This window comes from Argopecten irradians, chromosome 7 (genome assembly GCF_041381155.1).
Source record: "Argopecten irradians isolate NY chromosome 7, Ai_NY, whole genome shotgun sequence".
NCBI classification, from domain to species: domain Eukaryota; kingdom Metazoa; phylum Mollusca; class Bivalvia; order Pectinida; family Pectinidae; genus Argopecten; species Argopecten irradians.
Window position 1 is genome coordinate 176,781 of NC_091140.1, and position 144,179 is coordinate 320,959.

At 35.8% G+C, this 144,179-nt stretch overlaps 2 protein-coding genes and 3 long non-coding RNA genes across 7 annotated transcripts in view; 1 reads left to right on the forward strand and 4 right to left on the reverse strand.

Annotated features, from left to right (window-relative positions):
* LOC138326973 (uncharacterized) overlaps positions 1-3,306 on the reverse strand; it is a 5,344-nt gene extending 2,038 nt beyond the window's left edge. For both annotated transcript variants that reach the window (XR_011209006.1, XR_011209005.1), the window contains exons 1-2: positions 1,832-3,306; positions 131-739 (exon numbers count right to left, since the gene is read on the reverse strand). This is a non-coding gene — a long non-coding RNA (uncharacterized lncRNA). The remainder of the gene's footprint in view (positions 1-130; positions 740-1,831) is intronic.
* A 343-nt stretch (positions 3,307-3,649) lies between these two features.
* On the reverse strand, positions 3,650-19,757 carry LOC138326974 (uncharacterized). The gene is made up of 3 exons (XM_069272936.1): positions 19,640-19,757; positions 5,900-5,992; positions 3,650-4,918 (listed from the first exon to the last, which is right to left on the reverse strand). Exons 1-3 carry the CDS (start codon positions 19,715-19,717, stop codon positions 4,760-4,762), a joined length of 330 nt encoding a protein of 109 aa, XP_069129037.1. The 5' UTR covers positions 19,718-19,757; the 3' UTR covers positions 3,650-4,759.
* A 6,167-nt stretch (positions 19,758-25,924) lies between these two features.
* LOC138326975 (uncharacterized) lies at positions 25,925-67,142 on the reverse strand. 2 transcript variants are annotated; one of them, XR_011209007.1, is made up of 4 exons: positions 67,064-67,142; positions 34,865-35,076; positions 33,243-33,364; positions 25,925-27,579 (listed from the first exon to the last, which is right to left on the reverse strand). It is a non-coding gene; the product is annotated as an uncharacterized lncRNA (long non-coding RNA). The 2 variants fall into 2 exon arrangements; XR_011209008.1 differs by lacking the exon at positions 67,064-67,142 and adding an exon at positions 35,802-36,198.
* Positions 62,112-67,054, reverse strand: LOC138326978 (uncharacterized). Its single transcript, XR_011209009.1, has 2 exons — positions 66,106-67,054; positions 62,112-62,947 (listed from the first exon to the last, which is right to left on the reverse strand). It is a non-coding gene; the product is annotated as an uncharacterized lncRNA (long non-coding RNA).
* Positions 67,143-77,790: 10,648 nt separating the features above from the next.
* LOC138326766 (polyunsaturated fatty acid 5-lipoxygenase-like) lies at positions 77,791-105,673 on the forward strand. Its single transcript, XM_069272773.1, has 20 exons — positions 77,791-77,840; positions 80,275-80,325; positions 80,599-81,057; positions 81,465-81,509; positions 81,855-81,922; positions 82,518-82,992; positions 83,398-83,442; positions 83,787-83,915; positions 87,715-87,818; positions 88,235-88,367; positions 90,019-90,117; positions 91,228-91,324; positions 91,772-91,889; positions 92,195-92,287; positions 92,541-92,601; positions 96,428-96,533; positions 96,790-96,881; positions 97,355-97,528; positions 103,101-103,264; positions 103,722-105,673. The coding sequence occupies exons 3-20, from the start codon at positions 80,626-80,628 to the stop codon at positions 103,834-103,836; spliced, it is 2,550 nt and encodes an 849-aa protein (XP_069128874.1). The 5' UTR covers positions 77,791-77,840; positions 80,275-80,325; positions 80,599-80,625; the 3' UTR covers positions 103,837-105,673.
* The last annotated feature ends 38,506 nt before the right edge of the window (positions 105,674-144,179 follow it).

A 144,179-nucleotide genomic window follows, 5' to 3' on the forward strand; every position in this document is an offset into this window, starting at 1 on the left:
TTTGTCAAACATGTTCATTTTAACAAAACTCATTTTTCCTTCATTTTCACCTGTATATTGACATTCCTTCGTTAAAGTCATTTTCACATTTCCTAACCCATTTTCTCCTCATTAGCAAGATCTGACCTACCTGTTCGTTATTTTTCCTTCCCTCGAGTCTTCATGTGTTCTCCATTGTTACAGACTACATGCTCGTCTTCTTTGCGATCCAATAACCATCTTCTTGTTCAGTAGATACTCATCTTATTGAGTAAATGTTGTGTTGCAATTTTCGTATCTGAATTTTCCGCTTCATTTGGCACTGGAAACCGAGTTTCAAGCCTTGACTTGTGGATTTTGGTCATAGGTGCCCCAATGGTAATCAAGGCGGACTTTTTGTGACGGCAGTTCCATGTTTTGATTGAAGGACAAAGGTTCTACAGCAATCACACAGTCAAATCAATGCAGTTGTCCCCAACAGCACAGCACTTTAACCCTTTAAAGTGTCTACGTTAACTATAAGTCGGAAAGGTTACCGATAATTACGGGGACAAATTACTCATGTTCTGTCTTTCCGTCTAGAAAAGTAATCCCGCCCTATATCAGAACACTCTAGTTTTTTTCGTTTATCCTTTTCGAGCAAGCGCCGATGTTAGAGACAAAAACAATGAAATTGATTGCGATTGTCATAGAACCATTCTTCAATCAAATCCTGATGGTTGTCACTATCCTGATGGATCAAAAAGTCCAGATGCTGGAGCTGTTATTTGGGTCAAAATAGTGATATCATTAGTATGGTTGTAAACATAGGATATAATAAATAAGATCAGACAATGCATTGTCTATTTTCATACTTAATGTTCTATTAAAAACCTTAGCCTTGCTATTTCGGCCCATTGGGCCTCTTGAAATTCTCAAAATCCAGCAGTTTGCTCCTTTAAATGATTGTCCATAGCCATCACAATAATTATAATTCAAAATCAATAAAACCAGTCAATCCATTGTTATTTAGTTAACCATGTCAACGTTGTTTTTTTCCAAATATTTCATTGAAATCTATGCTTCCTCTTTCCAGTAATTAAGACCTAATTACAAACTAAATACAGTCAAACCAGTTCTAATGACAGCCTGTTTATATTTACATTCTGAGTGTTTCGTCACTATATGAATCAACCAACTGACGAAAACAAACATTTGCCTATGAATACACTATGAATACAATACAACAATTCTCATTCATCGATCAGCTGATTTCAAACAATGCGCCAGTTTCATATCAATACAAGAGATCCCAGAGGGATCTTGGCGGCCACCCAAGAATAATTTACATCTGACAATGGAAAGATGGATCTTTTCTCTGCTTTTCAAACTTTTACTACAAACTTCATATAAAATTTGAGAAAGATCCTTTCATTACTTACTGAGATATATCGCAGTAACAAATTTCAATTATCAAAGTCAAAGATGGCTACCTGTTGGCCATCTTGTTCATCAATTGGTATCAAAATGCAATATGCACAACTAAGGTCCTAGGTGAACCTAAATATGAAATTTGAGACAGATCGTTTCAGTACTTTCTGAGAAATAGCAGTAACAAACTTCAATAATCAAAATCCAAGATGGCGGCCTGTCGGCCATCTTGTTAACAGTTCGTTCCCAAAATGCAACATGCACAACTAGGGCCCTAGGGGAATAATTGTTAATGGACAAAAGGACTGACAAACGTTTGACCACAGATGAAAAGCGAATTGAACAGCGACTATCTGATGATGGTTTGCAAAACATGCACATTTGCAATAGAACTGAAATTAATTTTACAATTTTGGTAATGGTAGTTTTATAGGGAATATACCTTAATGAAGCTCTGCTTATTACTAAAGGTCGCTATCATGGAACGTCTGCTATCGGGTGTCACTGCCACTATCTTCTTGGTATCGCTATCCTGAAAATATGAAAATATTTGAAACAATTATTACAAATTCATTTTTATTTAAGGTTTTTTTTTTTGTTTTTTTTTTTAGTTTTTTTTTTTTTTTTTTTTTTTTTTTTTTTTTTTTTTTTTTTTTACTTTTTTTTTTTTTTCATAAAATTTTTTAATACCCCAGAACATTTGAAGACTGCCAAGGTTGGGGCCTTGGGGTCAGCCTTTTAAATATAAACATATGTCCCCTCGCAGGGGGGCTTTCATTCATCACACGTTGACACTAGAGACTTTCTTTCTCTCTCTTTCTTTTTCTTTCCATTTTCTTTCTTCTTTCTTTCTCTTTCTCTCTTTCTTTCTTTCTGTTTCTTTCTCTCTTTCTTTCTTTCTCTCTTTCTTTCTCTCTTTCTTTCTCTCTTTCTTTTTTCTTTCCTACTTTCTTCTGGTTCTTTCTTCTTTCTTTCTTTCTTTCTTCTTTCTTTCTCTTTTTCTTTCTTCTTTCTTTCCTACTTTTTTTCAGTTTCTTTCTTTCTGTTTCTTTCTTCTTTCTCTCTCTTTCTTACTTTCTTTCTTTCATCATGTATTTAAAGTGAACAGTCGGGCAAGGATGGCTAAAGTCGGTAAAAATGGTGTGAATGTATCCAGTATAATTTCTTATGAAATGGAAAAATAAAATCTCTCGTCAAAATCTGTCTGCGTACGAAGAAATTATTTTAAAGTATGGGAATTCTAAAACGTCCTCCCGGCTCATTATGTGCGTGGTTACATTTCCACACAGCCTCGCTTTCAATGCTTTCAACTTTTCTTTACTTTAATGGTCAGAACTGGGAAACTAAGCAGAACTTGACCGTCGTATTAATATGTGAGAACTTTTGGAAGGCCAATGAACGCATTTAGGCTGGTTTTCTTTGCCCGACTATTCACTTTAAATACATGCTGCACTTTTATACTTCCTTTCACTCCTTTTTCTACATACAATTTAATTCTACAATTTCCGTCTCTTCCTGTCGTCCAGGATTTAGATGGCACGTGGTGGAATTGGGAGGAGGGGCGGGCGGGCGGGCAGGGCGGGGTGATTAATTGTTCAAGGATATCACATTTCCTTAAGTGGGGTGGGGCGAGGCGGGGGGGGCGGTAATTATTTAAGGATATCACATTTCCTTAAGCGGGCGGTAATTATTTAAGGATATCACATTTCCTTAAGTGGGGTGGGGTGAGGCGGGGCAGGTAATTATTTAAGGATATCACATTTCCTTATGTGGGGTGGGGCGGGTAATTATTTAAGGATATCACATTTCCTTAAGTGGGGTGGGATGGGGTGAGGCTGGGCGGGTAATTATTTAAGGATATCACATTTCCTTAAGTGAGGCGGAGTGGGGTGGGTCAAGGCGGGCGGGCGGGGCGGGCGGGCGGGGCGGGGCGGGGCGGGTAATTATTTAAGGATATCACATTTCCTTAAGTGGGGTGGGATGGGGTGAGGCTGGGCGGGTAATTATTTAAGGATATCGCATTTCCTTAAGTGGGCGGAGGGGGTGGGTCAAGGCGGGCGGGGCGGGGCGGGTAATTATTTAAGTATATCACATTTCCTTAAGTGGGGTGGGATGGGGTGAGGCTGGGCGGGTAATTATTTAAGGATCATCACATTTCCTTAAGTGGGTGGGGCGGGGCGGGGCGAGGCATACCTTAAATGACCTTCATTTTAAAAAGCAGTTCTATCAACACAATTAGGCTAAAATATGTCTTCCTTAAGTGGGGTGGGGCAGGGCGGGGCGAGGCATACCTTAAATGACCTTCATTTTAAAAGCAGTTCTATCAACACAATTAGGCTAAAATATGTCTGAAATAATCCGGACATGGTCCAAACCAAGTGTTCTTAAAAACACATTTTGAATTTCAAAGAGGGCGCAAAAGTCACCATTTTGAAAAACTTTTTATTTATATCTTTCCCATTTCACTGATGCCAAGATTGTCCAATGACCATTAATTAGGTTCCATTCAATTTTGGGGCAGTTGCCAGGTTCTGACCTCTGGTCAGCAATTTCTTTCCACCTTTGACCCTGGCATGTACATAAATGACCCTGGCTGTTATAAGACATAAAACTTATCAAATCAATTCTTTACAATGTTTTTGAACACGTCAACTGTGAGTGTACATGTAGAAAGTAGTTGTTAGAATGTTAAAGATAAATGCGTGCTGTGTTTGTGCTAGGGTATTTGGGCAGGGTAATGTGAGTATTGTTAGGGACAGGGACAAAAAAAAAAAAAAACCTATTGACTACTTTCTGTACACTTCAGTTGAGTCAATATTATAGCATTGAACACAAGTTGTAATGGGAACCATTGTATACACAATGTATGTACCTCAAATAACACCACAGTTGTATCACTAAATGTGTTCATTGTCCCTCAAAACCTTAAGTACCAATTTTCGTCTTTTTTCTACAAAGTACAGTATAAATTTCAACCAATCAGAGGCCTCCATATATCACCATGGCGGCCAATCCATCCGAAAATATAGGCATGCTGTTCTGCATCCCTTTAAACCCCATTTACCAATTTATACCAGAGAGTGGACCTTAGCAGCGATCTTGGAATTTCTATCTCGAAAAACCCTTTATGCACACTCCCACGAGTATGCTTGTCAAGTTTCAAGTTTCTGGATAATCGCTCAAAACCTTACAGATATAATGTATACCTCAAACAACCTCATAGTTGTATCACTGCATGTGTTTAAGTCAAAGAGTGTACATTTTTGGGTGAGGGATTGGGGTTGGGACGATTATTGAGGGGTTACCACATCCTCCAGCAACAACAGTCCATGGACTTAACAAGGATATTACAGTACATTTGATTTTGACATCACATGACGTAATCCTTGTGCCAGGCTGGTGCCCTCCTCACACGGCCAGACCTTCGGACAGATACAGGGGCTGGAGCGGGTGGTGTAGCTGGCTCATCGTCTGCAAGGCTAGGGCTATCCTCTCCTCTGCAGTCAAACGAAGCGGTGAAGTACACAACCTGCAAGAACACAAGCTGCATTTCAGTAAACAAATAAAAGTGCATAATACACAATATTCGGTAGATGTTCAAGTGAGAATCTGGCCTAAGCAATGATCAGATATGTTTATGTGCACATGGTTACTGATATCACTATTTGAATATGTAGACATGAAGGATAGGGAAGGCAAAAAATATAATTTTTATTTATTTGCATATCCCATTGCATAACAATACAGATATTTTGTGATCCCAAGTTTAGAATATCCCTATTCTTCATGTATCCATACAGCACACTGTATATGAAAGGGTATCAATTCTATCGTACCTCGATTGGTGATATTTTTACAGTACATATATATTATGACATTTTCTAAGAAAACCATGACTCAAAATAAATTAATAAACACGAAAATTTTGTTATGTTTTAAACATGAATCCAACTGATTGCCTACTTTACAATAATATCAGACTGGTGTCAAATAAATCTAATTAAAATACAGACCCTATAATCACTGTTACATAGCAATAGAAAAAATCCACTTCCCAGATTCTGGAAGTAGCAATTTGACTTGACAATTCGAATGGTTACCAGAACGTGACCCCTAATGGGATTTGCCAGATCCTTATCAAATGGAGTGATACATAGGATTTAGCACGCTGGTAAGTCAAAGACCCACTATAGACTAATATATATATCTCTATATCTTTGACTTATAGTGGGACTTTGACTTACCAGCGTGCTTAATACCTGTGAGTGATACATGTAATAAGGATATGTATTTTAATTGTATTGGTCGGAAATTGGAGTTCTAATTGCACAGAGAAAACTGTATATGGTAATGTACATGTATGTACCCAGCCTGACCACATGTATGCTTTAAGATGACACCATTATCTGTTTAGAAGTCTTTCGAGCTACAATATTACAGCTAAGAGAGAACTTTTTTCACAGTAGAGAATAACATATTCTACACTTAGCGTTAAAATGTAACATCTTACCACGGCCTCCGACAGAGACAGACGTTGGCTAACCGCAACAGCAAGCGATGTTGCTGCTCGGCTCACCAAGCTAAGGCCACGGAAGGACACAGCCTACAAGAACAAGAGCAACAGAAGTTCAGTAAACAAATAAACAACACACAATATTCTGCAATTATTTAAGTAAGAATCTGGTCGAACAAATTGATCAGGTATGTTCATGTGGATAAGATTAATTGATATCAGTAAAAGAAGTCTAAGTGAATAGAGAAGTTGGGGATAATCTACCCTATGGTCATATTTTAAATGTTTACATTATAATGCATTTTATTTTGTGATCCAGAGGATATCCAGAGGGTAGAATATCACTATCATTCATATATACAGTAGCACGAGAAACTCTGGCCCTGACACCAGACTTAGACATTATGACAGATAGATGTCTGGTTTAGGGCCAGAGCGCACTGCTATATCAAAACGTGGAATTAAGCCGACATTGTTTGGTATCTGACCAGGTCATCTCCGATTCAGACTGACCACCGAGAAGCACCATTAACCTTAGTCTATTAAACAAATGAATGATTCATATCTACCCAAATATAGTAATTTGTAAAGATTAAAGGCAATTTGCATACTTTGAGAAAATGGCGACGACAACGAGGGAAGTTTAAAGTTGCGGAAAAGAAATTACTGTGTTGACACAAAAGAATGTGCATGTGTTATAAAATGGATGGCTATGAACAGATAAAGTATTCATTTGTTGAAAAGACCAAGGTAAGTGGCGACTCTTGGTGGTAATATTTTGTAAGCAGTCTGAATCAGAGTTGACCTCCTGTACGAAATAATCTGGTCGGACTGGAATCGGAATCTGATCGGATTTCAATGTTCAAAAATCTGCACGGATTAATATCTTCTCTTTACAGTATATCAAAATCTGATCATAATTTCCTGAATCCGATCGGGAAAACTTTTTTCTGATCGGAAAACAGGGGCGTAATATTTAAATGAATAGAGTAAGATTTTCCATATATGGAAAATCCGTGCAGAAAAAAATCCAGTTGTATTTAAATCTCAGCAGATAAAATCCGACTCAAAATTCCGACCAGAATTCAGAAAAAAAATCTGATCAGATTTTTCTAAAAACCCAATCGTATTTTGAATTTTATTCCGATTGGATTTTGGGAAAAAAATCTGATCAGATTTTCTGCAAACCAGATGATAGTTTACTGTAGCCACATATCTGATCGGATTTATTAGTACACCAGGGAAGTCAACAAAATAAACAAAAAACTAACAAGAAAGTTTGTAAGCAGGATTTTTTATTCAATAACAGTCACTAATTATCTGATATAGAGGTTAAAAAAGTCAATTTAGTCCTTTAACCATATTATGGCTTTTAGCTCATATATCTATAATATTTCAATGCCTCTCTTTATATATATATATACACATATATATATAATTAAATCCTTTAGATAATAAGACAATGTTTTTTTTTTATTTTTCCATGATATTCTTGCTCCTCTTCCCATTGAAGATTTTTTCCTGGTACAACTGATCCTTCCTTTCATTGATAGTTTGATTTGTTGAAGTAACAAGGTGTAACTGTTCACTTTACATTATCTGAAATACAGAAAAAAAACATTCAATTTAATTTTAAAAAAATTAGTTGATCTTCTCTTATCAACATCCTAATCCTAATTTTACTTTTATATTAACAGTTATAATATTATAAAAGCTGCATCAGTATTATAAATTCACTGAAAACCAATAAAATCACAGCTAGGTTTTAGGAACACAAGCTGGACAAAAAGCATGCATTATTGTATATATGTATTGATTGACCTCTCTGACTGAGGTTTCAAACTATTTCTGCTCTGTACATGTATTTGACATATTTTAATAGTTCAAGTGGATGCAAGCTGTAAATTATAGCATAGTGATTCAATTTATGTTACAAACAATATACAGTATTACTGATGCTTCATAAATTCTAATTTTTGTGCTTTGTACTGATATGATCTAACCAACAATATTGATCTCAAGAAGGATTTTACTGGCAATAATATTCAATATGACAATAACAAGCATTCTCATCATTTAACTAAATATGTGTCCCACAAGTATCACAATAATTACATAGTATATATACTCTCCAAATATTTCTATGAATTTAGAACTCACCAGTATGAATATTGCTCTCATGGCTGAAATCTTCATCTCCTTCTCATTAATACATCCATAAATGCTCTTCTGTTAATGTAGTTGCATATTACCTTTTACTGAACCATAGAATCCAAAATAGCACAAGATAGTTCCATTCCTAGAACACTTTTATAGTGATATATTCACACAAAATCACAGAGAAGAAAATAGTCTCCCTCCATCAACAGCATTCACTTTCAAAAGTGCTAGAATGTAGATTCCGGTTAGAAAAATTGGGGCACAAGAAAGGATTTTCATTCTAACTGCCATAGTAATTAAAAAGTGATTTTGTTTTTCATTTGACATATTTGATTGAAAACAACTACATAACAGACATGTTTATAAAATTCTGTAAACATAATTATCATATATTCCAGTAAATAGATTTAATAGATAAATCATACTTGTTTAGATATAAACCTATGCCCTTTGGTTGGCCCCATGAATTTTTATGACTCAGAATCCTATCCCTTGACCTCCCTAGTCCAGTGCCCAGCTGGGCCCATCTACATCTACATGATAAGAGATGTAGATCTCAGCAACATATTGGTTATACACACTGGCCTGGGATCTGGACTTAATTAGTATACATATATAATATCAAGACAGAAAAAATTTAAAATTACCTAATTTACCTACCTGTTATGATAGCTATTAAATTAAATAAGAAGAACTTAAAAAATGAATGCTTTAATTGGAATATGTATTTATTATAATACCCGTTACATGTATTATGAAAATTGCCAGAGACTGATGGTACTGATGATCATAATAGTACAGGATATATTCTTGAACCTTGCAAAAAGACTACATTTCACCATACCAAATAGACTAGTTGCTGTTTGAATCAAATTTGATTTGGAAACTCCTTTGGATAGTAGAAAAAATTATATTGTGTAGAATTATTGATTTCAAAGTTAATTTATATGACATAAAAATTAATGTTTGCTGGCCTCTTTGCTCATATTAGTATGATGATATTACACGTGTTTTATTTCAATATCTGCTGATAAAAAATCTTAAATGAAACTAAAATTAAAAGAAGATAATTAATTGTTTTTTATGAATATGTTCAAGTGTTAAGTGAATTTGTGGGATTATATATACTCAAAGCTTGAAAATCTTTGTCTGTTTAAAGTTAAAGTTTGGAATCTGTATGTCAGTGAAAACTCTAAGTCAGAAAATCTGTGTCAGTGAAAACTCTAAGTCAGAAAATCTGTGTCAGTGAAAACTCTAAGTCAGAAAATCTGACTCTGTCAATATTACAAAGTTCAGAAATCTGTGTCACAGTCGGAATATTTTTCCAATTCTCTAAAATCCAACTGGATATAGAATAGGATTTTACAGACTGGGATTTTTGCTTCTTAGAATCCGATCAGATATTGCACACAGAATCCATGTCCGATCGGATTTTTGGTAAATTTTTAAGAATCCGATTGGAATCCAATCGGAATTTATGTTTTTCCAATCAGAATCCGATTCTGAATTTCGTACAGGCTGGCCCGATACAAACGGTGTCGGCTTATTCCACGTTTTGATATAGCAGTGCGATCTGGCCCTAAACAAGACATCTATATAATTTATGTCATAATTAATGTCTAAGTCTGGTGTCAGAGCTAGAGTATCTCGGGCTAATACACAGATGAAAGAGTCATATAATCCTTCCTTTCCATATATGAAATGGTAGTTTTCTCTTATACCTGGATCAACAGTACAGACACCGACTTGTTATATTTTCATTTTTCTCCAAGATAACCATGTGTGTGTGTGTGTATGTAATACAGTATACATACATATATAATGACAAAAATATATACTGTGGAGAGCCAAACGCTTGTGGTCTAACATTTATGGCCGCTAATGATGATCGATCAATATGGCACAATTTCTGGCGAAGTGATAAAAAAATGGTACACTTTCCATCATATACAAAGCCGATTGATGTTACATAAGACTGATACCCTTGTTATATGATTATATGTATCAATATCTAAATATCTCTATTTAAAATGAAGATATATCTATTCAATTAGATATCTGTAATTTAAATAAAGATATCCCTATTTCAAATATAGATGTCTAATTTAAATACAGATTTCTCTTTTTCTACTGAAAATAGATACCTCCTTTTAAATTACAGATATCTCGATATCTTGTCCAATTAAAAATAGAATTTTAAATAAAAATTAAAATATAGATGTCTTTAATTAAATTAAAGATATTTGAAATACAGGTATCACAATTTGCCATCCATGCAAGGATGAAGGAAGAGTAGGATTTTAAAGCTTAAATTAAGAAAATTTCAACTTTTGGGGCCCCGCCCCTCTCCCCCTAGGGGTCAGACCTATCATTTATATAAGATATGATTGTCCTTCCCCAATGATGTTTCACACCAAATATGGATGTAATCCACTTAAGGGTTAAGGAGGAGTAGGCTTTTGTATAAAAAGTTTTAAGCACAACGCACGGCGACGGACGAAACACGATGACAATAGGTCATCCTGACCGAAGCATCTTGACCTTCAGTTAGATGACCTAAAAATTGCTTCTGAGACATTCCCCAGTTATGACAGTGTCTTATCCAAGGAAGTGGCAGCCATTTTTCTTTTTGCTCTACTTATATATATAAGTTACCTTCACTGGCCAACCCCCTATATAAAGCACAGAACTTGATAAACGTGCATCATTCCAAACAATTAGCTTGTCTCGGATACACATGCATTGTCATGCAATGATATGTTGTATTTAAAGGAACTACTCGTTAGTTCAAATTAAGATGTTACAGTTTGTACTATGATGAAGAGTAGGAATGAAAATCTTTAAAAATTGAAAACTTTTGAGGTGGCGTTACGGTACTGTCCTTGCATGGTGTTACGTACATAACAAATAGTGATAAAATAGTAACATCACCGACAAATTTTGGTAATACCACAGAAATAAAAGAGTCACACAAGAAGAAATTTAACACACATTTTCATTTAATTGTTATAATATATATAAAATTTGATGTATATATCTTCATAGATAAAATACATTTCAAAATAATGAATCACAAATACAATCGGCGACAGTACCACCACATTTAGTCTTGGTAACAGTATGGACAAACATAGTAACACCACAGACAAGGACAACGAAATACTGCTATTTTACTCCTTTTGTAACATTAGATATATTTGAAACTCTTTGAAATCATAGTATTTTCTCTTTATAGTTCATTTTTAATCTCTAATGAATGTCATTATGATGATCAAGAACCATAGAAAAAATTTTTTCAAGCAGTTAACACCATGGACAAATGTCTGTTGTTTTACCTTTCTCAGCGGTTTACAATCAATGTCCATAGTGTTACTAGGACAAAAATAATGCAAAATAATAAGTTCAAGATGATAACACACACAAGAGGCCATCTGACTTCAATGGCAAAAGTCATGGTACCATCTTCAATTTGGGATCAACCAGAGATGTAACAACACTTTGTCAAGATCATATCAGGATCACTTCAGGCAAGTTTCTGCCAAATTGCACCGGTTTATCTTGAAAAAGTTCAAAATCTGTTTTCAAGATGGCGGCTGTGCTAGTTATCTTGGAATTTGAATTGACCCAAAAAATAACATTGTCAAGAACACTTCATGCAAGTTTCAGCTAAATTGCACCGGTAGAACATGAGAAGAAGTTCAAAATGTGTTTACAAGTTGCGGCTGTGACGGCCATGTTTGAATTCGGATTGACCCGAAAAATGACAACCCTTGGTAAGGACCATGTGAGGATCATTTGATGCAAGTTTCAGCTAAATCGCACTGGTAAAACTTTAGAAGAAGTTCAAAATGTGAAAATTAAGTTAATGCACGGCGGATGGCGCAAGGCGGACGGCGGATGACTATGGACGAAACATGACGACTATAGGTCATCTTGACCCTTCGGGTCAGAAGCCCTAAAAAAATTATTTAAAGACCAAAATAAAATCTTTGTCTCAAAAGAATGATGTTTTAGAATCATTTTATATAATAAGTACCTGTATGCTATAACAGTACAAGTATGTTGACTGGTGAGATCTATTTGTCAACTGATTACAGAGTATGCATATTAAAGTAATATAATTTATCATGAGCTATTACTTAATTTGACTAATTAGTTTAAAATGAAATGAACAGTTATTATAATTACATTAATAGATTTTGAAACAGGATATTATGGTATTTAAGTATGGTAACACTATGGACATTTGACCTTGACATGTGATTATAATATATATGTTTCTGTCATAGTAACTAATTGGGAGCTTATCAATAATTACCAATATTGTTTTTGATATCTACAATGATCTTAATTTCTCTAAGTTTCCGAATTAAAGTTATCCATTTAAGGTCAGGTGAGTTTTTCAGTTTTCTTTATATTGGATTTGGAACAATTTTGATATTGACTCATTTTCACGTGCTCTGTGCGAAGATTAATATTGAAACACAAAGCAACAAGATCTAATTGTGACGGGTGCTGTCACAAAAAGTTCCTCCAATCTCCACAGAGCCTAATTTGACAAGTAAGAGTGACCTCCCCTGAATGATGGTGTGAAATAGTTTTACCGATAAATACATTTTATTTTGCAGAAAAAAATATGTTATATCATTGGAAAACAATATCATTTATCTCAGAAAAAATACAACAAAACTAAAAGTGAACTTAAAATGGTTCACTGCTGAACTCCAAGAACAAGGAAGTAGTACGTATTATTTTATTATGGAATTTTTCACTTTAAAAATCAAGAATCTGATTTAAACTACATATTGAAACAGATTCAAGGCAAATCAAACCAGTTGTACTGGTTTTAAGTCATGTTGACTAGGGGATTATGAGTTATTCAATATTCCAGGGGTTACTATCACAAGAGTTGTCGTTTGGCTGTGAAGGAAATCTAAAAACGGTCTTCTTTCATGTCATAACTTTATTAACTCATTTATTAGAGAGCTCCACATAAGGGGAGATAACACATATGAACTAAAACTTTGACTAAAACTCTGAACAGCAGACAAAGAGAGACAAACACATCACGATACAATAACATTTACATGTTCACACGTGGATGGTTCTACAAATAAATATATATATATCTATTAGCAGTTCAAATCTGAACAATGAAAGGCTGTGGCGGCCATCTTGGATTCTGGTTAGAAAAAATGAAACCAGTCGACACATCTGCAGGTCACCAGAAATAACCTCAGGTAAGTGATCGGATATGTTTTTGAGAAAATGGTCGGACAAAATCGCGATGAAAAAAGAAGAACCAGAAGAAGAATTTAAAAGAATAATAATAACAAGATCTAATTGTGATGGGTGCCGTCACATAAAGTTACCCAATCTCCACAGAGCCTAATTTGACAAGTAAGAGTGACTTCCCCTGAATGATGATGTGACATAATGATGTAAATAAATTTTATTTCCCGGAAGAAAAATGCTTTTTGAAAAGTCACATCATTTAAAGTTTATACATTAGGCAAAACATTGTATGTAATTGTATTAGATTTGTGTTCTCAACCAAGTTCCTTTTTGTTCAATTTTGACCAATTGCATGCCATGGCAGCCATTTTTACCCCAGTTCTGTAGGAGTTGCCCAAAAAATGACCTCAAATAAGTTTTATGTCACTAGTAACAGTATGATCTACAACTTAAAAAATACAACTAAAATGAACTTGGACCTTAAACAGATCCCTGCTGACCAGTGAATAAAGGGAGATAACTCTTACTGGTTTTTAGAAAATTTGAACCAGTCACAAAATTTGTTTTTTACTCATGACATTATGGTATTTTCACTTTATTGAAACCGATTCCAGACAAATTGGACCGGTAGTTAAAAATATCTATAAGCAGTTCAATTTTAAACAATGAAAGGCTGTGGTGGCCATCTTGGATGCTGGTCTGAAAAAATGAAACAAGTCGACACATCTGCAGGTCAATAGAAATGACCTCACAAAACGATCCGACTTCTAGTTTTTTGAGAAAATGGTCGGACAAAGTTGCGGTAGAGAAAGAAGCAGAAGAACAAGAAAAAGAAGAAGAATGATAAGAAACGGAGAAACACTGACTCCATTAGGGAAACTTAATTAAACAATGATTACTCCCTAATCCTAATCAGTGTTATCGAAACTCTTGTAATTAAATTGTACTATCCAGAATCGATATGCAAGCACGAGAGCGAATATATGTTGTAACAAATGCTTTACTTCCGTCCACAGGGACCTGGCACGAAAATTTTTAACCAATAGTATATATATATATATATTATAGTATCAAGGGTATGAACTCGACGGTCGAGAAAAACGGACCTTTTTTTTAAAACCATAATCATTTTAATAAATGGGTTCTATACAACATTGACGGATATCTTACCTTAAAGAGAAATAATTTATCTTTCCAGTGCTTGATGAACAAAATTGGCCAAGTATTGACGAAGTTATGGCTTGATGAATCGGAAAATTTACGAAAAATATGCTAGGTAGACATTTCCCTGTCCGGTCGAAATGTTGTCTCGGCTCTAATGGGCACCTCAAAAACCAAGCCAAAACCACAAAATCTACGCCTGTGGTGGTAAACAGTACCCATAACTGTGTTCATCCACAATCTCCTTTGGAGGTGTCATGACCCGTACTTTGTAGAAACTCCATTTAAACATCGTGTAGCTCACATACTTTAACCGTCACCGCCATGTTCATTTTTCAATGGAAAGATGAATTATTTCTCTTTAAGGTAAGATATCCGTCAATACTGTATATAACCCATTTATTAAAATAATCATGGTTTTAAAAAAAATAGGTATACTGTTAGTTTAAAAAAAACCGTGCCAGGTCCCTGTGCTTCCGTCATGAACAAAAGGGAATTTTTCCAATTTGATGTTTAGATACAGATATTTTCATGTCAAATAGAAATATCTTAAATTCAACAAGAGATCCCAGAGGGATCTTGGCGCCCACCAAAGAATGATCTATATCTGACAAAGGATCTTTCTCTAAACTTTTTAAACTTTTTCAAACATACTACATATAAAATTTGAGACAGATCGCTTCAGTACCTTTTGAGAAATAGCGGTAACAACTTCAACTATCAAAATCCAAGATGACTCCTTGGCGGCCATCTTGTTTATCAATCGGTCCCAAATCACAATATGCACAACTAGGGCCCTAGGGGAACCTACATGTGAAATTTGAGAAAGATCCATTCAATACTTTCTGAGAAATAGCAATAACAAACTTTGAATATAAAAATCCAAGATGGCTGCCTGGCAGCAATTTTGTTGACCGATCGGTCCCAAATCACAATATGCACAACTAGGGCCCTAGGGGAACCTACATATGAAATTTGAGACAGATCCCTTCAGTACTATCTGAGAAATAGCCATAACAAACTTTAACTATCGAAATCCAAGATGGCGGCCTGGCGGCCATCTTGTTCACCGATTGGTCCAAAAATGCAATATGCACAACAAGGGCCCTAGGGGAACCTACATATTAAATTTGAGAAAGATCCCTTCAGCACTTTTTGAGAAATAGGGATATCAAACCTTAACTATCAAAATCCAAGATGGCCGCCTGGCGGCCATCTTGTTTTTCCTATCAGCCTCAAAATCTGTATGGCACAAATAGGGACCAAGGGTAACCTCCATGTGAAGTTTGAACAAAATTCCTTCAGTAGTTCTCAAAAAATATCGAGAACAAACTTCAACTGCCAAAATCAAAGATGGCTGCCTGGCGGCCATCTTGTTTTTCTGATCAGCCGCAAAATCTGTATGACACAACTAAGGACCAAGGGTAACCTCCATGTGAAGTTTGAACAAAATCCCTTCAGTAGTTCTCAAGAAATATTGATAACAAACTTCAACTGCCAAAATCAAAGATGGCTGCCTGGCGGTCATCTTGTTTTTTTCGATCAGCCTCAAAATCTGTATGGCACAAATAGGGACCAAGGGTAACCTCCATGTGAAGTTTGAACAAAATCCCTTCAGTAGTTCAAGAAATATCGATAACAAACTTCAACTGCCAAAATCCAAGATGGATGACTGGCGGCCATCTTGTTTTTCCGATCAGCCTCAAAATCTGTATGGCACAAATATGGACCAAGGGGACCCTCCATGTGAAGTTTGAACAAAATCCCTCCAGCAGTTTTTAAGAAATAGTGATAACAAGCATTGTTTACGGACAGACGGACGCCGGACGCAGGGCGATTTGAATAGCCCTCCATCTGATGATGGTGGGCTAAAAAGAGATATCTGTATTTAATATAAGGATTTATGTACTGCTACCAAAATTAGAGATATCTTTAATTGAAATTAGAGATATCTATTTTTTAATAAAAGATATCTCTATTTCGTGTTTAATTAGACACATCCTGATTTTTAAATAGAAATATCTCTAATTCAAATATAAGTATCTCTTATTCAATTAAAGATATCTTTATTTAAATTAAAGATATCTCAAGTATCATTCATAGTACATAATGACAGAATAGCAATATAGTGGATTTAATTTATAGGCAAAGGGAGATCCCTCTCAAGTTGTTACTTAGGGTATTGATACCAATGTGGACTAGAAAGTATTTAATGATGTTATACATGTTGCACAAACCAAATATTTGCTAAATAAATGTATTCTTAAAGCTAGATTAATGAAATAATACCGATAATGAAATTTTATCACAATATCAACAAAATGAAAAATTAAAATACGACTTAACTATTCATTTATTTATTAAATTAAATTTGTTTTCAATTTGTTGATAATCAACAAAATGAAAAGTTTGACTTAATTAATTAATTAAATTTTTTTTTGTTAACTTTCCGCAGATATAATTACTCATTTCACAGATAGAGTCTGCCGTATATGATAACAGTAGGTAGCTTCTTAACAGAAGTAATTATCAACACTCTCGCTGGTTTTGTCCTGAGCAATTAACCAAATACAATCTAGACTCTAGACTACATGTAACTACCAGAAATTCAAAGGTGAGAATCACAGGTACCCGACCATTACCTGTATGGTTTTTTTTTGTGTGAATCACCTACCTAGCTAGGTGGAGTGCACTTGTAGTTTACCTGTAGTTTAAATGTTGTGTACTACTAGTGCAGTAAGTGCACTAAGGGTAAAGGTTAGCTTACCGTATTTCACCGCAAATAAGACCCCCCCCCCTCCCAGAGAAGAAATAAAGGTCAAAAGTGGTGGGGGGTCTTATTTGCGGACAGCCAGCCTGATAACATCGATCTATGGGGTCGCCATCTTGGATTTTTAATGTCCTGTCATTGTTGTAACAGTCGTATGACAGATGGGTAATAGCAAGATGTTCAAGTATTTATAATAATAATGAAGACGTATGAGTAAAATTAAATCAAATAGTATGACAAATTAAAATATAAACAATACTAGGGCAGTTGTAACGTAAGTCTGAAAGGGAAACGGACATTTTTTGCAAGAGTCACGCGGACATTTACAAATGATTCAAAACGAAGAAACAGCATCATGCAAGCAATGTCATTTTAATACAGAAGTTTTAATAATCGTATAGTTATTTAGAAATATTCAAATTCGGTTATTGTTTACGAAACATGTGAATCAATCGTCGTGAATCGGATGGACGATCGCCGTTCAGACTCAGGCCTATTTAAAATTCACTGCAAACGTTTACATATCAAATTCGTTCATTAACAGAAGAATTTACGTACATTTGTCCCAACCAAATGAGCAAACGATCGTGGTACATTCATATACACTGTAGTTTATTGTCTTCATATAAGTAAAAATGGATTAGGCACATGTTATTTAACACATGAAGCCTTCTTCAGTCAACATTATATACAAGTGATGGCATTATACACTGTAAGTACATTGTATAAGTTGAATTTAACATATTATTTACTTTATTAAAGATATACTATTATAATGGTTAAAACAATTCTTTTGTTTGTTTGTTTGATTAATTAACGTCCTATTAACAGCTATGGTCATGTAAGGACGGCCTCCCATGTATGCGGTGTGTTGCGTGTATGTTGTGCGAGGTGCGTGTTTTGGGAGACTGCTAAAACAATTCTACTGGGCTTTGTAAATGGCTGCACAAATAATAATAAATAATAATTTATTTCAAAAGTCAAGTTTTCATTTCCATAAAGTAACAAATATAATTTACTTCTATGTTTAGGTCATTAAACACTTGGACCATATCAACACGGACAGTAGTATCATTCTGACATTCAAGAAAGAAATGGTTAGCATTCTCACTAATGTTGCTACAGTTAAAACACAAGTACAGTCTAGTGTCAAATTTATACCGAAAATGTCATCTCTGGGAGAACTATAACACTGATGTCTTAATTTAATACATGTATTTATAACATGGTAGACTAGTAGAAACAGATTGGGAAATTAAAGAGATATGTTTAAAAGAAGAAAACAGTAGTGATTTAACATTATTATCTAAGTTAAGGAAAGGAGGATTTTATTGTAGTAGAAAGTCGATAATTTGGAATTCAAAAGTTGTCCTTATTTTTATATAGTGTAAGGATTATCAGCTCGAATGAATTACCATATATGGAAGAGACAAAAATCCTGTGCGAGTTACCCCCCCCCCCCCCTTAATTGTAGTAAGATCTAAGAAAAGTGTGATTTATGAATGGGATTCGTTTACTACCCATAGTAACGTGTAGTATTGTCAGAAGACACTCTTTAATTTCCCCTGCGAACCACAATTTTGAAAAACAGTTTGTAAATTTAAATGAAATCCACCATGTGTATTATTTTTTACATAAAAGTACCGAAACGACTTTTCTATGTGTCCCGAAACGACCGTAGGTTAATGTACCGAAACGACTTCAGCTACGTGACCGAAACGACTTGTTACCGAAACGACCTGATACCATTTCACCGCACGTCGTTTTCGGGAAATGTGCATGGCGTCTATAAAAGCACTAGCCTACAGTACTTATATTACTGACAGGGAAATTAGAAAAAGATGATTTGTCTGTTTTACTCTTGTAACCTTTGATGAAGTGATATAGTCCGCTAAACCTGCCTATAAGGCTTTTTTAATTTGTTTTGCCTTATTAATATTTTAGGCAAAAAAAGGCCTAATAATAAAGACGGGTTTAGCGGACTATGTTAAGATCATCTTGATGTAGCCCTTCATCCAAACATGCTACCAATTTGTCTGATTAAATCGTCTGTCCGTTGTTTACTAAGTATTGTTTCGACTGGAGCAAAGAGTAACCTCAAATTCTGGGAATTCTGGGATTTTAACCACAGAAAGATATTTTTATCAACCCCAGAAAAAAATGTTTTTCAATCTTTGCCCGCGTGTTTATTCAGAGAGCAACAAGACAACTTTGAACTTAGAATGGATCTAGGTTTAGACCCCTACAATGGCCCCATATCCCTAATGAACGTCTTAATATAGTTTAAGGACACTTGCCTTGACAATAAAATATAACTATGTCATGTTATTGGAGAAAGCTATATCAGTTGTAAGAACTGTGGCTAATCCCATGATTTTCTTGTTCAGACAATAAAAACTTGTGTTACATACCTTTCCGCGAACAATAGCATTGCTTATGCAGTGGAAAATCAATTCCATGGCGATGAAAAGGGCGGTGAAAGACTCCATATCTCGGATCGATGCTAAATGCGTGCGTATGGTCAAGAGTATCTCTGAGAAATGGGCAGAGATTTGAATTGAAATGCGAAATATGAACCAATGATAGTCTTCCTTTCAGTCATGTGACCAGCATAATCGTGCAAGTGCACATATCGACTACTGAACAGTGATCATCCCACCACTTCACGCTCGTAGTTTATGTGTCTGCTTACATTTATATCACAGGGCTCTGAGAATTAGGTACATATTGTATAATCATGGACCCACCAGAGTGCCCTGACTATCACTCAAACAAACGATTATTTATTAGATTATTATTAAACATGGGGCTCGTGGAGTCCACATAAGTTACTTGGGCTATGTTTACTCAATGAATAATAGGGCTGCAGCGCCAAAGTTAACATTGTACAATTAAACACATGCGTTTGGCTCTATAGAGAGAAATGTCTATATAGCCAAACACCTGTGATTGTACATACGTTTGTGTATGCGACAAACTAAATAAACAGGGGCGTAGGAAGGGGGGGGGGGGGGGGGGGCAGGGGGGCAACTGCCCCCCCGTTCCCCAGGACGGGGGGCAAACATGTCTTTTCCCCCCCCCCCCCCCCCCCCCCCCCATTTTCGCCGACTGAAATTTTCTAAAAAAGCTTATTTGAAAGAAAAAAGGGTCCTCCTGCACATTTTTCGTACTTCATTCTAGAAAATTTTCCGCTGCGCGGCGCATTTCCTAAAAGGTTCAAGCACATAATGTCAAACCTTAAATTGTAAAAATTCAATACACACAAACTAGACTAAAAATGTCCATCAAGGGATTCCCACTATGTACTATTTAAAAAAATGTCTCTTAAAAGATCAATTTGTTTATATGTCTTAGCGAGACAATTAATTCATTTTTTTTTCTGTTACGCAACAATGTGCCGGTGGTGTGAACCGGTATATTCAGATCGAGTAGGGTTCCATAATGTTATGACGACACAATTATCATTTCTAAATGCAGGTAGCTTTAAATCGAAAAATTACCATGTTAAGAACGCTTTATAATCATTAAACTTTATCGTAACACTCATCTCAGCCATTCTAAATCGTAATTTTTTTCCCGGGGGGAGACCCCCCGACCCCCCAAACACCAAATTCTTGCGCCTTTGGGCGCTCGCAAATTCATCAAAATGCATCGTTAAACTCATCTAAGCCATTCTAAATTGTAATTTTTTCCCAGGGGAGACCCCGGGACCCCCCAAACACCAAATTCCTCGCGCTTTCGGGCGATCGCAAAATCATCAAAATACATAAAACTCATCCCGGGGGTCACCCTCAGACCCCTAATAAAACACCAAAATCTTGCGAAGGGTTACAAAATATTGAGGATCTTTGCCCCCCCCCCCCCCCCCATGACGTTTCATCTTCCTACGCCACTGATAAAGTTTCATGTATCTTGTAATTAATAGCGATTTGATTCATTTCAATTTATTGTTATCTTACCTAAGCCTTCAGACTTCAAAGTTAATTATATATCTTTATAATTACATTGATAGAGAAACATAGAGAGGTTGGGGACACTCCGATCCCGTATATGCGGGATAGTTATGTGTAACAAAATGGGTCGATATTTAGTATGTAACACTAAGTTTAAAAGTACATTTGATAAAGTACACATGGGAAAGTAAAACAAACAATAGATTGATAAGTATAGATTCGTGATAGTCAGAAGCAGCATTGTTGCCTTGCGTCGGTATCACGTAAATCTTGGGAGATGATATTTGATTGGGACGCACGTGCATTTTTGATATATGCACAAAGAGGCGTGCAGCAGTAGGTGATAGATATACTGGGAAAAGGGAGTCTCCAGAAATAGGGAACAATGCAATTTATCACCCCATTGATCGATTTCATCCGGGTTATGAGCTCCGCTGTGAAAAATGGGCATAAGAAAAGCAAGGACATATAAACATAAACAAATTAAATTCTTCATAAAATGTTTAACTATGTATGTATGGAATATAGTTTTCTAAACGGCAAGGTGCGCGAAATAGTTTTAATCCTGTCATATGTATACAATGTAATACGTATACATTTGCTACATGGAACCTCGCGCGTTGCAAAGCATTGGAAAATGAGAACTCGTCCATAGACGTTAAAAATCGGCATTAGAAATTACACTTTATTGTGTCAACCGATTGAGGAACCTGTAATCACTGGCTTAAGAAAGCAAAAATGTATTATCGGGCATGTGGCTGCTCGTGAGCATCAACACTGTTCAAAGGACCGATCGCTAAAATGTAGGTCACATGCCTGATAACAAATCAAACAGACAGAATCAAAATAAATCCAACTTCTACCCATTTAAACTGTAGATTCATAGTTGTTGATTAGATTCTGAATTTGTCATAATTATTTTAATTCTAGAAACCTTGATAATTTGACAATATCCTATTCTGACCTTCTTTTACAAACCGCGTGAGTTACATGATAACAATGTATGATCCATACATGTAGTATATTGTACACTTAAAATTTGCCTGCTCGAAAGGTAGACCCCTAGGCTAGGACTGCAGTTGCCATGGTCACTTGGACTTCATACTGTTCCATCAACCACACCACGGGTATGATAATCTAAATTACCTAACATTGGTCAGAGTGGGGCCAGGGGCCTGGGGCCTTCTTTGGGCACCCTTCAATATGTTCAGTCAAGTGTATCACAGACTAACAACACCTGTATACATGTAGTACCTTATCCCAACCCCAGGAGGTCCATTTATAGCATAGGTGGCAGACTCTCTACATACATACCTTGTACTCATCACACAAATACGTACAGTTATACAACAATGCTAGTCAATGGATATGTGTTTTAACTGGTAGTGCATTTTAATTTGTTTGTTAATGAAGCTTTATATATTAAAATTAAAAATAATCTAAATACCAAGTGTATAATTAACTACAACATTTATTTCAAGATTATTGGAATATCATATTTCATCCAATATCTTTTCATTAATTTTTTTTTACACTGTCTTTTTACATACATCAGAAACCTGATTATCATGACTATGTATATAAAATACCATATTACAATGTTGAATACATGTAAGTACCTAATCTAAATTAATTTTGATTATAATATATACATGTATTATTGGTAAATTCAAGGTTGTGACAGACATGCATGATTTACGCATTGTACAGCTCCCGTCAGCTCCACTTCACAGCTGCCTGTCATGACAATAATTGAGGTGTATCCGGGCTCTACAACAAGCATGTACATGTATCTAATAAGAATGGTACTTATGTGTTTCAAACTCATGAACCTATATGATTTTTAAACGGTAAAGTATATTTGTTTGTCTTAACAAACTTCCATAGAAACAATTCTAAAATCACATATATATAAAGATACTGCCCCCATTCTCATAAAGCCGTGCAAACACAGAAGGCAACGGTTCTGCCTCTGGCCATCTATCGATGGTCACCTTGAGGCACCTGTATAGCTGGATACTGTGGCTTACCTGTATGTTTGACAAGTTATAATTATTGGACCATGACGCAATATACGGTCAAGATAACTTGCGGGGTTGGGATCATAAATTTATTGTGTGTACCGGTAATTAAGAATCAAAACAAGCTGAATTGGGTACTTGTAGGTAGACTAGCCACCAATTAGTGGAGGACGTCATATAGTTTGAAGTGGATTTAATTCTGCATGATCTTTTAAAGACGTTCAGTTTTTAATAAAGAATATGTAATTAAGCTATTTTTACGTACAATACTTTTAGAACTTAAAATAGCAAGAAAAATATTATAAAAGTGTACGTATTTTAATGAAAGACGATCTACAAGGGTATCGCTAGACAACTGATTGATAGGCACCAAATCTTTTTGTTTAAAAGCTATGTATTACCCGGTATATGATTGTATTACTGATAGCTTATTTTAAAAGAAAAATTGTCTCAAAAGCACATTAGGACTGGTTTTTGCTGCAATTCAAAGTTGTTTTTGACTTGTGAAAATGCTTGATGTAAATGATATATATATATATTTAATGCAATTTACCCATAAAACTTACTTAAATACTTTTGAAAACGTAATATAGACAATTTAAGATAAGATATGGAAACTACTGATATAAAATTAAATAGACATATACTTATGAATATAAATTAATCTTTATTACTTTTGCAGTGAAAAGGTTTTATTCATGTATACTAAAAAAATAACGTATTATATAGTTATATATACTGTACATTAAATTGTAGATGCTGTAATTAAAAAAAATAAACACTTAAAAATTATAATTACATTCTGTATGTATTATTTCAAATTGAAGAACTTATTCTTCCCCGATCCCTAACTGTAAAACATCACCTTGTCTGTCTAGGTCTCAATGTACCTGGACACGATGTCCACCTGTAGTGGACACCGTGTTCACACGTAGTGCACTCCGTGTCTACCTGTAGTCTAAATCTTGTGCACTCCATGTCTACCTGTAGTCTAAATCTTGTGCACTCCGTGTCTACCTGTAGTCTAAACCTCGTGCACTCCGTGTCTACCTGTAGTCTAAACGTAGTGCACTCCGTGTGCACAAGGGTGTAACATTTAGTCTACTACCAACTGTAAGTATAGCATAGTAGCTAGCCCTATGTGTACTTTCTGTAATTCAGAGAGAGAAACAATGATTAATTTAATGTGGGAATATCGAGAAGTACAAAATCTATTGCAAAACTTTGAAACTCTTTTAGATGCTCTTTATATTCCTTTTTAAATTAACAAACAATCTTTTCTTCTTGGTCTTAAAACTAACAACATTAATGCATCAGTCGATAATTTTATACTTTTAATCATTAAGCAATACATTTACAGAACAAGGTGTTTTCATAAAACCTTAAATATAAACACATTGGCAAAAAATATAAAAAACAAATGTTTATTCATAGACATATTTTTGTACCATAAAGATTCACACATAATTGATTCCCATTTACAAATATGTTAATTAGTCCTAATTTGATTGGCCATAGGTCACTGACCGCTGTAAGCCCCATAGTAGATTTATACGTCTTCTGATTGGTCAAGCCCCTGATTTAGCCCTTGTAAGACAAAGGGAGTCCCCACTATAGAGCCCCATCCATACAGCTTCAGACGCCATCTTTCAAAATTGGGAATATTTCTAAAAATGTCAGCATTTACATACTGTTTTAAAAGGTAGAAGAAATTTAAAACATCCCTCCAACCAACCCCGTCCTTCCAACCTTTATGTGTGAATTTATGGTTGTTTTTATTCTTATTAATATATCTTTGTATTATGCATATTGTAATCCTCATCCTTTGTTTTCGTTTAGGTTACATGTTTGTTGCGTTATTTTCGCTCACCTTCGCTAAAAATTTTCAAGAAATTTAAAATCATATTTCCTTATAATATAAATCTAATAAAATAAACGGCTTTCCCCTCTTTATCAAGGGTATGCCAAGATTTAAGAGCCATCCTATGTTCAGTCTTTATTTCATGAAAATTTTGAGCAAACAAAGCTCGAGGTATGGACCAAGAAGCCTTGCTGATTTGAATGTAAACATGTATATAACTTTAATCTTTAGCAGGACAAAAAGAATATTATAATATTCACAGACACATATCAAATGGTCAAAATGATTTTTTGAAAGCAAAATTTATAAAAAGTTGGAGTAAGTGGACACCGTTTATACAATTTGATATATGAACTCTTTTTACGAAAAAAAAAATAAGAACCAAGGATAAATTCTCTACCATTAGATAAAAAATACATCTATTCCACATCTCGACTCTATCCTCCTATACAACTTTTTCCTCTCTAACCTATCTTTCTTAACCTCTTATAAATGTCATGTATGTCTGAACGAATGTGGGTGTATGGAAACCTTTGAATGTATATAATAATTTCAGCAAACTCTTTGGTATATGTGTAAGGGTGTGTGATTGTGTGTGTAAAAGTATAAATGTGAATGTCATGTAAAATTGATACAAATGAAATACTTTTGTTTTTGTATTTATGATGTTAAATTAATTGTCTTTGTCTGTATTGTCTGTAAAAATGAAAATGATTTCAAAAATAAAAAAATCATAAAAAAATAATAATAAAGTATTGATTATAACGAGAACCATTACAGATACACCCCCCCCCCCCCCCCCCCCCCAGAAAGGCATGTTGTTCAGCATTCCCTTAGTCCCTATGTATCAATTTTCAACAAAATAGGAAATATCAACAATGTGAGGTCCTAAAAATTTGTGATTCTATGGTGGCCTACATCTTCCCATGACTGCCTTACAGTAACTGCAGTAATGGAAAGGCCGTCTTCTGATTGGTCCAAAGGAACATTATTCAATGAATAGGGAAGTTATCATTATACATTGTATGGTGGCAAGTTCCCTGAATGAAGACGAGAAAATGGTCAACACGGTATAAATATGGAGTTAAAGTTATGGGATAAATATGTTCCCCAACAGGTGACTGTTGTTTATCATGTTTATCTAAACTCTCGTTAGTCAATTTTCAAATTTGTAAAAGACACTCGCTAAAGCTTCTGTCTTTTCAAAATTTTAAAATTAACTTACTCGAGTTTGATAAACAACAGTCACGTGTTGGGGAACCTCTATATTGCAATTTTTTTTTATTCTGAAATAATATAAAGCTCAAACATTTCAATGATGGTAAAAGTGTAAAGTAAGTAACTTGTGTTACTGAAAGATAATATATACTAATGAATCTGATCCTGTTTTTGAGAAATTAAAATTACCATGCGTTGGAGGTGAAGAATCTTTAATTCTCCTTTTGTATATATTAGTATGTTTGCTTGTTGTTTTTGTATCTTTAACAGCTTCCAGGTACTTAAGGATTATTCTCAGTATACGTATCTTTTGGGCTTATGAAGTCATAGACAAACAAGAGGCCCAAAGTGTCTGTATCACTCACCTGGTTTAATTTCTAAGGCCAAGTAATGTTCTGAATACAGGATCATTGTTTCTTTTCTGAAGGAATTCAAAGATTTACCTCTAATTTCCCAAAGGGCCCCACTCTTTCTCCTCACATTGGTAAAGTACAATTTACCGTCGATTAATCCCAACATCAGGTGATTATTACGATATCATTTGATGTGAGTTTCGTGACGTCATAATCACCAGAAGATAGGACTAATCGATGGTAAATTGTACTTTACCCACCTCATTTTGGGATCTTGAAACCCCTGTATTGGAAGAACTCTAGGGACCAAGAGAATCAATATATGAAATTTCAGAGAGAAACTTTCAGTAATTTTTCCAGAAATATTAACAACAAACTTCAATTTTCAAAATCCATGATAGCTACTGTTGGACATCTTGTAGAAAGATCAGTCCAAAACGCAATATGCACATCTAGGATACTACACATGAAATTTGAAACTTTAGTACTTTCAGACAAATAGCGGAAACCTTCTTAAAATATTGTAATCCAAAATGACTCCTTATCAGCCATCTTGTTGACTAATCTGTGCCAAAATGCAATATACACAAGTAGGGCCCCAAAGGAAGCCTACATATGAAATTTGAGACAGATCCTTTCAATACTTTCTGAGAAGTAGCAATAACAAATTTCTAAGTTGGCTGCCTCTTGTTGACTTTCTGGTTCCAAAATGCAATATGCAGAATATGGGTGATGTGGGAAGTTACTTATCCCAAATGTGAGAATAATGATTAGACTTTATTACCTGATCACATAATTTCTTAAAAGCTGTTCTTCAGATCCCTCAAAGAGTCTGGTTTGTCATTTCTGGAGATCCAAGCAAAAAGTTTAGAAATATCAGCAGTGTTGACATGTGATATAATATGGGTATCTGGGAGACTTCCTCGTTGTCTTCAAAGAGGCTGACTGAAATAACAAGGAAAAAATACACATTGTGCAATAAGGTTTTTGAATTGCATTGTCAAACTCAAAATTATAAATAACCCTTTTCATATTAGTCACAAAATAAAAAGAGAACCATGGGCCTTAACATTCAAATCAGGTTTGATACAGAAAGTCACATAGATATGCTTAGACTATTTGGCTCCATGCACCAATCAGCCTCATTTGATGTCATTGAAGACTAATATGAGCGCAATAACGTTTTGTAAAATAATAAAGAGAAAAATGAAAAATTTTATTATCTAGAGAACCACTATAACTGGTTGCATTAACTTGACTTCTCACACTATGAAGAGTACTTTCCATCACATCTGTGAGTTGAGGTGATTCTTGTTATTTAAGTCATTTTGTCATTTTTAGCTCACCTGGCCCGAAGGGCTGGTGAGCTTATGTCATGGCGCGGCGTCCGTCGTCCGTCGGCGTCCGTCTGTCCGTCAACATTTCCTTTAAATCGCTACTTGTCCTAGAGTTCTGCATGGATTGTAACAGAACTTGTATAAATTTTGGCTCTGACCCCCGGGGGCAGGAGGGGCGGGGCCCAATAGGGGAAATAGAGGTAAATCCTATAAATCGCTACTTGTCCTAGAGTTCTGCATTGATTGTAACCAAATTTGGCCACAAACATCCATGGGGGAAGGGGAACAGAACTTGTATAAATTTTGGCTCTGGTCCCCCGGGGGCAGGAGGGGCGGGGCCCAATAGGGGAAATAGAGGTAAATCCTTTAAATCGCTACTTGTCCTAGAGTTCTACATGGAATGTAACCAAATTTGGCCACAAACATCCTTGGGGGAAGGGGAACAGAACTTGTATAAATTTTGGCTCTGGTCCCCCGGGGGCAGGAGGGGCAGGGTCCAATAGGGGTAATAGAGGTAAATCCTTTAAATCACTAATAGTCATAGAGTTCTGAATGGAATGTAACCAAATTTGGCCACAAACATCCTTGGGGGAAGGGGAACAGAACTTGTATAGATTTTGGCTCTAACCCCCGGGGGCAGGAGGGGCGGGGCCCAATAGGGGAAATAGAGATAAATCCTATAAATCGCTACTTGTCCTAGAGTTCTGCATTGATTGTAACCAAATTTGGCCACAAACATCCATGGGGGAAGGGGAACAGAACTTGTATAAGTTTTGGCTCTGGTTCCCCGGGGGCAGGAGGGGCGGGGCCCAATAGGGGAAACAGAGGTAAATCCTTTTAAATCGCTACTTGTCCTAGAGTTTTGCATGGAATGTAACCAAATTTGGCCACAAACATCCTTGGGGGAAGGGGAACAGAACTTGTATAAATTTTGGCTCTGGTCCCCCGGGGGCAGGAGGGGCGGGGCCCAATAGGGGAAATAGAGGTAAATCCTTTAAATCGCTACTTGTCCTAGAGTTCTGCATGGAATGTAACCAAATTTGGCCACAAACATCCTTGGGGGAAGGGGAACAGAACTTGTATAAATTTTGGCTCTGACCCCCCGGGGGCAGGAGGGGCGGGGCCCAATAGGGGAAATAGAGGTAAATCCTTTAAATAGCTACTAGTCATAGAGTTCTGCATAGATTATAACCAAATTTGGCCACAAACATCCTTGGGGGAAGGGGAACAGAACTTGTATAAATTTTGGCTCTGACCCTCTGGGGGCAGGAGGGGTGGGGCCCAATAGGGGATTTAGAGGTTAATAAATTCCTTCAGAAAAGAAACAATGAACCTGTGTTCAGAACATTACTTGGCATTACAAACCAGGTGAGCGATACAGGCCCTCTGGGCCTCTTGTTTGTTCGCCCATTAATCCCCTGGGGTTATTTTGGTCCAGTTTGACTATATGTTAAATTTCATTTTACCATGTTCGACATATTTCCTATGGAAATTGAACAAATCATGCATATTGATATGCTTTCCCTATTATAATAAATAATATCCACAGAGAATAAAATATGAGAGATCCCAGGACCATAAAATCCACATTTTTAGGTCATCTGACCCAAAGGGTCAGAGGATGACCTATAGTCATCATGCACCGTCCGTCGTCGTCCGCCATGCGCCGTGCGCCGTGCGAAATCAACACTTCTCTAACCGTGCGTAAACTTTTCATTCAACAACTCTTCTCAATAAACCTAAGGTCAGGGTGCTCATATTTGGCCTGTAGCATGCTGGGATGAAGGGCTACAAAAGTTGTGAAAATTAGTGACCTTGACGTACTGTCAAGGTCACCAGGGGTCAAATAGGCTAAAATCTTTGAACAACTTCTTCTAACTAACTGAAAGGTCCAGGGTACTCATATTTGGCCTGTAGCATGCTGGGATAAAGGGCTACCAAAGTTGTGAAAATAAATGACCTTGACCTATTGTCAAGGTCACCGGGGGTCAAATAGGCTAAAATCTTTTAACGTATTCTTCTAACTAACCGAAAGGTCCAGGGTACTCATATTTGGCCTGTAGCATGCTGGTATGAAGGGCTACCAAAGTTGTGAAAATAAATGACCTTGACCTACTTTCAAGGTCAAAGGGGTCAAATAGGCTGAAATCTTTGAACGACTTCTTCTAACCAACCAAAAGGTCCAGGGTACTCATATTTAGCCAGTAGCATGCTGGGATGAAGGGCTACAAAATTTGTGAAAATTAATGACCTTGACGTATTGTCAAGGTCACGGGGGGTCAAATAGGCTAAAATCTTTGAACGACTTCTTTTAACTAACCAAAAGGTCCAGGGTACTCATATTTGGACTGTAGCATGCTGGGATGAAGGGCTACAAAAGTTGTGAAACTTAATGACCTTGAAATATTGTCAAGGTTACCGAGGGTCAAATAGGCTAAAATCTTTGAACGACTTCTTTTAACTAACCGAAAGATCCAGGGTACTCATATTTGGCCTATAACATGCTGGGATGAAGGGCTACCAAAGTTGTGAAAATGAATGACCTTGACCTACTTTGAAGGTCACAGGGGTCAAATAGGCTAAAATCTTTGAACGATTTTTGTTAACTAACCCAAAAGTCCAGGGTACTCATATTTTGCTGGTGGCATGCTGGGATGAAGGGTTACCATAGTTATAAAAATGAATGACCCTGACCTTCTTTCAAGGTCACAGGGGTCAATTAAGCTAAAATCTTTTAACTACACCTTTTAATTAGCCAAAAGGTCCAGGGTATTCATATTTAGTCAATGCTGAGATAAAGGGCTATCAAAGTTGTGGAAATGAATAACCTTGACCTACTTTCAAGGTTACGAGAGTCAAATATTCCAAAATCTTGAATTTTGAACTTCTTTTCAAGTTCTAGCAGTGTGATTAAGCTGAAACCTGCATGAAATGATCCTGACATGGTCCCGACCAAGTGTTGTTATATTTTATGTTGATCCAAAATCCAAGATGGCTGCCACAGATGATCCAAGATGGCTGCCACAGATGCCATCTTGAAAACACATTTGAACTTCTTCTCAAGTTCTACCAGTGCAATTTAACTGAAACTTGAAACATGAAATGCGACTGATATGATCTTGTCAAAGTGTTGTTATATCTCTGGTTGATCCCAGATTGGAGATGGCTACCATGACACCATATCTAATTATTTTCCTATACAGCTATTGCCAAGATAGTCAGATGACCGTTAAGGCCCTTGGGCCTCTTGTTTGTAAAGGACCTTAGCTTAATTAGACCAGTCAATTTTTAAACAGTATTGAATTTCATCATATCTGTGAGTTCATAAGAAGAGTTTTGAAAATTTATTCAATTTTATCCCCTTTGGCCCATCTCACAGCTCCATGGGGGTTTGAACCAACTACAGTAATTCAAAATATTGATTGGCTTTTTCTTTATAGAAGGTTTTAGTGAAGTTTAGTGATTTTGCCTCAGTACCTTTGGAGGAGAAGTCGAAACTGTAAATTGTTTACAGACACACAACGGACAACGGATGACCACAAACAAAAGTGATTGTCGACTCAGGCCTACCAATTGCAAGGGTTGCAATATCTTTGACCACTTGACAGATCCATGTTTGATTCTTTTTCTCCCATACTAAGTAGATAAAATATGAAATTTTCATGGCTTTCTAGCTTTTTCATTACGCCATTTTAACAAGAATGTCGTTTAGGTATCAAAATATATGACATCGACAATGCACATCGCATGCTTTGATGACGTCACGTAATTGTCTAGTTATCTTCTTCCAATCAACCATGGGATATCCTTGTGATTTATGCATGGGAGAAATATTTATTCATTATAGATGCAAAATCTCTTGCCATTCATACTCCCATAATAGCCAACTGAATACAGTCCGATACTCATTCAATCCTGAAAGTTCACGAACTGTTTCAGATTTTGAATTCAAAGCATTCAAATGTGTCTTCAGTGGTGAATGAGCTAAAAGTCACTTAAGCATTGAACATCTAGTGCTTCATGTTGAATTTGCCTTTGGCCAGTTTCCATTCATATTGGCTATGAACGCAAACTGAAAGACGTTAAATGCTTATATTACATTTGGTTACAATTTATGATGAAATCCCAAGGAATTTTGCATCTTTAATGAAATAATCATTGGTTATTGTCATGGATGGAACAGCCATTTGAACTGCCGTCTTCCATGATCGCTGGCACGGCAATTGTAATGTCACAATGATAATGACGTCATGATTAGCGCTTGAAGTTCATTGTCTATATGACTGCCAACTGCGTTTGGTAAGGTTACATAGTGGGACTGCAGTGAAAATGTAAATATATGGTAATGAACTTCACTTATCTGACTAAACACTGTACTGTATATTTGTAAATGCTATACACAGTGATATGGACATATCCTAACTTTAATTTGCATTAAGAAGATCCTCCCCTTAGAGTCAGTAGCTTCAGACCAGTAACTAGCTTAGGCCTATAGAGCATAGTGTGCCTCAGCAGGAATCAAACCTGTGACCTCCGGCATGCGTACTGGTTGTTTCTCTACTGACTGAGCTAAAGGAAATTTCCTCCTAGTGAAAAGCTAAAAAGCAACTCTAACCTGTATCTCTACATGCCTATTTACAATTAAAACGTGTTACACTACTTAACAATTTCCCCTTTGAAATGTGTTCACCCTAAAACACACACCAATCCAGGTTATCTCTCTCTTCTTACATCCAATTTGAGTGTTCTACAGCACCCCATGTAACAATGCCAGTTGGGATCAAACCCTGAGCTTAACGGTGGTCTGCTACACTACTAGAACGAAATAGTACCCGGCCTAATATACGTTTTGGTCAGATACTAAATGGTGCCTATGTGCCCTAGTGGAGCACTGTCTGACAATCAATTGGGCAATTTCCAATACATTTTGTATAGATTTCCAACTATTTTATGTGTATATATATATATATGCACATGTATTAGTTATGTACAAAACAAGCATATTGATCATGATTTAATGATATCTACATAACTGATTACAAGATGTCATGTTCACAATTTGTAGACTTGCTGTATGATTTTCCTTTATAACATGTGAACCAAATGATGTCTGGCTGTGAACTTGATATATGTACACTATAACTAAATCTACTACTAGCCTTGGGTACTTAAGAAAGAACCTGTATTGGTATGTGTACATAGATGAACAATGAAATAACTGATGTGCCCTTCAGTCATGTTAAAATAGATTAATATAATAAAATAACATACCCTGCCTTCACTTTAATTTGTTCATGTGACGAAGATAGGCCAGAAACTATCCATCCATCGTCCAGAACTCCATGTGCATACATTGTTGTCTAAAATATATTATTGCAGACAGTGGGTAAGTCCTGTAAGTAAAGAATTAAAAACAAATGCTCATGTTCAATCCATATATAAAGGAGAATTCGAAGAAATAGAACTGCCTCCAACACATAGATTTTAAGTTTGATTAAATAAAAATAAATGGACAATTTAGTAAGGCTAACTCTTTTATAATAATTACAAGGTTCTACAAAGCAAAATTCAGTAAATCACGGATATAAGGAACTTCTATGGACCAATTAAATATTTCTGTTGTAATTATAAGCATAGTTCGCTATTCTATTACAGACAACAATGAATTTGCTATAAGTGTGTTCATTACATGTTTTACTGTGTGACCAAACCTAATGTTGTACATTTTTTATTGACCTAATTTTAATTAATACTGTGAATATTCCAAAATGTATATCTATAGGTTTATTAATTAACCACTTTCATATTGGTAACAATACAAATATGCACAGCGAGGGCCCTAGGGGAACCTGCATGTGAAATTTGAGACAGATCCCTTCAGTGCTTTTAAGAAATAGCGGTCACATACTTCAATTATCAAAATTCAAGATGACGGCCTATCGGCCATCTTGTTCATTGATCAGTCCCAAAATGCAATATGCACAACTAGGGCCTTAGGGGAACCTGCACATGAAATTTTAGACAGTTAGATCCCTTCAGTGCTTTCTGAGAAATAGTGGTAGCAAACTTCAACTACCGAAATTCAAGATGGCGGTCTGTCGGACATCTTGTTCACATATAGGTCCAAAAATGCAATATTCACAATGCAACTATGGCCCTTGGAGAACCAACATATGAAATTTGAGACAGATTCCTTCAGTACTTTCTGAGAAATAGCAGTAACAAAACTTTAACTACCAAAATCCAAGATGGCGGCCAGTTGGCCATCTTGGTAACTGATCGTTCCCAAAATGTAATATGCACATCTAGGGTCATAGGGGAACCTACATGTAAATTTAGAGACATATCCCTTCAGTACTTTCTGAGAAATAGCGGTAACAAACTTTCACAATCAAAATCCAAGATGGTTGCCTGGCAGCCATCATGTTGACCGATCATTTCCAAAATGCATTATGCACAACGAGGGCCCTAGAGAAACATACATATGAAATTTGAGACAGATCCCTTCAGTCCTTTCTGAGAAATAGCAGTAACAAGAATTGTTAACGGACGGACGAAAGGACGACGGACCACGGATCCCCGGACGAAAGGCAATTTGAATGATGATGGTGGGCTAAAAATGTAACAAATGGGACGCTAGGTTTAAAAGGAAACCAAAATGTAAGTTGTGGACGAAATTAATCTCGCAAAAGGTCATCCATACATTTATTCTTTCTGTACTCATGGCACATGAATCTGTCACTGTAAACTTGCAAATGCTTTTCATTCTTTGAGATGCATTGGTGAATATGACAAATACCCTGATACAGATGCAGTGATCTTTTAGCATTTATTCTTTCAGCAAGTGTTTATTTATATACTGTGTGTGTATGTGTATATATCCAGAGGCTTACACAATTAATAGTTGGGTGGCCATCGCATTACTTGTCGCAGAGGAATTGCCAGGAAAAGTACTAAGCATCCTGTGACAGAGTTACTTTGCCTGTGCACTGTAATAATGCTCCAGCGTACTCCACACTGTGCCAGCTTCTTCCTCGTTCCTTCACGCTTAGTTTCTATGACGGCGGCAATTCTGTCACCACAAGTGAAATGTGGACCTTTGACACTGAAAATATAAATATGAAACAGTTACCTATGTAATATAAGCTTTTGTTCTTGCTCTTCGATCAATTCCATTGGCTTTAACTGGAAATAAGAGAAAACTAGCAACTACAGGCCTAAGCCTTTATGTAATAAACATTACCCTAAATAATCCAGTCTTATATATATGGATGATACAGACTTGATGTGAAATGTATAAGATACGCATAATTTGATATGCATAATTACATGATAAGAATTATTGGTGTAATCTAATCGATCATATTAAAGCCTTGAAATGACTGAGATTTATGCACATGTAAACTATACACACATAATATAGATTACAATATGATATATATGAAATGAAGAGATAGAACGAAAACTCTGTTATAACAGAGTTTTCGTTCTAGAACGAAATGTTAACACGGCTAAATAAACCTATCAACCCGCTTATTTTTCGCGATTTGGGTAATAAGGAAACTAACCGATATATTTTGCTGAAATTTTGAATGTAATTTAATCTCAGCGTGATCTATCGATTGAATTAATCGTGTCAGCTACGAAAATTCATTAAAGGTGATATTTTTTTAGGTCAAACAGGCAAAAATCGGCATTTTGACCACTGGTTTCTGTTTAATTCGTCCTAGTGAAATAATTAATAAACTTAACAATCTGAGACTCTACATAGAAATAGTCCTTGTAATTCTGAACAAAACGGTATTCCTGATTTTTGGAAATGTTACATACAACGACCACAATACAGCCTTGAATAATGGTGGTATTTCGCAGCTTCTCGGTAAATTTCCACAACAGACGCAATATTTCGGGGTCCCATTCGCCTTCCTTCGGAGCTATTCTGAACGATTGGACCGGCAAATGTACCATTTAAAAATGAGTGATATTTATGAAATGTTCTGTAGAACTAACTAAAAATCATAAAATGCGTAAATAATTTATGCACTGATCATCACATTTTTTTTACAAAATGCGTCCAAAATGTGCAACAGTGAAATGGATCTGGCTGCAGTGTCTCGATCACACAAAATCATACCGCACCCTTTATAGTGCGCCCCCTATGAGGAATGTGTAATGTTTGTATCCGGTTGAGTAAAAACGTTGAAGCCGCCTTGGTGTTCAAGTTATAACCGGCAATATCAGGTAAGTAGATGCGTATTACTTGTTATAGACACCAATATCATTATCGGTGGATATTCATATTATCCGATATTTTTTTTATTGTTTTCGTAGGCCTAAATCTACTTAGTCTGGCTTTTCATTATCATCATCGCGAGTGCCTGACAACAGAACCATGCATGCGTTCTAAATCATGGATTAACAACACATAAACTGACAATTATGCTGCCTTTGAGTCAGATGCCGTTTGAATATATGTATCTCGTAATATATCTGTATTGTTTGATAAATATGATTAAATTGCTAGTAGTTAAACCATAAATTAATCGTTTCGGTACTTTGTACAATGTAACGTACCGTAACGTTGTTTACATGTCGTTTCGCTACAAAGTCGTTTCGGTACTTGCTGAAGTCGTTTCGGTACCCTAAAGTGCAAATGCCGAAACGACTTTCAGAAGGTACCGACTTTATTTTGAAGTAGCGAAACTACTCGGTGCCGAAACCTCTGCACATGGATGCTATATATATCATGATACGATGACACCTGTTTGGTCATTACCAGTTTACGTCTGCTGTCTGAAAATAGCACCAAGCATGGTGTTTAGGCCTAAACCATGATTAGATCAGAAGGAAAGTGACACAATGTGACAGTGGCAAGGGATAGCACTAAACAGTCCAAACCGAATATTTTACAACTAAGAAAACAATCCCCTATTGGGCCCCACCCCTCCTGCGCCCAGGGGGTCAGAGCCAAAATTTATACAAGTTCTGTTCCCCTTCTCCCAAGGGTGTTTATGGCCAGACAAATCTTGAAAAAATGTACCAGTAAAGAACTCTATGACTAGTAGCGATTTAAAGGATTTACCTCAATTTTCACCTATTGGGCCCCGCCCCTCCTGCCCCCGGGGGATCAGAGCCAAAATTTATACAAGTTCTGTTCCCCTTCCCCTACGGATGTTTGTGGCCAAATTTGGTTACATTCCATTCAGAACTCTATGACTAGTAGCGATTTAATGGATTTACCTCTATTTCCCCTATTGGGCCCTGCCCCTCCTGCCCCCAGGGGATCAGAGCCAAAATTTATACAAGTTCTGTTCCCCTTCCCCCAAGGATGTTTGTGGCCAAATTTGGTTACATACCATTCAGAACTCTATGACTAGTAGCGATTTAATGGATTTACCTCTATTTCCCCTATTGGGCCCCGCCCCTCCTGCCCCCAGGGGATCAGAGCCAAAATTTATACAAGTTCTGTTCCCCTTCCCCCAAGGATGTTTGTGGCCAAATTTGGTTACATACCATTCAGAACTCTATGACTAGTAGCGATTTAAAGGATTTACCTCTATTTCCCCTATTGGGCCCCACCCCTCCTGCCCCCGGGGGGTCAGAGCCAAAATTTATACAAGTTCTGTTCCCCCTCCCCCAAGGATGTTTGTGGCCAAATTTGGTTACAATCCATGCAGAACTCTATGACTAGTAGCGATTTAAAGGAAATGTTGACGGACAGACGGACGACGACGGACGCCGGACGACGGACGCCGCGCCATGACATAAGCTCACCGGCCCTGCGGGCCAGGTGAGCTAAAAATGTACCAGTTTGTTTGACAATGGATATATGATCAACATCAACATTATCAGAAGCATTTGTATGCACCGCAGTTTTACATGACACATAATAATTGCTTAAGTTATTGTACAAACTGGTGGGGGGAGGGGGGTCAATAATGTTAAACAATGAAGATTAATTTTACAATTTTGCTGTGTTGTGTATAGTCAACAACTGCGCAGTAATTATATATATATAATTAGGATGCCGGCAGGAATCATCAGCTTGACCAGCGTTATATGAAAATTTGCATTCATGTAAATATCACACTGATCGTCAACCTCTTCAGCCATGTTATATGTTTTGTACATTGCAGATAATAATGACGTCTGTGTGAGGTTGGATGATTATCTCGGTTGACACGTTGAATCCATGCCTGATTTCGCCATTATTACATATAAACAAAATTAAGAGTAATCCAAATTTTTACCCAGGGCTTAGGCCCTGACTATTCTCTTAAGGATTTGAGTTGGGTTAGTGCTGAGATTTATAATTTGAAGACTGCATTCATAAATCTAATAGAATTGAATTAAAATGAATTAATGTTATTGACAGTGTTAGGACATTTTGATTTCCTTGACAACATTTTTGTAAATATTGACATAAAACAATTATGTAACTGATGTGGAAAACAGCAGACATGGCTTTGACAATTAGGCCGTAACGTATGTATGTGTGTTAATAGAGCATAGAAACATAGAACAGGTCTGCCAACCCCCTTCCTTGCCCCGTTCCCCAGGTGGGGGGGGCAAACCTGTCTTTTTGCCCGCCCATTTTCGCCGACTGAAATGTTCTAAAAATGCACATTTGAAAGAAAAAAGGGGTCGTCCTGCAAATTTTTTGTTTTTCATTTTACATTTTAGAAAATTTTCTGCTGTGCTTTGCATTTCCTAAAACGTTAAAGCATGTAATCTTCAAACCTTTAATAATAAAAATTCAATACACATGAACTAGACTCAAAATGTCCATCAATGAATTCTTCTATTTAAAAAAATGTCTTTTAAAAGATTAATTTGTTTTATACGTCTTAGCAGAGATAAATTATCTATGTAAGACAAGACAATTAATTCATTATTATTTTGAGTTACACAACAATGAACCGATGGTGTGAAGCCAGTATGTTCAGATCGAGCAGGGTTTGCATGATGATATGACAACATTCACAATTATCATTTCTAGATGCAGGTAACTTTAAATAGAAAAATGACCATGTAAGAACGCTTTAAAATCATCAAAATATATCGTAAAACTCAATCACAGCCATTCTAAATCGTATTTTTTTTTCCAGGAAGACCCCCAAACACCAAAATATTGTGCCTTCAGCGCTCACAAAATCATTAAAATACATCTCGGCCATTCTATATATTTTTCCCTGGGGAAACCCCCGAACCTTCAAAATATTCAGAAATACTCGCCTTCGGCGCGTACTCCTTAATTTCCTGTTTGCGACGCCACTGTCTACAGATGTGTACAAGGATTATATGTAATGATGTATTAAAAAAAGTAAATGTGAAAAAAGTATATATCTCTGGGTCGGATAGTGAGTTTGAATCCCATGTGGGGGCAGTTACTAGGTACTAATTTTTTTATTTTTTTTTGTGGTTTTTCTCCTGGTACTCCGGGTTTTCTCCGCGATCTGAACCTGGCACATACAAAATGTACCGGTATGCGTCGTATTTTTTAAAATGGAAAACATACATGTACAGTACTGGGGAGAAAAAAGTTGGTTTACAGTACTTGACATTTTGTAAACTTAGAATAAAACCTCAACAAAGATAAGATATTATTGTAGATCTACATTTACATCTACATATATATATATACACATGTATTTCGGTACATGTACAATGTACACATGTTATATGTTTGAATTTTAATACATGGCAAACAGTTATAATACTAAGTTAAACAAAAATTTTCAAGCTATAAGTGATGTATACAGACACAGTACCACCCCCCCCACCACCCCCAAACACATGGAAAAAACCCAACACTAAAAACACAAATTCAATTTATTTATGATCAAATGATCAATAAACACAATTAACTATACCGAAGGAAATTTAATTTTCTTTGAGTTTGTTAATTACATAGATATGGTTTTTTTTTTACACCTTTTTCATTTAGGCTTCCTCCATCATTATGTCTGACAAATCCCTAAATGACACTGCATGGTTCAAATATAAGTCAAAACCTTATTTTCAAAAAATTGATCATGATTTGCCATTTTAAAATGTTGAAAACTGGCTTTGAAAGGGCATGCACAAATTCACCGCTTTGTTATTCTTTATTTAGCTGTACTATAGCTTCATACCATTAATTATTGAACTACATGTCATTGAAAAGTTTTCACTTGGATTTGGTAAAGGGAGGTAATTTGCTGTTTTGTTAATTTTCAAAATTACTTAGCACCATAATGCTAAATAATTAAGAGATATTATCTAAGGAAACAGTTTATTTTTGATAAAATGGGATTAGGGAATGAGCAAGTCCATGTGTACACATGCATCATGTACATATATATACTGGCACACATGTATATGTACATACAATATACATAAATGTGCACCCTATCATAAATAGTGTGTGTAAGGTAGGGGGGGGGCTGTATTTTTCATAATTAAAATCAACATGTCTCTTCTCTTGTTATACCATGTTTATAGCGCCTCACTAAATGGTATGATAACATAATAAATTAATAATGTTATTAATATTCATGTAATACTGATCTTAGATGTATGACTTTTAAATTATAATAAAACCGCATTCATATTTTTTATCCCGAGGGGGGTGGGGGCGGGTTGCTTCATTAAAAGACCAATGGTGTGGACATACCCATTACCCGATGCTCTATACATCCATCCTTTTCTGTTCATTGTGTTTTTTTATCTAATTTAAAGAAACAGTATGTATTTAATGCACAACTTACATAACAAAACACATAACACCAGGTTTGTAAGTTTATGGGATGGCTGGTGCTCAAAATTTCCTGCAATATGGAGTTATCTCCCCATGCTGACAAATTCCATAGAAAATACAAACAGATACATATTCCTTCACAGACTGAATATTTTTGAAGGATTCTTTGAAATGTATTATGTACAATTTTCTGCAATTTTGGGTCAAAAGTCATGATATTTGGCAGAGCACAGGAAATGGAGGGATACTATCAGTATCTGAATATCATAATGCAATTGCATATGTTGTGCAGATAAATTATATATACTTTTGTACAGCTATGTTTAACAGTTGAATGAATATGTTTAGATTTCTAAGTCTGACATGTGCCTTTGATATTCTATAAATTGACCAAATCTTGTCCGAACCCAACCGGAGCAAACCGATGGGAGATAAATCACATGTATTACATTATATGTGTAATGCCCGATGTCGTTCAGGTTTTATGTGTAATGCCCGATGTTGTTCAGGTTGGTCAAAACCAAGATTTTAACCAGGGATGGGTAAGGGGAGGTAATTGGCTTATTTTCACATTTTCATGATATGTAATCAAGGTTAATGTTAAATGATTCAGCTAAAATTATTGTTTTTGTTTGAATACTATAGTGTTATTTTGATATTCTTGTAAAAACATTATTTAACTTTTCTTGTTTACTAAAATGTATGTATTTGTAAGAGATTGAGTGTTGGGCCAGGATGATATTGTCGACTGTTACCAATTTCTTTTTTCTTTTTTTTTGAAGAAAAACTCTATTTGATAAAATGGGGGTTAGCGGCAACTTTTACATAATTATTCATAAAAATACATATTTCCAGTAATTATACAAAATTTGTGATGTCATATACATGACATTTCCAAATCTTTCATATCATGTGATTATTATTAGATTGAGAATCATTTTTATCTATTGCAGAACAACAGTGTCAGTAGGATTTGTGCTGATATTGGTGATGTCATTGAGTATTTATGGTTTTAGTTTTATGAGTTTAATGTCATATTAACAGCCATGCAGGGCCATGTAAGGAAATGTCAGGTTTGTTGGTGGAGGAAAGCCGGAGTACTCTGAGAAAAGCCACCAACCAGTGGTTTAGTACCTTGCAACTGCCCCACATTGGGATTTAAACTCGCATCCCAGAGGTGGAGGGCTTGTGGTAATATGTCGGCCACTTTGGCCTTATACTTACAGTGCTGTAACACTGCAAAAAAAACATTCTTCATGGATCAGTATTGTAAAAGCAATCTAAAGTTGGCCCTAATAGGAAAAGATGGTATAAGTAGATTGATTCAATTATGAAATTAAAAACAATGAATTTCTCTATTACTACTGAAAACTGACTTTGAAAGGGTGTGCTTTCAATTACCAAATTCTGAAATGAACAATTCAGTGAGGCTAATTTTGTTACATAACCACTATGACATAAATGTGTTGTTCTACATTCCTTATTAAACATATAACAAGAATATCGACAAATTCCACGACATTGTTAAGTATTTTGATTGCAATTCCAAATTGTTGATCAATACGATTAAGCAGGTACAACATGTACGCTGTACCCATACCCATGCCAAAGGCATGCACGTTATGTGTTGATGAAAATATTTTTAGACAAGAACATGCATCTAATAAAGTAAATACACTACTGAAAATCGAGCGATTTTGGGTAGTTCTGGACCAAAAATATTTTACTGCACTGGCAAGGCCGGGCCAGTGCTCGGCATACAAGACATCGGACCACTATATGTGTAATGGCGGACAGTAAGCAAGTTTGAACATTTCACATACATTTCACTACATTGGGCTTTTCTGGCATATCACAGTAAAACCAACAAATCTAATATCTTTATATTAGAACTGGTTTGTTTTCTGATATATGTGCAAATTTTTAATGTACTCTAAGGCTGAATTGTACCTTTATTAAAGTATTACCTGGTAAGCTGTTCCATATTTATTATTACAGAAACTTCAGTGGGACTGAATACAGGGAGGTAATTTTCTATTTTAGTCATTTTTGAGCTATAGAAGAGTGTCTCCAAGTATAATGCTAAATATCAGTGTCTGTGATTAGTTGAAATATATCACATGGCTAAGAAATAAGACATGAGGTGCATGTCCCAATAGTTACCGTTCATCTTTCACACAGAGTTATCTCCCCTTCCAATTGCACAACGATGACAGACAAAGCTTATATACTTAACACGGAAATATTTACTTGATCACCACAGATTTAAGTAATATTTTTAAGTAATCATTTGATAGCCATTTTGGTGCTACTTTTATTTGGGAAAGCTACTTTTAAGACAAAATAATGCATCTTAAAAGGTAAAAGTGATTTGAGTAGTTCTGAACATTTCTCCACTGATGTGGTTGGGTTCAAGTTCGGCTGGCGAGCTTGTTTGTTTGATTAATTAATGTCCAGCCTATATTCTTTATTTCTTTACACTACAAACACGGAACACTCCACAGTACATGCCTGTAGGCAGATCACAGTGATACCAATTACAACTCCACCTTTCAGAAGAACTGGTTTATTCCAATATAAAATAACATTTAATGCATATTCAGAATTGTCACTTTCAAGTGTCTGTGATTATGAATTAAAATCATATGTCAGGGTTAAATACTATGTAATCATTGTTATTTTGCTTTATTTCATTGGAGAAGCTTAATTACTCTACATTTTTTATTAGGTCATCTGTAGGTTATGGTGACCTATTGCCATAGTCTTTTGTCCGTCGTCGTGCGTCCTCCGTCGTGCGACTGTTATTTACTGAGTAATTGCCCTTCGCACTAATAAATTATTATTGGACCTTGTGAACACAGTAACTTGAGTAAATATAAACCGATCTTAATGAAACATTGTATGTAGTCTAACATTGGAAAGATCTCGGACAAGTTCGACAGCAGCGTGATTCGATTGTAATTTACGGAGTTATTTCCCTTTGCTCTAATAATTATTATTGGACATTGTGAACGCGGTAACTTGAGTAAATATAAACGGAGCTTAATGAAACTTTGTATGTAGACTAACATTAGAAAGATCTCAGACGAGTTCGAAAATCAGCATGATTTGACTGTAATTTACGGAGTTATCGCCCTTTGCACTAATAATTATTATTGGACTTTGTGAATGCGATAACTTCAGTAAATATTAACCGATCTTAATGAAACTTTGTATGTAGACTAACATTGGAAAGATCTGTAGTTATGGTATTACGTTTTGTAGTCTGAGATGACGGACTACCAAGTTTGATCAAATGAAGGACCTTGACTTTCATTCAAGGTCACAGTCACAAGGGTCAAATAGACTTAAATCGTAAAATGACTTTAAACTGTGGGATATTATTTCCTGAGCTACTTGAAATCGCTCTCTAAGCTAGAGTTAAATCCCGTTCGCAATTCTCTTCATTTCATCTGCGACATTCCTTCAGGTGTCGCCCACTAGTAAAATATGATTGTCCTCACCTAAAGTTCCCCCTTCTGAATCAATTAAAACCCCTATAGACCAATTTTCCTTGAGATCAGAGACTGAAACCTGAAAACAGGAAGTAGGCTAGCGGCCATCTTGGAATACCAAAATCTTTATGAAAATGTTTGCATGTTGTTCGGAATCAATTTAAACCCCTATAGACCAATTTTCATTGAGATAGGAGACCGAAATCTGAAAACAGGAAGTGGGCCAACTAAAATTAAGAAAATTTGCCCTTTTGGGGTCAGACCAGACTCATTTATATAAAATACGATTGCCCTTCCCCAATGATATTTCACACCAAAAATGGATAAAATTCATCTAAGGATGAAGGAGGAGTAGGATTTAAAAGCTTAAATTAAGAAAATTTCCCCTTTTTGGGCCCCGTCCCTCTGCCCCTAGGGGTCAGACCTATCTCATTTATATAAAATATGATTGTCCTTCCCAATGATATTTTACACTAAATATAGATGAAATCTATTCAAGGATGAAGGAGAAGTAGTATTTTAAAGCTAAAATTAGGAAAATTTGCCCATTTGGGGCCCCACCCCTCAGCCCATAGGGGTCGGACCAGGCTCATTTATATAAAAATATGATTGTCCTTCCCCAATGATATTTTACACTAAATATAGATGAAATCCATTTAAGGATGAAGGAGGTGTAGGATTTTAAAGCTAAAATTAAGAAAAATTTGCCCTTTTTTGGGCCCCATCCCTCAGCCCCTAGGGGTCGGACCAGACTCATTTACCAGGTATATAAAATATGATTGTCCTTCCCCAATGATGTTTCATCCCATAAATGGATGAATGGGGAGACCCCCGTACCCCCCCCCCAAAAAAAATCTCGCACCTATGGCGCTCGCAAATTCAACAAAATGCAATGTAAAACTCATCTCAGCAGCCATTCTAAATTGTAAAAAATTTTCCCAGGGGAGACCCCCGGACCTGCGATACAACCAAAATCTAGCGCCTTCGGCGCTCAAAAAAAACATCAAAATTCATTGTAAAACTCATCTCAGTCATTCTAAATCGTAATATTATTCCAGGGGATACCCCGGACCCCCCAAACTCGCACGCTAATTTGCGTATTCATTAATTTCCAGTTAGCGAAGCCACTGTCTATAGATGTGTACAAGGATTATATGTAATGATATATGAAAAAGTATATCTCCTGTGGGTGTGGGGCGCGCGAGAGAGGGGGGGGGGGTTGTTACGAAATATTGAGGACCTTTGCCCCACCCCCACCCCATTACGTTTCATCTTCCTAGCCACTGTAGTCCAATAATCACTATTTGTCAAACATATAGGTAAGCCACAGTATCCAGCTATATTCAGGGACCTCAAGGTGACCATCGATAAATGGCCAGAGGGCAGAATCGTTGCCTTTCTGTGTCTGTACGGCTTTATCTGAATGGGCCAGTATCTTTGTACATGTTTTCAATGGAAGTTTGTTAAGACAAACAAAGATACTTTACCGTTTAAAAATCATATACATAAGGCCAAAAAAATGTTTGTTTAGGGTTACCTGACCGAACCTAATTTTTTACCCTCGACCCTAATTTTTTTCCCACTTTTCTACAAAAAAAAGTCAGGATTTCGATCTCAGACTCCGGTTCCATCCATCATTTTAGAGTGAAAGACACTAAAACAAATAGAAGAAAAAGTTCTCTGCCGACCGACCGACCCACTTTTTTTGCCAATGTAACCCTAAACAGACATTTTTTTTCGTTATGAATTTGAAATACATAAATACCATTTTTATAAGATACCACGTACATTTACATGCATGTTGGAGAGCCTCGGTAGACATGTACATCGTATCCTGGGGATAGATTAGGGTGAGGTAAAAACTAGCTGGTAAAGCATAGTAAGTGATGCTCCTACATGTAAATTATTGTAATGACAGACAGCCGTGAAGTGGAGCTAACGGGAGCTGTACTATGCGTAAATCAAGCATGTTTGGCACAACCATGCATATATTATGATCAAAATTAATTTAGATAAGGTACTTATTAAACATTTACCAATAATACATGTAATATGTATATGTATATATCATGATCAAAATTAATTTAGATCAGGGTACTTATTAAACATTATAATAATTTTTTTATAATTTTTTTTTTATTTTTCAAAAGTTTTTTTTTTTACATATATATTAAGATTGTACAGATATAGAATTACATACAAAAAATAACATGCAAAGTGAACACACATACACACACTCAGCCTGCACATTCATACATCTTATTATAACAGATTAATGGTAGGTAACGATACAAATAAAAACAAAAAGCAAAATTGAAGACCAGAGAGTCAGAGACAGATAAACAAAACAAAAGTATACAACATCTATTGACACCATCACAATGAGATGAACAGGAAGAGTAAACAAAACAGAAAACATGGACGAACAAACAGGCAGACATTAAAACAGGATTGACAGACTTATATTGAACGTGTAGTATCAGAAATGACAACTAGTAAACATGGATGGACATAATGACAAAACATGGACATGACAAAAGAAAGGGGGGAGACTACATACTGTGATATATAAACACTTCATTTCACAACGATTAGCCATAGCAAAGCTATCCAATTTTAAGAAAAAGAGAGATCTCACACATAATGGGAAAACATACATTAATAAATAACATGTGATCAGGGACCTCCCAAAATATTTGGTGCTTTGCCAGGGTATGGACGGACATATAAAAAACCTTGTATGATATAATAATATGGATATGAGAGAGCCATAAATAAAAAAAAAAAAAAAAAAAAGATGCAAAAAACAAAAAAAAAAAAAAAAACAAAAAAAAACCTTAAATGTCATATTCCTAACAATGGCAACCATTTTTTTCCAATCATTTTCAAATTTCATTTGAAAGGAATCGCTTTTTATTAAAAAATATATATTTCTGGATACTGTAGTGATCTTTTATAACATTTACAAGTGCATTGATGTTAAGTGTTTTATAGAGACATTTTGTTTTATAAAATATAATGCTTAATAATAAGATTTCATTAACAGCCACATTAGCATGTGGTGAAATTACTCCAAAGAGTAGAGTGTCTTTATTCACTAAGAAGTGGATAAACAGGATTTCAAGAAAAATAATCAAAACTCTCAAAAAGTCCTTTTCTTTTTATCATAGTCAAATTCAAGGTTCCACTTCCATGTACCTGTTTGGTGTAACAGCAGGAGTAATCAAACAGTTATAAAAATCTTTAGACCCCTTTTGACTCTTAAAGAAAATCTGAAATTCAAGTGGTATAATGGGTATAAGGGAGTATCTCCAAATGCGATTGTACAATATACAATAACACAAACACACAAGACAAATTAAACTGAGTTTATTACTTTTGACATTATAAATTTTGGCATTTCTTAGGGGCTACTCTGTAAGTTATTTAGGATATAAAAAAATTAACTTAGTAATTAAAATATATCTGAATACCCCAAAGCACCGAGGGAATTTCCTAGATGCGGGTGGGTTGTTAATTATAAAAATATGTATGTCCGAATTGGGGGATAAAATTCAAATATGTTGAATTATAAGAGCCAGCCATAAGACTAAATAACCTTCAGAGTAGCCCAAAGTTGAAATAATGTGAAAAAAATAAAAAAAAAAAAGGTAATGAAATAACTTGTATACCGACATACAATATTACACTTATGATAAAACAATCTTGTAAGTTGCTCGTTGGACCAGATTGTCTTGCTAGCTAGCAAACAAAGATAGTGCGACGATAAAAAACAAGTGTTCTTACCAATTGGTAATATATAATAAAACTTGAAATTAACTAAATGAGACAATGCATATACATAATCAACATAACATCCCACTTTTATCAGAAGTTATAATACAGCATTATAAACTACATTAAAAGATGGACATCTATAATAACGATGAACAGATAAATAATCAAAATTACAAATATATAATCAGAATAATTTATATTCTAGCCAGACCAATATTGTGGAAGCAAACGGAAACTATTATAAAGGAACTAATCAAAACAACATGTTTTCAAACGAGATCATATCTAAGCATAGATAAAACATGACAATAACAATTACCGAGTTAAATATGTAAGAATTATCCATGTTAATATACATTACGATCTAAACCCTAGTAAATAGAATACACAAAAACAAAACCTAAATTTTGAAACGTTCACATGTAAAGTGAGAGGTCTAAGTAGAGCCCCCCGTTTCAGGTGTAACTGACATTACAGACAAAAATGTGGCTGACCAGAATGGCGTTATATGGGGCAAAAACAGATTAAGAATTCCTAAAGGCAAACAGGCGAGCCTGAGGGAAACTCGACAGGCCAAATGGCGCGAAGCCCAGATAAAATAGCAACAGTAAAGGCAAACCTGTGGGGAACCCAGCAGGTTAGATGGGCGGAGCCCAGATAAGGTAACTACACTAAAGGCAAACCTGTGGGGAACCCAGCAGGTTAGATGGGCGGAGCCCAGATAAGGTAACTACACTAAAGGCAAACCTGTGGGGAACCCAGCAGGTTAGATGGGCGGGGCCCAGATAAGGTAACTACACTAAAGGCAAACCAAACCCAGCTAGATGGCGGAGCCCAGATAAGGTAACTACACTAAAGGCAAACGTTGGGCAGGTTAGATGGGCCCAGATAAGGTAACTACACTAAAAGGCAAACCTGTGGGGAACCCAGCAGGTTAGATGGGCGGGGCCCAGAATAAGGTAACTACACTAAAAGGTTAGATGGGCCAGATAAGGTAACTACTAAAGGCAAAACCTGTGGGGAACCCAAGGTTAGATGGGTGGAGCACAGATAAGGTAACTACACAGATAAGGTAACTACACAGATAAGGTAACTACACAGATAAGGTAACTACACAGATAAGGTAAACTACACAGATAAGGTAACTACACTAAAGGCGAGCCTGTGGGGAACCCAGCAGGTTAGATGGGCGGAGCCCAGATAAGGTAACTACACAAGGCGAACCTGTGGGGAACCCAGCAGGTTAGATGGGCGGAGCCCAGATAAGGTAACTACACAAGGCGAACCTGTGGGGAACCCAACAGGTTAGATGGGCGGAGCCCAGATAAGGTAACTACACTAAAGGCAAACCTGTGGGGAACCCAGCAGGTTAGATGGGCAGAGCCCAGATAAGGTGACTACACTAAAGGCAAACCTGTGGGGAACCCAGCAGGTTAGATGGGCGGAGCCCAGATAAGGTGACTACACTAAAGGCAAACCTGTGGGGAACCCAGCAGGTTAGATGGGCGGGGGCCCAGATAAGGTAACTACACTAAAGGCAAACCTGTGGGGAACCCAGCAGGTTAGATGGCCGGAGCCCAGATAAGGTAACTACACAGATAAGGTACAAAGGTAAACCTGTGGGAGACCCCGCAGGTAGATATGGGCGAAACCCTATCAGGAAAAAATTATACTAAAGGCAACCCTGTGGGGAACCCAGCAGGTTTAGATGAGCGAAGCTCAGATAGGGTAACTACACAAGGCAAACCTGTAGGGAACCCAACAGGCTAGATAAGCTATGCCAGGAGAAGGTAACTATACTAAAGGCAAACCTGTGGGGAACCCAGCAGGTTAGATGGGTGAAACCCGATTCATGCAGGAATTAGATATCATGCGCAAGGTCTAGGAACATGCAAAAGACTTGACAAATTAGAAATGATTAAAACTAAATTATCATAACATATATATACCACCTAAAAATGAACATTGAACTTGGTGATAGCATGGGGGTTGGAGGGTGGGTCGTCAAAAATAACCAGTGTACGTGAGTCCAGCTTCCTCATCCCAAGCAAAAACAAAGACTGTTCTTAGCGTCACCTAAACGCTTGACCATTGGTCACTCAAGTCACGTGATTACTATTAATAGAGCTGATAATTACTGGTCAATGATGTCATAGACCTAGCTTACTTATTATCCTATTTGGCGGTAAAAATTTAAACAACAGTATTTATCTAAAACACCAAAACATGAAAATACACACATATTTCTACTAAACACTAATACAACAATGTACAAAAAACATACTAAGGTAATTAATAATTAACATTAAAACGCAAAAAAAGACATAAGATGTAAAGTTGCATCCATGTTTAGAATTGTGTTTGTATAAACTTAAATTTATAAAATTTAAATTCAATTTTATTTTCGAAGGAAATTCTTGGCTGCAGAAACAAGACCTTGAAACTGTAGAAAAATTAGTATGAATGTTAAAAATATTTGAAAACTTGTTGAAAGTGAAAAAGGTTAAGCTGTCAGGATTCTTAATAAGGTCATTGATGGTAATTACACCAGCATTGAACCAGTTTTGATAAAATACACATTTATTTTTCCAACTTTAATATCTGCATTATATAACATAATTTTGTTTTCAATATGGTTTCTTGTTTATATCTAGATCTAGATTGGATTGATATTGGGGAATTATTCAACTTAAATACACATTGGAGAACATCTTTCCAAAACATGTTTTGGCAGTTGATTAGGTATTTGTTTGATATATTCATTCCCACATTTCTACATTTTATCAATATTTAATACAATAATGTAATAGTGATTTCCACTTTCCTGTAGAATACAAAGTTCTCCTTATCCACCCTAATTTTAAAGAGTCTATAAAGGTTTGCACATCTATCATTTTCAGTCCCCCATCCTTATAGTTCTGAATAATGACATCTTTTTTAATTTTATGAGATTTACTACCCCATAGAAATTCAAATAAGAGAGAATTTAAATTTGAAAGAAGCTTGTCTGATGGGTTTGGTAAGGTGATAAATAATTAATTAAGCTGAGAAATAAGTAAAGATTTAATTATGTTGATTCTTCCTATTGGAGTTAGTCTGCGTTTACTCCACATGTTAAGTATTGACTTTAATTTTACAATTTTTTTATCAAAATTTCATTTCTGGAATCTCGCTTAAATTGATCGAAAAATCAATTCCCAAAAAAGTGAATTTGTTTCTACCCCGTAAAAGATTATATTCTGGAAAAAACTTTTCCTCACTGTACTTTTTGCTTCCTATCCATACTACCTGTGTTTTACTGGTGTTGACATTTAGTCCTGATATTTTAGCAAAATAGTTTAATTCATTTATTGATTCCCTTAATGATATCTCTGAACCATCTAGTATTAGACCTGTGTCATCAGCTTATTGCAAGTTCAAGATGTCTACATTATCAATTTGGATACCTTTTATTTCGACATTTGACCTAATTCTAGCAGCTAGTATTTCTACGCAAAGAACAAAAATGTATGGGGCAATCGAATCTCCCTGACGGCAACCACGTTTGATAGAGACGGGCAAGGAAAGATTTCCACCTTGATTTACAAAAGACGATACATTATTATGTAATGTTTGGACCCATTTTCTAATACCCACCCCAAAATTGAAATAATTTAACACATTATCAATAAATTCCCAAGAAACAGAATCAAAAGCTTTTTTGAAGTCTATCAAGTGTATCATACCTGGAATGTTTAGATCTTCTACATAACACATAGCATCATAAAGTGTTTGAATATTTTCTCCAATATAGCGTCCTGATAAGAATCCTGTCTGATCTTCATTTATTAATTTATCTAGCAACGACCGAATTCTATGAGAGATAACACCAGATGCAATTTTATAAACAGTATTTAAAAGAGTAATTGGTCTCCAGTTTTTAGCTCACCTGGCCCGAAGGCCCGGTGAGCTTATGTCATGGCGCGACGTCCGTCGTCCGTCCGTCCGTCGTCCGTCATCCGTCCGTCCGTCCGTCCGTCAACATTTCCTTTAAATCGCTACTAGTCATAGAGTTCTGCATGGATTGTAACCAAATTTGGCCACAAAACATCCTTGGGGGAGGGGGGAACAGAACTTGTATAAATTTTGGCTCTGTCCCCCCCCCCCGGGGCAGGAGGGGCAGGGCCCAAATAGGGGAAATAGAGGTAAATCCTATAAATCACTACTTGTCCTAGAGTTCTGCATGGATTGTAACCAAATTTGACCACAAACATCCTTGGGGGAGGGGAAACAGAACTTGTATAAATTTTGGCTCTGATCCCCCAGGGGCAGGAGGGGCGCGGGGCCCAATAGGGGTAATAGAGGTAAATCCTTTAAATCGCTACTTGTCATAGAGCTCTGAATGGAATGTAACCAAATTTGGCCACAAACATCCTTTGAGGAAGGGGAACAGAACTTCTATAAATTTTGGCTCTGGTCTCCTGGGGGCAGGAGGGGCGGGGCCCAATAGGGGAAATAGAGGTAAATCCTTAAAATCGCTACTTGTCATAGAGTTCTACATGAATTGTAACCAAATTTGGCCACAAACATCCTTGGGGGGAAGGGGAACAGAACTTGTATAAATTTTGACTTCTAGTCCTCTGGGGGCAGGAGGGGCGGGGCCCAATAGGGGAAATAGAGGTAAATCCTTTAAATCGCTACTAGTCATGGAGTTCTGAATGGAATTTAACCAAATTTGGCCACAAACATCGTTTGGGGAAGGGGAACAGAACTTGTTTAAATTTTGGCTCTGGTCCCCCGGGGGCAGAAGGGGCGGGGCCCAATAGGGGAAATAAAGGTAAATCCTTTAAATCGCTTCTCGTCATAGAGCTCTGAATGGAATGTAACCAAATTTGGCCACAAACATCCTTTGGGGAAGGGGAACAGAACTTGTTTGAATTTTGGCTCTGGTCCCCCGGGGGCAGAAGGGGCGGGGCCCAATAGGGGAAATAGAAGTAAATCCTTTATATCGCTACTTGTAATAAGAGTTCTACATGAATTGTAACCAAATTAGGCCATAAACATCCTTGGGGGAAGGGGAACAGAACTTGTGTAAATTTTGGCTCTGGTCCCCCGGGGGCAGGAGGGGGGGGCCCGAATAGGGGAAATAGAGGTAAATCCTTTAAATCGCTACTTGTCATAGAGTTCTGAATGGAATGTAACCAAATTTGGCCACAAACATCCTTGGGGGAAGGGGAACAGAACTTGTATAAATTTTGGCTCTGTTCCCCCGGGGACAGGACGGGTGGGGCCCAATAGGGGAAATAGAGGTAAATCCTATAAATCACTTCCTGTCCTAGAGTTTTGCTTGGATTGTGACCAAATTTGGCCATAAACATCCTTGGGGGAGGGGGAACAGACCTTGTATAAATTTTGGCTCTGACCCCCCGGGGGGCAGGAGGGGCGGGGCCCAATAGGGGAAATAGAGGTAAATCCTTTAAATCTCTACTTGTCCTAGAGCTCTACATGAATTGTAACCAAATTTGGCCACGAACATCCTTGGGGGAGGGGAAACAGAACTTGTATAAATTTTGGCTCTGGTCCCCCGGGGGTAGGAGGGGGCGGGGCCCAATAGGGGTAATAGAGGTAAATCCTTTAAATCGCTACTTGTCCTAGAGTTCTGCATGGATTGTAACCAAAATTAGCCAAACATCCTTGGGGGAAGGGGAACAGAACTTGTATAAATTTTGGCTCTGGTCCCCCGGGGGCAGGAGGGGCGGGGCCCAATAGGGGTAATAGAGGTAAATCCTTTAAATCGCTACTTGTCATAGAGTTCTGAATGGAATGTAACCAAATTTGGCCACAAACATCCTTGGGGGAAGGGGAACAGAACTTGTATAAATTTTGACTCTGGCCCCCCGAGGGCAGGACGGGTGGGGCCCAATAGGGGAAATAGAGGTAAATCCTTTAAATCGCTACTAGTCATAGAGTTCTGCATGGATTGTAACCAAATTTGGCCACAAACATCCTTGGGGGAAGGGGAACAGAACTTGTATAAATTTTGACTCTGGCCCCCCGAGGGCAGGACGGGTGGGGGCCCAATAGGGGAAATAGAGGTAAAATCCTATAAATCACTTCTTGTCCTAGAGATTTGCTTGGATTGTGACCAAATTTGGCCATAATCATTTTAGGCCATAAATCATCCTTGGGGGAAGGGGAACAGAACTTGTATAAATTTTGGCTCTGACCCCCTGGGGCGGGAGGGGTGGGGCCCAATAGGGGATTTAGAGGTTAATATTAAAATTCCTTCAGAAAAGAAACAATGAACCTGTATTCAGAACATTACTTGGCATTACAAACCAGGGTGAGCGATACAGGCCCTCTGGGCCTCTTGTTTAAAAGGTGGCGTGGTTTATCCCCCTTTGGTAGACATGTAATAATGCCTTGTCTTTGTGTTATAGAAAATTGACCTGTTGAGAAACTACAATTAATTGATCTTACAATGAACTCTCCTAAATATTTCCAAAACATTTTAAAAAATTCTACTGTGAAGCCATCAGAGCCTGGGCTTTTATTATTTTTCATACTTTTCAGAGTGTTACTTGCTTCATCCATAGTTATGTAACCTTCTAACCTTTCTGACTCAAAATTACTTAATTTGGGAACCTCACAACCATTGAGATAATGATCTAAATTAATATTGTTCACTTCTCTAAAGCTATATAAATCAGTGTAAAAAGATTGAACTTCAAATAAAATATCATTTTGGTTTGTGATTATGTCACCATTCTCCTTCTGTATTTTTGGGATTATTTTTGGGGTAAAATTTCTATTTTCAATATGAAAAAAGTATGATGTAGGCTTTTCTCCCTCTTTGATCAAATTTATAAACAGTATAATATGGTATTTTATATACATAGTCAGAATAGTCAGTGTCAAAAAAAAATTAATAAAAAGCAATTTGATGGAATTGGATATTCCAATAATCTTGAAATAAATGTTTTTCTTAATTATACACCAGGTATTTTGATTATATTCTTTAATTTAATTATATACAAACAAGGATTTATAAGTAAGATATAAGGCTTCATTATCAAATTTATTAAAATGCAACAACCAGTTGAAATACATATCCCTATTAACTAGCATTAACTTTATGTATTTGTGTGATGAGTACAATGTATATATAGGTAGAGAGCTGAGGCTGCCACCTTAGAACAGCATGCTATAAATTTACCTCCTGGGGTTGGGATAAGGTACATATAATACAGGTGTTGTTAGCTGTGATACACCTGACTGAACATATTGAAGGGGCCCAATGAAGGTCCCAGGTCCCTGGCTGAGCAATGTTAGGTAATTAAATTATCATACCGTGTGGTTGATGAAACAGTATGAAGTCCAAGTGACCATGGCAACGGCAGTCCTAGATTAGCGGTCTACCTTTCGAGCAGGCATGTACAATATATTGTACATGTACATGACCTATATGAGATACTTATAAATCCTTGATGGATCACACATTTTGTTACCACGTAACTCACGCGGTTTGTAAAAGGTCAGAATCGGATATTATCAAATTATCAGAGTTTCTAAAATCGAAATAATTGTGACAAATACAGAATCTAATCAACAACTATGTATCTATAGTTTGAATTGGCAGAAGTTGGATTTATTTTGACTCTGTTTGATTTATTATCAGGCATGTGACCTACATTTTAGCAGAAACATATATATATTTTTCCACTTCTTCAAATAGTAGGCACTAACATCCCTAGTTTGTGCTTCCTACCACACAAACTAACAAGCAGCAAGCTCTGTTCACTCAAGGAATTAACGCAACAAGGATATGGCGAATACTTGGCACATCTTAATGAAAAAAAGATGGCCGATAAGTTTTATTATATGATCTTTCAATTAAAGTTTTCAATAAAATAAGGTTTTACAAAAAACTATGAGTGAAGGTGAGGCTTTAAAATCGCCACTAAGCTTCATATATAAACACAATATATGAAGCTGCCGCCACCCTTGTTTTATTTCTGATTTTAGCGTTCGGTACCTTTGGTCTACATGTATGTTGATGCTCGCGAGCAGCCACATGCCCGATACTGAATTATTGCTTGTTCAATCGGTTGACACAATAAAATGTAATTTCTAATGTCGACTTTTAACGTCTATGGATGATTTTTGATATTTCCAATGCTTTGCAACAGCCAGGTTCCATAAAGCAAATGAATTACGTATATATATATATATATATATATATATATACATTTGACAGGGCATAAAACTAAATATTCGTGCACCTTGCCGTTTTGAAAACTATATTCCATACATTCAGCGGCGTAGCTAGGACTGGATAGGCCTGCATGCCTGGGGGTGCTCAGGGTCCAGGGGCGAAGCCCCGGTAGGGGGTATGGTGGGCGAAGCCCCCCAGAAGCTGACGGGAAATTGTGATAACTATTTTACTTCTTTGGTAACTTTTAACCAAGGACGTATATAAGAAGGATAAGTCACACTGGGTTTTGGGGGAGTACAACGTAGGAGCTTTTGTGTTTGTGCACTGACCGTGACGTTGGGCGACGACCGTTTTCCTTTGATATCTGCCGGCGCAGCCTTTGATGTAGCTTGCGGGTGCGATGGTTACCGTCTTACTTTCTGAAGCGGGGCCGTCATTTCATGAGCTGTCGTACTTTTTAACGAAAATTTAAGACATGTTTTCTAAATTTTCCGTCCCTAAAGCAAGTAATAAACGTTGTAAAATTTAATAAACTTTACATTGGTGTTTCGTTTTACTTGATAAGACAAGTATTTGTTGAGAAAAACGGTTTTTATTCCCGGTTCATAGGCGTCTCGCGTGGTGTTTAGTAGTGTAAAGAGACAGTCACGAATCCTTCTCACTTATAAATCCTTGTTTTAACATATATACCAATGGTTAAATGGAGGTCACGATATTTCGGTGATAACCATGCAAAACTATACACAAAATGTAGAACGGTGGTGATTTTATATACATGTAATCGTACTATACTAGACTCCCCTGACAAGTGTTCGAACAAAAAAAAAAAAAACAAAAAAAAACGGATTTTGGTTGTAAAAATTAAAATTGTAAGGAATGGGAGAATTTTGTGTTATTTTAACTGATGACAAACTTATGGCGAGTATTCTAAACAGAATTAAAATTAAGTTTACGTGTTGGTTTGTTTACGACAGCGAGTCAAAGACCACTGTCAAAATGGCGTAAGAAGGGACCAGTTCTCGACCACCTCAATAAAAAAATTGGACATTGTATTTATGACCTATTTTTCTACCTATTATGTTCTATTTCTAACAATTACAACAACAAAAATTATTTTCTAAATGAACAATCTGTTCATATTCGACAAAAATAAAAGTCAACTGTTTCGTGAGTAGACACCATAAATCATGGATTAACACGCGTTTTAACGGGGCAGAAAGTCAGAACCAAAATTGAAAAATTCACTTTTTCGTTACTAAGGCCAAGAACATGTTGCAATTGCTATTTTGGTTGTTTTGCTATCATTTCAATATAACTAGACTATATGTTTTTAGAATATTTCTAACTTTTCATGCGATGTTGTTTATTTTGGGAATCGTAAGTGTTTCCTGATTCAAAATCCACATTTGCTTGAGGGATTTTGGTGAAGAAGTCTAACATTGTCTTTGACAGGATTCAAACATAATCAAATTTAACAACCTGGTAACCGGAAATATATAGACTATTAATTCTAATAAATTTACAGAATGGCCAATGTTCAAATCTTTCAAATGTGCACAAAGTTATGTTAGGCATACAGTTGGACATATCATATGTATTTATACGTAATTTATATTCTGCAGCGTTACGTGTATTCAAATGTTGTGTTTTTTTCTGACTGTGCAAAAATGTAAGTCAGATTATTTTTTGCATGCTTGAGCACGCAAGCATGCACGGGCGCTACGCCACTGACATTCATAGTTAAACATTTTATGAAGGACTTAATCTGTTTATGTTTATATGTCCTTAATATTAATCAAAATATTTTGCTGATCAAAATATCTCTTAGGCCTCAAAAATGAAAATCTTACTTCACGTTAGGTTCATCACTTTACATGTTATAACAAGAATTCCATCTACGTCTTTGGTTCGAACTATCCAAAGTAAGATTGATAAAAAGTCAATGTTTTTAAACTATATATCACTAGCTAAGAAAAATAGTTTTTACTGGGAAAATGCGGACTTTAACTATCCATTGATAAGACATAACCAGTATGTGGTTTAACATAAACCTGTACGTAGTTCATTTGCTTTTATAACTTCTACTAAACATCCTTATATAAATTAAATTGTATGATAATATGTGTTGATACATTATACTTTTTATGTATCAATTCAAATAAACATTACAGTACGAATGATTTCCAGTAATTAATGGCAATTTTATGTTGCAATAAATATTATGTTTCTGATCGCAATAAATATTTCCATCTAGTCCATATAGACTATCTCTGTTACACATCATCTAGTCTGTCTGTGGTCTGAATGTAGTGGACATATCATCTGGACACGATGTCCACCTGTAGTGGAAACCGTGTTTACACGTTGTGCACTCTGTGTCTACATATAATCTAAATCTTGTGCACTCCGTGTCTACCTGTAGTCTAAATCTTGTGCACTCCGTGTCTACCTGTAGTCTAAACCTCGTGCACTCCGTGTCTACCTGTAGTCTAAACCTTGTGCACTACGTGTCTACCTGTAGTCTAAATCTTGTGCACTCCGTGTCTACCTGTAGTCTAAATCTTGTGCACTCCGTGTCTACCTGTAGTCTAAACCTCGTGCACTCCGTGTCTACCTGTAGTCTAAACCTCGTGCACTCCGTGTCTACCTGTAGTCTAAACCTCGTGCACTCCGTGTCTACCTGTAGTCTAAACCTCGTGCACTCCGTGTGCACAAGGGTGTCGCGGATGAAATGAAGAGAAGAGAAAGGGAAGATAACTCTTGTTGTTACCCTTAAACGGGACCAATTCCATTAGGTTATGAACGAGAGGCCGATGGGCCTTAACGGTCATCTGACTATTGGCACAATACAACACATCAAAGAATAAAGTAGTGGCACACAGTTAAGGCAATCCAAAAAGAAATAATTTATTAGAAGAAGTCCAGGTCCTGATATATTTAATGAATTAGACCATGAATGAAGGTCCCTTGATCCCCACCATGCTGCAAATCCAATTTCCAGTCTCAAGGTAGTCATTCATGTTACAGGCTCAATATCAGGTCTCTATAGGCCATTAAGTTATTCACACGAAGTCCTTAAAAGATTTTAGCCTATTTGACCTGAATGAAGGTCAAGATAATTTATTTGAACAAACTTGATAGCCCTTCATCCAAGCATGCCACAGACCCAATATGAGTACCCTGGGCCTTTTGGTTCTTGAGAAGAAGTCGTTTAAAGATTTTAGCCTTTTTGACCCCTGTGACCTTGAGTGAAGGTGAAGGTCCTTCATTTGAACAAACTTGGTAGCCATTCATTCTAGCATGCCACAGACCCAATATCAGATCTCTAGGCCTCTTAGTTATTCACAAGAGGTCGTTTAAAGATTTTACCCTATTTGACCCCTGTGACCTTGAATGAAGGTCACTGTCTTTCATTTGAACAAAGTTGGTAGCCATTCATATCAGCATGTCACAGGCCCAATATCAGGTCTCTAGGCTACTTACTTATTCACATGAAGTCGTTTAAAGATTTTAGCCTATTTGACCCCTGTGACCTTGAATGAAAGTCAACGTCATCTGTTTGAACAAATTTGGTAGCCATTCATTCTAGCATGCCACAGACCCAATATCAGATCTCTAGGCCTATTAGTTATTCACAAGAGGTCGTTTAAAGATTTTACCCTATTTGACCCCTGTGACCTTGAATGAAGGTCATTGGCCTTCATTTGAATAAAGTTGGTAGCCATTCATATCAGCATGTCACAGGCCCAATATCAGGTCTCTAGGCTACTTACTTATTCACATGAAGTCGTTTAAAGATTTTAGCCTATTTGACCCCTGTGACCTTGAATGAAAGTCAAGGTCATCTGTTTGAACAAATTTGGTCGCCATTCATTCTAGCATGCCACAGATCCAATATCAGGTCTCTAGGCCTCTTAGTTATTCACAAGAAGTTGTTTAAAATATTTTAGCCTATTTGACCCCTGTGACCTTGAAGAAGGTCAAGGTCATTTATTTGAACAAACTTGGCAGCCCTTTATCCCAGCATGCCGCAAACCTAATATGAGTACCCTGGGCCATTTGGTTCATGATAAGAATTTGTTTTAAGATTGTAGCCCTTTTGACCACTGTGACCTTGAATGAAGGTCAAGGTCATTCATTTGAACAAACTTGGTAGCCCTTCATCCCAGCATGGTACAGGCCAAATATCAGTACCCTGGGCCTTTCGTTTGAATGAAAAAGTTTTGCACTGCAGACTGCGGACGGCGCACGATAGCGGACGGCGCACGATGACGGACGATGCATGATGACAATAGATCTTCCTGACCTAAAAATATACCAGAGCTGGAAGTCATTTAAGGATTTTAGTCTATTTGACCCCTGTGACCTTGAATAAAGGTCAAGGTTATTTATTTAAACAACCTTGGTAGTTCATTGTATAATATATACTGGCAGTTAACCTGAAAGATACAATATAATTGATTGTCTATAAAAACACCAATAAAGGAATGTAATTAAAAACTGAAAAAATCCTTTTAAGCTACATCCTCAATACTCCATGGGTAACTATCACTGACGTAATATCCACTCTTGGACTATCTCATAGTAACATTGGAGCCACTTCAGAAGAAACAAACTGACCAATCACAGGCTAGCAGAAATCATTTTTGGCTACATCCTCAATACTCCAGGGGTTACTATCACTGACGTAACATTGCAAAGTTGGTTCAAATCTTTAAAAAGCATTAATGAATTAAAAGAAACCCCTTTTGGACCCACTCCTCAGGCCTCTGTGGGTCAATCATGGAAAATTTGTTAATAGGATTCAATGGCCATATCATACTGATAATTCTAACAACATTTGACTCATTTTCTATTACAAATGACCAAATAATGTTCAAAAATGTGTTTTACCTAAATAAACTATAGTAAACGTGACCCCCTCCCCACGTGATTCCATCTATGAAGAGTATTTGATTCCACTATTTCTAGAATTTTAGAAGAAGATTGTTGAAGTTTTAGCCTAATTGACCCCTTTTGGCCCCAACCCTCAGGTTCCTAGGGGACCATATAATTCACAATTTTGATTGACCTTTGGCCTTGAAAAGTCTCTGCAAAATTAGATTAGGTCACTGGAGACTTCATCTCAGGTGACCTCAAAACTGATTCCTGCATAGACTTCCTTTCAAGATTACAGAGAAAGTCACACCCAACTTCAAACCAACACATATGTACAGTGAACCACATTATAAAATTCCTTTGATGTATGTTAAATGATCTAGTGACCTGTGTCTTCTGTTGCCTGCAGTTTCATTGACCGATTGCCAGGTGTAAAATAGCCACGCCTCTACCCCCAGGAACAAACAATGCGGTTTGATTGACAGCTGGCGATCAGTTAATTATGAAATAGTGCAGGGGTAGATATTATGTCAGTGATAGTAACCCCTGGCGTATGGAGAAGGATTAGGCTATTACTCTGCTATTTTCTTAAATAAAGGGAGACTTAAAACTTGAATGTGGCATTTTATAATTGTCCCTATGACATACAATTAAGTAGTTCATCATAATTGCTATTGCTGCCTGGAATATGCATTTTCATGAATAATCAGGCAAAAGTCTCTGGTAGCTACCCCCATTTTATCGAAAAATAAGTAAAAAATTGGTAATAATAGACAATATCACCTGGCTGGCACTCAATCTCTTACAAATACATACATTTTAGAGAACAAGAAATGTTAAACAGTTTTTTTACAAAGAAAAAAAAACAACAAAATAAAACTACTGCTATAATCAAGTTAAAATAACCAGAAAATGTATAAATCTATGTAATAGATGTATAAATGTATGTATGTACTTCATATGATTGCAATTACTATACATACATGTATAATGTATATGGTATGTCGGAGTGAATGTGTATATGCCTGTATTATGTTATGTACTAAAAAATGTCTTGAAAAATAAAAAAAAAAATATTAAAAAAAAAAAAATAACCAGAATTCATTTAATATGGATGATATCGTTTCATAATGACACGGCATCAAAGATTTGAAAAATATCATGTACTTAAAGATGTACATCACGAATAATCATGTAAAAGTCTCGATCTGCTACGCCCATTTTTTCAATAAGAAACTGTTTTTCCTCATGTAGATAAAAAAAATGTCAAAATATAGACAATATTGGTCTGACCGAATACTCAATCCAAAACTAAACATACATTTCTCTGTTTTCGCAATTCTTTTAGTGATATTGAGGATTTTGCTAGAAAATATACCTTAAAAAAAATAAGCCAATTACCTCCCTTTATCCAATCCCAATGAATACTGTTCATATGACCATTTAAAGAATATAAAGTTTTTAATTTAACACCCACGTACCCTTTTACAAGTAAGTCAGTTGGCATTTTCAACCCTTGATGGTATACATGCATCTGATCATACTTACATAAGATATTTAAAAATATAATGCTTTAATCAAGAAATGCCTTTGAAATGTATAATGCTAATTGGAATTTCATGTTGGGCAATTAGGGTAATGGGTTATATTAGGTGCCAATCTTTCTAATTATCATAACCTTTTATGCGAACTCTATTAGTGGGGCCACGGTGGCCAGGTGGTAAAGTTGTCCTGACATATTACCACAAGCCGTCCACCTCTGGGTCACAATTGCAAGTTCGAATCCTATGTGGAGAATTTGCCAGGTACTGACAGCTGGTCGGTGATTTTTCTCCGGGTTCTCCGGCTTTCCTCCACCATCAAATCTGGCACGTCCTTAAATGACCCTGCATGGCTGTTAATAGGAAGTTAAACTAATAAAAAAAAGAGAACTCTATTCTACATCCGAATTGTACATCCGAATTGGCACACATATGGTACCAGGTAATTAAATTATTTTAAATCCTTGATACTGCTGAAGGATATGAAAATCAGTATACATACGCAGAAATGAATTACTTGGTACATCTTTCATGCTTCAGTCCTTTGTTTTATTAATCATATTTTTTATATATGAGGAAGATTACCTATATATATATATATATACATTTGTATATAGGTACTAGTATTTAAAATAGTTACCGTTTCCAAGTGTTATTCATCACAGATGAAAAAAATGTCAACAGCAAGCAAACCATAATTTAAAGATGCTCCACCGCTGACAAAAGGTATTTTATCAGTATCAAAAACAAAAGCAGACGATTTAGTATTTTTCTTCGGTCACAAAAGTTACATACTTTACAACATAACCACCATTGAAAAGTTTGAGCTTCTAATTTTACTTCAAGTAAAAAATTCAAAAAATAATTAATTGCATCCCGAAAAAATTCCGTGGCACTATATCCTATATGGAATGAAGTACTGATTGTGCATGTACCAAAGGCAAAATAAAATATCTTATATATTTTTTTGTGTTAATTAGATATACATATACACGATTAAACACCAATCAGTGTTCAAATAATGAATATCATTTATGCTCTGTCGGCGGTGGAGCATCTTTAAAAGTCTATACCTTAACCGAAATGGCTTTCAATTGATCAATTTTTTTGAATTTTTTTTTTTTTTGATTTAGAAAAATTTTGAAAACATTTCTCAAGCTGATGAGGCTGTTACAAGTTTGACATTCACTACTGTATAGTGAGCGTTATAACTAGGTCTCCTTTTACCTAGATACTGTATGATATTTTAAAAAAACCCAGAAAACTGTTGTTATTTTGGAAATAAAATGTCAAAATATCCTTAAAGGTACGTGGTATTTCAAATTTTATAAATTTAAGTTTAATAAATTTCAAATGATATAGCCATGAGTGTAAGATTCTATTTATCACATAACTATAGTATTAATCAAAACATAGTCAAAACTTCAGTGATTCTGACAGGACAGTGGCGTAGGATGATGAAACGTAATGGGGGGGGCAAAGGTCCTCAATATTTCATAACACCCCCCCCCCCCCCCCCCCGCGCCCCGCACCCACAGGAGATACTTGATATTACTTTTTTCATATATCATTACATATAATCATTGTACACATCTATATACAGTGGCGTCGCTAACAGGAAATTAATTTGGGGGGTTTCCCCCGGCAAAAGATTTTATTATTTAGAATGGCAGAGATGAGTTTTACGATGAATTTTGTTGAATTTGCGAGCACCTTAGGCGCGAGATTTTCGTGTTTGGGGGTCCGAGGGATTTCCCCAGGAAAAAAATTTACGATTTAGAATGGATGAGATAAGTTTTACGACGTATTTTGTTGAATTTGCGAGCGCCGTAGGCACGAGATTTTGGTGTTTGAGGGGGTCCAGGGGTCTCCCCCGGGAAAAAGTTTTACTACAGGGTGTATTTAGAATGGCTGAGATGAGTTTTAAGATGCATTTTGTTGAATTTGCCGTAGCAAGAGTTTTGGGTTTTTGTGGGGTCCGGGGGTCTCCCCCTGGGAAAAAATATTACGATTTTGTATTTTGATGATTTTTAAGCCTTCTGAACATGGTAATTTTTCGATTTGAAGTTACCTGCATTTAGAAATGAAAATTGTGAGTGTCATCTTACCATTAGGCAACCCAGCTTAATCTGAACATACCGGATTCACACCATCGGCACATTGTTGTGTAACTCAAAATAATAATCATCTGATTATCTTGCTAAGACATATAAACAAATAAATCTGTTAAGAAGCATTTTTTGAAATAGTATAATCCCTTGATGGACATTTTTAGTCTAGTTCGTGTGTATTGAATTTTCATTATTAAAGGTTTGAACATTACATAATTGAATGTTTTAGGAAACACGCCGCGCAGCGAAATATTTTCTAAAAAGTTCAAAAATGTGTAGGTGGACCCTTTTTTCTTTCAAATGTGCATTTTTAGAACATTTCACTCAGCGAAAATGGTGGGGCAAAAAGACATGTTTATTGAATTCTAGATCTATTGAATCCTTGAGAGAATAGCCAGGGCTTAAGCTCTGGGTCAAAATTGGGATTACTTTGTTTAGTTTCAATTCTGTTTTATGTAAGAGTGGCGAAATCAGGCTTGGATTCGACGTGTCAACCGAGATAATCATACAACATCACAGACGTCATTAATATCTACGACGCCACAGTAACGTTCGTCTTACAACATTTATGACATGACCGTATATAACATTGCTAAATGGGTCAGAGTGATATTATACATGTATACTAATTTTCACAACATGTGTCAATCTGATGATTCCTGTCAGCATCCTATTTATTACGCAGTACAAATGTAGTTGTCTATCACTATACACAACACAGCAAAATTGTGAAATGAATTTTCATTAACATTATTGACCTCACCCACCCAGTCTGTACAGTAACTTAAACCTAAGCAATTATAATGTGTCATGTAAAACTGCAGTGCATACAAATGTCCATATCTACATGTAATAATGTTGATCATATCCATTGTCAAACTACATTGTTACCATTTCTTTTAATTTTTTTTTCTGGTTTGTTTTCTTTAGTTGTCTAATATTCAGATTACTTACAGACGTTTCGGTACCTTCTGAAAGTCATTTCGCCATGTTCACTTTATGATACCGAAAAGACTTCCGCATGTACCGAAATGACATGTAACGAAGCTGCGATACATGTGAGCCTACGGACTACCGAAACGACATGTGCATTACTTTATGGTTTAACTAACTAGCAATTTAATCATATGATCAAACAATATAATAGGAGATACATATATTCAAACGGCATCTGCCTCAAAGGCAGTACAATTGTCAGTTTACGTGCTGTTAAGCCACGATTTAGAACGCATGCATGGTTCTGTTGTCAGTCACTCGCGATGATGATCATAAACAGACTGTAAACTGTTCCTAACGTTATATTTGCAGGCCTACAAAAACAATCAAATATATCTGATAATAGTAATATCCACCGATAATGATATTGATGTCTATAACAAGTAAAATGAACAATTACTTACCTGATAATGCCGAATTTAACTTGAACATCAAGGCGGCTTCAACGTTTTTACTCAACCGGATACAAACAATATACACATTCCTCATAGGGGGCGCGATAGTCTGCGCCATGATTTTGTGCATTCGAATCAGTACAAACAGATCCATTTCACTGTTGCACTTTTTGGGCGCATATTGTAACACAATTGTGGTGATTAGTGAATAATTTTGTTACGCATTTCATGATATTTATTCACCTCTACAGAAAATTTCATAAATATCACTCATTTTTAAATGGTATATTTGCCGGTCCAATCGGTGAGAATAGCTCCGAAGGAAGGCGTCTGGGACCCCGAAATAGCTCGTCTGTTGTGGAAATTTACCGAGAACCTGCGAAATATCACCATTATTCAAGGCTGTATTGTGGTCGTTGTATGTAACATTTCCAAAAATCAGAAATACCGTTTTGTTCAGAATGATTTAGACTTTTTATATGTAGAGTCTCAGATTGCTAACTTTGTAAGTTATTTCACTAGGACGAATTAAACAGAAACCAGTGATCAAAATGCCGATTTTTGCCTGTTTGACCAAAAAAATATCACCTTTAAAGAATTTTCATAGCTGACACGATTATTTCAATCGATAGATCACGCTGAGATTAACTTACATTGAAATTTTTAACAAAATTTATAACATAGTTTCCTTATTACCCAAATCGCGAAAATAAGCGGGTTGATAGGTTTATTTAGCCGTGTTAACATTTCGTTCCAGAACGAAAACTCTGTCATAACAGAGTTGTCGTTCTTCCTCTTCATTTCATACTAAGGACCTGAATGGACCTGAACGGGACCTGAAGGAGGACCTGTTTGTGCGGAGGCTCTTTACATTATCCGTATCCCTCGTCCTTATTTCAGTCGCTATTTATAATTTTAGCAAATATTACAGATAAAATAGTTAAATTAATTCTCTGTTAAAGCTTACCTTCCACAGTCCATTTGTTTTGTTTTCAGCATGCCACCTCATCCATCAGCATCACGCGGATGTTCTACGGGATCGCGGGAAATCTACCGTCACAAAGCTATAAATATAAAGCCTCGCCTGATTGGCTAAACGGACTATGACGTTATTTATCCATATGCGGAGCTTGCACCAGAACTCCAACCCGTCTACTGGGGGTGCTAGTGAGTTAGGGGTAATATGACTGAAGGCAGGCATTAAAATCATGCACGACACAGTATTTATGAGCTAGCGGAGAGAATTGGTACTAAGGCAGGTAATCCAGTCTACCACCCCATATGAATGAAAAAATCGCGGCCGCAAACTGAAGCTGTAAGTGTGTATGATTGAATTTTGAAGATTGTGGGTTTTCCTTGTATTTTCGTGTATGTGTTACCTTAGAAGTGCTTCGGGCACGAAGGGCTGCGCCCTTATTAAATCGTCTATTCAGATCTAATACTCGACCTTTCTCTTTAATTCATAGAATATTGTCGGATAGCATGTTTACACTATTTGATTCTCTACATCATCATCCTTAACAGTGGGGAAGGAGAAATAGGTTCCCATGTACCTCTCTGGCAGTTTTTTGGAACATGTTTTTTTCCATTTTATGCTTGTTGCCATTGACAACTAATGTCCCGTAGGGTCTATGTATATACCCGACCTTCTATGTTTTCCGGCCGACTGCAAGTTACACTACATGGTACTATATAGAGTATTTTTTACCGTTTTTTATCTAGACCTTTAAAACGTCTAAAATGGTTATATATAATCTGTAACTAATTCTCAGATCCCTGTGGTCCTGAGGTGATGTTACTTATACTTTTTCTTGCATTTTCTATGTAATCTATTACGTATTCGAATATTTTCAACCCTGGAACCATCTGAGAATTAGTTACAGTTTATATCATTCATGGACCCACCAGATGCCCATAGACTGTTTTAGGGGTCTAGATAAAAAATCGGTAAAAATCATACATTACATTTACTATACACGTAAAGGGCAGAAAGCTCCCCGACACAAAACTTCTACCCAACCTAGCTTTAGCGGCTAAAAATCCCATTTCTATCACGTCTTCACAAAAACGGCTACTACCGTTGGAAATAGCTGCAATATTGTAGCTCAAAAGACTTTTAGACAGAAAGTGGTGTCGTCTTTAGAGCTACAATTGGTGCCTATTACTGCTAATGGAGCAAAGTAATGATTATACAAACCATTATAAAACGTTTCTTTTGCATTTTATCGTACTTTTTTGATATCGCTTACCTACTAGGGAATAGAACTGAGCTATATAAAATATCAAATTCTCATCGATCATTATTTTTTTGTACATAATACATATGAAGGTCATTCTGAAGGGAATTTATACGGCAATTCCACAAGTTGTGAATTTGACGTCTTGTGAGCGGTACGGTATATATTAAGAATGGTAGTTATGTTTGTTTTAGACAAAAATAATATGTAAATGCATATACGCTTAAAATAATTGGAAACCTACAAAAAAGTATAGAAAACTGTGCCCGAGTGATTTTCGGAGGCAGTGCTCCACTACGAGACATAGGAACCTATTCGTACCCGGCCGAAAGGTATAGTAGGCCGGGTACGTATATTCGTTCTACCGTTGGAAAAAGCGATAGTTTCCCTCTCAAAATCATCCTCACACACCTTCACCGTCTATCATCGGTACACCGGATATAGCTATACTCGAAGCGACAGCACAAAACACCGATAATCAAATCAATGTTTTCAGCTATATAAATTAATATTGCTTGTCTTTTCCTGGTTTAGGTGTTTCACAAACTATTCTAGATTCGTTAAAGGTATAAACTTTGTAAATTGAAGGAGTCATTATAAAATTATTTGACAATATGTATGGTGTTCATGGCGTGTACTTTCGGCGAGATGATGAAATCTGAAAATAATTTCATTTTATTGCAAATCTTCGGCTTGGATGACCTTTATTGAACATTAGCAATATGTTAAAAAGATGGAGTTTTTTAGGGCTGTGGTGGTCATGTGGTTTCCTATGTGGGGTAGATGCCAAGTATAGTACAAGATACTCATACATTTTTTTTTTTTTTGTATTTCGTGGATGAACTGATGAAAATATATAACAGTCAAGTGATTTTTTTCAGAAAATACGAGATTTGAAAAAATTATTAAAAAATTTGGATAAACAGAGAAAGGGACGATAGTTGCCATATCAGAATTTTTACCCCCGCCTCGAATAAAGTTTTTTTAGCTCACCTGGTTCAAAGGATCATGGTGAGCTAATGCGATACAACAGCATCCAGCTGGCCAGATTTTAACAAAATTTAACTTATAGCATCCTTATGGGCTACTGAATGAAAATTGTACAAATGGTCGGGCTGACCCCACCAGGGGCCTGAGGGGCAGGGCCAAATGGGGTCAAATTGGCAATTTTCATATAAACAACTTTGACTTCTTTGAAACTAAGCAGGTGATAGCACTCATAATGCAATGCAATGCAAGCATCATTTAACTTAAGTTGAAAAGTTTTTTTAACTTAAGTAGAAAAGTTTTTTTAACTTAAGCTGAAAAGTTGTTTCAACTTAAGCAGAGAAGTTTTTTTTAACTTAAGCTGAAAAGTTTTTTTTTACTTAAGCTGAAAAGATTATTTAATATCAAGGATTTATAAGCGCCTGCCTCGGACTTCCCCAAAACCCAGTGTGACTTATCCTTCTCATATACGTCCTTGTTTAATATACACCAGGTTTTTTAACGAAAAATTATTTATAAGACATTATTCAAATCCAGCACCTTTATTTTCTTACTAGCAAGATGGATATCTTGAAAAATAATGGAAGGCGCCATATTTACAATGTCTTCTAGGCAGAAAACATTTCTTGTTGTGGTTACCTTGAAGTAGTTGATTTGATACCGTTCAAATATTAATCTGAATTGCAGATGGTACGTCGTCGGCCATTTTGTTTTATGCAATATGGCTGTTCAAGCTTGTCGGGAACGTACAAATGGACTAGCCTAACCCATTATAAATAGAAGGGGATGGCAGGTGGAATATTGGAAATACGATATACTTATCTACAACCGGATTTTTTTTAGCTGAAGTTGAATAAGGTTTATTTGCATTATCACTTTTTTCAGCTTAAGTCAAAAAGATTTCAACTTAAGTCAAAAAGATTTTTTTGACTTAAGTGAAAAAAAGTGATAATGCAAAAAAAAAATTTTTAACTTAAGTTGAAATCTTTTTAGCTTAAGCTAAAATCTTTTTAACTTAAGCTAAATAACTTTTTAACTTAAGCTATTATGTATTAAATATCAAAACGGCTTGCCATAGGATATAACCTGTGAACCCTGGCAGACAGCAGGTGTTACATAACAGTGTAGTATATACACTCACGTACTACACACAGATAAACATATACGGTAACCTGATGTACATATTTGTTAATACAAATGTTAATACAAATACCAAATAAATTAATGCTAATTTATACAAATGCAAATGTCAAATAACTGACACTGTTACATGACAATAAATAAAACTCTTGTAAACTTATATACATATGAATAGATTTTCAATAGCATCCTGTTATACAATTCCAAGCTTATCATTTTACTGTAATAATCACCGTTTCCTGCTTTAAGGAGTCGTATCATAACAGAAGGGTTTTTTTATAACTTACTGGGTTATTTTGAGTTGAGTGGGGTTTCCTTCATTCGCTTTTGAGGAAGAAGGAACGCTGTTTTAAACATTTATTGTGCCATCTCCATGCAAATGGCATTGGAATTGGAAAAGATTTCGTCTGAATTATGTTTTGTTTCTCATACACAGTGACCTTAGGAAACTATGGAAATGAATATAGGCATATAACCATCTTCCTCACTCGATGGGTGTTTTCTGTAAGTCCATGTTGTTCAGATGTTCTGAGAATTCCTCGATAAACAAAATGATGACAGATTCTGAGCCGAGTCTATTATTCCTTTCTTAAAATGTACCACATACCGGTATATGTTAGCAACTATAGCGGAGTCAACTTTTTTCTTGGGACCTTTCAGTTATTGTTTGTGGGCATCTATTCTGCGCCGTTCTTGACTATGATGGGAGTCATTAGTCAGCTGGTAAAAAGACATATATTTATCCCCACCAAAATTGTATATTACAGTCCTGTCTTGTGAGTAAACGCTACGTGTAGTGGATTTACTAGTTTTACGGATCCATAAAAACGTCCACTCTTAAACCGCCTGCCTCAGTTTTTTGTGACATTTGAGCATATATGCTGTATCCTCGGTGGAATTGACTTGGTTCTACAATCCGTCTCACATTGTACAACACTAGTACCCCAATCGGCTGACGAAAATGTGTGATATAGTAGAAAATATCCCAGCAAGTGATATATCCCAGCAAGTGATATGATTCTCACAGTTATGGGAATTTCTAATGGCACTGAAAGCAATAGTATTAAGTATGGAAATGTCAGTACAAAGTACACTGGTTTTCGGTCGTTGTATGTTTTTTTCCACAGTTAAAGGAAATTCTAATGATAATTATGAAGCTATAATATTGAGTATTGAGTATGGAAATGTCAGTACAAAGTACACTGGTTTTCCGTCGTTATATGTATTTTTCCACAGTTAAAGGAAATTCTAATAATAATTATGAAGCTATAATATTGAGTATTGAGTATGGAAATGTCAGTACAAAGTACACTGGTTTTCCGTCGTTATATGTATTTTTCCACAGTTAAAGGAAATTCTAATAATAATTATGAAGCTATAATATTGAGTATGGAGTATGGAAACTTTCAGTACAAGTTTGGAACAATATCCGGATTAAGCCATGGGTAGGAAACTTTTTAAGTATTTCTAGCGATTCTCTACTCTGTTGCTTATTTCTTCAAGTTCTTTCCGAAATCTGCAAAATATAATTTAGAATAGAATTAAGACACAGTTTTCCTCGTTTTGTCATCATATCTTAGCGAGACAATACTACATCGCTAAGTACAAACTTACACACACACACACACACACACACACCCTACACACACACACACACACAACACACACACACACACACACATATAATTTTAATCAAAAATGCCATTTACAGATTTTACTAAATCATGTTTCAATCATCTCATACAACGCCTACTTTAGTTTATCCACAGGGGCTAACTCAATGAAAATGGATGTTGTCATACATTTTTTTTTTTTGTATTTGGTGGATGGACTGATGAGTATACATGACAGTCATGTGATTTTTTTAAAGAAAATATGAGATTTGAAAAATTAGTTAAAAAATCGGGATATATGTGATTTTTCAAATCTCGTATTTTCTGAAAAAAAATCACATGACTGTCATGTATACTCATCAGTCCATCCACCAAATACAAAAAATGTATGACAACATCCATTTTCATTTGGTCCCCTGTGAGTTTATCATATTATATTTGCGATGACCTTTATTAATCTCTTTCTATCATATTCGTACTCCTCTACAACGCCGTCTGCTCTTTGGTCATACACATATATGACTTCAAAATCTCTAAGTTTGTTCCGGTTGGTAATCTTTGATATTTCATATTTAATAATTCGATAGAGAGAGAGGGAGGGAGACAGTGAGAGAGAGGGAGGGAGAAAGAGAGAGAAAGAGAGAGAGAGAGATTAAAATCATATAATTTAAGAACTTCTCTTTTGCCGTGCGGTATATTATGGCGAGTATTGACCAGGGTTACATTAACTGTCCAGGAATAACCTAACGCAATAAAATAAGAAAAAAAATAAGAAAAAATAGAAGATAAATATATATAACTGCTCATAGTATCCAAGTCTTATTTAGGCTGCCCATGTACAGTCATATTGTGAGTTGCTAGCTGTATCAAGGTGGATCAACAGGTGAGAAGGAGTAATTAGATTATTATAAAAATGTCTAACAGGATGGTTTTTAACATTTTTTCATTGTTTTAGCAGGTTTTTTTATCTCCATTTTGTGGCCAGTGTTTTAATATTATTGAGATCATCTGACAGATGTTGAATTAACTCTTTGGGGTTGTTGTCACATATACCCTATGAAGAACTAGCTTTACTTCGTTTGAGACACAATCAACGATATTATTAATATAAATTAAGAATAGTGGCGGTCCGATGAGTGAACCTTGAGGAACTCCTGATTGGATCGGATTGAAAGTTTGAAAAGTACCCTTCAGTAGGAACTATTTTCTTTCTAAATGATAAAAAATTGATTTGTTTGTTTGATTAATTAACGTCCTATTAACAGCTATGGTCATGTAAGGACGGCCTCCCATGTATGCTGTGTGTTGCGTGTATGTTGTGCGAGGTGCATGTTTTGGGAGACTGCGATATATTCGTGTTGTGTCTTCTTGTATAGTGGAACTGTTGCCCTTTTTATAGTGCTATATCACTGAAGCATGCCGCCGAAGACACCAAGCAACACATCCCACCCGGTCACATTATACTGACAACGGGCGAACCAGTCGTCCCACTCCCTGTATGCTGGGCGCTAAGCAGGAGCAGAAACTACCGCTTTTATAGACTTTGGTGTGTCTCGACCAGGGAACAGAACCCAGAGCCTTCCTCACAAGGGCGAACGCTCACTTCAAGGCCAAAAGTGAGGCAGTGCCAAGGGAGGCATTAGGAAAAATATAGTCAGTTAGGAAAAAGAGAAAAGATAAGATCCTAAATTTAGTCGCCTCTTACATGATCATGCAATAGGGGCAGCAGGTACAATTCTAACGCCCTACCTGAACCAATTTGAAAGATTACCTATGATATAATTGCAACTTGTAAAGCAGACCATCATACCAAACACTTTCAAATGCTTTACTGCTGTCACAAAATTATTTATTTATTTTGATCTAGACAATTAACAAGTGTATGGTAAATGGACAATGATCGATTTAAAGTTGATTCTTTGGGAGTAAAACCTTCGCAATAGATGAAATTATACCTGTTTCAATTGTCTTTCTATAAAGAAGATTAAGAGGAAAAATAAAGATAGTTGAATTTGTTTTATTATTTTATGAATTAAGTCATCTGACAGCAGGTTTATTACCATTCAGTAGAAATAATTGATCTTTAACATCCTACTGTGTTATAGTAATATTAGAAATGGAGTGGGACAATTGGTAGGGAATCCCAGGTAGTGGTTCCGTATCTTCAGAGGAAGAGGATATGGATAGAAATACTTATTTATACTTATTTACACTCAGCTTCGTCAAATGGATGTTGAATGAAAGAGTTATTATTAAGAGGGGTATAGAGGTCAATTCATTATTGATATGCAAGACAGCATGAAGTGATGTAGGTTCAATAGTAAAGTTAAAAAGATGAAATGTAGACAATACTGTACTAAGACGGGACTGTGGTTGTAGATTGGTCATGTTGATATAATAACGTCAAATGTAATTACTTTATCCATGTTAGTGTTTATATCAATGGAGGAACGTAAGTGATGTTACACGGATGTTAACACCCGTGTAGTACTTATGTAGGAGGAACGTAAGGGATGTTACACGGATGTTAACACCCGTGTAGTACTTATGTAGGAGGAACGTAAGGGATGTTACACGGATGTTAACATCCGTGTTGTACTTATGTAGTTATTATATAAGGAACGTGAAGGATGTTGCATTGCTAGGCGCTGAGTACTGTTTATTGGTGAATATATATGCCAATGACAGATTGTATATAAGTTCGTTTGGTTGCCAGCTATCAATCAAACTGCATGTGACTTTGCATTTTCTATTGTGTATGGTAAAATGATTGTTATGACACTGAATAGGTACAGTTGTGAGGCGTGGCTATATTACGCAAGGCGCTCGATCAACATTCCAAACCACTATGCATTTAATTCACAATAAATGACATTCGTTCTACTCCTTAAACGTGTCTTTGTCGATAGATTGATCAGTAATTTAGAAAATTAAAATAACGAATGAGTAATAAAAAAATGGAAAAAGATTCAAACGTTATAGATATAATCAAACGTAATTGCAATGTACGACAAGCAGGGAAGAAAAAATGCCATTTCCATTGAGTTTTGTTGTTGTTCATGAATACATTAAAGCATTTAAAGACAATTCGTAATACTATGGTAGATAAATCGACGAAGTTTGGCTCCTCCATCATGCGAAGTGCGACAATGCGACAAGCTACTTAGAGCGAAAATGCGCAATGCGATAGCACGACAATGCGTGTGTCGCATCGCGCATTTGTCGTGCGATCACATGGCGCATTGTCGCTCTTTGCTTGTCGAAGTGTAGCTCTCGAATAGCGTGACCGCCAGTGGGACTTGGGTTTCCTTTAATTGGAAGCTGAGTTAAACAACAACAAAACTTTAACGATTAGGCTCTTTTATTCTTTATTTTATTTATCGGTTTCCGTGCGATAAATTAAGTATTTATTGTCCAATTTCAACCAAATTTGGAATATTGCTTTATATCAATGAGATCGCAGATGACCTCGATAATGGTTAAAATCCGTCAATATTTGCAAGAATTACGGGACTTTAAAATCGTCAAAATATGGTTACCGCTCGATAACTTAAGTATTAATTATCGGATTTCAACCAAATTTGGTTTATTGCTTGATATCAATGGGATCTTAGATGTGATCGAAACTGATGAAAATCCATTAAATACTTGCAAGAGTTACAGGACTTGATAACTTCACCTAATTATGAACCATATTTTCAACTGTAAATAACTAATTTTTGTGATGCTGTGAAGTTCTTGTTTGATCTATAACGTTTTAATTTTCCATTTCTTCGATGTCTAAATTGCTGATTGATTCTTTTCATTTTTATGTATGATCAATCTGTCGACAAAGACACCTCTACGGGCAGAACGGATGTGATGTATTGTGAACTAAATGCATAGTGAAACAATTATGCTGACATCTTTCCACTATTGTCCAGTCTAACATTACCCCACAGATTGATCAAAAGAACTGATAAACAGCCTATCTCTGGCATATATAAACCAAGAAAAATATTTTGAGCTTAGCGGTGTATCCCCAATTGTCTTCCTACATAAGTACATATACTATACTTGTGTTGACATCCTATTTTCATTTAAGTTGGCCAGGGTAGGTGGTGGTCTAACTGTCATATCATTCCCAGTATATAACGTATCAAGGGTCTAGAGTGTGGGGGAATATTGTATCAGCGGTCTAGAGGAAAAAAATGTATCTACGTTCTAGAGGGTGTTGAAATAACGTATCAGCGTTCTAGGGGTGAGGGATTAATGTATCAGCGGTCTAGGTGGTTGGAATAATGTATCAGCGGTCTAGGGGGATGATTTATCAGCGGTCTAGGGGGAATAATGTATCAGCGGTCTAGGCGGTGGGAATAATGTATCAGCGGTCTAGGGGGGGATAATGTATCGGCGTTCTAGAGGGTGTGGGAATAACGTATCGGCGTTCTAGGAGTGGGAGATTAATTTATCAGCGATTTAGGCGATGGGAATAATGTATCAGCAGTCTAGGTGGAGTAACGTATCAGCGGCCTCAGGGGGGGATACTGTATCGGCTTTCTAGGCGGTGGGATTAATAATGTATCAGCGGTCTAGGCGGTTGAAATAATGTATCAGCGGTTTAGGGGGGAATAATGTATCAGCGGTCTAGGGGGAATAATGTATCAGCGGTCTAGGGGGAATAATGTATCAGCGGTCTAGAGGAAAATAATGTATCAGGGGTCTAGAGTGTGGGGGAATAATGTATCAGCGGTCTAGGGGATAATTTATCAGCGGTCTAGGGGGAATAATGTATCAGCGGTCTAGGGGGAATAATGTATCAGCGGTCTAGGGGGAATAATGTATCAGCGGTTTAGGGGGGAATAATGTATCAGCGGTCTAGGGGGAATAATGTATCAGCGGTCTAGGGGGAATAATGTATCAGCGGTCTAGGGGGAATAAGCGGTCTAGGCGGTGGGAATAATGTATCAGCGGTCTAGGCGGTTAGAATAATGTATCAGCGGTCTAGGGGGATAATTTATCAGCGGTCTAGGGGGGAATAATGTATTAATGGTCTAGGCGGTGGGAATAATGTACAGCGGTCTAGGGGGATAATGTATCAACGGTCTAGGCGGTGGGAATACTGTGCAGCGGTCTAGGGGGGATAATGTATCGGCGTTCTAGAGGTTGGGGATAATGTATCGGCGTTTTAGTGGTTGGGGATAATGTATCGGCGTTCTAAGGGATGGAAGTAATGTATCTGCGGTCTAGGCGGCGGAAGTAATGTATCGGCGTTCTAGGGGGGAATAATTCTATGATTAGTATTATAGAAATGATAGTTATTATTTGGTAGAAATAAGTACATGAATTGGACTTCCATTCCGTTTTGTAATGATGATGATGATGATGATGCCTGGTCGTTAATAAGACAAAATCCAAAAACATACATACGAAATAAACATGTATGTAACCAGACTTAGATAGAGATCATATAAAATAGCCCTGTATCTAGCCGGACTAAGATAGAAGCAACGGAAACAAAATACGATGTGCATAGTATATACAGCTTCCGGATTCCTTGTCCTGCATGTTTATCTATCTGACCCGAAACCATAATGGGGGTAAGTAACAAGAAAATTAAGTTTATCAAAACAAAGTATTACCGCTATACAAAAATACAGAATAGTATTCTAGTTTAGATTTGTTTTATTTACAAACCTTATTACTAGTGATAGTTTCTGGATTTTGTTTTCAGCAATGGTTATCATGGTTCTTTGGACGCCGTCACGATACAGGCAATCATAAGGAGGTATGTTGTTTTACAAGATTATAACTATCCTGATTAGCTTGAAATTAGTTTTATGTTAAATTATCATAGAAATCAAAATCATGTCATGGAAGCAAAATTCCATTAGATCACTGACAAGAGTTCCATCGCCCGCTTTCCTCAGCATTGTTTGCTCTCTCTACAAGGTGTAAAAGGTATAAAAGAACACAATGGACTATTATAGTCTTATCTGTTTTCCTGACTTAATTCAATCAATATCAAAGTTTCTAAATTGTGCGATAGCTAATGAAATCATTGCTAAAATAATTAAACAATACTTTTAATAATGGTTTGACTTCATTTTTCAGACGAATTAAGAGAAAATATCATTAAACATGTCTGTACTTGTCTAACATCTATCTCATTTATCATCAGTGAAAAACATGTTTCATCCACTTCTCAGAGATCATGTGCTATATGAACTAAGTTTTAAATGTTTAATCTAAATTTGTATTCCTGTTCTAAAATCTTTTCATCATGCCTGTATATAAGATGTTTCTACATTTTTTTCATTGTATGTAATAATTGATATATACGATTGCGATTGCGACCCGAATTTTGGTCCTTATCCCACTGCAAAGTTTACTGAATATATTTTCATTACGCAATTTTACTTTGACAGGAGAACTTTCTATAAAAAAAACTGCTGCACGCTATTCTGTTTATGAATTAATTTGTATACTTATTAAGGATACAACATCACAGGAAATCTAACTATTCTAGAAGGATATAAACAGGATGTAACTTGGCTGAATAAAAAAGTATAGAATTAACATTCAATATCATTTATATAAACGAACATACAGAAATACGATTTCAGGCTGTTGGACTTGATTCAATACCATGGGGGTAAAGTATTCAGCGAGCAGGTTTGTTGGTGGGTGGGGCGGTTGAACCAGATTTAGGAGGTTGTCGTTTTTAATTTAATTTTCATGATATATCCCCGCAGTAAAGATACAGGGCATGTATAGTTTAGTGTATTCGAGTGTAACGAGAGAGGCTTTATGTAAATATATACATGTGTATTTTTCTTATTTTATCTCATTTGTTTATCTGTCTTGCTGTAATGACTTATCATAAGGATTTTCTATACATTACATTACGATTGATTCTGTAAATTAAATTTGTCACATACACACATTTTACAGCCATTGATTTCGTAAAATGTGTTAATATTTCATGTTCATATCACCATTATATTCTATACTTGGTACCCTGATAAAATGCTGCTTTTATTCCAGTTAAAATTTTTAATTAATGTGGTAGAAATTCCTAAAATCATTCAAACAAAGTCAACATTTGGAAAGCGCAACACAGCAATATTCGTTGTTTCATACTTTCTGTTGACAGGAAATAGCATAGCGATGCGTATAAAATATTCACAATTATACACATACGGTAAATTGTTCTTCAATTGGTACATATACAATATTGTTTGTAAATCTTATTGTGCTTGTGATTTCCTTTCTCTTATTGACTTCATGTTTGTATCATCACATCATCTCAAAAGTTAGAACAATATGAGCGTTTTGACTCAGATTTCTCTGATTTCTCGAAAAAAAACCCAGACTTAATTTAAGTGAAAACTTTAGTTTCTTTCTTATCTAACTGATTTGAACTTTTTTGACTTAAATAAGTTTTTGAACTATGTTTGTTTCAAGATATCGAGGCCTGGAATTTAACAGCACTCTCTACTAGTTATTGGTATTTTCACTTGGTGTAAGTCTGTTAAACATTCAGTAATGTAAATATCTCCCTTACATCCATGAAGAGTAAAGAGGAAAATGTGTTTGGGAAACTACATAGACTGGCAAAACAATATACTACTGGCAAAACAATATACTACTGGCAAAACAATATACTACTGGCAAAACAATATACTACTGGCAAAACAATATACTACTGGCAAAACAATATACTACTGGCAAAACAATATACTACTGGCAAAACAATATACTACTGGCAAAAACAATATACTACTGGCAAAACAATATACTACTGGCAAAACAATATACTACTGGCAAAACAATATACTACTGGCAAAAACATATACGCAATACTAACTGGCAAAACAATATACTACTGGAAAACAACTGGCAAACAATACTACTGGCAAAACAATATACTACTGGCAAACAATATACTACTGGCAAAACAATATACTACTGGCAAAACAATATACTACTGGCAAAACAATATACTACTGGTTACTACAGCAAACAAATATATGGCAAACAATATTGGACAAACATGTTGAACTTTTTGCTCTGTTTAGTATATATGACTATAACAGGTAATCCCACAGAACCTTATTGCACCTCCACACCAGTTTCTCACACCTCTTCTGGTAGCATCTGATATGATAATGTACTGAGTTACTTGATGTTGTCTTTAATTTGCGGCTTAATTCCTTCAGTGTGGTTCATCGACAAAGGATGGACGGAGGTCAACGGTATCAAAAGATGAGGTAAGCGCAATGATCTTTCCTTTCCAGGCGTTGAACAGATATATAAGACACTGAAACTGATTTTATGTGTATTGTGAATACACCATCGTGTATTGTAGAAGTAGCACCGAGATACCCATCAAACGCAGCAATTCGAAGTCATGAGCATGTATTATTTGATCTTTGAGTGTTATCTCACATGTTTTACATGTTTGTTATTGTAAGAAACATTTCAAATATTCGGATTATTGTTTTATCACTATTTTAATCACTACTAGGTTTCTGACTTTTCAGTGTCAGTACAAGGTATCTGTTACCACGATGGACAGGAAGGGAGCTGGCACGGACTCCGACATAATGTGTGTTTTACATAACGACTCCGGCCAATCGTCTGGACAGTTCGTTCTGGGGAAGGGTTTGAAAGCTGACTTCGAGAAGGGCCAGACAGATGATTTTGAAATATCGGCCACTTTTCTAGAACAAGTAGACATGATAGAAATATGGCGAGAAAACGATAAATCTCCCCTGGATGAATGGTTTTTAGAAGTTATAAAGGTGCACTGTAAAGAATCAAACAGGACGTATGTATTTCCGTTTTTACGTTGGATAAAGGAGAATTACCATTACAAGATCCACCATCTTGATACGTCACTTCCGCAATATGATTCTCACGTGGATCAACGTCGTATGGAACTAGACGACAAAAAGATGACATACCAAATGGAGGTCAAGGTTCCGGGGCTTCCGGTTCAAGTAATTATATATAACAGCTTACATAATTATGTCATCTGTTGTACTTGTATCTTTTATTTTGAAGTCCTAATTCGACTGTTTGAAGCTGCAGTGCATAATTTGTTTCCCAAATAACAGATAGAAGTTATTCCACATTTAAAATAAAACAAAAAATTTTTTTAGCTTTAAAACCTTTCCAGAAAAAGTGGTATTTGATGAAAAATGGACCTCATACATATGTAAATCTAATAACCACTGCTGCAGTGCCTGAAAGACATAGATAATGGACATACAGGTTAGTGAATCCGGATAGTCAGGATTCAAGTTTACAAATTAATCTAAAACCTTTCTCAGCTGTGGATGACTTTTAATTGTGGTCATGTTCGCCTATATGTGCTCGATGAGAATAATTATTTTATGATTTTCAGGCGACGGAGATACCAGAGGATGAGAAATTCTCCTTCAGTTACCAGGTAAACTTTATTTCCATGAAGTAAAATACTCTGGTATATCCAGTGTGTACCTGCATTGCTGCACAGAAGACATTTGCATTGTTTATCGACCGTTTTGTATTGATGCTTTTCTTATGAATCGTGCGGATGTCGTTCAATGAGCTATATGAATTTCTGCCATACCCTTAAGGTATTTCCATGCATAGTGTTATGCTTATCAATGAGGCCTCACAGAATACTTAATACCATGATCCCATTACGTGTTCCTTTATTCAATGCGCCCATTTGAAAACAATTGGAATTCCATCTCAATTTGGCTTTCCTTTCCTAACTATAGAATGATAGAAGATGTTTTCGTTGATATAGTTTGATTTAGTCCGACTGACTACAGAGCTGGTCATCAAAAGCAAGCTTATCACAAAGACCACTGGACGGTGTGGGGGAGAGCCTGGATGACATTTTAAACATCTATATAGAAGAAGTTTTTACCAAACCTACGGTGAGTACTAGGCATGCTGGTGATTATTTCAATTATACGTGTGAAGGTAAGGTAGCGTACTACAGCCTGTCCCGGTCTATATTTTTATCAAATGGGAAGACCCTGTTTTGAACCATGCATAAAAAAAATAAAAATAAAATATATTCAGAAATTGGTACATCAATATGGAGGGTTTGATTTAAGTTTCAATTTGAAAACTATAACACGACTAAAATGGGTAAGAAATTACAATTATGGCTCCTCCTACGGAGGTCAACGGTATCAAAAGATGAGGTAAGCGCAATGATCTTTCCTTTCCAGGCGTTGAACAGATATATAAGACACTGAAACTGATTTTATGTGTATTGTGAATACACCATCGTGTATTGTAGAAGTAGCACCGAGATACCCATCAAACGCAGCAATTCGAAGTCATGAGCATGTATTATTTGATCTTTGAGTGTTATCTCACATGTTTTACATGTTTGTTATTGTAAGAAACATTTCAAATATTCGGATTATTGTTTTATCACTATTTTAATCACTACTAGGTTTCTGACTTTTCAGTGTCAGTACAAGGTATCTGTTACCACGATGGACAGGAAGGGAGCTGGCACGGACTCCGACATAATGTGTGTTTTACATAACGACTCCGGCCAATCGTCTGGACAGTTCGTTCTGGGGAAGGGTTTGAAAGCTGACTTCGAGAAGGGCCAGACAGATGATTTTGAAATATCGGCCACTTTTCTAGAACAAGTAGACATGATAGAAATATGGCGAGAAAACGATAAATCTCCCCTGGATGAATGGTTTTTAGAAGTTATAAAGGTGCACTGTAAAGAATCAAACAGGACGTATGTATTTCCGTTTTTACGTTGGATAAAGGAGAATTACCATTACAAGATCCACCATCTTGATACGTCACTTCCGCAATATGATTCTCACGTGGATCAACGTCGTATGGAACTAGACGACAAAAAGATGACATACCAAATGGAGGTCAAGGTTCCGGGGCTTCCGGTTCAAGTAATTATATAACAGCTTACATAATTATGTCATCTGTTGTACTTGTATCTTTTATTTTGAAGTCCTAATTCGACTGTTTGAAGCTGCAGTGCATAATTTGTTTCCCAAATAACAGATAGAAGTTATTCCACATTTAAAATAAAACAAAAGATTTTTTTAGCTTTAAAACCTTTCCAGAAAAAGTGGTATTTGATGAAAAATGGACCTCATACATATGTAAATCTAATAACCACTGCTGCAGTGCCTGAAAGACATAAATAATGGACATACAGGTTAGTGAATCCGGATAGTCAGGATTCAAGTTTACAAATTAATCTAAAACCTTTCTCAGCTGTGGATGACTTTTAATTGTGGTCATGTTCGCCTATATGTGCTCGATGAGAATAATTATTTTATGATTTTCAGGCGACGGAGATACCAGAGGATGAGAAATTCTCCTTCAGTTACCAGGTAAACTTTATTTCCATGAAGTAAAATACTCTGGTATATCCATTGTGTACCTGCATTGCTGCACAGAAGACATTTGCATTGTTTATCGACCGTTTTGTATTGATGCTTTTCTTATGAATCGTGCGGATGTCGTTCAATGAGCTATATGAATTTCTGCCATACCCTTAAGGTATTTCCATGCATAGTGTTATGCTTACAATGAGGCCTCACAGAATGCTTAATACCATGATCCCATTACGTGTTCCTTTATTCAATGCGCCCATTTGAAAACAATTGGAATTCCATCTCAATTTGGCTTTCCTTTCCTAACTATAGAATGATAGAAGATGTTTTCGTTGATATAGTTTGATTTAGTCCGACTGACTACAGAGCTGGTCATCAAAAGCAAGCTTATCACAAAGACCACTGGACGGTGGGAGAGCCTGGATGACATTTTAAACATCTATATAGAAGAAGTTTTTACCAAACCTACGGTGAGTACTAGGCATGCTGGTGATTATTTCAATTATACGTGTGAAGGTAAGGCAAGCGTACTACAGCCTGTCCCGGTCTATATGTTTATCAAATGGGAAGACCCTGTTTTGAACCATGCATAAAAAATAAAAATAAAATATATTCAGAAATTGGTACATCCAATATGGAGGGTTTGATTTAAATTTCAATTTGAAAACTATAACACGACTAAAATGGGTAAGAAATTACAATTATGGCTCCTCCGAGAGAGCATCTTGACCGGAAACACTAGCTTTTCTTTATGCAAAATCCACGACGCGGGTTCAGGCACACCTATTGAAAAATCCACAGAATTGGTCAATACAATAAATTAGCTTATTTTGCCACTTTTATAAAAATGTTCAATTTAAGAAAATATTGTGTACATTTTCTGCAATATCAGGATATTTTGCAAATTATCAGTTTTTGTTGTTGTTGTAACTATGGTATTCAAATGCATGACTAAGCACAGAAAATGGTCAAATTTTTATCTAAATATAACAAGGAAATTTTTCACTTGTTATACAAAATGTTGATTTCGTAAAAGAAACAAGGATCCGTAATGATTTCTTTTGACGGTCTTTTATTACACTAGCACTTTGTGAAAATCTGTGATTTTTGTAAATAGTTTTATTTTAGACTTTTCTTTATAATTCTCTGTTTTTGTAAATAAAAGGTCATATTTAGTAAGAAAAAGGAATTAGAAATCAAAATGCATCGAAGAAATTATTTCAAGAATTTAGAATAATTACACAAAGAAAGTATGAAATACAATCTCTCTCAAGATACATGTGTGTCAGATTTATTGTATGTAATTCCTTTCCTTTGATCATTGTAATAAGATTCTACCCACGCCGTGTGTTATTAGCGTTGGCTAGTTAACAAACAAAGAATATCTACATAGCTAATTACAACTACCGGAATTCCGTAGTGATAAATTTATCACAACGGAATTTCCGGTAGTTGTAATATTTTCCTTGTCCTGGTATAAAATCCAAAGACGTTGATTAGTTGTTCAAATACGAATTTATTAAATCACTTTTCTATGAGTCGGAAGGCGATTTCCGGAGTGTCCGAAAATCGACCCGTAGAGACCGAGCTCTAGATCCTAACTGATGACAAAATATGAGACATGGAATTAAATGTACAATTGATACAATGGGTGACACCTGGCATGTATATGACTCTATTATGGCTGGTCGGTACTCGGACAGGTGAGATAATTAGCTTATCTATTGTCTGAGTCGTAAGTGCCATAGTACTAGTAAGACCAGTTTGGATAATTAACTTCAAAGGGTAGATGAGCTATAAAAACACAATGAATAAATTACAATTAACCATATGTTATATATAGAGTAATTAACTGAAACAGACGTGAATAGATACATGTACAAAATATAGCTTTAAAATATCATGTCACAAGAAGAAAATAAAGTTAAGAAAGTTTGTGGAAATCAAATTAAATAATACTGAATTAAAATTTTAACCAATGTTCAAAAGATACATAATGTAGCACTTATATCATAAAATTCTTCATGATAAATCCCTCTGGCTTAGGAAAATGAGACGTCCCCGTCTCAAAGTGTTTATTGGGAAGGTACATGTACGCTATTCCGCGGATAGCCACCGCGATGTCCTCGATGTCCGTTTTGACGAGCTCTAGTACAATGCCTTGTTTCTTGGCCGTTATTGTTCGTGTGGGAATTTCGATTCGTAGATCTCCTGTTGGCTGAATCTGTTGGGACGCTATGCGTACGTATCGAGGTTGGAACTGAACACGTACATGAACATGCACCGTCTCTCAGTCGTGTCATTTCGTTTTTCAACTTATGAATTTGAGTCGATTGATTGTCATTTTGCACTTTCAGGATTTCAATGGTGTCTCTTGCCTGATTTAGCTCATATTCCAGGGTTTTGAGTTTTAAAGTTTTGGTTTCAGATATTTGTTTGATGTTTGTTACTTCACGTTGCGATATAAGTTTCTCGTATATCTGCTGGTCATATTCACTAGTAATAAATTTCACATCCAATTTCAGTTTTCGAATTTTAGCCCTAGAGGAATTCTGAATTATTTTGTTGTTGTCGGAGTTAATCACATTTTTAAGTTCTTCGTTTAGCACATTTGTAAATGGCAATGTAGATAGTACCTTCTTATTGTCTCGGAAAGTCCTGAGTCGTGCAGAATCTCGCCTCCGTTTTGAAGTGGATTTGGTCTTTTTCCTCGGCGCTGTCATACTCTTAGACTCTCTGTCCGAAGATTTGTTCGGAGCAGGAACAGGAAGTAAAGTAGGTTTTGGGACGCTGTCTGGTCCAGGGAGACGATCCTGTATTACTGAAGTTTTCAGTACGATGTCTAGTCCGACTTAAGCACATTCGAGATAAATGGCCAATATTTCCACACCGGAAACAGTAACAGCCATTCGCAGGACACCACAACACATGATTGGGAACGAATTTATCACCGCATCTGTAACATGCGACATTCGCCATCCTGATTGTTACTGTCATGAAAAACGTAATTCTGGCGGGTTCCAAAATTTGGCGAACACAGCCTTGGTTTGCTTTCCAGTCTGTGTGATTCTGATGATCCTTTGGGAAATGTCACTTGGCAGTAGAGGTTATAGGAATCTTGTGCGTAACTCGTCTTACACAAATAAATGTGGCAAGTTACTCCGGATATTTCTCCACCAATTTATCACAACGGAATTTCCGGTAGTTGTAATATTTTCCTTGTCCTGGTATAAAATCCAAAGACGTTGATTAGTTGTTCAAATACGAATTTATTAAATCACTTTTCTATGAGTCGGAAGGCGATTTCCGGAGTGTCCGAAAATCGACCCGTAGAGACCGAGCTCTAGATCCTAACTGATGACAAAATATGAGACATGGAATTAAATGTACAATTGATACAATGGGTGACACCTGGCATGTATATGACTCTATTATGGCTGGTCGGTACTCGGACAGGTGAGATAATTAGCTTATCTATTGTCTGAGTCGTAAGTGCCATAGTACTAGTAAGACCAGTTTGGATAATTAACTTCAAAGGGTAGATGAGCTATAAAAACACAATGAATAAATTACAATTAACCATATGTTATATATAGAGTAATTAACTGAAACAGACGTGAATAGATACATGTACAAAATATAGCTTTAAATATCATGTCACAAGAAGAAAATAAAGTTAAGAAAGTTTGTGGAAATCAAATTAAATAATACTGAATTAAAATTTTAACCAATGTTCAAAAGATACATAATGTAGCACTTAATTCATAAAATTCTTCATGATATAAATATGATATTGTAATTGCAAATGTTTCGCAGATTAATTCTAAAAATACTTTTGTACAGGTATTTTTTACAAGTAAATGTTTCTATGACAATGTGCCTTACTTTCAAAGCCATGGTTTACTTCCACCTTAATTGCCCTTGTTAATGAAATGAATATATCATGAAAATGATGATCGTAAACATTCCTTAGTATAACTATGCCCAGCACAGCCCGGGACGGTAATCTTCATTTTTTTCAATATTAAATCGGGCTTTAATGCGCAATACATCTGCTCTATGGCATTATTAAACCTACGACAGTCATAACAACCGTTATTGAGGATATCTGCCTCAACATAATTGACTAGTTATTAATATTCATACTGGTTGTTAACTGTTTGAGTTTTTTATAAACACAATGTCGGTCATTTAATGTGTTCATCACGATTTAACTTTCATTGAAATATAAGCTAGGTCTTTAACTAAACAAAATGTTCCCCATTTCAGCCTTTGAAGAATGGAAACTGGGACACTGATGAACATTTTGGATTTCAAAGACTTGGTCGACTCAACAACTCAGTAATCACTCTGTGTACAGAGATTCCAAGCAAGTATGGGCGCATGATTAACGATCATTTCGTATTCTCAATATTGGATAACTGTACTCACGAGAAAAAAATGACCCCTGATTCAATCAACTTAAAACTTGCGATCCCGTTCTTATGCAATTCAATGTTTCTGGTTTATATAAGTATCAGACAGTGCTAGATAAACGAAGAAGAAGTAAGATTCCGCACTGAATGATATTTGTTTTGAAGATGATAAAATTAAAAAAAAAATATTGCATGTCAGTCTGTTTTTAATGTTTTTCCATTAACCTACACGTACACGGCATTACAGACTATAACAAACTTGTATTCAAGTATTCATATTCTCTACAAGACAGGTTGAATACAGTGATTAAATATCCCATCCAATTCGTTTTACTAAGAGAATACATTTATTTTGTGTCCTATTTCCCCTTCAGATTGGCTGTTACGGACGAGATGCTGGAGCCTTTCTTGGCAGGAAATACGGTACAGGATGCGATAGCCCAGAAGAATCTTTTCTACGTAGATATGGAAATCTTAGACGGAATACCGACACGGCCAGGATACAAAGTATTTCAATAGTTAATTTTATACCGTTACTTGTATTCCAACAACAGAATGCATGTCATTAGTATAAAAAGCAGATCCCTTACATTGCAAAATAACGATTAAGTTCGGATCTGTTTATGACTTTCTCAAACTGAAACGTGTATCCAATTTTGCTATTTTTACAGCATTTTATACATGTTGACGTCGGAACTGATTTGCATAATCTTGATTCTTCAAGGTAATAAGTTCAAGAACAGTTTGACTGTACTAAACGCTTTTGATGCATTAATAGAAAAAGCACAGACACTTTTTAATTGCATTATTAATTAAGTAATAAACTGCTACCAGATTTGACATACAGTTGATATGAGGCCCATCCGGAAGAAGGACAAAAAGAATGGCGCCCTAACTAACGGGCGCCATGAATATTTATATTTCTGACGGATGGCTTCATATCAACTGTATGTCCAATCTGGTAACGATTTATTACTTATAACCCTTACGATCATAAAATTTCAAAATTGTAGTATGCGTGTGTATCTTTTGAATTTCCCGCTTGCGCTAGTGTTGACGTCTATAAGTTAAATGAACGTAACAACCATAGAATCAGCTTTTGAATATAGTTCCTTCGAAACGGTTTGAAACATGCAAATAAATGCAAAACTAATATTCAATACATGATATTTTGTCAACACGATGATACTATTGAAATTTAAAGACCGCTCTTTCAGTTATTTGACCGTTTGGTATCCGTGAGGCCACTGAAACATTAAATATTCATACGCTTAACCAGATGGGAGTTCATAGCGTGATATATTTCCATTTGGTTTAACATAGACTAAACCGGAAACTGAAGTAGAATGGAAATATATTAATTTGGATATAAAAACATATTAACTATTAACAGAAAAGCTTATTCATATTTTAATCATTCTATTGAACATATAGAGGTTACACAACGAGTGGTTGTTGGATATGGAATTTATTCCACACGAGTGAGTTATTTTTTAAAAGCTACAAAATACACTAGCTTTAGCGAGTGTCTTTTGTAACTTTTAAAAAATAACTTACGAGTGTGGAATAAATTCCATATCCAACAACCACGAGTCGTGTGACCTGTTTCTACCACAATAATATCCGATTTTAGCCGATTGAAATGCGAGGAGAAGATAAGTACGCAATCCAACAGCAGTTTTGGCGCCAAGCGGCGATCGCAGCATAGCATGACGTCACTCGATTATTGATGACGTTGACAAATGATGATACGACACTGAGAAAGACATAGTTCGGTCAAAGTTCATCGTGTCAGCCAATCAGAATGCGTATAGAGTTTATACCACGTGCGGTATAAACAAGTTGTTAATCAACAGCTGCATCGTTTATTTGATACCCTCAGAGTAACAGCGCCTATTGTGGTAGAAACATGTTTATTTCATATTAAAATTCCTTATAAGTTTTTTATGGAATCGCCGTTTGATTGACTTATTGTAACGAAATACGTTTTCGAATGAGAAAGAACAGGTATAACTTGTAACTTAACTTTTTATAATAAAACAACGATGGTTAGGGTAAGAAATATTAAAGAGTTACATTTTATATCATATTTTACGAGACTTCTAACATTATCCATATTAAATTGTTATAGTACTCATGTATTCTGTCCTCTATCAAGGTGTGCGCTCCTATTGCTCTATTCTACTACAACAGCGACGAGGCGAGTCTGGTACCGATAGCCATCCAACTGAACCAGCAACCTGCCGACGACAACCCAGTCAGTGGAGTGATATAAATATTTATCTTTTTAAGTTTATTTACCTAAAATTAAAATGTATGTTGCAATAACTAATTATAAACCGATAGTTGTTATCGCTCGAACAATACCTAGCGACTTTCATTTAATTAAAAGAAAACACTTGTTAACTCTATGTTTGTGAATATATGATCAAACTTTTAAATAATTCTAGTATTCGAGTTAAGTGTACTAAATGAGTACATAGTGGAAAGCTTAGTCGTCTCCGAGGTAATAATGGTTTTTGAGCTATACGAAATGGAATTACTAAGACTAACATGTAATTAAAATGATATTCCTCAGAATAACCAGTCGATAAAAGAAGGATTGTTTTGATTTTTTAAATCTTAAAACACCAATAAATGTATTGCTATGTTCAGAAATAAGATACACTGACTCAAATAGTATTATTTTTCTGTAATGAATCACTATAACTGTAACTATATATTATACAATGCATATTTAAAACATTTACAAAATCATAATTGCATTGCAAAATTTTATTGCAAAGTATTTGAGCAAGTATATGACCCTTTTAACATAAGCAAAAACATTAATTGGTGTTTTAAAGTTTGAAAAATAAAAATCCCCCTCACCTCTCCCTCCTGCTCCCCCTCCCTAATCCTTTCTAATCCACAATATTTTTTGCCTATGTTTATGATATGGAAATATATATTGCTCAATACAATTTAATATAATGTATATAGCATTTTGTCTGGTATATTATGGCACCAGATAAACTTAATTCTTGAGTAATTGACATTTAACAAAATTAGGGGACCTATTTTTTGACACTAAGTTATATTTTCCATTTTATTTTTATTTCTAACATATAAACGCATTATGACTCATAAAAATCATTAAAAGATATAATTTGGTTCCAACAAAACTGGACAAAACAGAAAATTGCCCTTCCTGTTTAACCTCCCATAACTCACAAGGGACTCCGACCTGACCTTAATCATATGCCATATCATGATGTCCGAACCCCCGGGTATATCTAAACAAAAAATAATGCTTATCGGTAATGGCCACCAAAGGGCCCAAATTGACACTCCTTTCATATTTCAATATTTAACTGTGATTATTTAGGTTTTCCTACCCTCCGACCCACCCTACACGTGGATGATGGCCAAGATGTGGTACAACAACTCCGACACATGTTACCACCAGGCAATAACACATTTAGGTTGAGTATTGTCCAGTTACAGAGTACAGAAAGTATTATTTTTGCATATTAATGCTCAATTTTCAATCCTCCTCTGATATATTTCTCTTGTATTTTTCTTTGGTAAGGTTTGTACATAAATAGTCCTTTATCAAGTATTAGTATAAATAAAGATATACCCTTGCCTTTAATAATTAAAAACAAATACTGAAAAGCTGCATTTTTCGAAGAACGAAAATTGACATTCTAAGCTCTTCATTTATGGTAATTCAGATTGGTTTTGGCATCAGTTTTCGATTCACGCATTTTTTTTTGAACGAAATATCCTTTTATCTCATTTCGTGTTCATTCAAATGCATTGCTTTCTAATAATCGTGTTGTGGTAAACTGATTTTGTCTTCAGATATATATTTAAACTGTGAAATTCACCGTTATATAGGATGCACGACATCTAATATATATTTTTAGGATTTACCCATCTGGTGATGGAGGGGTGTGTACTGGCCACACATAGAAACCTTTCTCACTCCCACCCTATATTTAAACTGCTGGCACCTCACTTCCTCTACCTCGTGGCCATCAATGGGTAATACAAATACGTCACATTCTTATACCACTTTAAATAACAACCGTAGAAGTTTTGAAAGGCACATGTCATTAATTTGTCAGGTTAAGATTTAAGTTCATATTTATAAAATGCATCACTTCCCTTTTTATGTTAGAGTATTCTTTTTTTAGTTTCACTATCATTTTACATTAAGATATTAAGTGTTACAATGTAGAAATTAATTAATATCTCTTCAATGCTTCACTTGTCTACGATAGCCTTTCTCGTTCTACTGCTTATTTCATGTTTAGCTATCATTTGAATATACATGTAATTTATTACAGATTCGCGCTTACAACCCTGATTAACCCAGGCGGTATCATAGACGACGTAATGGCTCCAGGAATAGATGGTGTATTTGAAGTGATCCGGCGAAAGTATGTCATATTAGCTGTATCTTGAACAGCAACTTTATTCACATCTACTAAATCTCAATTTTTTTGATTAATTAACATGCACGAGGTGAAAAGTATCGCGCAATCAAAACTAGATTGAAGTAGTGAATAAACGAGATTGATATTAGTTTGCAGAGACAACACTTACACTATATCGTTGATCCCACGCTTATAAAGGTCGAGTCTGTAACAACACTGTTTTTATTCGGTATTTGTACATTTAATCATTTTTCAGACTGGCAGTATGGCGGATGGATGTGGATGGAACTTTGCCAGTAGAGCTCGAGAAAAGAGGGGTTCGTGTTTAATTTTGGTTAGAAACCATACGTAATCATACGATCTTTATTCACCTAAAATCTTTTTGGACAAATTTACAAAACTGTTATTTAGTATTTAAGTTTTTGTATTCAAATAATGTAGTATACCATAATTTCGTTGTAATTTTCAATTTCAACAATATTTTATTGATATTATGTACATCAATAGGATCGGACATCAGGCTACGCCTATTTAAGTCCTCTCCAGATCATATTTTAAAGTATAAACATGAATTCATTCTGCAATTCATTAATACATGATATATTTATATATACAAATAAATTGAATTAGTTACAGTATAGTGATAATAATATTAATAATTACTAATTAAAGGGGGATAACTCCAATTTTATTTTTAATAGAAAATGTTTCAGAACAAGTTTAGTTATTTGGATTTCAGATTCCTAATGATTATAGTTTTTGAACAGGGATAAGAATCATGCTCATTTGTTGACAGACTAACATACATACACACCATGAGATATTAGGCCATAAAGACCCTGTGCTTATGCACAATGACCCATCCCCTTGGAATATGCATAACAGTCTGACAACAAATGAGCATTTTGTCTTCAGGTGAATATGAAAAAAATGGTAGGAGATTGAATGCAATTTTTTATGCAATAGGAGTTAACCAACATTTATGTTTCTAATATGTACATAGTTTGATTATTCAATTAAATAATCATTATAGTATAACTGATTCTCAATATTCGATAAACAGTATTCAGTATCCATCCAGCCAGCAGAGTAAATTAGAAATAAATATTAACATATACAATAGTTTAGATGTTTAATTGCACTGCTAGATAGTATTTTGACTATCAAGTAATTAGATATGGGTACTTGTTATTTGTTATTATTTGCTTATATATGCAGAGGGCTATGATACATGTATATAAAATATGTTTATCAGAAATCAAATCTTTTAGTATGGCGTATATATTCAATCACGCATTGTAAAATATCTTTGTTAATATCATTATTGCAAAATTTACATCCACATAATAGTGTTTCAATGTTTAAATCATTATGATTATCTGGTAAACCTAAGTTCTGTATTCCCTGTGTAAGAACTGCTCTCTGTTCATAGAAGTGCCTACAGTCAAAGGAAAAGTGATATGAATTTTCATTGATATAATAACAGGAACAGGCTGGAGATTCTCTTAAATGATCGTGATAAAGATCAGAGTTTAAGTTACTTGCTTGGTTTCGTAGCTGGCACAGAATAATGTTATATTTACGGTCGCCATGATATTTAAAAATATTAGAAATTTCTGTAGTAGGAATATCATTATCAATTTTGATACTTTTTAAAAATTTTTCTCATGAATTATTAAACATGAGTTCTATATCTGTTTGATTAAATTCTCTTAGCATTGAGGGAATAAAGCTGTTGGAGTATAATTCAGCTCTACAGAGGGGGGGATTAAACAGGCGATTATTCCTTAATTTGTAAGGAGTATTATTAATATCATCAAAGAATGGGTCAATCAAATTAGTAAGATATCTAGTGGATTCATTATTTACAATTTTAAACATCAATATTGATTTATGTAGTTTTCGTCTGAATGCAAGTGAATCAAGTCCAACTTCAGCATAAAGTTTATTATGCGATGTTCCTCTTCTCAGGCCTGTTATAATTCTTATTGCTTCTATCTGTACAGATTCTAATAAGTCTTTATCTTGGTTTGTACAATTATCCCAAATGACATCACCATATTCTAAAACAGGTCTTATAAAGGATGTATAAATTTTTAAAAGGCTCTTTCTATCTACATTATGTTTTTGTAATCTTAAAATATTTAGTCTTTTAGAGGCCTGAGTATAAATATTATTGATATGTTTGGACCATTTACCATCACTACCGAAAGTTACCCCCAAATGTTTATGAAATAGAACAGAGTTTACAATATCATCTGCAAATAAAATATCAGGATTGAATATATGTCTTTTTCTTGAGAAAAGTACAGTTTCTGTTTTTGAAGGATTAAAATTAATGTCCCACTTCTTTGCCCAATTATTGATATTACTTAGATCATGGTTAGATTATCTGCGATTTCTACATGGTTATCAGTTATTATTTCATAAAGTGAAGTATCATCAGCAAAGAGTTTAATTTTACTATTTACACATTCAGTTATGTCATTAATATATAATAAGAATAGGAATGGCCCTAAGACAGAACCTTGTGGTACACCGGCATTGACATTTTTAAAAGAAGATAGGAAACCCTCAGTAGATACTCTTTGTTTTCGATCAGAAAGATAATTTCGAAACCACTGTAACACTCTCCCTTTTATACCATAAGACTCTAATTTGAATAATAATCCTTCATGCCAGACTCTGTCGAAAGCTTTGCTAATATCGCAGAATATAAATTTTATTTCATTGTTTTTATCCAAATTATGCACTATCGTATTATAAATATCTAGTAACTGGTTAACTGTAGAGTCTTTAGGCAAAAAGCCTGATTGGTGCTTTGTTATAATATCGCACTCTTTCATATAGTTAAACATATATTTAAAATTTATTTTTTCTATTATTTTACTAAAGCATGGTGTTACAGATATTGGTCTATAATTTGAAGCATTACTCTCGAGCCCTTTTCCTTTATGAATTGCATTGATATTAGCTGTTTTCCAAGATAATGGAATAACTCCAGTTTCTAAAGTTTTATCACACAACAGAGTAAGAGGGTGTATAAGAGAAGGAGTTAGGTGTTGATCTTTAATATCCTGTTCTAAAATAACAATGTTATCTAATCTAAAGGGGAAGGTATTTTCCAAAGGTGGTAATGGATCTAAATTAGCAGATGAAGTAGATATTGAACTGAAATAGTTATTAAGACACCCTGCTTTATCCAAAGGGTGATGTATATAGTAATTATTTTCAAATAGTGGAGGCAAAGAATGTGATAGATTACTCGAGTTCATAACCGATTTGGTAATTTTCTGCCATTTATTTAAAGGAATTTACTGATCTTGAAGGGATTTTTTAGTTTATCGAAATGGTTTATTTTTTCAGTTCGAATTAAATCTATGACTTCATTTCTACTTTGTTTGTCAAGTCAGTCTGTAAGTTAGTATTTCTGGCTCTTGTGTGTAATCTGTTTCTTTTTCTAATTTGTTGTCTTATATTATTGGTCATCCAAGGTTTATCATTTGGGCGTACAGTAATAGTTTTAGATGGAATAAACAGATCTATTTGTTCATTTATAGTATCAGTTAAAAGCTTATTGAATTCATTAGTGTCAAGGTTTTGTGTAATTACATCCCAGTTTACATTATTGATATTTGAATTCATCTGTAATGAACGGTTTCTAATTTTGTAGCTTTTGTTGGCATGCAAAATATGTATATTTTATTAAAATGTTGAAATTTGGACAATTTTGATCATTTTTTTTGCTGCGTTTTTGTCTTAGAAACTATAGAACTCATCCTTAAACAAGCACATTTACTGAAAATATGCATGCACTTCCGATACATCTTTAAGAGAGAAATATAAAGTTTGTTTAAACGTGCGCTGTATAGTTGCTTAGAAAAAAATGCCCAAAATTATCAAAATTCCACATTTTCATAATTTATACATATTTTGGATGGTTACCATGGCAATAACAGCTGATTAGAAAACAATTAATACAGTTGAATCAGGAGTCTACTCAATATGTCAAATATATCTATGTAGTCACCAAATAACGATCTTGAAAATTTTATGGATTCGGGGGACAAAAAAGCATTTGATATATGATGCTGAATCGTTTGTCTGTTACGACTTTTTACTGTAAAACATTTACACACACAGGTCAGGGACGAGAATGTACTGATTGGCTACCACTTCAGGGATGACGCTATATTACTCTGGGAGGCCATTAAAAACTACGTCACAAAATACGTTCAACTTTATTACGGTACATATTAACATATTGTATATACTTGGGAAGTATCCTACCAGAACACCAACGACATGTTTTTGTCTTCTTTTTTTCTCTCCCTCATTCTTTATTCAACAACATAGATAATACCTTAACAAAACAACAAAAAACCCATCCATTTCAAAATTGCTTGTAGAAAACGTAATCTAATTATCTTATTATAGGTTTCTTGTCGCGTTCTTTTTACCTATATCTATTTCGTTGTTTACTTCATGAATCTTATTTTTACCAGACAATCCAGAGACGTATACGAAGGACCATGAGATCCAGGCCTGGGCCCAGGAGTTAGTCAAATCCCGTGAGGACGGAGGATGTGGTATTCTGGTATGCTTCGCCGGGGTTACATAATTTACACGTGCTTCATCATCATTATACCCTCATAACCTCAACAAAATAAACATATATTCCTTAAATAAATCATGAGATAACACGCCTAGCACATCTCTCACTACGCACAAGTACCTACACATGACCCGTTCTTTCAAGCTTAAAATGAAATGTTTCATTATCAGTATGGCGATTCCTGAAAATAGGAAGGATAAACTTTTTTCGTTCATATTTTATGTGTCTTAAGAATATCAAGGTTAGATGTGAAACCAACTTTATTTAAACCTTAAGTCTAAAGTTCAGTATAAGTAAAAGTAATGATTTCACGTTTTATATTTTCCCTTTTAACGTGTGTGGATTTACGACACTTGTCCCCGTTTGGACCAATGTAGACTGGTATTGTCATAGTGTGTCGTATGGCATACAATAACGTCCCACAGAAAATTGAATGTGAATATTTTGATTGACAGGGCGTCCCCGGTGATGGCAGTATAACCAATGAGTCTGACCTGGTCAGTATACTGACCAGTATCATATTCACGGTCAGTGTCGGACACGCCGCGGCCAACTTTGCCCAGTACGATGAGTACGGATTTCCTCCTAATTACCCAATGACCATGGAGGGCGTGCCACCAATTGACAAGGTAACATAACATAAAGGGCGTGCCGGCTGTTGACAAGGTAACATAACATAGAGGGCGTACCACCAGTTGCAAGGTAACATAACATAGAGTGCGTGCCGCCTGTTGACAAGGTAACATAACATAGATGGCGTGCCGCCTGTTGACAAGGTAACATAACATAGAGTGCGTGCCGCCTGTTGACAAGGTAACATAACATAGATGGCGTGCCGCCTGTTGACAAGGTAACATAACATAGAGGGCGTGCCGCCTGTTGACAAGGTAACATAACATAGAGTGCGTGCCGCCTGTTGACAAGGTAACATAACATAGATGGCGTGCCGCCTGTTGACAAGGTAACATAACATAGAGGGCGTGCCGCCTGTTGACAAGGTAACATAACATAGATGGCGTGCCGCCTGTTGACAAGGTAACATAACATCGAGGGCGTACCACCAGATGACAAGGTAACATAACATAGAGTGCGCGCCGCCTGTTGACAAGGTAACATAACATAGAGGGCGTGCCACCTGTTGACAAGGTAACATAACATAGAGGACGTGCCGACTGTTGACAAGGTAACATAACATAGAGGGCGTGCCGCCTGTTGACAAGGTAACATAACATAGAGGGCGTGCCGCCTGTTGACAAGGTAACATAACATAGAGGGCGTGCCGCCTGTTGACAAAGTAACATAACATAGAGGGCGTGCCGCCTGTTGACAAAGTAACATAACATAGAGGACGTGCCGACTGTTGACAAGGTAACATAACATAGATGGCGTGCCACCTGTTTAACAAGGTAACATAACATAGAGGGCGTGCCGCCTGTTGACAAGGTAACATAACATAGAGGACGTGCCGACTGTTGACAAGGTAACATAACATAGATGGCGTGCCGCCTGTTGACAAGGTAACATAACATAGAGGGCGTGCCGCCTGTTGACAAGGTAACATAACATAGAGGGCGTGCCGCCTGTTGACAAGGTAACATAACATAGAGGACGTATCGCCTGTTGACAAAGTAACATAACATAGAGGGCGTGCCGCCTGTTGACAAGGTAACATAACATAGAGGGCGTGCCGCCTGTTGACAAGGTAACATAACATAGAGGGCGTGCCGCCTGTTGACAAGGTAACATAACATAGAGGGCGTGCCGCCTGTTGACAAGGTAACATAACATAGAGGGCGTGCCGCCTGTTGACAAGGTAACATAACATAGAGGACGTTGCGCCTGTTGACAAGGTAACATAACATAGAGGGCGTGCTGCCTGTTGACAAGGTAACATAACATAGAGGACGTGCTGCCTGTTGACAAAGTAACATAACATAGAGGACGTGCCGCCTGTTGACAAGGTAACATAACATAGAGGACGTGCCGCCTGTTGACAAGGTAACATAACATAGAGGACGTGCCGCCTGTTGACAAGGTAACATAACATAGAGGACGTGCTGCCTGTTGACAAAGTAACATAACATAGAGGACGTGCCGACTGTTGACAAAGTAACATAACATAGAGGGCGTGCCGCCTGTTGACAAAGTAACATAACATAGAGGACGTGCCGACTGTTGACAAGTAACATAACATAGAGGACGTGCCGACTGTTGACAAGGTAACATAACATAGACGGCGTGCGACTGTTGACAAAGGTAACATAACATAGAGGACGTGCCGCCTGTTGACAAAGTAACATAACATAGAGGACGTGTGCCGACTGTTGACAAAGTAACATAACATAGAGGACGTGCCGCCTGTTGACAAAGTAACATAACATAGAGGCGTGCCGCCTGTGACAAGACTAGTGCCCTTGACAAGTAATATAACATAGAGGCGTGCGCCTGTTGACAAGGTAATATAACATAGAGGGCGTGCCGCCTGTTGACAAGGTAATATAACATAGAGGGCGTGCGCGCCTGTGACAAGGTAACATAACATAGAGGGCGTGCGCGACTGTTGACAAGGTAACATAACATAGAGGACGTGCCGCCTGTTGACTGTAAATAACATAACATAGAGGGCGTGCCGCCTGTTGACAAAGTAACATAACATAGAGGACGTGCCGCCTGTTGACAAGGTAACATAACATAGAGGGACGTGCCGTTGCCTGTTGACAAGGTAACATAACATAGAGGACGTGCCGCCTTTTGACAAGGTAACATAACATAGAGGACGTGCTGCCTGTTGACAAAGTAACATAACATAGAGGACGTGCCGACTGTTGACAAATTAACATAACATAGAGGGCGTGCCGCCTGTTGACAAGGTAACATAACATAGAGGGCGTACCACTAGTTGACAAAGTAACATAACATAGAGGACGTGCCGACTGTTGACAAATTAACATAACATAGAGGGCGTGCCGCCTGTTGACAAGGTAACATAACATAGAGGGCGTGCCGACTGTTGACAAAGTAACATAACATAGAGGACGTGCCGACTGTTGACAAGGTAACATAACATAGACGGCGTGCGACCTGTTGACAAGGTAACATAACATAGAGGACGTGCCGCCTGTTGACAAGGTGACATAACATAGAGGACGTGCTGCCTGTTGACAAAGTAACATAACATAGAGGACGTGCCGACTGTTGACAAATTAACATAACATAGAGGGCGTGCCGCCTGTTGACAAGGTAACATAACATAGAGGGCGTGCCGACTGTTGACAAGTAACATAACATAGAGACGTGCCGACTGTTGACAAGGTAACATAACATAGAGGCGTGCGACCTGTTGACAAGGTAACATAACATAGAGGACGTGCCGCCTGTTGACAAGGTGACATAACATAGAGGACGTGCTGCCTGTTGACAAAGTAACATAACATAGAGGACGTGCCGACTGTTGACAAATTAACATAACATAGAGGGCGTGCCGCCTGTTGACAAGGTAATATAACATAGAGGGCGTGCCGCCTTTGACAAGGTAACATAACATAGAGGACGTGCCGACTGTTGACAAGGTAACATAACATAGAGGGCGTGCCACCTGTTGACAAGTAACATAACATAGATGGCGTGCCGCCTGTTGACAAGGTAAATAACATAGAGGCGTGCCGACTGTTGACAAAGTAACATAACATAGAAGACGTATCGCCTGTTGACAAAGTAACATAACATAGAGGACGTGCTGCCTGTTGACAAAATAACATAACATAGAGGACGTGCCTGCCTGTTGACAAAGTAACATAACATAGGGGACGTGTTGCTGTTGACAAGGTAACATAACATAGAGGACGTGCTGCTGTTGACAAGTAACATAACATAGAGGACGTGTCGACTGTTGACAAGGTAACATAACATTGACGGCGTGCCGCCTGTTGACAAGGTAACATAACATAGGACGCGCTGGAAATACATAGAGGACGTGCTGCCTGTTGACAAAGTAACATAACATAGAGGACTTGCCGACTGTTGACAAATTAACATAACATAGAGGGCGTGCCGCCTGTTGACAAGGTAACATAACATAGAGGGCGTGCCGACTGTTGACAAGGTAACATAACATAGAGGACGTGCCGACTGTTGACAAGGTAACATAACATAGACGGCGTGCGACTGTTGACAAGGTAACATAACATAGAGGTCGTACGCCTGTTGACAAGGTGACATAACATAGAGGACGTGCCGCCTGTTGACAAGGTAACATAACATAGAGGACGTGCCGACTGTTGACAAATTAACATAATAGAGGGCGTGCCGCCTGTTGACAAGGTAAATATAACATAGAGGGCGTGCCGCCTGTTGACAAGGTAACATAACATAGAGGACGTGCCGACTGTTGACAAGGTAACATAACATAGAGGGCGTGCCGCCTGTTGACAAGGTAACATAACATAGATGGCGTGCCGCCTGTTGACAAGGTAATATAACATATAGGGCGTGCCGCCTGTTGTCAAGGTAACCTAAACCTAGAGGATATACCGTCTGTTGTCAAGGTAATGTTAACATGAAAAACAATAATGGCATACCGCCTTTTGTCAAGGTACATAAACTTAGTATGTTATACCGTCTGTTGTCAAGGTAACTTATAAAGGGCATACCGTCTGTTGTCAAGGTAACCTAAACCTAGAGGATATACCGTCTGTTGTCAAGGTAACCTAAACCTAGAGGATATACCGTCTGTTGTCAAGGTAACCTAAACCTAGAGGATATACCGTCTGTTGCCAAGGTAATTTAAACATACCTAGAGGATATACCGTCTGTTGTCAAGGTAACCTAAACCTAGAGGATATACCGTCTGTTGTCAAGGTAATTTAAACATAAATGGCATACCGCCTGTTGTTAAGGTAACCTAAACCTAGAGGATATACCGTCTGTTGTCAAGGTAACCTAAACCTAGAGGATATACCGTCTGTTGTCAAGGTAATTTAAACATAAATGGCATACCGTCTGTTGTCAAGGTAATTTAAACATAAATGGCATACCGCCTGTTGTTAAGGTAACCTAAACCTAGAGGATATACCGTCTGTTGTCAAGGTAATTTAAACATAAATGGCATACCGCCTGTTGTTAAGGTAACCTAAACCTAGAGGATATACCGTCTGTTGTCAAGGTAATTTAAACATAAATGGATATACCGCCTGTTGTTAAGGTAACCTAAAACCTAAAGGATATACCGTCTGTTGTCAAGGTAATTTAAACCATAAATGGCATACCGCCTGTTGTTAAGGTAACCTAAACCTAGAGGATATACCGCCTTTTTTCAAGGTAACCTAAACATAAAGAGTGCAGCGTTTGTTGTCAAGGTAACATAAACATAAAGGGCGTACCGCCTGTTGTCAAGATAACCTAAACCTACATCCTTGATGGGGATAAAAACTGCAATCTGGCTAGCTATATCTGACCACGTAATAACATGATATGAAACCATATTCAGTAACCTTGTGCCCTCCTTTGGTTTACAAACTGACGATATCATACAATTATCGATTTTTTGCAGATGGATAATTTATCAACCCAAGTACTACCTATGTAATAAGTGATAACACTATCTGCGACCTCGGGTTATATCACTTACTCGGGTTGATAACCCACAGTATCCACCTTAGAATAGGTCTATAACTCTTTTATCATATGAAATACCGACCCTTCAAAGAGACTATACTAAAATAGACAGAAGGATATGTAACAAATATTTTCAATGTTTGTTTATCCACACGGGTATATGATTAATATCCAATACATCCTTGCTTATGTTTTCGGCTGGTAGAAGGTAATTACTGCCTGTCTGTCATTCTTGTACGTTTTCCGATCTAATGAAGTTTGTAGCTAATCACCGTTGATCGCTGTAAACTTGTTGCCTTCCGTCAGATGCTGCCGACTATAATCACATTACAATACGTTATCCTGACGACATTGACTTTGGAAGGTCTATATTTGGGTAAAAATCAACGTCAAAAAGGAAAACGCTGCAAAAACACCGGCCATATAATAAAGCGCATAGTCCAGAAACTATACTGAACATATAAAACCTGACAGCGTGTATAAAATGTATAACAATTGCATTTTAATAATGAATAATTTTATTTCAGCAATTTCACGATTTATAATATGAAATATCAAAGATTACCTACCCTCAATGTACATTTATAGACGCCTTTGACGGAAGAATCAGTCTTGAAAGCCCTGCCTGATAAAGAAGCCTCTCTTGGTGCGATGAGTATCACCAAAATTCTGAGTGGTATGGGGACAAACAAACTTGGAGATTTCGAAGTCAGATATGTGTATGACCCGAAGGCGGACGGCGTTGTAGAGGAGTAAGTATATGATAGAAAAAGATCGACAAAGGTCATCACAAGTATAATAAGATAAACAAAAGGGAGGTTGTATGCGCTGATCATTATGTAATGAGGCAATATCTGCCACCAGAGACAAAAATAATAAAGTCTGTAAATGTTACTGTATCATGACGTCATAATAGTAAGGGGGGAGGTAATATAGCAAGGGACGTAATAATATGAGGATATTATTCATATTATAGCGTCATACACCGATTTATGGTTTAATGCTGGTTCAAAAAGTTTTATTAACTTTTCTTACTTGCTTTTGCGTTTTATATTGCAGGGAACCGGCATCTTGTGAAAAACAAGTCTTCTAAATGTTCCGTTCCCGCATATATCTATATGTTCACTAAGCGGATTTTTTCTTGTCTCTGGTGTGCACATTTGTTTGGGAAAATAGTGTCATAATTCTATTCCAAATTATATTTTGCAGATTTCGGAAGGAACTTGAAGAATTAAGCAACAGAGTGGAATCGCTAGAAAGATTTAGGAAAGTGTCCTATCCCTGGCTTAATCCGGAAATTGTTCCAAACTCAATCAGCATCTGAAGTATCCCCTTGATATTATGAAACATGTATTATAGGCATTTTGATGAAAATGATATAGTTGAGAACAATTCTCGTCCGGTTTATGAAGAACTAGATAAAACAATAACTGAAGGTGAAATATTAGCTTCAATAAAAAAAAATCTTTAGAGAAATAAATCATGTGGTGAAGACAAAATCCTTAACGAGCTAATTCTAGATTGTAGAGAGGAATTCTTATTTTTTTCCCACTAAAATATTTAATAATGCCTTCAAATCTAGATATTTCCCTGAAGCCTGGTCTATAGCATGCGTTGTACCATTTTAAAAAAAAGGACCTTTGATGACCCAAATAATTATAGAGGCATTTCATTGTTAAGTTGTCCAGGAATATTATTCAAGGGGGTATTGAATCAAAGATTACTGAAATAAATGGAATAATGAATATGATAAAATAACTGATGTACAATTTGGATTTAAACCATGTTGATCCACAGTTGATGCCATCTTCGCCTTGTAAACATTAATCAACGAATTAAAAAAGACTGTATTTTACCCGAAAGTCATTTATTTAATTAAAATAAGTTGTTTGTGGTCTATTTTTTAAAGCGTGGAATCAAAGTTTAAATGTTCAATATTATGAAGAAATGTAAAATCGTGCATCAAATTGAATGAACTATTATTAGAATACTACCCAAATCAGATCGGTTTGTTACGGAGAGAATTTCGTTCACCGATTCTATATAGCTTTTATGTAAATGAATTGGAATGAAATTTATTTAAGAAATCTGTCCATCAATAGAAATCCTGTTTTTATCTATCTTGTATGCAGATGATACTGTTTTGATAGCTGAAACTCCAGAAGCATTACAAAAACAATTATATATGTGTATAATCTGGAATGGAAACTAAATCTAAATGCTTCCAAAACCAAAATCGTTATTTTTCGAAAAATCAAAGATTCTGAGAATTGGACATGTGACAATCGTGAAATAGAGATGGTAAACGAATTTAATTATTTGAGTATATTGATGAATTTTAACGGAGAATTCAATATAACACAAAAACACACTGCTAATCAAGGAGGAAAAGCTATCACCATAATTTTAATAGAAACAGACATGCACAATGCTTAGTATTTGATCAACAGCAGACTTGAATATGGAAGCGAGATGTTGGGGTTTTCTCAAATCACCAGATATTGAAAAACATGTTTTTGTAAACGATTGCTTGGAGTTAAAAGAAATCTCCGTAATGATTTTGCTTATTTTGAGCTTGGTAGAGAACCACGTTATATGAAACAAAAATGATTAAAGGTTTTGTTTCAAATCTTCCATTGTTTTCAAACTTGTGCAATTATTAAACGTAAATAATGTTAAAGAAATATACAATCTTGGAAAATACGTATATCATGCATTTATGAAAAGAAATTAACATTCTAATTATTTTAGAATGCCGGACGTATGCATACATGTTATATGTATGTTTGTATATGTTCACTTGTATTGTTAAGATATATCGTATTTTAACATAATGGTCAAAAAGGATTAGCTGTATCTGCCATTATTACAAATATGCCTTTACATGTTTTGAACGAAACATAAACTAGCGTATGAATAGATCTTTTTGTTAGTTCAGTTATATTTACATAAATATACTAGTGTGTAAGTAAAAGATCATTAATGTTCATATAAACTTGTAATAACTGTAATAATATAACTATTTGAAATGGAAAGTTATATAAATGAATGAATTATTACCTCTATTGGAAATACATGTATACTCACATTGTTTGTCAAATTTACAATTAGAGATATGGTTTCAATATCAGTGGCGTAGGAAGATGAAACGTGGGGGGGGGGGGGGGGGGGCAAAGCTCCTCAATATTTTGTAAACACCCCCCCCCCCCCCCGCCGCACCTACAGGAGGAGATTAATTCAACACCCAACCATATATGCTTAATTTAATCCTTGTACACATTTATAGACAGTGGGGTCGCTAAAAGGAAATTAACGAATACGCAAATTGGCCAAATTAGCGTGTGAGCGCCAAAGGCGCGAGATTTTGGTGTTTTAGGTGTCTGAGGGTGACACCCGGGAAAAAATATTGTAATTTAGAAGGCTGAGATGAGTTTTACAATGTATTTTGATGATTTAGCGAGCGCCCGAAAGCACGAGATTTTGGTGTTTGGGGGGTCCGGGGCCTCCTCCAGGAAAAATATTACGATTTAGAATAGCTTAAATGAGTTTTGATGAATTTGCGAGCGCCCGAAAGCGCGAGATTTTGGTGTTTGGGGGGTTCGGAAGGTGTCCCCCGGAAAAAAATTACGATTTAGAATGGCTGAGATGAGTTTTACGATGTATTTTAATGATTATAAAGCGTTTTTAACATGGTAATTTTTCGATTTAAAGCTACTTGCATTTAGAAATGATAATTGTGTCGTCAAAACATTATGCAACCCTACTCGATCTGAATACACCGGCTTCACACCATCGGCACATGGTTGTGTAACATTAAAAATGAATTAATTGTCTTGCTAAGACATAAACAAATTGATCTTTTAAGAGACGTTTTTTTAAATAGAACATAGAATCCTTTGTTGGACATTTTAGTCTAGTTCTGTGTATTGAATTTTGACTATTTAAGGTTTGATATTATGTGTTTGAATGTTTTGGGAAATGCGCCGCGCAGCGGAAAATTTTCTAGAATGAAGTACGAAAAATGTGCAGGAGGACCCTTTTTTCTTTCAAATAAGCATTTTTAGAAAATTTCAGTCGGCAAAAGGGGGGGGGGGGGGGGGCAAAAAGACATGTTTGCCCCCCCCCCCCGTCCTTGGGAACGGGGGGGGGGGGGGGGGAGTTGCCCCCCCCCCCCCCCCCCCCCCCCCCCGCTTCCTTCCTACGCCCCTGAATATTTATTGTTTAACTATTGTTTTGTATTAGAGATATAGTTTCATTATGCAGATTTTAACAATCACTTCCCTTATCATGTCCTTATTAATTATGCTGTAACCATGTATGTATGTATGTTTGCCTATAGGCCGTAAGGCCCGCGGAATAAAGAAACTTGAACATGAAAAAATAGATAACGACCGGAAACCAGAGAAAATTACCGGAAGTACTATTGCTTTCATTTTCTCAATTGTTAATATCAGAATTTCCTTTAACTGTGAGAATGATTGAACTTATTAGGATATTTCCACTGTATTACACACTTTCGTCAGCCGACTGGGTACCAGTGCGGCGTGGTATCAATATATATATATATATATATATACAGTTGTAAAGTAGGAAATGTATGTCTGTTTGTTACGAGCATGAATGTTGCTGACTGGTTCTGGTTGACATGCAATATACGACAATATTGAATTCAAAACCCATATGTGATCTTAATCTTTAAATGCCGTTATTATTGTTATTATTTTAAAGAATTGTTTCATGCATATGATGTAGAAAGAAAAAGTTCAATATATATTTGAACATTATAATGCATGACCTACTTCCATGATTATGTACATTTGTAGTTCAAATTTGACCTACAACTCACAAATATGTAGATATATCTGGTTTCCATGAATTCAAATATCATTTAATCTGTTTGTGAACAATACCCTATAATCACAAAATAAAGGTGTCAACTCCTTCTTTGAAAAATGATCGCTTCAAAAAGGTCATTAGAATTCCTTGGGTAATCTAATAAGATGTATTCTATTTTTATTATATCACAGTAATAGTAACACGTTAAACATCAATGATAATCAATAAAAAACTTGAAGCATTATCACAGCAATACATCTGTATTAATGTGGTTCAAAACGTATTTATCATCTGTGTCAGGCTACCAGTCAAAACTTTTTGGATAAAAGGCTACAAGAAGCAGTATAATTTTCCTCCATTGTCTTCGTTGGGTAGAACTACCTGAAAGACAATATTTTGGAGTTGGGACAGCAAAAGTAAACAAGAGCACTGTAAAGAGACGCATAATACGCCTCTCTGACCATATCTAATGATTCTTTGTTTGTTAGATATTTAAAGTGCCTAATAAGGATAATAACATGATCTGAACAGTACACCACTGAAGAAACTTGCACCTAGATTTTAACTGAGAAATTGCACAAGAAAAGTTTATCTCAAACACGACCAATATGTACAAGAATAAGAATTGTTTACCCAAATAAAATGCATACTGTCTTTCTTGGACACCAAATGAAATCCATTCCAAGAAATAAGGACATCAACACATGATATGCTCAGAACTTCAACTGGACAAATGGTCCAATGCAGTGAAACGCTTTTTGAAAATATAAGGTTCTGTATAAAATTCAATGGTAAATAATTCATTTACAAATGTTTATGTATGATTGTTTGTGGGAGTTCGACAGAATCAACACCCAACCAAATTATCTCAACTCAATGGGGTAGCATACAGAGGGAGCTACCATTTGGCATCAAAAGCTACCTTGTTCACAATATGTGAAAAACTGCCCTACCACATACAATTGTATATCACTGTAGAGTCAATTTGAACACAATCATAAAATGTATCTTGATCAATTATACAATACTTCGCCCATGTCAGGACTCTTGAAGCACTTTGCCAGTAAATAATGCCTGATAAAGGTGAGTTGTTGTAAAGCAGTTCCGGCCCTTTACCAGTACATGACTAAAAACTCGACATTTTGATGTTTTCTTTAAACATATTACAGAATGTTGTCAACAAAAAAGTTCACAAGTCCATTATTAAGCTCCAGTATATGTACCTGGAATATATTTTCATGATTCTGTCAAATTCTGAGAAAAATACCCTTAAATATTCATGAAAAATTACTGCAAAGGCTAACTTATTGACATCTATAACTCTCAGAGGAAGATAACAAATTAATGAAAACAAAATGAAAATTGTAATGCTATTTAATTTTGGCTAAACTCTCACCTTTTATTGACGAGAGAAACTGAAAAGAGACTGAATCACCAACAAGAGCTTTGTACTATTCAAGCAATCATCTTTTTGACTACCTAGATTTTGACAATAAAAAAAAAAACAAAAAAAAACAACCCTCAAATGCATTTTTATTGCAGCAATAGCTCTGAAGTCTATTGCCAAATTTAACTGACATCTAAATTTGAACCTTATTGGAATCCTTAGATTAATTGATACAGATAAAGGTATGATAACAATAAGACACAAAAACGTCCTATATGTCAATATGTATCAAACCATTTTTAAAGACTTTGCTAATCAGAGGTTACCACTCTCCTACCTTGCCAATTACCAATATCCTTTCAAAATGCCTGAGATTCAAATACCCCTACATTAAATTGTTATGAAAAATAGGATAATATAAGAATTCCAATAATCAAAAGCAACCACTAACTTACCATTACAACCAAAAGTTTTAAAACACGTGCATAGCTTGGAGAAATAAAATGACGCACATACAAATATTAGGCAAAACTGGACTATATCTGAACTTCTAGCAATTGCAGATAACAACATGTGTAGACAAAAGCTGACTCCATAATTAGTTAATATGAAAGGATGGGCGTTGTGAATAGGGGCAATTAATCATTCAAGAATGAGTATGGAGTATTATTTAGCTGATATAATTGTTTGCCTTACATCAAAACATTTTTAAACAAGAGGCCCAGGGGCCTTAACGGTCACCTGAGGTTGATTACAGAATATAAGAAAGTGTAACACTATATTGGCCCCTTGCACCCATCCGGCTCTTGAAGTTGGTTAGGACTTTTGTGAGCATTTTTTCACATCTATGAAATAATGCAAAAGAAGATTTTCGAAATTTCAGTCATTTTAACCCCGTCTGGCCCCACCAATTTGTCCCCTTTGGGTCAGCCAGGACCAATTCGGACATTACCGTTATAATAAAATGCTATCTCAGTATATAGTTTCCAACCAAGTTAGAATAATTTCTTATGGAAATTGAGCAAGTAATGCTCAAAAATGTGTTTTATCTATATTGTCTATAGTAAATTTGACCTACTCCCCAGGGGAATATCTGAGACCGCAGAGCCAGGAAATTCACAATTTGGTAAAAAGGCCTTATGACTCCTCTATCTATGAAGAGTAATTGACTCACAGGAGATACTTGATATAAGTTTTCATATATCATTACATATAATTCTTGTACACATTTATAGACAGTGGCATAGCTAACAGGAATTTAATGAATACGCAAATTAGCGTGCGAGTTTTGGGGGTCCGGGGACTGAGATGAGTTTAACGATGTATTTTGATGATTTTGCGAGCGCCAAAGGCGCGCAATTTTGGTTATTGGTGGGTCCGGGGTTCTCCCCCGGGAAAAAATCTACGATTTAGAATGGCAGAGAGGAGTTTTACGATTAGTTTGGTGAATTTGCGAGCGCCGAAGTTGCGAGATTTTGTTGTTTAGGGGGTCCTGGAAAAATAAAACGTTTTGGAATGACTGAAATGAGTTTTAGAATATATTTTGATGATTTTAAAGCGTTCTTAACACGGTAATTTTTTGACTTAAAGTTAGCTGCATTTAGAAATGATAATTGTGAGTGTCGTCATACCATTATGCAACCCAGCTCGATCTGAACATACCGGATTCACACCATCGGCACATTGTTGTGTAACTCAAAAGAATATAAATGAATTTATTGTCTTGCTAAGACATATAAACAAATTAATCTTTTAAGAAGCATTTTTTGAAATAATATAATCCCTTGATGGACATTTTTAGTCTAGTTCGTGTGCATTGAATTTTCATTATTAAAGGTTTGAACATTACGTACTTGAACGGTTTAGAAAAATTTCTGAAATAAAGTACAAAAAAGTGCAGGAGAACCCTTTTTTCTTTCAAATATGCATTTTTAGAACATTTCACTCGGCACCCCCCCCCCCCCCTCGTCCTGGGGAACGAGGAGAGGGGGGAGGTCAATTGCTATCCCTTGCGCCCCCCCCCCCCCCCCCGCTTTCTACACCTCTGAATAACATCAGGTAACAAAAAGAAAAAGTTATCTGATATCTGATATACATGTATACAGAAAGATTCAAGGAGCTGCATCGAGCGGTTTGGGAGTTAATAGAGCCCGGAAACAAAAGGCACAACAAGGGCACTTTTCTGATATATTCAGAAAGTTTCATGGAGCTGCTTTGCATGGTTTTGGAATTATAGTCCGGAAACAAAAGGAAACAGTGATTTTCTATTTTTGACAAAGTTTCCATGGTAACGGAAAAAATATCCCAAAATGGAAAGTCCGTATTAGCAAAAGGCACATCTACGGCACTTGTCTGAGGTAAACAGTAAGTCTCAAGGAGCTGCGTTGAACGGCTTTTGAGTTATAGCTCGGACGGACGGAGCCCAAAACAATATCCCCCGCAAACGCGTTTCGTGGGGGATAGAAAAAGTCATTTTTCTGTAAGATTATATTATATATACACATCATTTCTTCATGGAGCAATGTTAATCCTAATGCAATACAATGTACATAAGGCTTACAATCAGACATCTTAAAGTTTGTATGTTTGTAAGATAATTCATATAATGTTTACTTTTGAGATATCTTATAAAATGTAACATATTAATAAAGATGCTCCGCCGCCGACAGAGCATACATGATATTCATCATTTGAACAATAAATGGTGTTTAATCGAGCATATATATGTCTAATTAACGCAGAAAATAAATAAAAAAAATGTTTTGCCTTTGGTGAATGTGCAATCAGTACTTCATTCCATATAGAATATAGTGCCACGGAGTTTTTTCGGTATGCAATTAATTATTTTTCATATTTTTCAACTTGAAGTAAAATTAGAAGATTAAACTGTTCACTGGTGGTAAAGGTGTAAATTAAGTAACTTTTGTAACTGAAGAAAAATAATAAATCGTGTGCTCCTGTTTTTGATAGTGAAAAAATACCATTTGTAGGCGGTGGAGCATCTTTTTTATCAATATTTTTATTTTTTATTATTTATTTATTTATTTATTCATTTTTTTTTCAAATTTTGATGTAATTTTGACCTTACAATGCTCCATTAAAAAATGGCAACTTGCTGTCCATAGAAATTGTCAGATCAACAGTGCCAAAAAATGTTTTCGTCAAAAAACGTTAATTATAACAACTATATCACTTGCAATATTTACTAATTTTCGGACTAACGGGCCTTTCGGACTATTGGACATTTGGACTGATGGGCCTTCGGAATAAGGGTGTCATTTCTACTGATTGACGTCAAATAACTGATTAGATTATGAGTTTGCTGTTGGGGAAACTCTTTTGCTGCGGCAACTCAATTATAAAAAATAGCATTTTGAAGCTTAAAATCCTATCTTTTTCATTTCCTGCGTAAAATTATTACATATATTGGATTATTGATCTAGATATATATGTATTGTTCAATTGTGGTCATTTTGATACCTCATTTGTCTGATTCGGTTGAAAAATGTCAATGTTGTGACTATTTTTACACCTTTTAGCCATCTTGATAACTTCATAATCGGAAGTTCATCCCAATTTATGCAATGTTAGCATATTTATTTGTGATATTATAAGGGTTCAGAAAAATATTGGTTCGGATGTTTGGGGTGGGGGTGGGGACGGGGGGGGGGGGGGTGCATGTGGGAGCCTTCTAGCCCATGGCTTATATGTTTTACAACAGTTTGGTAGAGTGAAAATTGCATGAAATATAACTTTAAAGTCTTATTTCTTTGTTGTTCCCAAAATACTACAACATGCGATGTGGAATAACGTTTAATGTTCTACGCCTAGTGGTACAGCTGCTGTGATTGTCCGAGGTAATTATTTTAGATTCAAAGATTTGTTTTGATATGGATGAAAACGAAAATAATGAATCGCTTCTAGTTTTTGTCTTTTCATAGATGCATTATAATGTTAGACAAAAACTTTTTAAAAGCATTCTTTGTCCTCCTTTTTACCATCAATAACACGGGCATATAACATATATGTTGAGAATATTATTGTAGCGTGTCCATACTATTGGATAAAGGCGTCAACCTTATTGAAACATTTAAATATCCATGTGATTTTTAAATAGTTTTCAATACATTAAAGATGCTCCACCGCCGACAGAGAATAAATGATGTTAATCATTTGAACAAATCGTGTATATATATGCCTAATTAACACAAAAAAATAATATACAATAATTTATTTCGCCTTTGGTGCATGCACAATCAGTACTTCATTCCATATAGGATATAGTGTCACGGAATTTTTTCGGGATGCAATTAATTATTTTTCATATTTTTAACTTGAAGTAAAATTAGAAGCTCAAACTTTTCAATGGTGGTAATGGTATAAAGTAAGTAACTTTTGTAACTGGAGAAAAATGCTAAATCGTCTGCTCCTGTTTTTCATAGTGAAAAAATACCATTTGTCAGCGGTGGAGCATCTTTAACTCCCGCTTCTACTCTCGATGAAACAAGCCCCTGTGGTCTCGGTCATGTACTATATAGCTATGCACGGACTCGCGCACGCGCTCCAAACAGGTTAGTAACGCGTGCTCGTCGTGCGTTGTAATGGGTAATTTCTTCAGTAACAATTCCAATCAAACAAAGGAGCTACGCTGTATACATACGATAATACATTGTTACAAACAGCTTCATTGGGATCAGGAGTTGGTGTATATGCACACAGGTATGTGGTTTTGGAGATATTCCTCTTTACATATTTATGTACATTTAATTTGTTGGTAGAGTCTTCAGCATATGAACACTTTTTTCGAGTATCCATTAATTAATATTTGCACATTTTGATTAGTTGTATTCTAATGACGGACTACTTTTTTATGTCTCTCGTTGTAGACTTTTTGATTAATTAATATAATTTTTTTAACACGAATGAATTGAACTATAAGGATTGAACCTTGCTTTGTCGATTTCATGGGGTGATGAACTGAGTCCTCTTGAAACAAAATGAATGAATAAATAAGCAGTTCATGTCAATTTTTTTTCAAGCGGAGCTCGATTCTTCAACCTATGAAATCGATCCATGGGGTGATAAATTGCATTGCTCCCTACATTTCTGGAGACTCCCTCAACTCCCTAAAATCCCAGTATATCTATCACCTACTGCTCCACGCCTCTTTGTGCATATATCAAAAATGCACGTGCGTCCCAACGCTTTGCTGCGTTATCATGTTGGCTGTACCGCTGACCTCTTTAATTTGATAAACTTCAAGTCAGGTTCCGCCCTGCTCATCTTGGATATCATCTCCCAAGATGACAGATTATATTACGTGATACCGCGCAAGGCAACAATGCTGCTTCTGACTATCACGAATCTATACTTATCAATCTATTGTTTGTTTTACTTTCCCATGTGTACTTTATCAAATGTACTTTTAAACTTAGTGTTACATACTAAATATCGACCCATTTTGTTACACATAACTATCCCGCATATACGGGATCGGAGTGTCCCCAACCTCTCTATGTTTCTCTATCAATGTAATTATAAAGATATATAATTAACTTTGAAGTCTGAAGGCTTAGGTAAGATAACAATAAATTGAAATGAATCAAATCGCTATTAATTACAAGATACATGAAACTTTATTTAGTTTGTCGCATACACAAACGTATGTACAATCACAGGCGTTTGGCTATATAGACATTTCTCTCTATAGAGCCAAACGCCTGTGTTTAATTGTACAATGTTAACTTTGGCGCTGCAGCCCTATTATTCATTGAGTAAGCATAGCCCAAGTAACTTATGTGGACTCGCGAGCCCCATGTTTAATAATAATCTAAATAATCGTTTGTTTGAGTGATTGTCAGGGCACTCTGGTGGGTCCATGATTATACAATATGTACCTAATTCTCAGAGCCCTGTGATATAAATGTAAGCAGACACATAAACTACGAGCGTGAAGTGGTGGGATGATCACTGTTCAGTAGTCGATATGTGCACTTGCACGATTATGCTGGTCACATGACTGAAAGGAAGACTATCATTGGTTCATATTTCGAATTTCAATTCAAATCTCTGCCCATTTCTCAGAGATACTCTTGACCATACGCACGCATTTAGCATCGATCCGAGATATGGAGTCTTTCACCGCCCTTTTCATCGCCATGGAATTGATTTTCCACTGCATAAGCACTGCTATTGTTCGCGGAAAGGTATGTAACACAAGTTTTTATTGTCCGAACAAGAAAATCATGGGATTAGCCACAGTTCTTACAACTGATATAGCTTTCTCCAATAACATGACATAGTTATATTTTATAGTCAAGGCAAGTGTCCTTAAACTATATTAAGACGTTCATTAGGGATATGGGGCCATTGTAGGGGTCTAAATCTAGATCCATTCTAAGTTCGAAGTTGTCTTGTTGCTCTCTGAATAAACACGCGGGCAAAGATTGAAAAACATTTTTTTCTGGGGTTGATAAAAATATCTTTCTGTGGTTAAAATCCCAGAAATTGAGGTTACTCTTTGCTCCAGTCGAAACAATACTTAGTAAACACGGAAAGACGATTTAATCAGACAAATTGGTAGCATGTTTGGATGAAGGGCTACATCAAGATGATCTTAACCTACATGTAGTCCGCTAAACCCGTCTTTATTATTAGGCCTTTTTTTGCCTAAAATATTAATTAGGCAAAACAAATTAAAAAAGCCTTATAGGCAGGTTTAGCGGACTATATCACTTCATCAAAGGTTACAAGAGTAAAACAGACAAATCATTTTTACTAATTTCCCTGTCAGTTTTATAGACGCCATGCACATTTCCCGAAAACGACGTGCGGTGAAATGGTATCAGGTCGTTTCGGTAACAAGTCGTTTCGGTCACGTAGCTGAAGTCGTTTCGGTACAATAACCTACGGTCGTTTCGGGACACATAGAAAAGTCGTTTCGGTACTTTTATGTAAAAAATAATACACATGGTGGATTTCATTTAAATTTACAAACTGTTTTTCAAAATTGTGGTTCGCAGGGGAAATTAAAGAGTGTCTTCTGACAATACTACACGTTACTATGGGTAGTAAACAATCCCATTCATAAATCACACTTTTCTTAGATCTTACTACAATTAAGGGGGATAACTCGCACAGGATTTTTGTCTCTTCCATATATGGTAATTCATTCTAGCTGATAATCCTTACACTATATAAAAATAAGGACAACTTTTGAATTCCAAATTATCGACTTTCAACTACAATAAAATTACAATTTCCTTAACTTAGATGATAATGTTAAATCACTACTGTTTTCTTCTTTTAAACATATCTCTTTAATTTCCCAACCTATTTCTACTAGTCTACCATGTTATAAATACATGTACTAAATTAAGACATCAGTGTTAATATTCTCCCAGAGATGACATTTTCGGTATAAATTTGACACTAGACTGTACTTGTGTTTTAATTGTAGCAACATTTGTGAAAATGCTAACCATTTCTTTCTTGAATGTCAGAATGATACTACTGTCCGTGTTGATATGGTCCAAGTGTTTAATGACCTAAACATAGAAGTAAATTATATTTGTTACTTTATGGAAATGGAAACTTGACTTTTGAAATAAATTATTATTTATTATTATTTGTGCAGCTATTTACAAAGCCCAGTAGAATTGTTTTAACCATAATAATAGTATATCTTTAATTAAGTAAATAATATGTTAAATTCAACTTATACATTGTACTTACAGTGTATAATGCCATCACTTGTATATAATGTTGACTGAAGAAGGCTTCATGTGTTAAATAACATGTGCCTAATCCATTTTTACTTATCTGAAGACAATAAACTACAGTGTATATGAATGTACCACGATCGTTTGCTCATTTGGTTGGGACAAATGTACGTAAATTCTTCTGTTAATGAACGAATTTGATATGTAAACGTTTGCAGTGAATTTTAAATAGGCCTGAGTCTGAACGGCGATCGTCTATCCGATTCACGGCGATTGATTCACATGTTTCGTAAACAATAACCGAATTTGAATATTTCTAAATAACTATACGATTATTAAAACTTCTGTATTAAAATGACATTGCTTGCATGATGCTGTTTCTTCGTTTTGAATCATTGGTAAATGTCCGCGTGACTCTTGCAAAAAATGTCCGTTTCCCTTTCAGACTTACGTTACAACTGCCCTAGTATTGTTTATATTTTAATTTGTCATACTATTTGATTTAATTTTACTCATACGTCTTCATTATTATTATAAATACTTGAACATCTTGCTATTACCCATCTGTCATACGACTGTTACAACAATGACAGGACATTAAAAATCCAAGATGGCGACCCCATAGATCGATGTTATCAGGCTGGCTGTCCGCAAATAAGACCCCCCACCACTTTTGACCTTAAAAAATATATTTCTTCTCTGGGAGGGGGGGTCTTATTTGCGGTGAAATACGGTAAGCTAACCTTTACCCTTAGTGCACTAGTAGTACACAACATTTAAACTACAGGTAAACTATAAGTGCACTACACCTAGCTAGCTAGGTGATTCACACAAAAAAAAACCATACAGGTAATGGTCAGGTACCTGTGATTCTCACCTTTGAATTTCTGGTAGTTACATGTAGTCTAGAGTCTAGATTGTATTTGGTTAATTGCTCAGGACAAAACCAGCGAGAGTGTTGATAATTACTTCTGTTAAGAAGCTACCTACTGTTATCATATACGGCAGACTCTATCTGTGAAATGAGTAATTATATCTGCGGAAAGTTAACAAAAAAAAATTTAATTAATTAAATAGATAAATGAATAATTAAGTCGTATTTTCAAACTTTTCATTTTGTTGATTATCAACAAATTGAAAACAAATTTAATTTAATAAATAAATGAATAGTTAAGTCGTATTTTAAACTTTTCATTTTGTTGATATTGCATGGTTCGTACAGAAGATGAAAAGTGCTGGAATTTGGGGTCAGTGCTGCAAAAGTGCTTGAATTTTGGGTCAGTGCTGGAAAAGTGCTGGAATGTTTCTTTAAATCCTTGAAAAGTGCTGGAATTGAAACTTCATGCTCCCAGAACACTGACAAAAGCTCTGTTGTCAATCAATTTATCGTAATTTCAGTAATCAGACATTACTTGGGATGACTTTTTTGTTTGATAAGAATGTGTAATTGAATCTTATTACTCTGACAAAATTGTACTAAAAAATTGCTTGCAAAATTGTAGGCATATTTTCTGAAAATTCTGATTTTGAGTCCAATGTAGAAGAAAAAAGTAGTGCTTGAAAATCTAGAAAAGGTGCTGGAAAAGTGCTTGAAAAGTGCTGGAATTTTGGTTTGAAAATCTGTACGAACCATGTATTGTGATAAAATTTCATTATCGGTATTATTTCATTAATCTAGCTTTAAGGTGCTGGAAAAGTGCTTGAAAAGTGCTGGAATTTTGGTTTGAAAATCTGTACGAACCATGTATTGTGATAAAATTTCATTATCGGTATTATTTCATTAATCTAGCTTTAAGAATACATTTATTTAGCAAATATTTGGTTTGTGCAACATGTATAACATCATTAAATACTTTCTAGTCCACATTGGTATCAATACCCTAAGTAACAACTTGAGAGGGATCTCCCTTTGCCTATAAATTAAATCCACTATATTGCTATTCTGTCATTATGTACTATGAATGATACTTGAGATATCTTTAATTTAAATAAAGATATCTTTAATTGAATAAGAGATACTTATATTTGAATTAGAGATATTTCTATTTAAAAATCATGATGTGTCTAATTAAACACGAAATAGAGATATCTTTTATTAAAAAATAGATATCTCTAATTTCAATTAAAGATATCTCTAATTTTGGTAGCAGTACATAAATCCTTATTCTAAATACAGATATCTCTTTTTAGCCCACCATCATCAGATGGTGGGCTATTCAAATCGCCCTGCGTCCGGCGTCCGTCTGTCCGTAAACAATGCTTGTTATCATTATTTCTTAAAAACTGCTGGAGGGATTTTGTTCAAACTTCACATGGAGGGTCCCCTTGGTCCATATTTGTGCCATACAAATTTGAGGCTGATCGGAAAAACAAGATGGCCGCCAGGCAGCCATCTTTGATTTTGGCAGTTGAAGTTTGTTATCGATATTTCTTGAACTACTAAAGGGATTTTGTTCAAACTTCACATGGAGGTTACCCTTGGTCCCTATTTGTGCCATACAGATTTTGAGGCTGATAGGAAAAACAAGATGGCCGCCAGGCGGCCATCTTGGATTTTGATAGTTAAGGTTTGATATCCCCATTTCTCAAAAAGTGCTGAAGGGATCTTTCTCAAATTTAATATGTAGGTTCCCCTAGGGACCTAGTTGTGCCATACAGATTTTGAGGCTGATCGAAAAAACAAGATGGCATCCAGGCAGCCATCTTGGATTTTGGCAGTTGAAGTTTGTTATCGATATTTCTTGAGAACTACTGAAGGGATTTTGTTCAAACTTCACATGGAGGTTACCCTTGGTCCCTAGTTGTGCCATACAGATTTTGAGGCTGATCGGAAAAACAGCCATCTTTGATTTTGGCAGTTGAAGTTTGTTATCAATATTTCTTGAGAACTACAGAAGGGATTTTGTTCAAACTTCACATGGAGGTTACCCTTGGTCCTAAGTTGTGTCATACAGATTTTGCGGCTGATCGGAAAAACAAGATGGCCGCCAGGCAGCCATCTTGGATTTTGGCAGTTGAAGTTTGTTCTCGATATTTTTTGAGAACTACTAAAGGAATTTTGTTCAAACTTCACATAGAGGTTACCCTTGGTCCCTATTTGTGCCATACAGATTTTGCGGCTGATCGGAAAAACAAGATGGCCGCCAGGCGGCCATCTTTGATTTTGGCAGTTGAAGTTTGTTCTCGATATTTCTTGAGAACTACTGAAGGAATTTTGTTCAAACTTCACATGGAGGTTACCCTTGGTCCCTATTTGAGATTTTGAGGCTGATAGGAAAAACAAGATGGCCGCCAGGCGGCCATCTTGGATTTTGATAGTTAAGGTTTGATATCCCCATTTCTCAAAAAGTGCTGAAGGGATCTTTCTCAAATTTAATATGTAGGTTCCCCTAGGGACCTAGTTGTGCATATTGCATTTTTGGACCAATCGGTGAACAAGATGGCCGCCAGGCCGCCATCTTGGATTTCGATAGTTAAAGTTTGTTATGGCTATTTCTCAGATAGTACTGAAGGGATCTGTCTCAAATTTCATATGTAGGTTCCCCTAGGGCCCTAGTTGTGCATATTGTGATTTGGGACCGATCGGTCAACAAAATTGCTGCCAGGCAGCCATCTTGGATTTTTATATATTCAAGGTTTGTTATTGCTATTTTCAGAAAGTATTGAATGGATCTTTCTCAAATTTCGCATGTACTAGGTTCCCCTAGGGCCCTAGTTGTGCATATTGTGATTTGGGACCGATTGATCAACAAGATGGCCGCCAAGGAGTCATCTTGGATTTTGATAGTTGAAGTTTGTTACCACTATTTCTCAAAAGGTACTGAAGCGATCTGTCTCAAATTTTATATGTAGTATGTTTGAAAAAGTTTAAAAAGTATAGAGAAAAAATCCATCTTTCCTTTGTCAGATATAGATCATTCTTTGGTGGGCGCCAAGATCCCTCTGGGATCTCTTGTTGAATTCAAGATATTTCTATTTGACATGAAATGAAAATATCTGTATTTAAACATCAAATTGGAAAAACTTCCTTGATTCTCCCTTTTGTGCATGACGGAAGTAACGCATTTGTTACAACATATATTCGCTCTCGTGCTTGCATATCGATTCTGGATAGTACAATTTAATTACAAGAGTTTCGATAACACTGATTAGGATTAGGGAGTAATCATTGTTTAATTAAGTTTCCCTAATGGAGTTGGGGAACTTAAATAGTGTTTCTCCGTTTCTTACCATTCTTCTTCTTTTTCTTGTTCTTCTGCTTCTTTTCTCTACCGCAACTTTGTCCGACCATTTTCTCAAAAAACTAGAAGTCGGATCGTTTTGTGAGGTCATTTCTATTGACCTGCAGATGTGTCGACTTGTTTCATTTTTTCAGACCAGCATCCAAGATGGCCACCACAGCCTTTCATTGTTTAAAATTGAACTGCTTATAGATATTCTTAACTACCGGTCCAATTTGTCTGGAATCGGTTTCAATAAAGTGAAAATACCATAATGTCATGAGTAAAAAACAAATTTTGTGACTGGTTCAAATTTTCTAAAAACCAGTAAGAGTTATCTCCCTTTATTCACTGGTCAGCAGGGATCTGTTTAAGGTCCAAGTTCATTTTAGTTGTATTTTTTAAGTTGTAGATCATACTGTTACTAGTGACATAAAACTTATTTGAGGTCATTTTTTGGGCAACTTCTGCAGAACTGGGGTAAAGATGGCTGCCATGGCATGCAATTGGTCAAAATTGAACAAAAAGGAACTTGGTTGAGAACACAAATCTAATACAATTATATATACAATGTTGTGCCTAATGTATAAACTTTAAATGATGTGACTTTTCAAAAAGCATTTTTCTTCCGGGAAATAAAATTTATTTACATCATTATGTCACATCATCATTCAGGGGAGGTCACTCTTGTCAAATTAGGCTCTGTGGAGATTGGGTAACTTTATGTGACAGCACCCATCACAATTAGATCTTGTTATTATTATTCTTTTAAATTCTTCTTCTGGTTCTTCTTTTTTCATCGCGATTTTGTCCGACCATTTTCTCAAAAACATATCCGATCACTTACCTGAGGTTATTTCTGGTGACCTGCAGATGTGTCGACTGGTTTCATTTTTTCTAACCAGAATCCAAGATGGCCGCCACAGCCTTTCATTGTTCAGATTTGAACTGCTAATAGATATATATATATTTATTTGTAGAACCATCCACGTGTGAACATGTAAATGTTATTGTATCGTGATGTGTTTGTCTCTCTTTGTCTGCTGTTCAGAGTTTTAGTCAGAGTTTTGAAGTTCATATGTGTTATCTCCCCTTATGTGGAGCTCTCTAATAAATGAGTTAATAAAGTTATGACATGAAAGAAGACCGTTTTTAGATTTCCTTCACAGCCAACTGACAACTCTTGTGATAGTAAACCCTGGAATATTGAATAACTCATAATCCCCTAGTCAACATGTCTTAAAACCAGTACAACTGGTCTGATTTGCCTGGAATCTGTTTCAATATGTAGTTTAAATCAGATTCTAAATTTTTAAATTGAAAAATTCCATAATAAAATAATATTACTTCCTTGTTCTTGGAGTTCAGCAGTGAACCATTTTAAGTCCACTTTTATTTTTGTTGTATTTTTTCTGATATAAATGATATTGTTTTCCAATGATATAACATATCTATTTCTGCAAAATAAAATGTATTTATCGGTAAAACTATTTCACATCATCATTCAGGGGAGGTCACTCTTACTTGTCAAATTAGGCTCTGTGGAGATTGGAGGAACTTTTTGTGACAGCACCCGTCACAATTAGATCTTGTTGCTTTGTGTTTCAATATTAATCTTCGCACAGAGCACGTGAAAATGAGTCAATATCAAAATTGTTCCAAATCCGATATATAAAGAAAACTGAAAAACTCACCTCCTTAAATGGATAACTTTAATTCAGAAACTTAGAGAAATTAAGATCATTGTAGATATCAAAAACAATATTGGTAATTATTGATAAGCTCCCAATTAGTTACTATGACAGAAACATATTATATTAAGATCACATGTCAAGGTCAAATGTCCATATGGTGTTTTAACCATACTTAAATACCATAATATCCTGTTTCAAAATCTATTAATGTAATTATAATAACTGTTCATTTCATTTTAAACTAATTAGTCAAATTAAGTAATAGCTCATGATAAATTATATTACTTTAATATGCATACTCTGTAATCAGTTGACAAATAGATCTCACCAGTCAACATACTTGTACTGTTATAGCATACAGGTACTTATTATATAAAATGATCTCTAAAACATCATTCTTTTGAGACAAAGATTTTATTTTGGTCTTTAAATAATTTTTTTAGGGCTTCTGACCCGAAGGGTCAAGATGACCTAAAGTCGTCATGTTTCGTCCATAGTCATCCGCCGTCCGCCTTGCGCCATCCGCCGTGCATTAACTTAATTTTCGCATTTTTGAACTTCTTCTAAAGTTTTACCAGTGCGATTTAGCTGAAACTTGCATCAAATGATCCTCAACATGGTCCTTACCAAGGGTTGTCATTTTTCGGGTCAATCCGAATTCAAACATGGCCGTCACAGCCGCAACTTGTAAACACATTTTGAACTTCTTCTCATGTTCTACCGGTGCAATTTAGCTGAAACTTGCATGTGAAGTGTTTCTTGACAATGTTATTTTTTGGGTCAATTCAAATTCCAAGATAACTAGCACAGCCACCATCTTGAAAACAGATTTGAACTTTTTTTCAAGATAAACCGGTGCAATTTGCAGAAACTTGCCTGAAGTGATCCTGATATGATCTTGACAAAGTGTTGTTACATCTCTGGTTGATCCCAAATTGAAGATAGTAACCATGACTTTTGCCATTGAAGTCAGATGGCCTCTTGTGTGTGTTATCATCTTGAACTTATTATTTTGCAATATTTTTGTCCTAGTAACACTATGGACATGATTGTAAACCGCTGAGAAAGGTAACACAACAGACATTTGTCCATGGTTGTTAACTGCTTGAAAAAAAAATTTGTATGGTTCTTGATCATCATAATGACATTCATTAGAGATTAAAAATGAACTATAAAGAGAAAATACTATGATTTCAAAGAGTTTCAAATATATCTAATGTTACAAAAGGAGTAAAATAGCAGTATTTCTTTTTCCTTGTCTGTGGTGTTACTATGTTTGTCCATACTGTTACCAAGACTAAATGTGGTGGTACTGTTGCCGATTGTATTTGTGATTCATTATTTTGAAATGTATTTTATCTATGAAGATATATACATCAAATTTTATATATATTATAACAATTAAATGAAAATGTGTGTTAAATTTCTTCTTGTGTGACTCTTTTATTTCTGTGGTATTACCAAAATTTGTCTGTGATGTTACTATTTTATCACTATTTGTTATGTACGTAACACCAAGGACAGTACCGTAACGCCACCACAAAAGTTTTCAATTTTTAAAGATTTTCATTCCTACTCTTCATCATAGTACAAACTGTAACATCTTAATTTGAACTAACGAGTAGTTCCTTTAAATACAACATATCATTGCATGACAATGCATGTGTATCCGAGACAAGCTAATTGTTTGGAATGATGCACGTTTATCAAGTTCTGTGCTTTATATAGGGGGTTGGCCAGTGAAGGTAACTTATATATATAAGTAGAGCAAAAAGAAAAATGGCTGCCACTTCCTTGGATAAGACACTGTCATAACTGGGGAATGTCTCAGAAGCAATTTTTAGGTCATCTAACTGAAGGTCAAGATGCTTCGGTCAGGATGACCTATTGTCATCGTGTTTCATCCGTCGCCATTGCGCCGCGCGCTGTGCTTAAAACTTTTTATACAAAAGCCTACTCCTCCTTAACCCTTAAGTGGATTACATCCATATTTGGTGTGAAACATCATTGGGGAAGGACAATCATATCTTATATAAATGATAGGTCTGACCCCTAGGGGGAGAGGGGCGGGGCCCAAAAGTTGAAATTTTCTTAATTTAAGCTTTAAAATCCTACTCTTCCTTCATCCTTGCATGGATGGCAAATTGTGATACCGCTGTATTTCAAATATCTCTAATTTAATTAAAGACATCTATATTTTTATTTTTATTTAAAATTCTATTTTTAATTGACAAGATATCGAGATATCTGTAATTTAAAAGGAGGTATCTATTTTCAGTAGAAAAAGAGAAATCTGTATTTAAATTAGACATCTATATTTGAAATAGGGATATCTTTATTTAAATTACAGATATCTAATTGAATAGATATATCTTCATTTTAAATAGAGATATTTAGATATTGATACATATAATCATATAACAAGGGTATCAGTCTTATGTAACATCAATCGGCTTTGTATATGATATGGAAAGTGTACCATTTTTTTATCACTTCGCCAGAAATTGTGCCATATTGATCGATCATCATTAGCGGCCATAAATGTTAGACCACAAGCGTTTGGCTCCTCCACAGTATATATTTTTGTCAATTATATATGTATGTATACTGTATTACATATACACACACACATGGTTATCTTGGAGAAAAATGAAAATAACAAGTCAGTGTCTGTACTGTTGATCCAGGTATAAGAGAAAACTACCATTTCATATATGGAAAGGAAGGATTATATGACTCTTTCATCTGTGTATTAGCCCGAGATACTCTAGCTTCTGACACCAGACTTAGACATTAATTATGACATAAATTATATAGAGATGTCTTGTTTTAGGGCCAGATCGCACTGCTATAAACAAAACATGGAATAAGCCGACACCGTTTGGTATCGGGCCAGGTCCAACTCTGATTCCAGACTGCTTACAAAATATTACCACCAAATGTCGCCACTTACCTTGGTCTTTTCAACAAATGAATTACTTTATCTGTTCATAAAGCGATCCATTTTATAACACATGCACATTCTTTTGTGTCAACACAGTAAATTTCTTTTCCGCAACTTTAAATTATCCCTCGTTGTCGTCGCCATTTTCCTCAAAGTATAGCAAATTGGCCTTTAATCTTTACAAATTACTATATTGGGTAGATATGAATCATTCATTTGTTTAATAGAACTAAGGTTAATGGTGCTTCTCGGTGGTCAGTCTGAATCGAGATGACCTGTCATATACCAAACAATGGTCGGCTTAATTCCACGTTTTGACATAGCAGTGCGCTCTGGCCCTAAACCAGACATCTATCTGTCATAATGTCTAAGTCTGGTGTCAGGGCCAGAGTATCTCGTGCTACTGTATATATGAATGATAGTGAATATTCCTACCCTCTGGATACCCTCTGGATCACAAAATAAAATGCATTATAATGTAAAAACATTTTAAAATATGACCATAGGGTAGATGATCCCCAACTTCTCTATTCACTTAGTCTTCTTTTACTGAGATTCTATCAATTAATCTTATCCACATGAACAAACCTGATCAATTTGTTCGACCAGATTCTTACTTAAATAATTGCAGAAATATTGTGTGTGTTTGTTTATTTGTTTACTGAAACTTCTGTTGCTCTTGTTTTCTTGTAGGCTGTGTCCTTCCGAGGCCTTAGCTTGGTGAGCCGAGCAGCAACATCGCTTGCTGTTGCGGTTAGCCAACGTCTGTCTCTCTGTCGAGGCCGTGGTAAGATGTTACATTTTAACGCTAAGTGTAGAATATGTTATTCTCTACTGTGAAAAAAAGTTCTCTCTTAGCTGTAATATTGTAGCTCAAAAAGACTTCTAGACAGATAATGGTGTCATCTTAAAGCATACATGTGGTCAGGCTGGGGTACATACATGTACATTACCATATACAGTTTTCTCTGTGCAATTAGAACTCCAATTTCCGACCAATACAATTAAAATACATATCCTTATTACATGTATCACTCACAGTATTAAGCACGCTGGTAAGTCAAAGATATAGAGATATATATATTAGTCTATAGTGGGTCTTTGACTTACCAGCGTGCTAAATCCATGTATCTGATCACTCCATTTGATAAGGATCTGGCAAATCCCATTAGGGGTCACGTAACCATTCTGGTTCCAGAATCTGGGAAGTGGATTTTTTCTATTGCTATGTAACAGTGATTATGATTATAGGGTCTGTATTTTAATTAGATTTATTTGACACCAGTCTGATATTATTGTAAAGTAGGCAATCAGTTGGATTCATGTTTAAAAAACATAACAAAATTTTTCATGTTTATTAATTTATTTTGAGTCATGGTTTTCTTAGAAAATGTCAATAATATATATGTACTGTAAAAATATCACCAATCGAGGTACGATAGAAATGATACCCTTTCATATACAGTGTGCTGTATGGATACATGAAGAAATAGGGATATTCTAAACTTGGGATCACAAAATATCTGTATTGTTATGCAATGGGATAATGCGCAAATAAATAAAAATTATATTTTTTGCCTTCCCCTATCCTTCATGTCTACATATTCAAATAGTGATATCAGTAACCATGTGCACATAAACATATCTGATCATTGCTTAGGCCAGATTCTCACTTGAACATCTACCGCATATTGTGTATTCCTGCACTTTTATTTGTTTACTGAAATGCAGCTTGGTTTCTTGCAGGTTGTGTAACTTCACGTCTTCGTTTGACTGCAGAGGAGAGGATAGCCCTAGCCTTGCAGACGATGAGCCAGCTACACCACCCGCTCCAGCCCCCTGTATCCTGTCCGAAGGTCTGGCCGTGTGAGGAGGGCACCAGCCTGGCACAAGGATTACGTTCATGTGATGTCAAAATCAAATGTACTGTAATATCCTTGTTACGTCCATGGACTGTTGATTGACTGGAGGATGTGGTAATCCCCTCAATAATCGTCCCCACCCCAATCCCTCACCCAAAAAATGTACACTCTTTTGTACTTAAACACTTTTTCTTTTACCGAGAAGCTGCAGTGATACAACTATGAGGTTGTTTGAGGTATACATTATATCTGTAAGGTTTTGAGCCGATTATTCCAGAAACTTGAAAACTTGACAAGCATAGCTCGTGAGGAGTGGTGCAATAAAAAGGGTTTTTCGAGATAGAAATTCCAAGATCGCTGCCAAGGTCCACTCTCTGGTATAAAATTGGTCTAAATGGGGTGTTAAAGTCTGCAGAACAGCATGCCTATATTTTTCGGATGTGCTCTGGCCGCCATACGGAGGGATATTCCTTGTGTCAATGCTATAATATTGACTCAACATGAAGTGTACAGAAAGTAGTTCAATAGGTTTTTTTTTTTTTTTGTCCCTGACCCCTTAACAAAACTCACATTACCCTGCCCAAATACCTCAAGCACAAACACTGCACGCATTTATCTTTAACATTCTAACAACTACTTTCTACATTCTCACAGTTGACGTGTTCAAAAACATTGTTAGTGTTCAGAATGTCATCGACATGTCCCTTACAAAGTCTGGGACCTAACTGATTTACCATAAAACATACCACGCGTAAATAAATATACATACAATAAAGGTGTATGAGATATACTTGACGGATATTGCTTATTGTGAGGATAATTAGTCGCGGTCAGTGTCCTTTAGGTACACTGTAATTAGAATGGCCGTGACATTAACCCTGTTATGTTGTAGAATGGAGGATACACTATTTTATTAAAGGTATCGAAGTAAATTACCACCGGTAACACAATTATAATACATGAGGCTTTTTTTTATCTCCAATGGCTACATATGTAGGGTAATTATAATCAAGAACATAATCCAGCGTAAGGAATATCAAATTCTTTCGAAATATACATATAGTAAACTGATAATGATGTTAAAATCTAGCAACTATTCACGTATGTTTAAAGTACTTAATTTATCACAAAATTCTTTGTGATATATACGTCAAAACATGTATCGTTCATTTTAAGCGTTCTATTCCACGATATCGACTATGGAGACATATAGATTATAATGATACCGTGGTACAAAAACCCATTTATATCTTTATTACTTATAGTCCAGTAAAAATACGAAAAATAGAGGCCTAACCTCCAAATAATTGCAACAGAATTTGTTTTCAGCTTTTTGGGTTGTAGGATCTTAGTATTTTACCATGAAAAAAAGTCGTTTTTTCAACACCCAAAAATAAGAAAATATAAAGAAATAACATTTTGACCACTTTTAAAGTACAATATCTGCTATTTTTGCATTACTTGAAATATGAAATCAGGTATATTGTGAGACAAACTTTAGGTTAGTACAAATAAGTTAAAATGATAAAATAATTTCAGTCAATCCAAGAAATAAAGAAGGATGAAAACGGCTCAAACCTTTTGAGTTTAGCTAACATTACCATTTTTTTTTCTTTTTAGATGCAAACATTTTTAAAATCTTTCCCTGAACAATATTAGTTTATGTTTTATGTTTGAAAGGATTGCTTTTTCTTTGATATTAATGCCTGATCGATAAAACTCTAGCTAAAAAAACTAAATATTAACCTGTCAAGTTGACTGATCGTGCCAATTTGAAGTGCTGTTATGCTTAGTTTTTTGGCACCCAATTTAGTAGCTAATATTTCGGAAAATAAAAAAGCAAATGCTTCCAAATATGTTATATCCCTTTTTGTATATTTTGTACTTGTTATTTTGATCATTTGTTGGAAAAATGGTTTAAATATGCACATCTTATTAAGTAGTAAAAACTACTAAAATGATACGTTAATTTGGCTGAATACCAAAAAATGAGTAAGTCCATAAATCTGCAATACAAAAATCTTAATTTTTCGAATATGCTTTATTCGATTGTCATAAAATTTTGCTAGTACACCAATCAGAACTCTGATGATTTTTAGCTATAAAATTGAAATTGAACTTGTATATCATTCCTTTATCCCATTGAAAATTATGCAACCCCTATCCGGTTTCATTATGGAAAAATGAAAAACTGACCTATTCAAATATTTGATAAGAAAGAAACTTCAATTTCACTTTATAAATAACGCTTCATTATGGTGGTAATATCTGCCAAAGGATTTTGCAATCTGATTAGTCACAAAATAGATATTCACTTTTTTGATATTTCAATTTTAGGACTTAACCAATTTGAGAAGTTTACTCAAATTAGCACTAAATGAGGATTTGATCGACCTCACGTCTTTTATATTTGGGGATATCTTGATATAGTTGTCTCTTTTAGATGAGAATAGCCTACATAGAATCTTAATTAATAACTATCTAAACACTTGAGACGGTACTTACTGAATAATTATTGAATAAAAAAGACATATTATTCAATTTTGACTTCAAAATATTCTTGGAAAAGGCCAAAAGACCAACTTTGAGCAACCCTGTTATTTCAGGTAGTGAAAGTAAAAATGTTTTACTTTTAAAGCCTTTAATCAACTAGTTTTATTTAAAAAGATTCCACCAAAATGAGTATCAATGATATTGATGATAATAACAATTTTTATCTTATTGATAACAATCCAACAAAAGCATATTTTTTTTATCCTCTTTCTGTGTCGGCCGACTACAAATATTCAATATATCCTCTACAATTATTCAATATTTCCTCTTTCTGGCCGACTAACACAGTTATTCAATATGTCCTCTTTCTGTGTCGGCCGACTACAATTATTCAATATATCCTCTTTCTGTGTCGGCCGACTACAATTATTCAATATTTCCTCTTTCTGGCCGACTTACACAGTTATTCAATATATCCTCTTACTGTGTCGGCCGACTACAATTATTCAATATATCCTCTTTCTGTGTCGGCCGACTGCAATCAATATATCCTCTTTCTGTGTCGGCCGACTGCAATTATTCAATATATATTCTCTTTCTGTGTCGGCCGACTACAATTTTTCAATATATCCTCTTTCTATGTCGGCCGACTACAATTATTCAATATATCCTCTTTCTGGCCGACTACAATTATTCAATATATCCTCTTTCTGTGTCGGCCGACTACAATTTTTTAATCACTATTTTACTTTACGTCATCATTTCTCGCATCTGTTTTAGTCACCGACAACCTGTCATCTCTCCTTTTTTCTCTGTAATATTGACTGATCCATTTTTAACTTCTGTTTCGGCTGACTACAATTATCAAATCACTTTTATTCCATTCACCTTAAATGAGTCTTTTTGGCCTAAGCATTGTTTGATTTTGATCCTTAATTGTATATAATACATCATTGAAGAGTCTTAAAAGAAGGGAATGGCCCTTTGTAAAATGTGTTTTATCATCCTTGTAGTGAAGTTATTCGTTTACCAAGATACAATATTCAATTATGTTAACACAACGCCATATACTGCTGGTAAAGGAGATCAACTGGGAAGGCCACAGTTGAACACACACAAAAATATTGTTCCACTAAACTCCAAGACTATCATAATTCAATTATCAAAATTTATAGAAAGTTTCACTCACTTACTTTGTACAGTTATTTTTGATTATAGAGAATAATTAAACATGTAAATGACTGAAATATAAAAACAAAACATTTAGCGCTATTGGAGAATTGTACGTCACGCCTGGGCGTGCCACATGTTTATTTGTCGCGTGGGAAACATCATATAGGTAAAGCATATAATTGAAAGTATATGTGATAATGATAATAAAGTTTCTGATCCGGTTAAGATTGCAGACTTTGATGTTTAAAGTTACAGCTTGAAAGCTTACATCTGTGACTATATCGTGATTGTGTCGATCGTGCTGAAGGATCTGACAGATCACACTAAAGTACAGGTGTATCCCCAAGGTAGAATTAAATAGACTGTTATGGTGTGTACCTAGCAACACGAACCAAGTGTACTGTATCTTTAGTGGTTGGCTTTGATTTAGTTCTCTGATCCTGTGTAGGCCATTAATTCTGTACTTAATATAGTGTACACATATTTAAGGAGCTATTTACCCGTAAAACAACAGTCGCCTTGTACACTGCAATGATTTCTAAATGCTTCAATATAATCAAGTAGAGGTAAAAGTTAAATGGAATCTATTAAAGGCAAAGCTTACATTACTACCCATAGTATTCATTCTTTATTGTATATATAGGCATCTATATCATTACTTTACCTCTATCATCATAATGTTTTATGTACCATCAGGTATACCATTACCTAACAACCAACAGGTATACCTACCACCATCAGGTATACCATTACCTAACAACCACCATGTTTTATCAGGTATACCATTACCTAACAACCACCATCAGGTATACCATTACCTAACAATCATCATAATGTTTTATGTAGACCTTTCTGTTATATCGTATACTTACCATCAGGTATACCATTACCTAACAACCATCATAATGTTTTATGTAGACCTTTCTGTTATATCGTGTACTTACCATCAGGTATACCATTACCTAACAACCATCATAATGTTTTATGTAGACCTTTCTGTTATATCGTGTACTTACCATCAGGTATACCATTACCTAACAATCATCATAATGTTTTATGTAGACCTTTCTGTTATATCGTGTATACTTACCATCAGGTATACCATTACCTAACAACCATCATAATGTTTTATGTAGACCTTTCTGTTATATCGTATACTTACCATCAGGTATACCTCCTATTATTACCTAACAACCATCATAATGTTTTATGTAGACCTTTCTGTTATATCGTATACTTACCATCAGGTATACCATTACCTAACAATCATCATAATGTTTTATGTAGACCTTTCTGTTATATCGTATACTTACCATCAGGTATACCATTACCTAACAATCATCATAATGTTTTATGTAGACCTTTCTGTTATATCGTATACTTACCATCAGGTATACCATTACCTAACAACCATCATAATGTTTTATGTAGACCTTTCTGTTATATCGTGTACTTACCATCAGGTATACCATTACCTAACAACCATCATAATGTTTTATGTAGACCTTTCTGTTATATCGTATACTTACCATCAGGTATACCATTACCTAACAACCATCATAATGTTTTATGTAGACCTTTCTGTTATATCGTATACTTACCATCAGGTATACCATTACCTAACAACCATCATAATGTTTTATGTAGACCTTTCTGTTATATCGTATACTTACCATCAGGTATACCATTACCTAACAACCATCATAATGTTTTATGTAGACCTTTCTGTTATATCGTATACTTACCATCAGGTATACCATTACCTAACAACCATCATAATGTTTTATGTAGACCTTTCTGTTATATCGTATACTTACCATCAGGTATACCATTACCTAACAACCATCATAATGTTTTATGTAGACATCTTAATGTTATATCGTTATACTTACTTACCATCAGGTATACCATTACCTAACAATCATCATAATGTTTTATGTAGACCTTTCTGTTATATCGTGTACTTACCATCAGGTATACCATTACCTAACAACCATCATAATGTTTTATGTAGACCTTTCTGTTATATCGTATACTTACCATCAGGTATACCATTACCTAACAACCATCATAATGTTTTATGTAGACCTTTCTGTTATATCGTATACTTACCATCAGGTATACCATTACCTAACAACCATCATAATGTTTTATGTAGACCTTTCTGTTATATCGTATACTTACCATCAGGTATACCATTACCTAACAACCATCATAATGTTTTATGTAGACCTTTCTGTTATATCGTATACTTACCATCAGGTATACCATTACCTAACAACCATCATAATGTTTTATGTAGACCTTTCTGTTATATCGTATACTTACCATCAGGTATACCATTACCTAACAATCATCATAATGTTTTATGTAGACCTTTCTGTTATATCGTATACTTACCATCAGGTATACCATTACCTAACAACCATCATAATGTTTTATGTAGACCTTTCTGTTATATCGTATACTTACCATCAGGTATACCATTACCTAACAGCCGCCATCATAATGTTTTATGTAGACCTTTCTGTTATATCGTATACTTACCATCAGGTATACCATTACCTAACAGCCGCCATCATAATGTTTTATGTAGACCTTTCTGTTATCATTACCTATACTTACACCATCAGGTATACCATTACCTAACAACCATCATAATGTTTTATGTAGACCTTTCTGTTATATCGTATACTTACCATCAGGTATACCATTACCTAACAACCATCATAATGTTTTATGTAGACCTTTCTGTTATATATCGTATACTTACCATCAGGTATACCATTACCTAACAACCATCATAATGTTTTATGTAGACCTTTCTGTTATATCGTATGTACTTACCATCAGGTATACCATTACCTAACAACCATCATAATGTTTTATGTAGACCTTTCTGTTATATCGTATACTTACCATCAGGTATACCATTACCTAACAACCATCATAATGTTTTATGTAGACCTTTCTGTTATATCGTATACTTACCATCAGGTATACCATTACCTAACAACCATCATAATGTTTTATGTAGACCTTTCTGTTATATCGTATACTTACCATCAGGTATACCATTACCTAACAGCCGCCATCATAATGTTTTATGTAGACCTTTCTGTTATATCGTATACTTACCATCAGGTATACCATTACCTAACAATCATCATAATGTTTTATGTAGACCTTTCTGTTATATCGTATACTTACCATCAGGTATACCATTACCTAACAACATCATAATGTTTTATGTAGACCTTTCTGTTATATCGTATACTTACCATCAGGTATACCATTACCTAACAACCATCATAATGTTTTATGTAGACCTTTCTGTTATATCGTATACTTACCATCAGGTATACCATTACCTAACAACCATCATAATGTTTTATGTAGACCTTTCTGTTATATCGTATACTTACCATCAGGTATACCATTACCTAACAACCATCATAATGTTTTATGTAGACCTTTCTGTTATATCGTATACTTACCATCAGGTATACCATTACCTAACAACCATCATAATGTTTTATGTAGACCTTTCTGTTATATCGTATACTTACCATCAGGTATACCATTACCTAACAACCATCATAATGTTTTATGTAGACCTTTCTGTTATATCGTATACTTACCATCAGGTATACCATTACCTAACAATCATCATAATGTTTTATGTAGACCTTTCTGTTATATCGTGTACTTACCATCAGGTATACCATTACCTAACAACCATCATAATGTTTTATGTAGACCTTTCTGTTATATCGTATACTTACCATCAGGTATACCATTACCTAACAACCATCATAATGTTTTATGTAGACCTTTCTGTTATATCGTATACTTACCATCAGGTATACCATTACCTAACAACCATCATAATGTTTTATGTAGACCTTTCTGTTATATCGTATACTTACCATCAGGTATACCATTACATAACAGCCGCCATCATAATGTTTTATGTAGACCTTTCTGTTATATCGTATACTTACCATCAGGTATACCATTACCTAACAACCATCATAATGTTTTATGTAGACCTTTCTGTTATATCGTATACTTACCTACCATCAGGTATTACCATTACCTAACAACCATCATAATGTTTTATGTAGACCTTTCTGTTTATATCGTATACTTACCATCAGGTATACCATTACCTAACAACCATCATAATGTTTTATGTAGACCTTTCTGTTATATCGTATACTTACCATCAGGTATACCATTACCTAACAATCATCATAATGTTTTATGTAGACTTTCTGTTATATCGTGTACTTACCATCAGGTATACCATTACCTAACAACCATCATAATGTTTTATGTAGACCTTTCTGTTATATCGTATACTTACCATCAGGTATACCATTACCTAACAATCATCATAATGTTTTATGTAGACCTTTCTGTTATATCGTGTACTTACCATCAGGTATACCATTACATAACAGCCGCCATCATAATGTTTTATGTAGACCTTTCTGTTATATCGTATACTTACCATCAGGTATAGCATTACCTAACAATCATCATAATGTTTTATGTAGATATCGTATACTTACCATCAGGTATACCATTACCTAACAATCATCATAATGTTTTATGTAGACCTTTCTGTTATATCGTATACTTACCATCAGGTATACCATTACCTAACAATCATCATAATGTTTTATGTAGACCTTTCTGTTATATCGTATACTTACCATCAGGTATACCATTACCTAACAATCATCATAATGTTTTATGTAGACCTTTCTGTTATATCGTATACTTACCATCAGGTATAGCATTACCTAACAATCATCATAATGTTTTATGTAGACCTTTCTGTTATTAGAGACGTTACGGAAACTACTAGTAAATATGTAACAAAACATGTACAATGAGAAAACTACTTTTAGTATTATAGAAATATATGAGGTAAAAACGCTCTTAAAAACTGCACAATTCGATATGGAATTTAAAGTAATGCGAAATCTCTATCTTTTCTTTGCATTTTTACTTGACTTAATTGGTTTTCAACTAGCACCAAAGACAAAGGATAAGATACTCTTTTATTTGATCTGATCAATGATAAACGAATCGTTAAAAAGATATCGTTTTCCACAGAAATTTTAAAATATGTTTGATAAACGGGTCCGCTAAACGCATTACTGAGTCCAACACTGTAAAATACTGAAAATTTACTATCAGTTACGTTTGTCAATTGATTCCTTCAAAGGCAATTTTGTGCTACTGACAAATGAAGTTAAAAGAAGTATTTAACAACCGTCAGATTATAGATTATAGTTCAATATTTTTAACCATATAAGATAATTAACATTGTCTTTATTCATACAACAAGGCCTTGCTAAGAAAGTACAGTCAGTATATCTAATGTTTTATACTTTAAATCTGATTCCTTTTTGTTGCGTAACTAGGGTTGCTCTGTTATTCGTCTGTAAAGACAAAATTGATTTTGGTTTCGCTAAATATCCAGATAGCGTATTAAGTCCAGAGAAATTTAGTTTATATCAAAACCATGTTTCTCTTTTACAATTGGTGTCCTTTTCATATTTTTATGTGACCGCTATCATTGAAGTTCGTGGCGTCTCAGTGTCCTCGATAAAATCTGGGCCATAAGATAGTATTAATCATATGACATACATATGTATCTGTGATATATCTGATGTATTTGAAAAGTCTTGAAAAAACGGTATGTAAACAAATATACAAATACATGTAAATGCTTTTTAAGGCAGTTTTATTGGAAGAGCCAGACTGTTGATCCAATGTCGATTTACTGCAGGAGATCGCTCGCCGATGTTGGCATATTGCAGGGGATCGCTAGCCGATGTTTACATGCTGCAGGGGAATCGATCGCTCACCAATGTCGACATACTGCAGGGGATCGCTCGCCGATATTGACATATTGAAGGGGATCGCTCACCAATGTTGATATACCGTAGGAATTGCTCACCGATGCTGACATATTGAAGGGGATCGCTCACCAATGTTGACGTACTGTAGGGGATCACTAGCCAATGCTGACATACTGAAGAAGAACTGATTGATGGCTCGTTAATGTCGGCATACTGCAGGGGTTCGCTCGGTAATGTCGACATTCTGCAGGGGGACTGATCGCTCGCCAATCTCGACATATTGAAAGGGATCGCTCACTGATGTTAACATACTCCAGGGGAAAATGATCGTTCACCAATGTCTAGATATTGCAAGGGATCGCTGGACGATGTTGACATACTGTAGGGGAACTGGTCGCTCGCTCGCCGATGTTGACATACTGCAAGGGATCAGTCGTCGATGTCGGTTAGCTAAAACGGAAACTGTAACGCCAACACAAACATAAGGATTTCACAGATAACGGCTATGATAACTGTCTATCACTGTTCACAGAAAACAGCTATGATAACTCTCTATCACTATTCACAGATAACGGCTATGATAACTGTCTCTCACTGTTCTCAGATAACGGCTATGATAACTGTCCATCACTAATCACAGATAACAGCTATGATAACTATCTATCACTGTTCTCAGATAACGGTCATGATAACTCTCTATCACTGTTCACAGATAACAGCTATGCTAACTGTCTATCACTATTCACAGATACCGGCTATGGTAACTGTCAATCACTCATCACATATAAAGGCTAAGATTACTGTCCATCACTCATCACATATAACGGCTATGATAACTGTCTATCACTGTTCTCAGATAACGGCCATGATAACTGTCTATCACTGTTCACAGATAACGGCTTATGATAACTGTCTATCATGTTCACTGATAACAGCTATGATTACTCTCTATCACTGTTCACAGATAACAGCTATGATAACTGTCTATCACTGTTCACAGATAACAGCTATGATAACTGTCTATCACTGTTCACAGATAACAGCTATGTCTATCACTGTCTAAACTGTCTATCACTGTTCACAGATAACAGCCATGATAACTGTCTATCACTGTTCACAGATAACGGCTATGATAACTGTCTATCACTGTTCACAGATAACGGCTATGATAACTGTCTATCACTATTCACAGATAACAGCTATGATAACTGTCTATCACTGTTCACAGATACAGCTATGATAACTGTCTCAGATAACAGATAACGGCTATGATAACTGTCTATCACTGTTCACAGATAACGGGCTATGATAACTGTCTATCACTGTTCACAGATAACGGCTATGATAACTGGTCTATCACTGATCACAGATAACGGCTATGATAACTGTCTATCACTGTTCACAGATAACAGCTTATGATAACTGTCTATCACTATTCACAGATAACAGCTATGATAACTGTCTATCACTGTTCACAGATAACGGCTATGATAACTGTCTCACTGTTCACAGATAACGCACTGTCTATATTCACAGATAACGCAGATAACAGCTATGATAACTGTCTATCACTATTCACAGATAACGGCTATGATAACTGTCTATCACTATTCAGATAAGCTATGATAGTCAATATCACAGATAACAGCTATGATAACTGTCTATCACTGTTCACAGATAACAGCTATGATAACTGTCTATCACTGTTCACAGATAACGGCTATGATAACTGTCTATCACTGTTTCACAGATAACGGCTATGATAACTGTCTATCACTGTTCACAGATAACGGCTATGATAACTGTCTATCACTATTCACAGATAACGGCTATGATAACTGTCTATCACTGTTCACAGATAACAGCTATGATAACTGTCTATCACTGTTCACAGATACACGGCTATGATAACTGTCTATCACTGTTCACAGATAACAGAATAATAACTTGATAACAGCTATGATAACTGTCTATCACTGTTCACACAGATAACAGCTATGATAACTGTCTATCACTGTTCACAGATAACAGCTATGATAACTGTCCTATCACTGTTCACAGATAACAGCTATGATAACTGTCTATCACTGTTCACAGATAACGGCTATGATAACTGTCTATCACTGTTCACAGATAACGGCTATGATAACTGTCTATCACTGTTCACAGATAACGGCTATGATAACTGTCTATCACTATTCATAGATAACAGCTATGATAACTGCCTATCACTCATCACAGATACCGGCTATGATAACTGTCTATCACTATTCATAGATAACGGCTATGATAACTGTCTATCACTATTCACAGATAACAGCTATGATAACTGTCTATCACTGTTCACAGATAACAGCTATGATAACTGTCTATCACTGTTCACAGATAAAGGCTATGATAACTGTCTATCACTCATCACAGATAACAGCATGATAACTGTCTATCACTATCACAGATAACAGCATGATAACTGTCTATCACTATTCACAGATAACAGCTATGATAACTGTCTATCACTGTTCACAGATAACAGCTATGATAACTGTCTATCACTAATCACAGATAACAGCTATGATAACTGTCTATCACTATTCACAGATAACAGCTATGATAACTGTCTATCACTAATCACAGATAACAGCTATGATAACTGTCTATCACTGTTCACAGATAACAGCTATGATAACTGTCTATCACTGTTCACAGATAACGGCCATGATAACTGTCTATCACTGTTATCACAGATAACAGCTATGATAACTGTCTATCACTGTTCACAGATAACGGCTATGATAACTGTCTATCACTGTTCACAGATAACAGCTATGATAACTGTCTATCACTGTTCACAGATAACGGCTATGATAACTGTCCATCACTGTCTATCATCACAGATAACAGCTATGATAACTGTCTATCACTAATCACAGATAACGGCTATGATAACTGTCTATCACTATTCACAGATAACGGCTATGATAACTGTCTATCACTGTTCACAGATAACGGCTATGATAACTTTCCATCACTAATCACAGATAACAGCTATGATAACTGTCTATCACTGTTCACAGATAACGGCTATGATAACTGTCTATCACTGTTCACAGATAACAGCTATGATAACTGTCTATCACTATTCACAGATAAACATGTAACTTCTCACTTCACAGATACCGGCTATGATAACTGTCTATCACTATTCACAGATAACGGCTATGATAACTGTCTATCACTGTTCACAGATAACGGCTATGATAACTGTCTATCACTGTTCACAGATAACGGCTATGATAACTGTCTATCACTGTTCACAGATAACAGCTATGATAACTGTCTATCACTGTTCACAGATAACGGCTATGATAACTGTCTATCACTATTCACAGATAACAGCTATGATAACTGTCTATCACTGTTCACAGATAACGGCTATGATAACTGTCTATCACTGTTCACAGATAACAGCTATGATAACTGTCTATCACTATTCACAGATAACGGCTATGATAACTGTCTATCACTGTTCACAGATAACGGCTATGATAACTGTCTATCACTGTTCACAGATAACAGCTATGATAACTGTCTATCACTGTTCACAGATAACGGCTATGATAACTGTCCATCACTGTTCACAGATAACGGCTATGATAACTGTCTATCACTGTTCACAGATAACGGCTATGATAACTGTCTATCACTGTTCACAGATAACGGCTATGATAACTGTCTATCACTGTTCACAGATAACGGCTATGATAACTGTCTATCACTGTTCACAGATAACAGCTATGATAACTGTCTATCACTATTCACAGATAACGGCTATGATAACTGTCTATCACTGTTCACAGATAACGGCTATGATAACTGTCTATCACTGTTCACAGATAACGGCTATGATAACTGTCTATCACTGTTCACAGATAACGGCTATGATAACTGTCTATCACTGTTCACAGATAACAGCTATGATAACTGTCTATCACTGTTCACAGATAACGGCTATGATAACTGTCTATCACTAATTCACAGATAACAGCTATGATAACTGTCTGTCTATCACTGTTCACAGATAACAGCTATGATAACTGTCCATCACTGTTCACAGATAACGGCTATGATAACTGTCTATCACTGTTCACAGATAACGGCTATGATAACTGTCTATCACTGTTCACAGATAACGGCTATGATAACTGTCTATCACTGTTCACAGATAACGGCTATGATAACTGTCTATCACTGTTCACAGATAACAGCTATGATAACTGTCTATCACTATTCACAGATAACGGCTATGATAACTGTCTATCACTCATCACAGATAAAGGCTATGATTACTGTCCATCACTCATCACAGATAACGGCTATGATAACTGTCTATCACTGTTCACAGATAACAGCTATGATAACTGTCTATCACTGTTCACAGATAACGGCTATGATAACTGTCTATCACTGTTCACAGATAACAGCTATGATAACTGTCTATCACTGTTCACAGATAACAGCTATGATAACTGTCTATCACTATTCACAGATAACGGCTATGATAACTGTCTATCACTGTTCACAGATAACAGCTATGATAACTGTCTATCACTGTTCACAGATAACAGCTATGATAACTGTCTATCACTGTTCACAGATAACAGCTATGATAACTGTCTATCACTGTTCACAGATAACGGCTATGATAACTGTCTATCACTGTTCACAGATAACAGCTATGATAACTGTCTATCACTGTTCACAGATAACGGCTATGATAACTGTCTATCACTGTTCACAGATAACAGCTATGATAACTGTCTATCACTGTTCACAGATAACAGCTATGATAACTGTCTATCACTGTTCACAGATAACGGCTATGATAACTGTCTATCACTGTTCACAGATAACAGCTATGATAACTGTCTATCACTGTTCACAGATAACGGCTATGATAACTGTCTATCACTGTTCACAGATAACAGCTATGATAACTGTCTATCACTGTTCACAGATAACGGCTATGATAACTGTCTATCACTGTTCACAGATAACGGCTATGATAACTGTCTATCACTGTTCACAGATAACGGCTATGATAACTGTCTATCACTGTTCACAGATAACAGCTATGATAACTGTCTATCACTGTTCACAGATAACAGCTATGATAACTGTCTATCACTGTTCACAGATAACAGCTATGATAACTGTCTATCACTGTTCACAGATAACGGCTATGATAACTGTCTATCACTGTTCACAGATAACAGCTATGATAACTGTCTATCACTGTATCACAGATAACGGCTATGATAACTGTCTATCACTGTTCACAGATAACAGCTATGATAACTGTCTATCACTGTTCACAGATAACAGCTATGATAACTGTCTATCACTGTTCACAGATAACGGCTATGATAACTGTCTATCACTGTTCACAGATAACGCTATGATAACTGTCTATCACTATCACAGATAACAGCTATGATAACTGTCTATCTATCACAATAACCTGAAATCATCAGATAACAGCTATGATAACTGTCTATCACTGTTCACAGATAACAGCTATGATAACTGTCTATCACTCACTGTTCACAGATAACAGCTATGATAACTGTCTATCACTGTTCACAGATAACAGCTATGATAACTGTCTATCACTTTCACAGATAACAGCTATGATAACTGTCTATCACTGTTCACAGATAACAGCTATGATAACTGTCTATCACTGTTCACAGATAACGGCTATGATAACTGTCTATCACTAATCACAGATAACAGCTATGATAACTGTCTATCACTGTTCACAGATAACAGCTATGATAACTGTCTATCACTGTTCACAGATAACGGCTATGATAACTGTCTATCACTTTCACAGATAACAGCTATGATAACTGTCTATCACTGTTCACAGATAACAGCTATGATAACTGTCTATCACTGTTCACAGATAACAGCTATGATAACTGTCTATCACTAATCACAGATAACAGCTATGATAACTGTCTATCACTGTTCACAGATAACAGCTATGATAACTGTCACGAACTACGTCACTATCATGTTCACAGATAACAGCTATGATAACTGTCTATCACTGTTCACAGATAACAGCTATGATAACTGTCTATCAATGTTCACAGATAACAGCTATGATAACTGTCTATCACTGTTCACAGATAACGCTATGATAACTGTCTATCACAAATCACAGATAACAGCTATGATAACTGTCTATCACTATTCACAGATAACGGCTATGATAACTGTCTATCACTGTTCACAGATAACAGCTATGATAACTGTCTATCACTGTTCACAGATAACAGCTATGATAACTGTCTATCACTGTTCACAGATAACAGCTATGATAACTGTCTATCACTAATCACAGATAACGGCTATGATAACTGTCTATCACTAATCACAGATAACAGCTATGATAACTGTCTATCACTGTTCACAGATAACGGCTATGATAACTGTCTATCACAAATCACAGATAACAGCTATGATAACTGTCTATCACTGTTCACAGATAACGGCTATGATAACTGTCTATCACAAATCACAGATAACAGCTATGATAACTGTCTATCACTGTTCACAGATAACAGCTATGATAACTGTCTATCACTGTTCACAGATAACAGCTATGATAACTGTCTATCACTGTTCACAGATAACGGCTATGATAACTGTCTATCACTGTTCACAGATAACAGCTATGATAACTGTCTATCACTGTTCACAGATAACAGCTATGATAACTGTCTATCACTGTTCACAGATAACAGCTATGATAACTGTCTATCACTGTTCACAGATAACGGCTATGATAACTCTCTATCACAAATCACAGATAACAGCTATGATAACTGTCTATCACTGTTCACAGATAACGGCTATGATAACTGTCTATCACTATCAATGTTCACAGATAACAGCTATGGTAACTGTCTATCACTGTTCACAGATAACAGCTATGATAACTGTCTATCACTGTTCACAGATAACGGCTATGATAACTGTCTATCACAAATCACAGATAACAGCTATGATAACTGTCACGTATAACATATGTAACATTGTTACATAAAGTTAATTCGTATTATTTTGTCATTCTATAATTAAACAATTCACAAATGACAAATATATTGAATGGGACATCATATGGAAATGAGTTAATCGAAGATAATAAGGTAATATTCTTACTAGTATTCAAAGCCACGATGATAACTCGCCTGACGGAAGAGATAATACATTTATTTCTAATATTTTGCCACGAGTGAAAAAAATTGCTTAATATCACCAGGAAAGTTATCATGGGCAAAATACACCATTTCTTAATAATTGTAATAAAGTTAAGAAATTTGAAAGTTGATATAATTTTTATTGTAAAAAAACGGTGAATTTAACACAGCGACTAAGCAGTAGAAAGAC

What these genes read in the sequence shown, in the direction of transcription:
- LOC138326766 (XM_069272773.1), top strand. Translation starts at nt 80,626, where the DNA reads ATGGACAGGAAGGGAGCTGGCACGGACTCCGACATAATGTGTGTTTTA. An exon ending in TGTACAGAGATTCCAAGCAA is followed by an intron (nt 87,819 to 88,234) that starts GTATGGGCGCAT and finishes TTTCCCCTTCAG; the next exon opens with ATTGGCTGTTACGGACGAGA. An exon ending in ATACGTTCAACTTTATTACG is followed by an intron (nt 96,534 to 96,789) that starts GTACATATTAAC and finishes TATTTTTACCAG; the next exon opens with ACAATCCAGAGACGTATACG.
- LOC138326974 (XM_069272936.1), bottom strand. Translation starts at nt 19,717, where the DNA reads ATGGAGTCTTTCACCGCCCTTTTCATCGCCATGGAATTGATTTTCCAC. An exon ending in ATGCTATTGTTCGCGGAAAG is followed by an intron (nt 5,993 to 19,639) that starts GTATGTAACACA and finishes TTGTTCTTGTAG; the next exon opens with GCTGTGTCCTTCCGTGGCCT. An exon ending in TGTCTCTGTCGGAGGCCGTG is followed by an intron (nt 4,919 to 5,899) that starts GTAAGATGTTAC and finishes GTGTTCTTGCAG; the next exon opens with GTTGTGTACTTCACCGCTTC.